Below are 144,179 nucleotides of genomic sequence, written 5' to 3' on the forward strand. Positions count from 1 at the left end.
ATTTGTGTTCAAGCTTTTTTCGAATTTGTTTTTCTTTCTTGAGTTCCATAGTAAACCAGAGAGAATTTGTTCTGAGTGTGAGCAATTGGGAGCAGATGGGAGCATGATCATTAGAAATAGATTTAAGAGTTGAATTATACAATTTTACAAGTTCTTCACAAGAACAGTTCAATTTTAAAGATTGAAAAGCAAGACAGACATCAGAAGCAAAATCTTTATCAATAATGTTCTTCCATTTGCGAAATTTTACTTCCTTCTTGGGACGAGGTGGTTTGTATAGATTTGTTTTTAATATTAATGCAAAATGGTCAGAAGAGAAAATACCCTGAACATTGGTCAGACATGGATCAATGACTAGTGGTTTATCAACAACAATGTTTGTATGACATCGCACTAACATGAAGTCTAGTGTGTGACCTTTTGCATGAGTTGGATCATTGATCAATTGTTTCAAACCAAATGTAGATGAAATATTGTTAAATTGCACAACATCCACTGAACCAATATTATCAAGATGCAAATTTATATCTCCAGTAACAATAATTTCATTATTACATAAAGACAATTGTTCCAAATAGTTAAACCACTCATTAAAAAATATGCTTGTTTTAAATCCATTCTTTATGGAGGGAGGGAGGAGGTCGATAAATTACACAAATTAATACTGGAATATTACCATGCTTTGAAATACATTCCATATGTTCAAACTGAGAAAACTGATGGCTAGCAAAAATTTTACTCTTGTCAAGTTTGGCAGAGACATTGTATAAGAAACCTACACCACCACCACGCTTTCCTTGAGATCTGGGAACATGCAAAATGTCATAACCTTTAGCAGTGATGTTACTTAACACATGACCATCAATTGAACTTCCTAACCAAGTTTCAGTCAGGGCACACACATCAATTTTGGAGTCAAAAATAAAGTCAGTTAAGGAAAGTGATTTATTATTGATTGATCTTATATTTAAACATCCAATAATTAAGGGGGAGTGAAATTTACTAAAAGTGGGAAAACGTTGGACTGGAATTAGATTAGTTAAGTTCAAGTTACTTTGTTTTCGATGAAAAGTTATAGGCCTACCAGATGACTTTGTACATACAACTGAAATTGGTCTTCTGAAACACTTTCCTGCTTTCTTTCCTCTCCTGGTTGGCTTAATCCTGTTGATTTTCAATTTTAATAACTCATTCCAAGCTCTTTTCTCTAAACTGTACTTTCCACTTGACAGATTTTTTACTTGTAACAAACTGCATCCTGAATAAGTGTACTGCTGCCATCTTGATTTTAATTTTCCAAGCTGAAGACTGAAGGTGGCCACGCAGATTCCCTGCCTTTCCGTCCACTTGGCTTGATCTAAATCTTCAATCTTTGGGTGTACACCTAGATAAAATATGCAAGCGAAAGCGGTCCCAAAACCAGGTAAGAAAGCAAACTTGATCAGATGATTCTGATCTGCCATCCAACCTGTGACGTCACATTGGTTCAAACAACCTGATACTTGGGAAGGAGGCCAAGATAAAAGTGTAGGAAATATAAACACAATAGCTGGTTGAATGAGATAACAGAGATGTCTGTTAGAACAACCATCTAGTATTCTACAGCAGTTGTAGCCTAACGAGTGCCAGTGAGATGAACCGTTATCTTGCCAACTTAACATTGAGAGAACATTTGGTAAACTTTCTTTCATTTGCGAAGTGCAGCAAGTCAGACTCAAGCTTCAAGTTAACAAGCTTGCCATATTTTCATCAACAAAAACGAAAACACATTATTTTACACTTTTCCGCTTCGCTAAGTGGATTGTTTCTCCAGATGTTGAGCACTTCAGATAATCACATAGCAGCTGAACGTTCAAACATCACTTTGATGTTAATTTTTGTCTGAAGTTTCCTTAACGTTAATGTTGTTGATCCTGTTGATTGATGTGTTGATGATGTTGATTGATGTGTTGATGATGTTGATTGATGTGTTGATGATGTTGATTGATGTGTTGACATCGGTGCATGTTTTCCATTCACTTTTTTGTCAGTCTTTACTTGGCCGAACTTTTTATTCCTTGTTGTGAGAAAGCCATTGCGAAAGCAGAGCGTTAATTCAAGTGCTATCAAAAAGAGCGCGACCGAATGGAAATGCAGCTTAGTCGCAACAGATGACGTCGACGAATTGAAAAGTAAGCTCATCTATTTTGGGATTCCATTGCAGCAGCATTCCAGATCAAGCAAATCGCCGTTTTTGTTTGGGAAAGTTTAAGAGCAGTTTAACATTTTTAATTTCCTTGATTGCAGAACATCTCAGTCACTTTTGGCCGGCATTGAACCGGAAACCTTTGAACTACCAGCTCGGAACCTGCACCAGTTGTGCCGGTCACTGGTGGTCACAGCAAGTGGACGGCGAGAGGTGAAACAATGAATAGAACATTTCAGACACAAATCCTCAACCAGGGTGTGGTTTGTGGTAGAAGCTGATTATTTAATTTGTATTGAATTGATTATGATGATAAGTTGATGTTTTAATCAGATCAATTGGATGAAGAGGAATCAAAATCTCAAGCACTGAAGACGCTTTAATGGTGAGGAGGAAGAGCATTTCTAAGTATCAAGAAGTCATCACATATCGAGTTTGTAGTTATAGGCAAGTAAGAAGTGACATTGGACCCGGACATTTTTGATAACAACCATTTTTTGGTTGCAGGAGGCTTGGCTTGTAGTCAGACCGACGATTCTAAAATTCGGCAAAAATCGGACTTGGGGAACTGCCCCAAAACCGCATTTTAAATTTTTATAGGGCGCCATCTAGCGGTTGTAAATATTTGCTCCAAGTAAAGTGCAACTTAGTAAGCATACACGTAATTAACACTCACAAAAAGATAAGTGTAATAATTTTTTTAAAAACAGGTTGTGATCATGGGTGTCGGCAGGGAAGGGGCACTTACCCCCCTCCCCCAAGATTATAATTTACATGTAATTTGCTCGAGAGTGCAATTTTCAAAAATTGTATTCGCCTTCCACTCAAACACTTTCTCATCAGGTTTTCAACCAACTATACTTCACTTTTTGATTTCTCTAAATAGTTTTGCGCCGTAGGCGCAACAACCACTTACATCATACGTTAATAGTAATTTTTTTGCAATTCTTGCACCTCACCACTCAAATGTTACTTTAAATTCAGAGCTTTTCTTACCAATGTTGCAGCTTACAAGATGAATTTGACTTCAAAAGTTGTGCCCTCCCAACCCCGCTTCTCCCCCACCCCTGCATTTTTTCTGCCAACGCTCATATTTGTGACGTATTTGGCCATTTATTACAGTTTAATTATTATCACGCAATTATAATTGCCTACGTTAAAGTGTAATTCAATGTAGGCTATATGTCACTTCAACAACATTAGCAACTGAAGCAAGTGGAGATACAACGTTGGCAGATGTAATCAACGTATTATAGAAAGATAAACATCAGCGATTTGAGCAATTAATGCTTATCTGGAGACCATTTAATCTCGTTTATTCAGTACCATTGCTTTGCTTCAACAGAAAAGGCAACGTACATTTAATATAATTATGCGTTCACTTTCATTCACAAATCATTCATTGCAAAAATATTTCACTTGCAAAAACTACCACAGTAAGAATTTGAGGTCCCGTTCTGGGGATGCAACTATTTTTATTAAAGTAAATATACTTCTACACGCACAGCTCTTAGGTATCTAACACTCTAAAAGTGATACATTTTCACACTGAGCTTCACAAGCACAGTGAATACTGCACTTAAAGCCTTTCTTGGAGCAATCACAAGATGTGCATAAACGCTTAGCGCTCCTGCAATTGCACCTAATTTTTTTCAGAGAGGTTTTGGGTGCACATTCATTACCTGTCATTATTGGGACCAGACCAGAAGCTGTTTCCTTGTATCCACAGAAAGTAGGATTCAGCACAGTTTTCAAATGACGCCATGTTGACACTTGATGATGCACACGAAGGCTGTAAGAGTAGCATGCTCTACTTGTTGGAGGCATTCTTTCCACTGATATATATTTTGGGGATACAGCGTAATGGTAGCGAAATAAATTCAAAGTATTTATTGAAAACACTGGAAATCCGGATATACAACAAATTCATGTTGTGTATGAATTGGAATTAAAAGCGAATTGAAGTTCATCTGGTCCTTTGTCTCCATTCATAGAATTTGAGCATACGCTGACGACGCCCCCCTCTAGACGTGTGTAAAGCACACTGTCCCGTATGCTAAGTGAAGTCAAGCGAGGAACCTGTACGGTGACCCACGGCTGTCCTAAACAGCATTAGAAATTCTCGCAAACCCGCTCGCATTCCCTGTCTGCGAGGCAATTGGACAAAGGACGCCTCAAGTCGCTTTTCCTAATGGCTAAGAAGAGCAAGAAGTCGAAAAAAAGGAATCAACAATCTTCGTCGTCCTTGGCCGTACAAAGGGACAACGGTAGTAGCGCAAATTGTTGTTCTTGTAATTTCTTGTTTAAGGTAACTTTCAGTGGATACGCCTCCTAGCTCTTATCGTCTTTCTCGAGGTTTGCTATATGCATTAAATTACAGTTTATACTGGTCCGCAAAGACGTTAAACTAGCGCAATGAAGTTCCACGTCGATATTGTTAACGCAAGTTTCTCCACGTGTTAATTTTATTCGTAGGCCTTTGTCCATTGTTCGTTCAACCGTTTCGCCACTGTCCAAATTGTTTGCTCCGCGTTGGCAGTGATTGATGTTGTTTTGCAATGCCATCGCTGTCAACGTGGAACCTTTTTCGCTATAAATACCAGTTCATTTGTAGTGTTGTTCATTCGCAATTCAAAAGTTGTACTGAAGAGAGCTAAATGCTCGAAATCCGGATATACAACAAATTCATGCTGTGTATGAATTGGAATTAAAAGCGAATTGAAGTTCATCTGGTCCTTTGTCTCCATTCATAGAATTTGAGCATACGCTGACGACGACGACGACTGGCTTGAACAGAATTTGGGAGAATTCATCTCCAATTCTGGAAATGTCTTTTCTTTTAAAGCTTCCTTGTTTCCGAAGGCGGCACATTTACGTTGCACTTTGTCCAGACCTTTCAAGATTTTAAAAACTTTTACTTTTTCCGTTTCGTAAAAGCAGGATGTTGTATCGCATCCAGAGAATGCGTGCCAACTAGCAAAGATCGGCACATATTTTCTCCGAGTGCAAGCTGAGCTCGACAAATGGAAATTTTCGCGTTAGACGTATTCATTTAGCCTAAATATTGTTTCCGCATGGTGCGTGATAAAGCAAAAGGATGTAGACATGTTGCGCTGGGGCTTGGCAGAGAGTGCTGCTTGTGAGTGTGGTGAAATGCAGACGGCAGCCCACATTATCAAGGACTGCGCCGGCTATACAGACCACCTCATGGTATGGAAGGCCTAGTTTCTATCGATGACGACACCAGGCAGAGGCTAACCAACGGATGCCCTGACATATAGCGACAACACGAGAGAAGAAGGATGAGTACATCAGTATCGTCAACCATCACAGTTGCCTACATATACTTTACCATAGGTTTCATGTTCTTCCAGAACCTTACGGACGATAGCAACATCAGCGTCTCTTTCTCCTTTGGTCTTGTCCACAGTAATGCTATTACTATAATAAGATTATCCTAGAGTAAGTTTATAAATTGTTACGTTTATTTGATAAAAACGCGGGTTTATTTGCCGGAATGGGTGTGTCTAAGCGAATTGCTACGTCGCGACAAGATGTGGTCAGCTTTATGCGCTTTTGCTCTGCTCCTTTGGTTGTTTCAATATCACAATTGTCAAAACCAACGGTGATATTGGTATTTTCCCCGCGTAGAAGATATTGAATGAAGATTTCAAGGAAATTTTTCATATTCCCAACTTTTGGCCAGAGAAGTCGGTGAATGAAAGCACAGCCATTGAATACAATTGAAATACAAGATAATCGAGAATTAGTGCACAAAATATTCTCATTTTGCAAGATTATGTATTTGAACAATGCAGATGTCTGAGATTTCAGCATACTTCCATCATCTGAGAAAAGTGATGGTGGAACATTGGCAAGTTCATACGAAAATTTGTCCGGTTCCAGTGACCCCTGCAAACAGGCTATAGACAGTAATCTGTGAAAGATTTCGGTGGATGACATGTGTATTGTGTATCTCCTTATCTCCATATTTTAAGGCTTTTCGCATGACGGCAAATGTAGGCTACTTGCTTGGACAGATCTTTTTAGCGAAATCTCTTTCAGTTTCTTTCCACATATTTTGCGAATAGTATCGTTACCAATAATTAAGACGTTATCCACATTTACACGAGTATCGCAATAATGCCCTGCTGAAACGTTGTAGCCTACAAACCTTCTCCATCATTTTTGGCAAAGATATCGATGCATACACAGTTTTCCATAAATCATCTAAATCACTTCTTTCCATCAGTTTGCACCCTGCTCCGAGAAAGGACATCAGTTGATGAAAACCACCAAGTCGTAAGTGAACATTTTTGAAAATACCAAAATTGTCCTGTTTAATTTTGAATGCTCTGAAGTACCCGCACAACAACGTGTCGTTGGTCCAACGTTAGACCATCGGAAACGTCCCGTGGGCCCTCCGTTGGTTTCCGACGTTGGCGCGTAACGTTGGCGCGTAACAAATTTGGCCAGCGGGCCACCTTGGGCGAATCGTCAGTCACAAAAATCGGTTAGTTAAACGTCGATCCCTCGGTGGCACACTGTTGGCCAACCCTTTCCCAAGCATTTGCCACCTGCGACCAACCTGCGACCAAACGTTTTCGTTGGTTCGACGTGGGATCCACGACGCAATTTACAACTGTCCTCACTGTGGCGAAAAAAGGCTTGGCTAATCGTAGACCCAACGTTGATGCACTGTTGGCCAACCCTTTCCCGACCATTTGCCACCTGCGACCAACCTGACGACCAAACGCTTTCGTCGGTTCGACGTGGAATCCACGACGCAATTTACAACTATCCTCACTGTGGCGAAAAAAGGCTTGGCTAATCGTAGACCCAACGTTGATGCACTGTTGGCCAACCCTTTCCCGACCATTTGCCACCTACGATCAAACGCTTTCGTCGGTTCGACGTGGAATCCATGACGCAATTTACAACTATCCTCACTGTGGCAAAAAAAATGCTTGGCTAATCGTAGACCCAACTTTGGTGCACTGTTGGCCAACCTGACGACCAAACGCTTTCGTTGGTTCGACGTGGGATCCACGACGCAATTTACAACTATCCTCACTGTGGCAAAAAAGAGTTGTTTAATCGTAGAACCAACGTTAGTGCACTGTTGGCCAACCTACGACCAAACGCTTTCGTTGGGTCGACGTGGAAGACGCAATTTACTATCATCCCCTCTGGCGAAAACGATTTGGTTACTCGTGGGCCTAGCGTTGGCCATCATTTGCTAATCTACGACCAAACGCTCACGTTTTGCTCTGACAAGGGTTAGACATTACGACCTCACCAAACCGAAAACGTTTCTTAACTTTGACCACATGGTGGCGTGTTGTTAACTCACTTTTTTCGAGTTAATCTGTGCTGAAAATGATGACCACGAAGACGTGGGATCGAGGCCTCAATTCGCAGTAAACCTTATCACTTACCATACTAGCATTCCACTCGGTACAACATTGCTAGAAAAGGCACTCATACAAGCAAAGAGTAGGACAGATGGCAGTTAAGTTTGTTTTTATTTCTAACCATCACAGCAAAAACAAAGAACATGCTAAATATAACAGCGGTCTAGAAAAGGGCATGAGGCAAATTAAATCAAATTTCCTGTCTTCCTCTTCTCAAACTTCTCAGTCCTCATCTCTTGCGTATTTCAGCCAGTCTGAAATAGCGGCATGGATATTTGAATTTGTTGCTGTGGACAAGTTATGGGTTCTTCGTACTCCATCTAAAAATAATAATGTCATTGGGATAAATTGACAATAGCTGGTCCAAACCAATATGTCTAGTGGAAAAGGTTGGTTGCTGAAGCCACGTAACTAACTCTAACAAGCAATTTTTTCCCATAAAGCAATGAACTAATCACACTGAAAAAGTTCTGAAAGTATCTCCCATGGATAAACTCAGAATTACATTGATTACAACAGTCTGGAAAAGAAAATAAGAATTATCCTGCTACAAATAAACTTTGAAATCATTTCTTCAAAGATTTTGCGAATTACTTCTATTACAAATACAAAATTATGATTTTTCGTCACTGTAATAAACACCTTTTTCATGCAACCTTGCATTAAATTAACTACAGAAGCTTTGTCTGTAGTTATTATTCATTAAAAACTGAGAGTTTGTTGAAAAAGAAACATAAGGTAAAGGGGTAAATGCTTAAGCTGACCATGCTTGTGCTTGTAGTGAAAAAGGATTATCGAAATCTGATGTAGCCTCATCATCATCCGTCATCACCATCATCCATCATCATCAGCCTATTCCTCACAAATAGAGCAAGTTTTCATCGACCTGAATATTCAAAACAATTTACTTTAAAATGTGAAAATGACCTAACAAAAACTTGACCCAATAATTTAGTGTTTTTTTAGATTTTATGTTAAAACTAATTGCTTTTAATCAATTAGATCGTACCAAAATTGTAAAATTGCGATACAAGACAGTAGTCTGAGCCACAAAACTGGCGACATAAAAATAAACAAATTATTGAGGGTGAGCTTTTTTTATCAATGTAGGAGGAAACATTTTGCTTACCAGTGTCCATTTAAAACAAACTGACTTAAAATAAGTAATGGTATTGAATTGACTTTTCATTGATCTATTAAACAAGCATCTGGAACCTTTTCGTTACTTTCAGAATCCTTACAAAAAACGCACCGCGCAAGCTTGCTACAAAAAGTTGACTTCATCGAAAAAACAGGAGATAAGCTATTTAGTATTATCGAAACTAACACAAAAATCAATGCACTGCACAGTACACACCCAGGTGTGTCCTAAAATCTAAATTTATGAATAATTATGTATCGGTATTGCATTATAATTAATTATAGTAGGCTACTACATTGAACTAATTGAACCATTTCATGCTTTATCAAAAATGCCAACAACAATAAAAACAGCGATATGCAGTACCTAGTATACACTCACCAATGCTTTTCCAGGCGACTAATGATAGTATTCGAGGCTGGAGCTTGTAGGCTTAAAATCTTTCGCAATTTCATTGGTTGGACCTTGCTGACATACCAAAGCACCGCAATATTATCTTTGTAATTCGTACAAGCCCTCAAGCCGTTACAACTCACTGTGAATAAATTTGAAAGCAGGGCAGCATGGGAAAAAAATGAAAAAAGAAGAGGATGACCTAATTAACACCAATGCATGACCTAATTAACAAAGAGCTGTTTATTGCCAGCCAGCAAAGCATGCTTTTGTATCAACATCTGTGAACGTTGAATCAATGAAAATCAATTTCTGCTCTGTTGTCCGGGTGAATCTAGTAGTTAAACTTAATTCAATTCAATCAAACTTTGGATTTAATTAAACCTCAATTCTATTTGGGTTAAATCACTGGCGAACAAAATCAGGCATTTTACATTGATTCAACATCTTCAAACATTGGATGAATGTGAAAAAATTGGACTTTGCTTTTCAATAGAAACTTTTAGGTCGAAACGAAATACTTCGAAAATTCGAAGCAAACGAGATGAGAACAACAAGTTTTGTGGCTAAAGGAAGTAATTTGTATTGAACACTCGAAAGTCTGAATGGTTGAGAAATAGTTTTGCCCACCACAAACATTCATATGATCATTTGTAGGCTACTTTATGGGGGATATTTGCGGTTACTGTAAAAACATGATGAAATCATTTTTTTGGTCCAAATTAAATTATTTCATTTTGATGTAGTTAATTCTAGTCAAACGTTAAATACGGCAGATGTAGGCTAACAAAAATCCTTATCCTCAAACAAGACAAAATTTTTGCATTTTGAGTTTTCTTGGTTGTATTTTCAACAAAATATTATTTTTATATGAATTTTTGGCGACGGCTTATATTTCATTTTCAAAAATTTCCGATATCCAACCGATTTACTGACTTATAAACTATTGAAAAGCTGTAAAAACGTTTATCAAAAGATGAATTTCTTTAATCAAATTTATGCAGCATTTGGTCATGCAACATTTTAATATAGGCTATTTGTATGAGTGATTGTAACACTTTGTTTCGTGAGACTTGTGTTTTCTCTAATTGAAAACTATTTAATTCAATTGCGTAGGCTAAGCATTTTGAATTCTATGGACTTTGAGTCTGATTGCAAATAAATAAAATAAAATTAAGATTTTTTGGCAAAAGGTTTGCTCACAACCGAATGCCCACGGCGACGAACGCGCTGTGGGGCCCACCATTGGCTCAACGTCGCGTCAACAAAATATTTTTTATATAGCGTTTTTGTTAGAATAAACCTTTGTTCACTTTAATTTCGTCAAATTGTAACATATACTGGCCAATGCTTCGAATTATTTTGTTGTGAATACGAAAAATGATACTTGTCGTAGAAAGGTTGATTCACAACCGAATGCCCACGGCGACGAACGCGCTGTGGGGCCCACCATTGGCTCAACGTCACTTCAACAAAATATTTTTTATATAGCGTTTTTGTTAGAATAAACCTTTGTTCACTTTAATTTCGTCAAATTGTAACATATTCTGGCCAATACTTCGAATTATTTTGTTGTGAATACGAAAAATGATATTTGTTGTAGAAAGGTTGGTTCACAACCGAATGCCCACGGCGACGAACGCGCTGTGGGGTCCACCATTGGCTCAACGTTGCTTCAACAAAATATTTTTTATATAGCATTTTTGTTACAATAAACCTTTGTTCACTTTAATTTCGTCAAATTGTAACAAATACTGGCCAATGCTTCGAATTATTTTGTTGTGAATACGAAAAATGATATTTGTTGTAGAAAGGTTGGTTCACAACCGAATGCCCACGGCGACGAACGCGCTGTGGGGTCCACCATTGGCACAACGTCGCGTCAACAACTATATTAGTCATATTAAATTTTTGTTGAAATGAACTTTAAAAATTCTTCATTTCACAGAATTATAATACATACTTGCCATATCTCTTAATTCGTTTGCCAGAAACACCAAAATTGAGATTTATTCTCAAAAGGTTGGCTGACAACCGAATGCCCACGGTGACGTACGTGACGTTGGTTCTTCGTTGGTTCAACGTTGTGTTAACAACTTATTTATGATATTGACGTTTGTTGAAATAAAAATTTATAAAAGCTTCAATTCACAGAATTGTAATGGGTACTTTTCATTATGTAAGATTATTTCACTCGGAATATCAAAATAAACAATCGGTGGCTGGAGGTTGGTTTTCAACTGAATGCCCATGACGACAAATGCGACGTTGGCCCACCATTGTCTTAGCATTGTGTCCACAACCAAGTTTTACACAATATATATTTGGTAAAAAAAATGTTTTATGTGGTTTATATCACCAAATTATAACATGTTGTACCCTTTTTTACTGATTCTTTGTCCAGTTAAAGAAATAATGTTAGTTGGCAAATGGTTGTTTTGCGGCGAAAAGCCGACCGCGACGTTCGCGACCGTTGGCCAACGATCAGCCGACATTGTTTGCTGTGCGGGTAGAGGGGTTGGTCAAACGTTAGCGGTGTACAACGTATGCTCATTTTTCTCGCTTGGTCTCGAACGAATATCATTGTATTGTAAACAGCTTCATCTGTTGCGGGATTAAGCGTTATCATAGGATGAAATGATACTGACGAAACCTGAAACTCACATTGAACTACATTAGCCATGAACCCTTGCCATTGTAGCCTACTGGCTTAGAATTGAATATGTTTGAACACACAGCCATAGAGTGTCAAGCAATTCATGGTGCGTATAAATAGCACGGAAGAGAGGTTCAGCTGCTTGATTCGTACGTCTTTCCAAGTACCGGTACCTGTCTTTGCACCAGTATATGACTTGACTAAATTGCCAAAATTGACTGATTCCAGTAGTTCAAGCTTTTTTCGATAGAACTTTTTAGATTATAAAAGTGATCAAGTAACGTTTTTGATAGCATACTCTTCACATCTTGAACTATTTTATTTCTTTGGCAGAGAATGAACAGCTAAATGGAAAACTTCAGCATACATCAGAACGTATGAGCCTACCTTTGACCTTACTTAAGTTATCGTTAATGTTCCATTCAAGCAGATTATCAATTTGTGTTGTGAGTAGGCTGTCTCCAATTTGGTGTGAGATTTTAAAAGTCTGAATTACCGAAGTTTGTTGCTTGATTTTCATCAAAATGAAATACCAGCTCTTTAGAATCATCTAATTCTGCAAAGATTCAACTCCCTATAATGTCTTAGCAGTTGTGTTTCATATATTATCATAGTTGCTTCTTAAATAACATGAGATGTTCTACTGGTGCAAATTAAGCTAAACTATCACAAGATGTATACAGTGACAATCTGCTTTTATTCCGACGTTTCGTCAATCAGACACGACTGACTTCTTCAGGGGGCTAGACCAGGTAGTGACTACCTGTCTAGCATGGCAAAACACAGGACATATTGCTCAAAACAACTAAACATGCAAAATGAAAATTCAACTTCAGGACAAAAACTTATCGCGCGCAAAGTTTGAAATAAGTTCGAAAAAAAGGGGAGACTTAATTGAACGATCAAAAAAGAAATTGAACTTATTTCAAACATTGCGCGCGATAAGTTTTTGTCCTGAAGTTGAATTTTCATTTTGCATGTTTAGTTGTTTTGAGCAATATGTCCTGTGTTTTGCCATGCTAGACAGGTAGACACTACCTGGTCTAGCCCCCTGAAGAGGTCAGTCGTGTCTGATTGACGAAACGTCGGAATAAAAGCAGATTGTCACTGTATACATCTTGTGATAGTTTAGCTTAATTTGCACCAGTAGAACATCTCATGTTATTTAATTTAATGCCTGGTGAACAGCCTCATTCAATTTTCAGTTGCTTCTTTTTACTTTAGTAGCCTACAAGAGACCTCTGCAACTAAATGTTGCTAGATTAAATTTTATTAGGCTACATTATTATTTATAAAATATTGTGGCCGAGGATGAATATAGGAATCAATTATAGGTCTCATTATTATTATTATAAAAGTTTAGCCTAGGTAGGCCTATAATATGTGTTTTTACTCACAACTTTCTTGCGAAATCTATATTTTTACATGTTCTACGCTCGGAAAAAAATGCACTTTTTCCCATCATTTACGCGCGAAAAGTGCCCTTTTTAACATAATTTGCTCGCTAAACGTACCCTTTTTTGAAAATTTGCCCACCTAGTCCCAATTTGTGAAAAGATGCTAACTTATGACTTAGACTCGGTACGGTAGCGTTAACAGGAGGGGTCCAGAGGGTACTTTTTAATCTGGGCAGGGGATGATTTTAGTGGCCCAAACCATTCCAAGGGAGAAGCAAACTTGAAGAAACCACCTCGTATTCTGTTCATTTTAGCCTATGTATATTGCAGATTTAATTCATGATGAGGACACACGTAGGCCTTACGTGTCAAAAAAGTTTCAGTCTTTATGTTAGGCCTATATATTTTGTGTGTAAAACATTGTTAAACTCGTTAGGGTTAGGCAACTTTGTTTTGTTTGTCTGTACTTTTTTTAAACTCTAAGCAACTTTATAAACCTAATAAAGTTCACGCGGCGCTGGTTCGGCTTGAGCAACTCATTTCAGGACTGCTCTCCATTCAGCGGCACCTAGTGAATGGAATAATTTCCCGGCAACAACACTTCAACAATCGAAAACTTCACTCTGCCAATCTCGGTAACCGGCCCTGTGTCAAAAGCCTCTACAAGTATGCAGTGGCGTAGCCAGGAAAAAAATTTGGGGGGGGGGCAAAGATTTGATGAATTGAAGAGAACGACAAAGTGTTCGATTTAAGACATCGCCACCTGATGTGCAGTGGCGTATGCTGGTGGCTTGAGCAAGGGGAAGCAATAAAACTGGTGGGGTTAGGGCGTGCCGAAGGCACGCGTATTCTAGGGGGTCCGGGGCAGGGCCGGATTTAGCTGATGGGAGGCCCGGGGCACTTTTAGATCCGGGGGCTCCCGTGCAAAAAAATTTTTCGCGTCTACGGCGCGAAAACCCATCTCTACGTCTACAGTAGCATCAGTCCAGTACTGCACAGCATTTTGCGGAAACTTTAAAGGCCAAAAGTAAAAAAATAACACAAAATCACATTTTTTCCACATAGGGGGGCCTTCAAAAGTCGGGGGGCCCGGGGCAACTGCCCCCCCCTAAATCCGGGCCTGGTCCGGGGGCGTGCTTCCCGGAAAATTTTTGCAAAATTGCACTTAAGAACGTAGTGATCGGTTTTCGGGGCAGATTTTTTCACTACTTCATAATCGCCTGACGTCACACTGCTGGCATGTTCTGTGATGGCGGGAGCTATTTGAGACTTATCGGCTTCTCGGAAAAAATGTCTAGCTTCAAACAAGGCGGGTTGGCATGTACTGAGCTCGTGCTTTATCACTTCCTGCATGGAGAGATCACCTGTTTGATTAAGGATCTTGGAAACAAAGCTATGATCGTTATGTTTGGCAACGATGGCAGTAGTAACCTGGAAATACAGCGCTGCAATACATTGGTCAAGAAAATTACAACATTCAAGTCCTTTGTTCACCCTGAACATTTGCCACCTACACCATCCTCTACCAAATTCCACTGCCTCAGAGTTTACTACCAGATTATGGTCTGGATGGGTAAGCTACTGACGATCGTGTGGATGCTCTAGACTGGGGATGGAAAGTAGACAATAATCAGATGGTTCCAATCATGATGGACATGAAAGCTGCCCCGGACAACCTACTGAAAATGATACACTGCAATTGCGAATCGTGTCCACCTCACTGCAGTTGCCGGAGGTATGGGCTACCATGTCATGCTGAATGTGGACCATGCCAAACTGGTTCATGTGTCAACCCATACAGCAATCACATAATTACAGACGATGACAAGGAGAGTGACAGCAATAAGATTTAGTAATACTTGACTCATGTGCTTTATTTACGCTGATTATGTCAAGAGTCTACTGATGTACATGACCACATCGTATGAACTCTTTACGCTTGCTTAGTTTACCCAAATATGTATAGAAATTCACCTGGTTTTTAATAACCAATACATTGTTATTGTTCATTTTTAATTGTTTTGCCAGCCATCTTGGATTGCCATATTGAATTTACAGGCTATCAGATAATTTAAAAATTCTGAGAATGGTCTCATTGACTTCACAGAGTATAAAAACTTAGATATAGACACCAAAACTACATGTTTTAGTCATATGATGACCGAGTTATGGTCAATTTACTGTTATTTTATTGGTTTGGCAGCCATCTTGGATTGCTATATATTGAATTTATAGGCTCTCAGATAATTCAACAATTCTGAGAATTGTCTCATTGACTTCACAGGGTACAAACACCTAGGTATAGACACCAAAACTACATGTTTTGGTCATATTATGACCGAGTTATGGTCAATTTACTGTTATTTTATTGATTTGGTGGCCATCTTGGATTGCCATATTCAATTTATAGGCTATCAGATAATTCAACAACTCTGAAAATGGTCTCATTGACTTCACAGGGTACAAACACCTAGATATAGACACCAAAACTCCATGTTTTGGTCATATGATGACCGAGTTTTGGTCAATTTCCTGTTATTTTAATGGTTTGGCGGCCATCTTGAAAATAACCACTTTCCGGAAGTTGGATCGCTTAAGATTTTGAATATGTCAATACTGATACCCAAAACTAATCAAATCAGTTGAAAAACCTTTTGTTGCAATTTTTTTGGGGTCAAACCATATATTGCCCTAACTAATAACACAACTCAAGTTAACAGCAGACCAGCTAAATCAACACCTTTCACTCCAACTTGCACAAACTAAAACTGCAAACAGAAATACAATTTCACCAACAGTGAACAGTGAATCAACACGTCGGCTTCAGGCACTATTTTTAGGCATCAAAGCACTTGTTCAATTACAGCTCATTCTCCCCCATACAAAATTGAACAACACCAAAAGTTGAAAAAAACAAAGAGAACAATTGGAACTTAAATTACAATTGAAGGTACACCGTGATTACAACACCTAATATTTACAGGTGCCATAGCATGAAGTTGAACACAAATTATATCAAACGTAAGGCACAGCACCGTAGTAATCGACAGGTTTGCGTCTCCGTTCAGAGCAGCGCAGCATTGGAGTGACAACGCCATTCTCATTAGTTTCGCTTGGTCCATCATCAGGCTGCAACGTTTCTGAAGACGACGGCTCGGAAGTGTTACTTTCTCGAGTTACGATGGACAAGAATTCTGGAGTAGTAGCATCAGGTTCGGCGAAAGATTCGCTTTCAGAATTACACGCCGGATTTACAGCAGCGTCGTCGGCAGACCTGTTGCATGGTGAGAGATCTATAATAGACACGGTGGTTTCATTTCCATTGCTTAAACGAACGTGAGCATAACCTGAGTTTGCTTCAAGCAGTTCCACTTCGTCCACTAAAAGATCATTCTTATTACGCACGTGTCTTTTGACGTAAATTGGACCAGGTTTAAGCCACGACGGAATAGTAGTTCCGTTGACCGAGCGTCGAGCATGCTGGAAGAATCGTTGATGAGGTGTGCAGTTGATCGACGTGCATAATAATGAACGGATTGAGTGCAGGGCATCGGTCAAAACGTCTTCCCAATGGGAAGGTGGCAACTGACGAGATTTTAACGCACATTGGACCGCTTTCCATATAATTCCATTGTATCTTTCACACTGTCCATTTCCTCTAGGATTGTAGCTGGTCGTTCGACTGGCAGCTACCCTATGAGAGTGCAGCCAAGATTTTAATTCTTGAGATTGAAAGGAAGACCAGCGATCGGAGTGAATATATGAACACATTCCAAAAGTAGCAAACAGTTCCGTTAAACTGAGAGCATTTCCAAAACAAATCAAAAATAAAAATCTGTCAAATTGTGCTTCGCCTATGTCGTGATCATACATCCATTTAATGTTTAGAAGTCATGAACAATCTTAATTTTAACGTTGCAGGACCAAAATCCAGTGTTAGACATGGAATAATAGTTGTCTAAATATTTAATTCGTCATGAATGTTCATTCTCAGATATTCAGTTAGGCCTACACTACAAAAACTAACACTTAGGCCTAAACATTACTACCGCAAGCAAGTTTTACAAAAAGCTGGATAAGTTTGCCTCCTGCGTATAGAAGCTTAACGAACTAAATATTGCATCTGCACCTGAGCGTTCATTGGCGAATTAACGTTATATCAACCCTGTAAAAAGGGCAAAGGCATGACTATGAAAGCTAGTAGGCTAAAGTGGCTCGGGTTCCAAATAGCGACTGTCAGAACAGCGACTGTCAATAGAGCGACCACACGACAGCGATTAATTAAAAACAGCGACTGTCAATAGAGCGACTACACGACAGCGATTCATCAAGAACTCGATTAATTAAAAACAGCGACCTCGAAATTTGGTCTCCAAGTCAAAACCTGCTGACTGGCATGATATAAATCCAAAAATTATGAAGTCGCTATTATGAAGTCGCTATTATGAAGTCGCCATTATGACAGTCGCTGTTTTGACAGTCGCTATCCGGCCTGGATGCCGGCTAAAGTACATGGCGAGGAGACATCAAAAAACAGCAACAATTATTTGGCATTATGATGCTGTGCTCTGTACCGTGACGAGAGACCATTCTGACGAGTTAGTCTAGCCCCTCTAGCGAATGTTCGCATTGACGTCACTGGGAAAGCAAAACTAACCATACCATAACCATAACACATCTGATTGGCTAAGCAGCTGGTGACGTTTTGCAAAACGAGTGCGGATTGGATAAAACGAAGGCGTTTTTTGACATTTTTGAATCTGGGAAAGCAAGTTTGATAGTTGCTTACCTGGAGCCTCAGTGATTGTTTCTGACAGAAGCGTTTGCTTTAATTGGCATTTATAGGCAAGACATGCGGTTTGGTGAGGACTTAGACTACTCACAAGCGTTACGAGTAATTCTAGTCACGAATACAGTAATTTTCAAGTTAAAATAGACGTGATAAAAATAATAAGAAGTTAACCCTATTCGGACTAACGGGTGGACGGGTTCCGTCCATACCTAAAACTTTCATCGATTACATAAAAGTTACTGGCTCAAATTAGCTGAATTTTTATGACTTTTCTTAAAAATTATTCATCTTTGTTTTAGTAATAAAATGATATTTTTATGTGGTATAGTTTTTTAGTTATCAGCAGTTTTTGACACCCTACTCCTAAAATTGCCAGGTCATCTGAAAAACTTTATCATCTTGTACAAGCAAGTTAGCAAACATTTGTATTGTTTTTTGCCTTCCAAGATTTACTGCGTGACCTACATGACTACTGACCATTTCGGATTACATGCATGACTGGACCACGTGCCTTTAACGAAGATATTAGCGATTTCAGGAGATTATGACGGAGATATCAGAATTTTTTTGAAAAAATGACTACTTTTAGCAAAAAAACAATAACAAAAAACTGGTAGAGTATGTGTATCCACTTAAAATTTTAACCAGTTTGTCAATAATTTGCTTTAACTTTGCGAAAAAAGCAATCTCGTAACGTTTTTATATCAAAATTTATTAGCAAATGAAAGTGTGGATGGAATAAGTCCACACGTTAGGCCATTACCTCACAAAAATAGCTTAGTCCAAATAGGGTTAAACCTAGAATTCAGTCATTACATTTTGCATAGTTTTCGCTCAGGTAAGTACTGCTTTCCTTGCTTTCCCTCACCGATCGTCACTGTGTTCAACAGTGCTGACAAATGAGTCAATGAAACCAGGAAAGCTGAAGCATCACCTTCACTCCAAGCATAGTACGCATGAAACAAAGACATTACTTTTTTTCAACGAAAGTTAAATGAGTTGAAGGGACAACGGCTTGATAAAACAGGAAAGTATAATGAGGACATGGTTTCTAATCTTGAAGCATCGTTCGAAGTTTCATACTTGATGGCTCAAAAGAAAAAAAAACTACACAACATAGGTGAAGAGTTAATCATGCCCTGTACAAAGGTGTTAGTTAATAAATTATCGGGAGTTAATACTGCTGAGAAACTTGATAAAGTTTCACTATCCAACAACACAGTGCAGAAACAAATTTTTGAAATGGCAGAAAATGTAAAGGAGACTGTTGTGAATGAAATTAAAGAATCTGGCTTGTTCAGCATTGCATTGGATGAGTCCACTGATGTTCAATCTTGTGCACAGATGCTAGTTTACGTCCGTTACAAAATAAAAGAAGAGATTAAAGAAGAGCTTTTATTTTGTAAACCACTGAAAGAACGTACAACTGGAGCTGATGTGATGGAACTGGTTAGTTCATTTTTTGAAGAAGAAGGAATGGACTGGCAAAATGTATGTGGCATTTGTACCGATGGTGCATCGTCAATGCTTGGTGAAAACGTTGGTTTTGTAACTTTGGCAAAATATAGAAATCCTGCAATAGTAAGCAGCCATTGCATGATACACAGACAAGCTTTGGCTTCGAAAACATTGCCTGATGCACTTTATCTAACTTTGTGTGTGCTTAGGGAGCGTTCAAATATTACGTAACGCTGTTTTTCCGAATTTTTGACCCCCTCCTCCCCCATGTGACGCCAACGTAACGTTTTTGTCAACCACCCCCTCGTGACGCTTTTCCATTACAAAGCCCGTTTTGCCAGTTTATATCAAAATTATGACGTGGAAACACGTGCTGATAAAATATCTTGGTTTGTATGCACCTAAAGCTTACGTTTGAGATATGAAATTTTAGTTATATTCTTTTTTTTGGATTAAAACGTTATGTACCTATTGAAAACGTTTAGTAGCCCACCGTCCAAAATGTTTCGATCCAAACCTTTCATTGTTTGGTTATGTATTGAAAGAAACATCACAAAAGCGCAAAAGAAACCGCAAGGAAATCTAAGCATCTTCGAATGGGATCATCAATGCTTCAAAAATGTTTCTATAAATGGAGCAGTACTCTCGCTTGTGTGGTTCGAACTTGATGCATAATTGTCTTCTTCAGACTCGCACGTATGAATGTCTTCTACCAGTTGAGAAGCTTGTGTCAAAGTCGTTTGGTTCTTAATGTATATATGTAGGCCTAGGCTATGTAACAGTCATAGGTACACCTACATACCTGTTCACTTCCTGAGAGTGGGGGGGGGGTAATTTAGGCAGGGGCGGGAATGATGTTTTGACATCGACAGGGGGCTTATTAGATTATCACATATACTTCTGGGAGGTCGCCCCCAGACCCCTTTGCATTATTGAAAGCTTTAATTTCTTATAAGCTTACGTACAGCGTCTTAGGCGACATGTTTCGCGCCGAAGGTGCAAAATTTTTGCTTTCCAGCACGATTTAAAATCAAAAAAATATTTCAACGAATCTGAAATCGTGAGCTAAAGCGCTTTGACATTTGCCAAATTTATTGAAGTTTTGGGACAATTTTGACTGGAAGAGGGGATGTACGCAAAAATCCCTCTCAGTATTCTTCCTTGACTCAAAGTCCTCCAAATTGTGCACATAAAAGGTTAGATTGAAAAGGTCAAAAGCGTTAAGGTAAAAGCTAGGCCTACATTCAACTCTGAAAAAAGTAAAATTAAAGCTAAAATGCATTAACTTTTACAACAACTGAAAATAGAGAGACATCTTGATTGATAGCCTACTACAGGAAAGCCTACCATCTGCGCCGTGTAAGAAACAAAAAATAGAATTTCACGAATAATAATATTATTTAAAAATAAATAGGAATTTTACTTGAGACTCAGCAAATAGCTGTCCCTTGCCTCAGCTATTCCTTGCAATCAATTTTAAAAGCCACCCATCGCCTCTCCATCAGCAAAATCGCATGGCATGGCAAAACCGTCCAGCCCCGCTGGTTCAAACAAGGGCGAAGAGAAGCTTTCTCCGCGAAAAAAGCCGCCGAGTTACAACGATTCAACGCCGAAAGACATTGAAACAGTGCAACTGTAGTAGATTTTGTTTGTGAGTGGTAAAAAAGCGAAATTAAACAGTTTGTAGCAGTGAGAAATTATGACGTTACACATAGCGCATTGTGATGCGTATATTTTTGACACGATACATAGTTTGGCTTTATCTTGCGAGTCGGAGTTTTCAAACAAAAAACTCAAACGTTGTGCAACAAAATAAATAAAACACAGAAGTAAAAAAATATTAAAAATTAAACTTTTATCTCTACATTACTGGAGGGGAGGTAATTTTGCATTAGTTACCTCCCCCTCCACTCCAATTGGTGGGGGGTAATCACCCCCGCGGCCCCCTCTAACGGAGCCCATGCCTGTTCATGTATCACCATGTGTCTCTTTTTTGCTGCTTGACTCGGAAAGTATGCACAAATAAACTACCGTACCGTACTCGTAAGCGTTACGTAACGTTTTGCTTGAACACCCTCCCCCCCGATGTGACGCTAACGTAACGCTTTTCATAACCCCCCTCCCCTTGATAGCGTTACGTAATATTTGAACGGTCCCTTATTAAAATTGTCAATTATGTTAAATCTAGTGCACTAAACAGCAGAATGTTCAAGGTATTTTGTAAGGAGATGAATGCAACCTACCAAACCCTTATCTTTCACACTGAAGTAAGATGGCTTTCAAAAAGCAATACTTTGAATCGATTATTTCAGCTAAGAGAAGTAAAGGCATTTATGCAGAATAAAATGGATAGCGAAATGCAAAGGAATCAAACTGCCAAACAAATCCAAAAACAAAATGGCATGATTGAAAAAAAATTGATTGATATGATGAATATTGATGATTTTGAAGAAAATCTTGCTTATTTAACTGACATGTTTAGTTGTTTACGGAGCCAAATTATCTCAATTTATCATTACAAGGAAGAGACAGCACAGTCATAGACTTCAAGGACATTGTTAAAGGATTCATCAGAAAACTTGGCAATTGGCAGATAAAAATAGAATTGGGCAATTTTGCAATGTTTCCAAAGTTAGCAGAAGTATTGGATGGCAGAGATGTGGATATATCTGCTATCCAATGAAAAAATTAATTAGTGCCCACTTGGGAGATTTAATGCAAGAATTCAGCAAGTATTTTCCTGACATATCAGATCAAGCTGCTACACTAGTAAAAGATCCATTTACATTGTCCTGTTACTAATATTCCAGACACAAACGATGGTACACAAAGCGAACTCTTGAAGCTGCAAGAGACGGCAACCCGGTTGAGCTTTGAGAAAGATAGTTTGACCACATTTTGGACAAAACTAAGCAAATCGTACCCTAAGCTTAATGAAATTGTCATGCCATTGCTGTTGCCTTTCCCATTAACATATCGTTGTGAATGTGGGTTTGCAACAATGTTACTTATGAAGACAAAGCAGCGCAGTGTCTTGGATATTCAATATGACATGCGGCTTTCTCTTTCCACCAGCAATTAAGACATTGTCAGAGCAAAAACAAGCTCAACCATCACATTAACTGCATATCTAATAACTAATTAAAGTAGGCTACTATCATGTTGATTGTGTGTTGTATTTATATCATTCTAACTACCGGTTACTATATGAACAAGTTTTTTAAATAAAATAACGTTTCTTAATTTTTTCAAAAGGTTGAAAAAAATAGGGGGGCCATTGACTTTTCAAAATTTTCAAAGGGAGCCACGGTGTAAAAAAGATTGGGAACCCCTGATTTAATTTAAACAAATTCAACTATCAGAGCCATCAGTGGAATCATCATCAAACCACTCATCATCATCAAGGAGCTTAGCAGTGGAAACCATATTGATCCAAACAAAAGCGCCTCCATCTTTCCATGCAACATGGACCTGTAAAAGACAAAGCAAATAATTAAATTAAAGAAGTTTCTTGGTTGGTTGTTGAATCAATGAAATTGTGACGCAAATAATTGCCATTGATTTAATGTTTATTGACGTAGAATCAACGATAGAATAACAAACCTTGGCAATTGTAGGCTACCATAGGCTAGCTAGTCTACATCACCAGAAGCAAAATATTTCAAGATTTCTGAGGTTAGAGTTTGATAGATGTTACGTTAGATAACTTTGATACAACGTAACTCTCACTTTGTTGTCCAACCCATCCAGAGCTTCTTTCAACTTGGATCGTTCTTCTTTGTTCGGACAGCTCCTCCCCTCCCCATCACCGTTATCGAGGGAATACGATATATCAATTTCCTCCTCGACTTTGTGCAATACCTCGATGACGTCATCGACATGTAGGAGGTTGCCTTGGAGACGCATCCGAACAATCTAAACACAATAATTATAATGCAACAATTGAATCATGTTGTTGTTTGTGACGTTTAGTTTAACTGGGACAACGTAATGCAAAGTTGAATCAACGTAACAACTGACCATAAACCAATGTAAACGTTGGTTATAAAAGTTAAATATGACTTACGGATCCAGGCATTGATTTGATCGCCTCCTTCAATGGACGGAATTGGTTGGAATTCATTCCGCACAAGGACAGATCAAGGTCTCGAAGTCGCGTCGGCATCGACTTGATGAATGACGTCACCGCATGGATGTCATTCTGAGTGGTGGAGTGATTCATCCATATTCTCCCTCCATCAAAATGACTTCCTGCTGTGATGGTCACTTCCAAGTCGTTGCCTTCCCGCAAGATTTTACTGATGGGGATGAAGGAGAAACCATCTTTGTAATCTAGTAACAAATTTGCAGGAATAATTGTGAAGAAAGGGACGTTCTTCCAGGCTATTAGCACAAGGCTGAGCAGTGAGCACTCACTAGTAGTAGTACAGCGAGCAGTTGCGATTCGGTAACCATAACGGTTTAGCTTCCACACTAGCCATTCAAACCATCCAATCAACAATATGTTTCTCGGCAGTCGATTTGTAGCAAGAATTGACAGCGCTAGACACGTGTTTCGTCCATGAGACTGGGCTCATCAGTATCGCACCGTATTCTAGCCACAAATGTATTCGACCGCCGCTTTACCAGTCAGTTTAACTCTTATCTTTGAGGAAAGAAAAGAGCCAACAAAACCAGCAGGCGCCAGGGCAGAGGACATTGTGAAGAAAGAGGCGTTTTTCCCGGCTATCAGCACAAGACTGAGCACTCACTAGTACAGCGAGCAACTGCTCTGCTCGCTGTACTAGTGAGTGCTCAGCCTTGTGCTGATAGCCGGGAAGAACGCCCCTTTCTTCACAATGTCCTCTGCTGGTTTTGTTGGCTCCTTTCTTTCCACAAAGTTTAATTCTCTACCAAAAAGCGCAAGTTCTCTAGCTTGACGCGCCATCTCCTAGTCTGCTCCAAGATCAGCAAGAGGAAAGTCGAGACAGGCAGATCAGCTTGAGGCAGCCAGTAACCAAACTTTTACATCCACCGCGGTGGGTCCCTTCGGTCGTAGTGAGTCCCTCACCTCCCTGGTAGGTATCTTCCATGTAAGTATGGTGTGCCTGCTGAGTGTTTGGGTGTGTGGACGGCTCCCGGAGCGGACGCACTAATGGTGAGACACTGAGACAGGGAACAAATCCATTTCATATGGAAAATTGTAAACCTGCAAGATGTAGTGGTATCCATCTCGAACTCTGAGCGTTGCGCGAAGATAAAAAACAAAAAAAAGCCTCATGGGCGAAACACGTGTCTATCGCTGTCAATTCTTGCTACAAATCGGCTGCCAAGAAACATAATGCAGGAATAATATCAATCAATATTAGCTCGGCTAACCAGGTTGTAGTCTAAAACTTCAGTTTGGTTCTAACCATAAAATAATGGCAGTGGCTATTAGACCGGCTCCGGTCTTTTAATCTAAATATTATGACTATTATTATATTAATATATATAATCATTATTAAGACATATTTTTTTCTTTCATCTTCTCCTTCAAAGCAGACGAGGACGTAAGGAGAAAAAAAGAAAAAGGTGCTTATATAACTTCTAAATTCAACAATTTCATTTCAACAACTTTTTAGTAATCAGCATTCAGTTTTATTTAACTGAATCAGTGGCGCGTACGATATTTCTCGGCCTGGTATCCCCAAGGGTATGAGTTCGATACTACCCAGAAGCGTTTTACTTTAAACTAAATTGCCTGCTGCCTGAAAGTAAACTGAACATTGATAAAACCATTTTTTTCAAGAAGTAATGTAACTTAGCCACCAAACTAACTTGTTGAGAGCAAAAATGTAATGCGTTGTTCGGCAAACACGATCACAGTCATTATGACGAACGGAAACTTACCCAGAGAAATTCTCAAATTCCAACAAACTAAAAAAACTCTTAACTTTATTACTCCTAAGACACTCATAAGAAAAGACATACTCATACTCATAAGAAAAGACAAAAAAAAATTGGGCTGTCGGCTACTCAAATTAAAAATTGACCACAAAAATGCAGCAGCCTAACAATTGAGTCACTTGATAGTCTGCCCCGATAGCTCAGTTGGTTAGCGCGTGACTTCTGGAACAAAGAAGCTTCAAGATCAAGCACTGCTGATTCGACTGTCGGGGTGTGCACTTGAGCAACGCACGTTAAGGACTGCTCTCCATTCAGCGTTATCTAATGGATGGAATAGTTCCCTGGCAACAAGACTTCTACAATCGGAAACTTCTCTCTATCAATCTCGGTGACCGGGCCTGTGTCGGTGATTTAAAGCAGAGTTTCCCAAACTGTGGTCCGCGACGACTGCACAGGTGGTCCGTGGCGATATAACAAGAAATTAAAAAGTCACACATATAGCCTACGTTTGTACAGTACGTAGCTACCCTGTCAAGTATCCTGTTCTGTATGACTACATCACCAACAAACCCTTAATTAGTACAGAGTTGATTTTCTCTGACGTTACACAACATTTGGAATTGCTTTCTGCACATTTCAAGAAGTACTTTTTAAAAGAGACATACGAGAATTTTGTCTGGATTTTACACCCTTTGTTGTTACAAAGACTGATCTGTCAGGACGCGAAGAAGAATTAGCTGAATTATCATCTGATCGAACTTTAATACTTAGGGCGGAATTCAGATTTGCGTCTCAAAATAAGTCAGTGTTATACGTAAGTCAGACTTATATAGGCCAGGCTTATACGAGAAGCTTAATTGCGATGCAGAAACTCGACTTACGCGCGACTTATATAAGACCGTATTAAACCTCTTTGTTTTCGCGCGAAAGAGAAATTGCTATAGCAACTCTTTGGTTGAGGTAATGAAGCGTGAAACTGAAGGCTGTAAAGCTGAGCTACATTCCTTCTGAACCACCAAATAAGGCAATGTTGTGCTTTAAACTCACAACTAGAAAAAAGCACTTTTTTATGATGTTGAAATATGTTATAGTTGCATCAGTAAGTCGTTCGTTAACCAACGTAGATGCCAAGTCATCCATGACGCAACAGATCTAGCTCAAAAAGTTCATTCACAAGCAAGGAATACTCATTTAACAATGAAACAACGTAAAACAATGTTATGCCAATATGCACATGGCTTTCGTTTACAATAATTCATCAATTCGAAAGAATCAGGTTACTCAAGTTATTTTTGATGCCTAAATAGGAAAGTTTTGACTTTGCTTGCACAATCATGGCCAGGATTGACACATGATGCGCGGATTTTTGACAACAGCATCATTCGAGATAAATTTGAGAATGGAGAAATTGATGGAATCCTATTGGGTGACAATGGGTATGCACCGAGAAATACGCGCTACAATTCTGCAAACAGAACTTTGACTAACCCCGTCCAAGTCGCCATCGCTTTTCTGGAAATGGCCAGTTGCAAAAAATCGAAGGCTTATCAATAGCTGCAGTATGGGCGGTATTGCATGCGATCGGGCTGTCAACGTTTCGTCATTTTTAAACAATTCAAAGAGTTCCATAGTAGCAGTTTTGCTAAGACGGAAACGTTGACAAAACTGCTTGTCGCTAAGTTGAATAAAAGGATCTGCATGATCGCGAACAGGCCTTTCAATGTGAATATTTGCATACTCTTCATCGAAGAGTTGCCTAAAAGCAATGGTTTGCAAATTTGTGAGAAAACGAAAATACAATTATATGCAATAATATACTGTGACCTAAGTATCAAACCAAAACCTGTGTCAATAACGCCAAGTTTCAGATGGACTAACTAACCCTAAATTTTTCAGCTGATCTGTGCCCAGACAGCAAGATTCGTCATTTTAACATTGATTCAACGCCTGCAGACGTTGAATCAATGTAAATATAACGGATTTTGCTCTCTGGGTGGTCCTTTCAGTAGAGCTGTTCGCGTTAAAAACTTTAGTTAAATCATTCCTCGCTTGATTATCTTGGAAAGGCTTTTTTATCATTTTTTTTTATTTATTTTCCACCACTGGAAAGTCTTTGATGAGGTCAATAAGCAGTTGGCGTTCAGAGTCGTTGTAATTAAATCCTCTTGGTATTTTTATTGAAATAAGAAATGATAATGCAATTTACATTAAAGGGTTACGGGAATTTGTATAAACTATGTTTATCTAAAAGCGCAGTAAACTGCTTCATCAAGTTGCTCACTGAATTTAAAGCAGTAGTTCATATCTTAGTGATAGTTAACTGACGCGAAGAAGTGTTTGCGTATAGCTGAGCTATATTCATGCTAAATCAACAAATAATGCAATGTTGTGTTATTTAAATCTACAACTAGAAAAAAGTCGTTTTTTGTGACGTTGAAATAGAAACGTTGTAGTTGCATCAGTAAGTCGTCCGTTAACGTAGATGCCAAGTAATCCATGACGCGACAGATCTGGCACAAAACTTTCCTTCACAAGCAAGTAATACTCATTAAGCACTGAAACAACGTTAAGACAACGTTATGCCAATACGCACATGGTTTTCGTTTGCAATAATTCATCAATTTGAAAGAATCAGATGACTCAGGTTATTTTTGATGCCTTGAAAGTTAAAAATAGTACAATTGTAGGAATACTGTTGCCAGTTTATGACTAAAAGGGCGGGCGCATAGACTCCCTTTGGTCTGAAAACTGTCAAATGTAAGATAGTTAATAGAGTTGTTTTTTCCTGGCATTGCAGACAAAGGAAAAAGTATGACCAATCACAATTATATGTTTGCAAAAGTGATGTTACAAGCAGTATTACTAAACTGCGTGTCAGCGTCTGGTTATTCAACAACACAAAATAGGCATTTCAAAATTTACACCACCAGCAATAACACTAGTAACCTACTATTGTCAGCGTCTGAAAGAAGTCTAGTTCGAGGGAACAGTCCCGATCAAGCCAACTGTCAGACCGAAACTCTGCCTGCAACCAAGCTAAGATAACAGGCACACCTGCTTCACATTAAAAACTATCAAAAAAGTCTCGTGGCCTTTGCACCAGACGGTCTATTTTAAAAAAAATGCTGTAACAAACCTCCTACTTTCAATACCTCCAGTATTAGCCAAACAGTTTTCCTTCAACAGAGGCTTAAACCACCTCCGCAGGTGGCTTATATCTTTCGGCTTTTAAGCCGAGTATAAGCCTTGCTAAAGCGTAAGTCTGCTTTCTGAATCGCAAAATCGACGCTTAACGCAGACTTTTGTCCAGACAGACTTAAGTCGCCTTAAGTCTGGTTTCTGAATTCCGCCCTTAGTCTCAATCAAACAGCTATTGCATCTTTCTGGCTGAGTGTTGTGGAAGAATACCTATTGTAATCGCAAAAGGCAACTGAAGTTTTATTGTCTTTTGCCACGACCTGCATGTGTGAGACAGCATTTTCAGCTCTTACCAACATGAAGACAAAATACCTGTACAGGTCCAGACTTTCCGTGGACCTTGTTACATATTTCTGGTGATCCCGACGTGATCTGCTAACTGTGAATTATGACGACGTGATTTAACAGTGAATTAACGACGTGACTTAACTGTGAACTGATCATTGGTTGGACTGGATTACATCACGGATTACAACAGCCTGTCTTTTATCGGACGCTCCCTCAATGACGACGCCGTCGGATTCAAGTTAAGTGACGTAAAGTGAGTGACGTTAAGTGAGTGACGTCACTGCTATCAATGCTTTTATGATATGGCATCAATTGCAAGGCGAAAATAGCAGCACAACATTGAAGCATACATGCATGAAAGAGAAGAAAATTTTAGATCCAACTAGAAAAAGAGCTTGCTGGATTACCAGCTTCGACATCAATATCAACAAGACATCTAAATCTCATCACTGACTTGAACCAAGAGCTGCTGGGTGAGCAGAGGTTGTTGTTTACAGCGCCACCTGAGGAAGCTAGGGTCAAATCACAGGATCTGCTTGGAAGGTAGGCAAATATATAGTAGAATTCGCCTATAGTGACACCTGAAGGGACCGCGGAAAAAGTGTCACTATAAGCGAAGTGTCACTATAAAGTATAGACGAATGATGACGTCTTTGATAACGTCACTTGTGCAGTATCTGCGCATGCGCATCCTATGTTGGTTTAATTCAAACCCAGTCAGCAAATCAATCCTTTTTGGTTCAACCTCTGCATACGTTAAGTCAATGCAAAAAGATGGATTTACAGGCTGGGAACTGGCGAATGTTGATAAGGACAAAATATGATTCCAACTTAAACTGGAAATACGCCGTAAAGTGTCCTCATACGGACATTTTTGAGCTCAAGGGACAGAAATGTGGTGTCACTGTAAGCAAAGTGTTCTTATACACGAAGTCACTATAGGCGAAGTCATTTCTATGCAAAACATATGGTTTGCAAACGGGACTTTGCAACAGGTGTCACTATGGGCGAAGTGTCACTATAGCCAAAGTCACTATAGGCGAATTCTACTGTACATGCATATTATCTGCTATCAACGGCGAAACTGTGCATGATATTTTGGTTGCAGACTTGTTTTTAACTAATGCAGAATGTTTAGGATGTTAGTTACAGTTACTAGCCTACCTAGAAAAATTCGTTTGGTCTACTTTTCTGAGGCTTAGGTTAGCATGACTACAAGTAGTTAAAAGATGATATGAGTTTTCAAATTACTAAGGAATTGATTAATTTATAGTTTGAAGTAGTGGTCTTTAAAGTTCATAAGCTTCAATGTACCAAGTATATAGCCTACAGCAGCTTAATAATTGAAGGGTTTATTTACTAAATATTTGTGGAACCTTTAAGTTGAAGTAGGCTTGAAATTAGTAGCCTAGGCCTACAGTAATTGGCAGATGCTACTTAGCCAGCATCATTTCCAAAAACATTGATTGATCAACTAATTCAGTTGACAGTTATTTTTAAAAAGTGTATAAATTTGTTTTATTTAGTGATACAACAAAACGGTGATAGGTTTCAATCTGTGATACTCAAAATAGCCACTCCCAAAAATGATTTATAAACAAAGAGCATTAGCAAGACAAACTTGAGTACCGGTAAGTATGTAGGTTCAGTAATTTAAAGCAACAATTTCACAAAGGTTAAAAGTCCTGAGATTTAACTTAAAACTAGTTAGGCTGGGGTAAGACACAGCAGAATCAGATACCGTAACTTGTTCCATGTTTGGGGAACGTGATTTGCGACATAGCATCTTAATTGGTTATGTACAGACTGGAAATTTGATTGTCAGCATAACTGCTTTAACTGGTCCATTCAAAGGTTATGTTTTGTTTATTTCCTTTGTGTTGTAATTTCCTATTTTTTATTATCTTAAGCATGCCATTTTTTGTAGGTCAATTAGTCTACTTTGAGACTACTAGCAGACACTGGTTTAATGCAGTAACCGGTTAACCACTACCTTTGCTAGCAATTATCTTTTGTTGTTATTAGCATTACAGTTCATAATCAAATGCTGTATGGTATTTAGGATTGTGAATTATCTTAGTTATGATTATTTAGTTTGATAATGTCACAAGTTAAGCGTAAATGTGATGGAATAAACTTCTGTTTACCACAATGTAACAGCACTACAAATATGGGATTTTGTTTGTACAAAGTTCCAAGTGGTGAAAAGAAAAGGTTTGCTGTTTCAACAGCACAGTGGGCAAAACAGTTTGGATGGTCATTTTATTTTTGTTTGGATGCGAAACGTACATAAAACAATAACGTACAGTGTTCATCCAATGAGAGAGTGCAAAAGACCGTAGCTCCGAAGGCGTAGGAGGTCGTCGAGTCTGCCATTCAAACAGTTATACGAAAGAAAGTATTGCGTTTTAAATAGCAAATTGACACAAAAAAGAAGAAGGAAGGACGAACAGAAAAACAAAACAAATACAGATAGGACGCACTACAGACGCAAAAAACGCAAAAAATAATAACAATGGACATAAAGTCAGGTAGTGGATGTCGTTTCTATAGCTCTTAATTATTGAAGAAGGGTTTTTTGCACATTTTACTGAAAAATTTGTAACCTTTTTCCATGTTTTTTTCATATTTCATCAGGTAAAATCAACACAATAAAATAGTGTAATTTTGTGTTGTATGTCATGATGGTTGACATTGGTATAAATTAAGAGCTTATGTCTAGTGCAGTGTTTCTTAACCTTATTAGCACTCGTACCCTTTGAGCTTTCATGAAATTTTCTCGTTCCCCCTGTCAACAATGGCCGACGGAAGCAAATAAAATTGTAATAATAGCAATTAAACTCAGTGTATTGATAACTTACGTGTTGAATGTATGCATTAAAAACAGTCTTGTAAGTTCAACAAGATTCATCAGTCAATCTACGAATGGCTTTTTTGTTGCTGCTTTTCGTCAATGATTATGTTGAAACGAGGTTCTTTCTTTGAAATAGACACACGCATATCATCTCTTGGATCCAAACGATTGCCCGACTTAGTTTTGATGTTTACAAGAGTTAACCCAGTTTTACATGGGTAGGTTGTCGCAAAAACCACACGGATGTCTAAAGCATTTTTTCTAATTGAGGAAACGTGTTGAGTTGTGCACACCAGAAGGCATCCAACTGCATTGGATCAAACTTCATTTTGCTTTTACTACTAGCTTTCATTTCAATAAGATAGTCTTTCATTTAGTCATTATCATCCATAGAATGTAGGCTGAAAATAAATGGGCCTTGCATCCATCTCTGAGAAGTAGAAACCTCTCCAGTATATAGACGTATACAAAAGTGACTTGTTACGCATTTTTTCACACATATGCCTGAATAGCGTATAATTCCACACTGCATGTCGTACCCCCTGCTTTGGTGCTTCGTACCCCCAAGGGGTACACGCACCCCTGGTTAAGAACCCCTGGTCTAGTGAATCACGTAATGCGTCACACACATCATGTTTTTGTTTTTTTTAATTTAAGCAATAAGCATATGGTGCTTGCTGTTATTGTACTTATATATTGAGCAGATTCACTATTCTGGCATACCTATGTAGCCTATAGTTAATTAGTGATGAACAATGGCAAGTACAGTTTTTTGCTTAGATGTATATATGTAATCAAGTGATCAGTAATCATATACTGTATAGGCTGCAATGGTTACATTGGCAGCATGCTTACGCTATGTTAAAGAAATACACGATTGAACACATTACACCGGCAATGATTGTTGACCATGTAGGATACCGCACTATGCAATATCGTGATTTATGCTCATTGTTTGGGTGGATATATTTTGTTCTGGACCCTCCCCACACATTAAAGACTTGCAGAAATAATTTACTCAATCCCAAAAAAAACTTATGGAATGATGGTGATAGCCCATACACGATGTAGTTCGTGTAAGTTTTTCCGTTGTAATCCTTTTTCGTAAATGTCTTCCCACTTAAGTACACTACCACTGAGTTTGCAGCTTTCGCTTATAATATTGAAGTATTAATTTTAGGAAATTTTGCAAGAGGTGAACTTCGGGTGTACCACAAACTCACAGAAGCACATGTCAATCCTACCAATTGGGAGAAAATGAATGTTGCCATTGCTGCACAAACCATGTCAATGACTGTTGGTAAGCAGGATGCTACATTATGAAACTGCATTAATTCTAATTTTTGTTGCATCGGCGCACTAATGCATATTATTAACATTCAGAAATGGCATTGAAACAAAGAGGATACACAGCCCTTGCAGAATTTGTTCTCCACATTGACAAGTGGTTTGACTGCATGAATGGAGGTAACTCATTGCTTTGATGAATTAATGAAAGTTAGGTTTTTGTTACTTTGCAAACGCCATAACATTTTCTATTTTTTAACGGATTTCAAAGCAAGAGTTTTAAACGTTCCCGACTGGTCTACTATGAACTCACAGATTCTCGTTTGACCTGGTTGGAACAAGATTTTGTTGCATATCTGCAAAACTGGAGGGCGAATGCAGAAGCACGTCCTTTAGTTGGGGATGTCAATAGAGAAAAGATGCTACTAAGCAAAGCTTCAGAAGATGCTCTTCTCGTATCGTCCCTGTCCTTACCGGCGATAATTCGAGAAACGCTTGCTGCAGGCGCAGATTATGTACTTGCAAGAAGAATATATCAGGATCCTCTTAAACGTTACTTCGGTCATCAACATCAAAGAGTTGCACGTAATGCTGCGCCTGTAGTTCTAATGTTCAGCAGTACCGCCAAAAGTTTAGATATGGTAAAGTACTCTGCAGTGAAGGGATCTAATGTCTAGAGTGAACATTAGACTAACCACTCCAGCATACTGCGCTTTACTCGAGACTGCAAGTAATAGAATTTGGCACTTTGAGAATCAGTACCTACATTGAAGGAACTCTGTATCTACTGTGTACTCTTCTGTACTTTTTACCTATTTAAGTTAAGGACGGTGCTAATAGAAACCTTTGTTTTATTTGGTAAAGTAATGTCTTAAGAAATCAGCTTGAAAAGAAAGGAATACAGAAAGGAATACGCAAGGAATACATACCATGCTGGGACGAAATGTGTCAAAGTATGTACGAAGACCTGAATGACTCCGAAACATCTGAAGACTTCCAAGAAAGGTCTGAAAGCCTGATGCAGCACCTCAACACCAAACATCAGGAACGATGGATTGAGACAGTCGAAGCTATAGACTTTACCCACTCCAGTCGTAAAGCATGGAACACGGTCAATCGCCTGACTGGAAGAAGTTCCAGAACTTGTTCGAAATGTCCTGTAACACCTAATGCAATTGCATCGCAGGTTGTGGAAAATGGACGACACCAACAAATAGACCGCAAATTTCAACGCAGACTCTCAAGCCTCACATCAGAAATGTGGAAGGATGACACGCGTAACAACGAACTAACTGAAGACTTTTCGACCGAAGAAATGACCGAAGCCATAAAGTTACTGAAAGCAGGGAAGGCCCCAGGACCAGACCTGATTCACCCCGAATTCATACAAAACTTAGGAAAGGAAACGATTAATTGGCTACGAAATTTTTATTCTCATTGCATGCGAACCCAAAAGATTCCTAAACTCTGGCGGAAAGCATTGATTGTTGCAGTCCCAAAACCAAACAAACCGGTAACTGACCCAAAGAGCTGCCACCCCATCTCCCTATTGTGCGTGCCATTCAAACTACTGGAGCGCGTCTTACACCGACGAATGGAGCCCGTTATTGACCCCAAACTCCCACATGAACAGGCGGGGTTTAGGAGAGGAAGATCAACAGTCGACCAAGTAACCTTGCTGACACAAAACATCGAAGATGTGTTTGAGGCCAACTTGAAGTCGGGAGCGGTCTTCCTCGACCTTACTGCGGCATATGATACTGTTTGGCACAGGGGCCTCACTTCCAAACTGCTGCAGATAATCCCAGATAGACACATGGTTAAGTTTATTGTAAAGCTCATCTCCAACCGCAGCTTCATTCTTAAAACCAGCGACGGAAAGAAAAGCCGACAGAGACGTCTAAGAAATGGAGTTCCGCAGGGATCTGTTCTCTCCCCAACGTTGTTCAACATCTACATTTATGACCTTCCAAATACTTCCTCTAATAAATACGCATACGCAAAAGACCTGGCTATTCTTTATTCTCACCGCAAATGGGAAACAGTGCAGAACACCTTGACAAAGGATATGAACATTCTATCTTCCTATCTGCACCAATGGCGCCTCAAGTTGAGTGAAGCGAAGACGGTGACTTCTGTCTTCCGCCTATGTAATAGAGACTCAAACAGGAAAATTAACATCCAAAATAACGGCCGAACACTTCCTTTCGAAGCCACACCCACATACCTTGGAGTTCGACTTGATCGGTCCCTTACATACCGCAAACACCTAGAACACTTACGCGGAAAAGTGACAGCTCGTACTGCTCTCATGAAACGTCTTGCTGGTACAAGGTGGGGTGCTAGCCCCTCAGTGCTGAGAACAAGTGGTCTAGCCTTAGTCTACGCCCCTGCTGAATACTGTGCTGCTACTTGGTGCAGAAGTGTCCATACTGACCTTGTTGATGTACCAATCAACAACTGCCTGCGAACTGTCACAGGTTGCCTCCGCCCAACTCCAACTGACTGTTTGCCTGTCCTTGCAAACATTGAGTCAGCTGCACTACGGCGCCAACGTGCTGTTCTTTCCCTGAGCCGTAAAGTCCTAAACCCTGGCCATCCGCTACACACAACCACGCTGAGATATCCACCAAAGCAGCGGCTAAAATCAAGAAAGCCATTTGTACGCGCTGCACAAGACCTTCTGGCAGCCTCTGGTGGAAGCCCTAGCAAACAGTGGTGCCACACGGCGTGGTGTGAACAATGGTCAAGCAGCACGTCCCCACTTCGCCAAGTATTCAGATTCCCGAACGAAAACCAGCTGGGACATGGCTTCTCTAGACTTGCCTCATCAAGGCGCAACCGTTTGTTCACTGGTGTTGGACGCTATGGTGCAGACATGTTGCGTTGGGGCTTGGCAGAGAGTGCTGCTTGTGAGTGTGGCGAAATGCAGACGGCAGCCCACATTATCAAGGATTGCCGGCTATATAGATCACCCCATGGTATGGAAGGCCTTATTTCCATCGATGACGACACCAGGCAGTGGCTAACCAACGGATGCCCTGACATACAGCGACAATACGAGAGAAGAAGCTTGAAAAGCATACTACGATATTCATTGCACAAATCAAAAACGGATAACAAAATACAACAGGAATTGTGCTTCAATGTTTGCTTTTGGAATTGTTTATACTTTTCAAAGTGGTACGTAGTACACTGTTCGGCTTGTGCGATTGTTTTGCTGTTTTGTTTCTGGTATAAGAAGTCTTCTTGTAGTGGCAAAAATACGATTCCTCATACGCACGTATTTCCCCAGAATTTTTTTTTATGAGTTCTTCAGACGCGCCTTCGTAGAGGGTTTTCCAATTAATAGATTGCTGTATGCATTGCACAGAAATTTTTCGCATACTTCGTTGTCTTCGAAACTCTATTTCGCACATGATTATAAGTTCAACAAATTTTAAACAGGGAGAAATGAGCCCTTTTCCATATCTCACATAACACATTGGCAACGTGCCGTTATGTGAAACCTGACTCTTGCACCAATCGTATTCTTGACCCTTGAATTTTCTCAGACCCCATTTGATGATGGCACCACTGAGGTAAGTAATGATGCTTTTGTCTTCTTCACTCACTGCATCGTTTTGATTTTCTGTACCCCGCGTGGGCGGGTGTTCATCACAAATAATTCTTGGGATAACACGAACAACAATTTGTTTAATATGCCCTTCGGGTATCTCTTCACTCCCATATTTTTTTTGCAGTATATCACAATACTTTTGCAGCATTTGTATTTTCAAAAGCCCATGAAGCTCCTCCAAGTCCGGCAATAAGTTTTCTTCACAATAGTCATGATATGGTAGATTAAGGTTGTCAATTTCATTGTACAATATGTCGGCGTAATGACCACGCTTTTCGAAGAGAATTTCGACCGTCATAGGCGAATTTCCACCTTCCAAATCTTCGTTTAACTGTAAAATACAAATAAATGCAGTAATGCACCATATTCATGAAGTGTCATTATTCTCTCAGAACTTAGGTGACCATGTGATGTCATTGTTCTTTAGCACAGGGCTTCTCAAACTTTTTTGCTCTGCGACCCCATTTTGAAAAATATATTTCTATGCGACCCCATTTATTTATTTATTTACATCAGACTCAACATGGTCCATTTTACAATCAAACATAAAATGTAGAAACAAAGCAGATACTCAACTCCGAAGAGCTGAGTTGCATTGTACCACATACAAAGATTGATAGTAACAGTCTGTTGGCATTATTTCATAAATTCATTGATTGGAAAACAAGTTACATCGTGTTACAAACTGGTATAATTTTTACGAATGAGAGCTTGAAAAGTTGTGGTATTGTTATCAACGAATGCAGAGGTGATGCTGCGTCGTCTCCGCAGATTAAACAACATTCTGCAACAATTATTGTATCCAACACGTAAGCGATTACTATTGGTTGAAAAATAGTTGCACCATAGTTGACAGGCATAAAAAGGAATACAATAGGAACGAAACAACACATTTTTAACAGCAATCGAACATTTGGAAAACCTTGCTTTTAACATGTTTCCAGCACAATACAACGACCGTAATTGTCGTTTCGTGTCTTCATCATCGGATAGCAAGTCGTTAATTATTACTCCTAAATATTTCACTAGGTCTCAAAGCAGATACGTTTTTCATTTAAATATATGATCGGATTAAAGTCAAGTTTCAACATCTTGGATTTAAATAAAACACCAACAGTTTTGTTGCAATTAAAGTTTTGTTGCATTATGGGGACATCCACGTTAATGACATTAAAACGGATCATTTTGATCATTATATTTTCTTTTTCTTTCTGACTTTTCAATTGTTTTCTTTGTGCTTGCAATTGTTACCGCATGAATCTACGGAACCTAACCACTGATCCATAGTCAATTAATCTTGTAACTGGTTCCTTCAGAAACTAGTTGATAAGCTACTCTGAAATCATAATGCGAGCGATAAGGTTACTTTTGGTCAGCACGTTACAGCAATGATAGCGTAACAATGCATCAATTGTTACGATTGATTATATTTTATCGTTCGACATTTCGCACCGACGGTTGCGGTCAATTGACATCATGGGAAGACTACAACCCACCGGCACTAGAATTTCATTACGACCCCAAAATTTCATTACGCGACCCCATTTGGGGTCGCGACCCATAGTTTGAGAAGCCCTGCAGTTTAGCATACCAGTAATGTAAGGCATATGTGTAAAATAAGTTATGTTCAATCGCTATAGCATTAAAAAAACACTGGCATCGAAAGAAGAACGTTCAATACCTCAGCATTCAGCGTTGACTTTTATTTGACAATTTCTACGGTGATTGGTGTGACATTTCGATGTGACTTCTCTTCCACAAAATCTTAATTCTTGTGTAAAAATGAACGTGTACATCTTAAATTGCAGTTGTCATACAGGTAGAAAGTAATCCGATATGTTCATATGCAAGTAAATACATCTTTCAAAATGTAAATATTGCTACTAGAGATGTACCGATACCAATATTTTGGCCGACACCAATATCCCTTTTTCAGGCCGATACCGATATTTTGGCCGATACTTTAGTGTTACAAAAAGAAGCAATTTTAGTATTTGCATGTAATTATACCAAATGCTAAGTTTTACCTTATTTGCATAAAACTATTAAAAAAACCTTTGAATTACATCATAATTGGGGTTTCTGAAAAATTAATAAAGGGTTTGCGCAAACTCTCCAAATAGGCTATCATAATTGATAATAAGATGTAAAATGTAAACCAAGTCATTTGTGTAGTCGTACAAAAACTATTCGACAAGTACTGTGCAACCTAAGGGTGGTAGGCACTTTAACATACTGATATCCCATTGAACCACAAACCATCAACCAATCAGAAGCTACGCTGTTCATGACGTCATCAAGGTTGCGTTTCTCGGAACAAAGGAAAAATGCAACTTTCCACCACTGCTATTGCTCTTGTTTGTTGTGTAATTACCAAAAAACAAAAAACCTAAAAACGTTTAAAATAAAAACCAACTCTCTGGCTGAATGCTGAAATGGTCACAATTGAACGGACAACCTAACATCTCGTGGTTCGGGTTCGTTCAATTGAATATCAGTAGCCTATGTTAAAGTTTCTACCCATTAGAGCGCTTGTCGTTCGGTTGAGAAGCTTTTGCCAGGCCAAAACTACCCAGGTAGCAAAAATGTATAATTTTGCATCGTTTTTACGTTGCTAAACGTTTAAAAAACCTATGTAACTTGGTTGTTTTTAGTAAGCTGGTTCTATCAGTTTGTGATTTAATTTCCACCTTTCGTTGTAATAAACTCATCAAGCTTAAACAATGTGAGAGTAAGTAGGCTGCGCAACAAACTCCCACAGCCACAGTTATCACCACTTGCTGCTGACAAGTCAACGAACATCTATGTCTTTTGATGTTGCCTATTTGCCTCACATTTTTTTTATAGTGATAGCTTACTTGCTCTTTGCTATTTCTGTTACGTTTAGATGATGTCAAGTCTTGTGCCCATTTGAGATATAATTTAATTCATGACGTTGTATGGATGAAAAACTTTTACAAGTTTTATCCTCTGCTGAGAGTAAAAAAGAAACACAAATGATAAATATTGGAGAAATTGAGTCTCCTTCACAACTTAAGAATCGAACAACTGCTGAAAGAAAACGTTTTGTTTGAGTGAAAGAATCACTGTAAGCAACCAATGTTAAAACGTACGCACAAGAAGTCATGGGAGTGTGACTATCAAAAGTTTGAACAGGTTGTTATTTTTCTACATCAATGTGACGTTAGTTACAACTTTAAAAAATCTATATCTTTGCTTCTGTATAAAATCCGCAGCAAACGCCTATTTTCACGTGTTTAGTATCGGCCACAGTATCGGCCAAATTTTGACGATACCGATACTCAAAAAATGCCGACATCACCGATATATCGGTACATCTCTACTTTTTGTTTATAAATCATTTTTGGGAGTGGCTATTTAGAGTATCACAGATTGAAACCTATCAACTTTTAGTTGTATCACTAAATAAAACAAATTTATACACTTTTTAAAAATAACTGTCAACTGAATTAGTTGATCAATCAATGTTTTTGGAAATGATGCTGGCTAAGTAGCATCTGCCAATTACGGTACTAATTTCAAGCCTACTTCAGCTTAAAGCTTCCACAAATATTTAGTAATTTACCCCTTCAATTATTAAGCTGCTGTATATACTTGGTACATTGAAACTTATGAATTTTAAAGACCACTACTTCAAACTATTGCAGGGGTTTAATGTTTTATTGTTGATTTAAATGTTTATTCCCCTGATGACAGCAGATACCGCTGCTGGCGTAACAAAGCTTCAATGGCAACAGACGTAACGCAAATGAGTCTCAATAATTTCTTTATTTGTGAGTTCGAATTGAATTTGAAAAGTTATCTTATGAGTCTCTGTGAAAATTGTTTTGTGCAGAGTTATATAAACCACTTTCAAAAAAAGGAAAAAGCAAGCAGTTACGTAATTTAAAATTGGCAAATTTCAACAATGTTTACGAACTAGGGTGAACTCCTGGTGAGATTCCGTCGCAGAGGTGAACTGCGGATGTAACGTTTTGTTAAAGCAGAAAAGATTGAAAGCGATGACTTGCCATTAAACAGAATCACTTGAGGAAAGCTGCCGGTGGAAGGTTATTTGAGTAAAAAATGATCCATCAAAATTATCTCGGTGCACAACAAGTGAGCCTTTTTTAAGAGACGCAAATGTTATGTGAGAATTACATTTTGTAGAAAGCTAAAAACAATGGAAATTCATTCGGGTCCCTACACTATAAACTAATCAATTCCTTAGTAATTTGAAAACTCACATCATCTTTTAACTACTTGTAGTCATGCTAGATATTAACTGTAACTAACATCCTAAACATTCTACATTAGTTAAAAACAAGTCTGCAACCACAATATCATGCAGTTTCACCGTTGATAGTAGACAATATGCCTGTATTTGCATACCTTCTAAGCAGATTCTGTGATTTGACCATAGCTTTCCTAGGTGGCGCTGCAAACAACAACCTCTGGCAGATTTGCCATTGACTTTCCAGACTATAAATATAGTGGCTCTGGTTCAACGTCCCGAACATTCAGAATCCTCAGAAGATTATGGATTAGGTCTTTTTGTTCGAACAAAGCCGGAGGTCGATATCAATTTCATGATAAGGTCAAATTCTGCCTGACCTGGTGCAGAGCAAGTTTGCGTTTGTCAATAAACTGAAACTGCATTTACAAAATCGAGATTTGTCACATTTTATCACTCTGCTGAAAGCCAGCAAGAAAATCACTAACGTTGTATGGATGAAAACCCATCGCTCTGACTAAGCAAAGTATTGGATGGCCTGTGCAACATTGCTTGAAACCCCCCAAGAACGCTTTGTACTACAATTCTGTGATCTACAACAAAAAAGGCACAAGTTTCCTTCCTCGTCGTTATTCTGCAACGGCTAATTTAAAAACGCTACTGGTCTCAGATGCGTCCAGGGAGCCCTTTTGGCTTAGTAGGCAATACAGCAGTGGCTTAACTAATGGGATGGGTACAGTTTTACCTCCTGCCCACGAGGGATGCAGTTTCACCTCATGCTCAGGAGGATCTAAGAAACATGTAAAATCGCTCTACTGGATGTATTTTCATAGAAAATTGAAATGGTTCAATAATGTTGGTTTTTATACAGTATCATAGGCTGGGTACAGATTTACCTCTTGTCCAGGAGGAATGCAGTATCACCTCATGCTAAAGGGGAAGGTTAAATTCACGACGCGAGAATGTCGTTCACTGACGACGGAAGAATGTCGCTCACTGACACCCGTCGCAATAAACTAAATTGGTTAGACATATTTCTCAATTTCCCGAACTTGTAACTTTGATTGAATAATATCTACATTGAATAAATACATTTAGCCTAACTTATTTAACTTTTGTAGGTAGCCTAATCATACCCCTAGACTAGACAGACAGACTAAATTATCTTTTCAATAAACAAAAAGACAGCGTCAGATTGCCAAAACCCTACATTGGGGGCTCGTCCGGGATAAAATATAGCATTCAGGTAGGCGAAACCCTACAAGGCTACGACTGAGTTGGACATGATTGATCTTTGTGAGGAAGATCAATTGAAACTCTTTTTAAAGGAAGGGCAATAGAGTTTTTAATAAACGTGCCAATTAAAAAATACCCCAATGTCAAACGAGCTGCACTTGAGTTACTGTCAGTGTCGGGTCAACAAACATCAGTGAATCAGCATTCTACTTAAAACACATGACATCAAAGCATCGAGACATCTTTGTCAACCAGTTGTTTTGATTGGCAACAATGATTTGAAGAAGATTGTGCAAGACAAATATTACCAATGTCCCACCAAGTATGGTAACACGCATAACACTAAATGGCTTGTAAAGTCCTGTCATTTCCATGTTTGTATGCAATATTTACAATAAATCTAGCTGAGCAAACGTACACTATATGTTTGAGTGAGGAAGAGACGTGGCGATATTAGTGAGTCCATGTGTATGATGCGAGTGTAGCTCTTTGCAGTTTGCGAAGTAAAAAATTAGTTCTTGGCCAACTGGCTGGCCACCCTTGGCTGGCTATCTTGTAGAAAAATCTTTTTAATCCACTGGATCACTTCAACTCAACTAGGTCTAACTCCCCCAATGAATTGGGTTTTGTTGCCTGAATGTGACCGAGGTGACGACGCTTTTTCCACTTTTGTTGTATAACAGATCTGACCAGATCTGAACCAGATAAAGTGGCTCTCTGTGAGGTTACCTCCAAACCAGTAAAAAAAATTTTAGCATAACAAACTTTGTTGAGCAGGTAAAAACATTTACTTACCTTTTGCAAGTTTTTGAGTTTTCTTATACAGCTCTGAAATAAATACTTTCTGCTTTTGGAACTTTTTATCTGAAAGAAATCACATTCCCATGAAACTTATGACTTTCAATAGGGGTAGCCAGTAGGCTACACGGTGGATTTTAGGCACTACCTTTGGATTTTGCATAGGACTCTTATTTAAACAATAATATGATATGACAATGCAGATGCAGCAAAAAAAAATTGAAGTTTAGGCGTTTTTGGCGGTTAGCACCACAAAAAATTGAAAATTGTATTTTTGGATTGTGAAGTTAACAAAAATCACAATTTTCTGGAATAAATGGTGTTCAAATGTAAAATACTGCATGAACTTGTCATGCTTTTATGCAAATAGGCTCTGTGAAGATGAAATAAAAACTCAAGACCAATTTGTAATTTTATTAGTCAAAGAAAACTCAAAAAACACAAAAAAAAATGGTGAAGAAGCATAGATATTGAAGCAAAAACACCTGAAATTGAGTTTAATTTCCAAAATATGAAGTAATAGTATTTGATGCTGCCTGCAATACTTGAGGAATCTTGCAGAAATACTTAATACCGATTTAATCTGTACAAGTCGGTTAAAGTTATCTTAGTGGTCAAAACTCAGCAAAAATCAGGTACCGTAATAAAACATACAAACGAAAGTTATGAAAGTGTATTCACACTTCACTCAGGACGACGGAATGGACGACAAGATGGCTCCTCGTGCCCCATCCTGTGAGTACCATCTGCTTTCAACCAGATGAGAAACGAAATTTGTCAACAAAGAGCCTCTACCCCGACGGCACAGCTGCAAGGGGCAATTGATAAGTTCAGACTCCCCACCATTCTGCAGCTCAACATAGAAGGCTACACAACAAGCAAGACCAAAGTTGTAGAGCAGCTTGCCCATACCAACCGGGCACTCGTCATCCTTCTCCAGGAGACCCACTGCACTTCTGCAGATAGGCTAGCCGTTCCCAACTACACGTTAGCCGGGTCTACCTTAAGCAGGAAGCACGGCATTGCCACGTTTGTGCATGAGAGCCTGAAGTGGACGTTTGTCGACCAATCTCCAACTGATGCCGAGATTGAGTGGGTGTGCATATGTATCTCAGACTACAACATCGTCAACATCTACAAGCCCCCACCCTCGCGAATGTTGCCATCATCCCTTCCAACGTTCCCCTCCCCCAGTCTCTACGCTGGTGACTTCAACTGCCAGCACATCGACTGGGGCTACAACAACACAAGCAGCGATGGAAAATTGCTGGCTGACTGGGTCTCTACAAACCATCTTGCCCTCCTATTCAATCCAAAGAAACCAGCCAGTTTCCACTCCGGCCGCTGGGGAACAGGGACAAACCCTGACTTGGCCTTCGCGAGTGTCGACAGCTCTCTTCCAGACAGACGTGTGCTTGAGAAGTTTCCGCGGTCCCAACACCGGCCGTCCCTCATCATCGCCCCAAAACTTGTGGTTCTTGTCACGAGTTCACCGGTGAAGCGATGGAACTTCAAAAAAGCCGATTGGAATCAATACAGCCTCTTGACCAATGAGTCTACTGCAAAGTTACCACCACCTGAAACATGCAACGCAGACGAGGCATACTAGAACTTCTGCAATGCTATAATAATTGCGGCAAAGGCCACAATACCACGTGGCCATCGAACCAGCTATGCACCATGCTGGGACTCTGAGTGTGAAGCTTTCTATCGCTTCTACCTAAACGCCACCCCGGGTACTGCTTCTAACACCGCCGCCACCAGACTACTTGAGCGGCTGGACGCAAAGAAGCTTGAGCGATGGAATGAAGCAGTCCAAACCATCGACTTCTCACACTCAAGCCGCCGCAAAGCATGGAGCATCATCAACAACCTCACTGGGCGCTCAGCAAACTCCCCTCGCCAGTGCCCCATTTCTGCTAATGCCATCGCTTCCCAGCTAGTGCAGAACGGGGTCTACAAGACAAAGGACCGCGAGACATCCCGCCTTGTCGCCAAGGAAGTGTCTGCCCTGTGGCGAGTGGTAACACCACAAGAAGAAACAATCTCTGGAGATTTCACTCCAGAGGAATTCGCCACAGCCCTCCGCCTAGTGAAACCACACAAGTCTCTAGGGCCGGATAAGATCTGGCATGAGACTTGTGCTCCATGCTGGTCCTGCCATCAAGTCCTGGTTACGTAGATTCCTCACTTCCTGCCTGTACCACCTCACAATTCCAAAAATCTGGAGAAGAGCTCTAGTAGTTGCGATCCCTAAGCTTCACAAGCCACCAGAGGACCCAAGAAGTTATCGTCCGATATCCCTCCTCTGTGTTCCTTTCAAAATCCTCGAAAGGCTGATCTATGCCCGCGTCAACCCAATCATCGACCCGCTCCTTCCAAAAGAGCAAGCTGGGTTTCGGCGCGGAAAATCCACTGTAGATCAGGTCACACTGTTGACCCAAGACATCGAGGACTGCTTTGAGGCAAAAAAGAAGGCCGGCGCTGTCTTTCTAGATCTCACAGCTGCCTATGATACTGTATGGCATCGCGGCCTTACTTAAAAGCTGCTTCGCCTGCTTCCTGACCGACATATGGTCCATATGATTATGGAACTTGTCAGGAATCGAAGCTTCACCCTCACCACCGGCAATCCACGGCGAAGCAGACTGAGACGCCTGAAAAACGGCGTCCCACAGGGATCGGTCCTGGCTCCACTTCTTTTCAACATCTACACCCACGACCTGCCAACCACGGTCTCCGCAAAATACGCTTATGCGGACAATCTGGCAATTCTCCACTCCACAAAGTCGTGGAAAAATCTAGAAGACACCTTGAGCCAGGACATGCAAACCATCTCAGCTTATCTCCAGAACTGGCGACTGAAACTCAGCGAAACCAAAACTGTGGCGGCAGCTTTCCACCTACACAATCGGGAAGCTGATCGTGAGCTACATGTCCACAACTACGGAAAACCTCTGTCCTTTTGCCCCGAGCCAAGGTATCTTGGGGTGACACTGGACAAATCGCTCACATACCGCCACCATTTGGTATCACTGCGCGAGAAACTGACATCCCGCGCTGCACTACTAAAGCGCCTGGCAGGCTCTAGCTGGGGGGGGGGCGAGGGCTGACACTTTGCAAATAGCAGCCTTAGCCCTTGTCTACTCTTCAGCAGAGTACTGTGCACCTGTCTGGTGCCGCAGTGCTCACTGCCACAACATCGACACTGTCATAAACAGCGCCCTGCGCACAGTGACCGGATGCCTGCGTCCCACACCATTGGACAATTTTGCCATTCTCGCTGGCATCCAACCTGCTGAGCTTCGTCGCGAAGAAGCCACTCTGTCCCTCGGTCGACGGGCACTGGAGCCTAACCATCTTCTCCACCACAAGATTTCTGCCTTCCCAAACGGGCACCCTCGCCGACTGAAATCAAGACACCCATTCGTGCCAGCCGCTCAACTTCTGATCAACGAAGCTGATGAACAAGACATCACTGCGGCTACTTGGGCAGACCATAAATAGAATTCTGAATGGAGATTGGAGGTCAAGCACCACCAGACTCCATTCATTCATCCCCGACGCCGACACACGCCCCATCGGCCTGACACTACAGAGACAGGCATGGGTGCGCCTCAACCGTCTCCGTACGGGCGTCGGGCTTTTCCCTCGACCATGCACCAATGGGGAATGGCTTCTTCCTCCTCCTGTGAATGTGGTGCCGAGGAACAGACCGCAGACCACATCATCAATGACTGTACCATCTTCAAGCCACCAAACGGAGTGGAAGTTCTGCGCGTCATGGATGATGAAACTAAAGACTGACTGCTCTCTAGCAGCCTTCCAGTGTAGTCCGAGAACATCGTGAATCTGGGGTGGTAAAAGGATAGACCCTCGGCCCCAGAAGCTCAGACGACGACGACGACGACTCAGAAATTATTCTGTCATTTTGGAAATAAAACTATGATTACGCAATGTAAATGCTATATTCCTTTCTTGGGAAACATCCCACTCACCATCAATAGGGTCTAATGCATTCAACGATCGACTCTGGTTTTAAACTTATTATATCAGTTTTTACTGGATGTTTCCATTTCAAATCGGACCGTTTTTGTACTCTCGTGAGGTGATCCATTGTATTATGTATATCTGCCATCGGTGTTTTGCCCCACATACGAAGCAATATACCATTCAACATTCTCTTTAGTCATCAATGTGATATAATAATTTCCTACTTCCTTCATGTTGTCGTCTTCAGTACTTTGAGTTGACATAACACAGGATTGTGATGACAAGACCATTGCAGCATCATTGTTCGATGGCAAGGAAACATTATACTGGGTCATGTTCTGCAAAAAGAGCACACAAGTTGATTAATTGTTCCTCTGTGGGATAGTATTTATTTTGAACAAATCTGGCAGCTGTATGACACCAGCTTTATGGATGTCCCGATAGAAGGATAACTCCGTTCGTATCTACTATTTTTTTTTCTTTTTGTCAGGATTTGATCTGAAGATTTCATGCAACTCTTCTACACTCGTTGCTGGTCCTTTCTTTACACAATTCCAAACATTGTTGAGTGTAATTTGCTTTTTCAATTTTTTCTGAAATTTTCAATTCAAGGAATTGCTGTTGTTTACCTACCCAGTGCTTCTCCATGCCATTGAGAATCTTGACTATAGAATTTAACCCTTTAATGGGATGGTAGCCTACAACGGATAAGGCGTTGGCTTTCCAATTATACAAACCTAGTTCGACTCCCGGCTTCAGCTGGTTGTTGAAAACACCGCTCACCTCTACCTAGGGTGTACTAAATTAGGTAAGCATAATTTCTGCGGGAAATTTGGCCGAGAGAAAGGAACTGACCACCCTACTCTCCTAAGTGCCGAAGGCTGAGTACAATGAGAACCTTATCTTCTCATACCCAACACTTGAATCAAGTATGGGGCCACCTTTTAATTACTTTGTTCTTTAAATTGGGTGATTGAAACACAGTGACATGATTTTGGATCCCTTTTGCGGTAAACTTCTTATCACGGAACTTCGCAACAGGTGCTCTTTTGCCAAATACAGCAAGGTGGCGTTCTGCATCAAGGTTGTGCGATGGCAAGCTGGCACGTTCTTCTTATGAAAGCAAATGCAATTAAGTTGCATGGGGAGGGTACAAAAGCCATATTCCCGGCCAGCTTGTCTCCCCAAAATGTCAGCAGCATCAACACACATCTTCTGCAATATTGGTTGCGCAATATCTGCTGTTGGTTTGGTGGTTTGAACATGAGGATATTCCATAACATAATCTTTGAGTATGTCCATCTTGCTTTTCTTCGATTTGTTGTACAGAAGAGGGAACATTTGGAGGAGTTCTTCTTGCGTGTTTACATCAACAAAATACAGGTATGGTAGTGTGACTGTATGCGTAAAATATTCAATATAATCCTTCATCCACCCTACCCCCCCGAAATGCTCTCAACGGTTCAAGAAGTCCATTAAATGCATTAACCTCGAAAACTTCCCAATTTTATACCCCACCATTCTTCAGTCTCTTTTAGTGTCCGGGGCTTTGCAATAGGCCTGTCCTTTCCTGATCACTTTATCGTAAAAAATTGATGCTTTTTCACCATTTTTTTTGTGTTTTTTGGACTTTTCATTGACTAATAAAATTCCAAATTAGTCTTGAGTTATTATTCTATCTTCACAAAGCCTATTTGCATCAAAAATGACAAATTCATGCAGTATTTCTCATTTGAAAATGATTTATTCCAGAAAATTGTGATTTTTTGTTAACTTCACAATCCAAAAATACAATTTTCAGTTTTTCGTGGTGCTAACCGCCAAAAGCGCCTAAAGATCAATTTTTTTTGCTGATTCTGCATTGTCATATCATATTATTGTTTAAACAAGAGTCCTATGCAAAATCTGAATACCTTCATTTTTACTGCCATTTTTACTGCCTACCTACTGCCTACCATTTTTACCCCTACTTTCAACCGTCACCTTTGTGGACCTACAGCAGGATTCGGCAACACACGGCCCACGGGCCATATATGACCCTTTTGATGACGTCATCTGGTTTGCAGATAAATCCAACCTTTACCTTCTAAAGTTCAAAACGCAAAAGTTTTATCTTAACTTTTCACCACTATTTAGAAGTGAAAATGCGATTAGAATGCACTAATTTTTGACTATTGTCTAGAGCAAGGGGTTTTCAACCTTTTTTCCACAGCGAAACCTTTAGAGCAATCAACGTAGCCTCACGACACTCCATAAAATATTCAACAAAAGTATATTTATTGCAAAATTTAACCAAATTTGATTCATGCCGACAGCAAGTTATGTTTGGTATTGCTGTTCCAATGTGAACTTCTGAAATTAAAAACGTGTTTTGCAATATTATTACGGATTTTATTGCATTTCCTCCGATTGTTACTTCCATTTTGTATCACGCTTGGAGTAAAAAAAATTAGAATAATCTTCATTTTCGCGTTTTCATCGGTTGAATTTATTGCAATCCTTTATGAATTTATTCTGTTCAGTTTCAGTGAAATGGTTGGTGCTGCATATTTTAGATTATTAAAAGAACTTTCAAACCAAAAAGCCGACACTAAATGTTTTCAATGCTATTGGAAACTATACTAAGAAACCTACAGTTTTCACAGGATTCTAAATAATCTTGCTTTTACACCATAGCGTGGTTACTAGTTAACTTTAGTCTGCACAAAACAACGTGCAAGAACTTGGTGAAAAACATCGAATGCTTTCCTATTGTAAAAGCCTTTGGAACATCTGAAAGCTTAAACGATATAATAACTTCAGGTCGAAGAATGGTCGATTGCGAAAAAACACAGTGTTCAATATTTTCTGGCCAAAAAATATTTGAACACAATATACTGAATTTTCAGCGACCCCAGTAAGGGTCGCGACCCCCAGGTTAAAAACTCCTGGTCTGGAGCCCAGACCAGCGGTTCTCAATTTTTTGTTTTGACAGACCCTTTCTGGTGGTTTCGAAGCGGTCACGGACACCTTAACATTTCATCCATTGAAAACCTAAAAGTTTTTTATCTGAAATCCATATCGCGTCTTCTGACGGAAACAAATGTTCCACAAGTTTCGATTGATGACATTGATGAAGTTATGTCATGTTGGTATACAGGATCAAACATCAGTAATTTTTATGCTGATTTAATGTTTTTCTATAAATTTTATAAAAAATTAATAGAATTTTGGGACCTTTAGAAAGAATTTCTCCCTTTTTCATTGTAATCAATGTTTCTTTGTAACCACAGCAACGTGAAAAGTGTGGATGTTAATAAGCTGCTGACGAACGTTTGGATTTCTGAATTAAGCATTGATGAACAATCTGCTGTCTCAAACAAATTAAGTTGAACGTATACAGCATTTAAAAAAGATTTAACTTTTATCTAACTTCTTTTAACGACGCAATAAGGCGTCGCCACGCACAGTTTGAGAATCACTGTAATACACAAATAAATTACAACCAATTATTAAATGTAATTTATCGATCATGCTGAAAATTCAACAGCTTTTACAGACCTCTGAAAATGCTTTAATGACACCTTGAGTGCTGAACCCCTGGTTGAAAACCATTGGTCTTCCAGATGTCTAACTGTCTACCTAGATGTCTAACTGTCCCTAACATTCTTCCTTACTGGGCCAAGTACGCCATTTTATCAGCGTCGGTGGGTAAGCTATTTCAGGTATTGAAAATGCAACACGCACAAAAGTAATCACGTTGGTCCAGACTTAGGGAACAGCTGATCTAGCGATCTAAACAATATTCCTACTTGAAGCGATTTGTGACGTCGGAAATGTTGATTATGTTGACAATTACCATACGTCATTGTTGACGTAGATTCTAATGAAGGAGGTTGGGTGATTGCAGTGCTCGATTGATTTGTAAAAATAGAACATGATGTCGAAAAAGCAAAATGAATAAAATTATTGCTCTTGATGTAATGTTAGTGCTTATACACAAACCATTTCCCACTATGAAATACACTGCACTTGAAGCAACTGCGTGGTGGAAGAGCCCGGAAATAAAGATTGTCGGCACATATGTACGATCACCTAGCCCAGTGGTTCTCAATTGTAATTTTACTTGAAGCAGACAAGCAAGCAAACACATATTGTTCTTTGTCACAATATAATCACAAAATATCTAGTTGATATTCCTACTTGATGCAATCTGTGAAGACGAAGGTGTTGATGATTGTGTCAGTGCTGACGTAGATTCATCTGAAGAGAGCAGGTTACTTGCAGAGCTTGACAGATCTGTAAATTAAATAAAAGAGTTGTTGTTAGTGCTATAACGTTTTCATAAAATGACATCAAGGCATAACGATTTACTTATCAATTATAATTTGTTTAAGGAGTATAACTTATTACTGAAAAGTTTGGGTGTTCATCAGGACAATTATCGTTTCTAGCACTAGTTTCTAGCACATGAAATTGAAAGTAAAAGCAACAACAAACAACAAGTAACCGCTCACACATCATTGGCCAATTTAAAAAAATATTGTGTGTTTTATTTTTTCTTGCCTTCTATCGCACTGCAGTATATAACCTTGTGAAATTTTATTTTGTATGTTATTCGCTCTGAGGATGCGCATTGTCATGGTGCGCGAAACGTCAGTGAGACAATAAACCAACTTGTTTGTTGTTACTTTTACTTTCAATTTCATCAGATGAACGTTGCAACTAGTGCTAGAAAAGAGTATAACTTATTGCAATCAAATCAAATATGGTTATTACTATGGCCAAGCTTTTCAGCCAAACATATGCCGCAATTATTACGACTACCTCCACTATAAGGCCGAGCACAGCTATGGATGGACCATGTTATTTCAGGATCAACACCCCTGTTCTTAAGGTCCCAAACTGCCTTAGATAGTTCCGTGGTGTTTCGTTTAGACCTATCCATGAAGGAACATTTATGGTTGGAAAAACGTTTTATAAAAGTAGTTTCACAACAACCAATGTGATTAAGAACCTTCGGGACATTATCAATGGCGGCTTTGTAAATAACGGGCTTCTGCAAGTATTGCCGATTCAAAGGACAATCTGGCTTCACCCTGCAATTGCAACCAGGCTGAGATGGTTCATTATCAGCCTGAAATATTGATTTCCCATAAAGTTGATAAATCATGTCTTAACTTATGATAATGAAAAAAGCGCAATGATATAATTTGTTGCTAGTTTTATGATGAATAGTCTAACTAAAACAAAAACTTACCTTTGTTCATGATCGGATCCAAAAGAAGTCCGGCCGTAAATTGGACAACAACAGACCAGTGATCTTCCAGCAAGTTATTTTGAGTGAAAGATTTAGAATCAGGTAATGACATTTCACGACAGATGTACAAAGCACTGAAGTACTCCTGAAAGGTCTGGTGACTGAAATACAAGCGATGTTGTCCTTCTAGAAGTGCATATTCTCTATTTGCTCCCAATAGTGTGACGACAAGATCTTGAACTTCCTGACTGGTGAGACCTTCTTTTATAAGATCGTCTATTGTGATTAACACGGTTCCTTTTTGTGTTGCTTCATACGCGATTTTTGAAAGTTTGATGATAACATCATCAGACGTAGAAAGAGCATGCTCTGAGTTTTTAAGATTTAGTAATACAACATGAAAAATTCTGGTCATCGTGGATATATCATCAATTTGTGACGATCCAAGAGATGCTCTCACGTAGAGTTGCAGCATCAGAGGGTTGTGGCATATGGACTTTAAATGAGGAGTTTTTACTGTAAGTGAGTTCCAAATAATCTCGGATTGTTGTTGGTCATTGACTAAGGCGTCGAATAACGTTTTCATGTTTTCAGGAGTCAGATCACGAATGAAGTAAGTGCGTTTGGGCCGGCATCGGCGAGGAATATTCAGCATAGCATGTGGTCGAGAAGTGAATATCAAGTGACAGTGTTGAAGAAATTTTCCCAAACAAAGATTGGATATAAGTTCGCAATAGTTGAGTGGAGTGTTGTAACTGGATACTTCCACATTTGCTGTCAGGTCCCAACTCACCTGATCAAATCCATCTAGAATGATGAAGCAGTTTTCTGAATTGGCTTTGATCCATTTAAAAACAGAATTCTTTTCCTCCTCATTTAAGTCGTAGTTGCAATCTCCCAGTAGAAACTCTTTTAAGGTCAATCGTGTGTTGCGATTATTCATGTCCATAAAAAGCTTCCTGAGGACAAGAGCATCCTCACTTTTAGCAAGTCGTCTTGCCAGGCGTTTCGATAATGTTGTTTTTCCTGACCCAGGATATCCGATAACCGACACAAAACTGATCTTTCGAATAGCATAAACTAATTGATCGATTGTTACTGTTAGGCCATATCTAGATAACTCAGTTCTTTGACGTTTGGGATTGTACTTGTCATCATCAGTAATGGGCGTTCCTTGGTAGAAACCAACTTGAAGCATTTCAGAATAAATTTCTGGAAAACCCTCTGGAGAAACGTCAAAGTTGAAAAGATCAACGTCATATTTGGGATGATATTGTTTGCGAGTTTCGTTTTGCATGTTTTTGAATTCTTGTGTTGTACCTTAATAAAAATTACTCAATTAAGTTTGAGAGGATAAGTTTCAAAATAGTTTTGAATTTACTTATTTGATTAGACTTTGGGTAACTTGTGTTTCAACAAAGTAAATGGACAGTTTGATAAAGAGTCCAAACATATACAGCTAAGTATAGTGACGATTTAAGTTCAACGTTTCATTTCTTCAGTACGTCATACGTTTCGTATATTGCCAATACAATATTCAAAACTTTTGTGAAGGATTTTGTTAGTTGTGAATTAAAGAAACTTTAGCAATTTTGCCAAACCACCATGTTTCGAAACAGGGCTGTTGGAAATAAAAATATTTTACTTCTTGAAAAGGCGAAATTTTTTATCTTGTTTTCGTTTCCAAATAATTTTCTTAGTGAAAAATGTCGTTTCGAATCTCAAACCATTTCATTTCGTTCTGTGTTTGTTTAGTTTTTTCAATGTGGCCATCTCAAATGGTAATTTGGGATGGCCAGACGGGATGGATAAGAGCCACTTGCCAATTGGTAATAGTAGAGTCGTTTGATGGGCGCATCTCATATACAGTGTCTTTGGCGCTTCATTCATTGTTTGAAAATGATAATGAATACTGTATTTTCTTGAATGGAAACCGCGGCTACTATTTTTTATTTTTGAACGTTTTGTGCGTCTTCTATTTGAGGACGGCTTCTATTTTTTTTATATGAACGTTTTTGTCAATTAGATCTCAGTCGCATCGGTGTAAAGCAAAAAGAAAGTACCGGTGATGTGGTGACAATAAAATTCTGCGCTTGTTTTGTCAAAAAGTTTTTATTCTATTATTATCCTTTTCAATTTCAAGCATTGTCTTCTGCGGTTTCTATTCAAGAAAATACGGTAATGAGAGGAATGAGAGAAAAGAACATACATTACAAACCAAGTGAGATGTCGACATGCTGTGTCTATCTATTTTTTGCACAATAACTTAATAACAGCTTGTAAACTTCCTATGCTCTAGTTTTCTTTATTAAACTCAATGCTCTCACACTTTAACAATTGCACTATTTTTATTAAACATAAACAGCACAAACCTTCATCTCCAGATGGAACTTTACTTTTCTCTGGTAAATTGTAGATCGTTGTATGATTCTGTCGGCTGTGCTGATAAGTCAGTTGCTGCTGTGCTGGTCCTGTAAGTAGACGAAATATTACTGTGACGATTAATATCGAATTTAATCACACGAGTTTAACGAATGAAATCATATCGATGGCTTGATGCCATGATCTAGCTTGGGTTAAACTGGTGCCTGGTATGAAATAGGCGACAATGTGATGGTGACATTAAGTTTGGTTTTAGCTTTTCAGCATCGCTTACAATCAAGGTAAGCTCATATCTTTCACCAAAGGTTCACTTGAAGCTTTGCGTTTCAAATAATCAAATTGAAAAAACAAATGGGTCATTCTTTCTAAAATCATCTAAAAATTTTCCATTTTGTCACCATTGTCACGGATTTTTATAAAAGTTTATACAGTTGTAGAGGTCATTTTCTGAGCAAAATAGTGCTAATTTGAAAAGAAAATATGGTCAATATTTTTTAAGTTATGGCCCTTTGAAAATGAAGAATTTCTGTGATCACTCAAGCCAGAAATTTAAAAAAAAAATCGAAATATGTTTTAAAATTATTAAACCAGACGTAGTTTTCATCTTCTAAGTATGGAATTTAATTAACTTGTTGCTAATGTATTATAATTTTTGTACCGTGGGCTACATACTTGCGGAATGGCCCGTTTCGGTGAGTCCGATTCGGTGAGTCCGATTCGGTGAGTTCCCTATTCAGTGTGAGCCCTGTTCGGTGATTTTTTTTGAAAATTATTGGGTACCGTAGCGTAATTATCATTGCCATTTTAGGGTAAGGGGTTAAGGGTTAGGGGTTAGGGGTTAGGGGTTAAGGGTAGGGGTTAAGGGGTTAGGGTTTAGGGGTTAGGGGTTAAGGGTAGGGGTTAAGGGTAGGGGATAAGGGTAGGGGTTAGGGGTAGGGGTTAAGGGTAGGGGTTAAGGGTAGGGGTTAAGGGGAGGGGTTACGGGTAGGGGTTAAGGGTAGGGGTTAAGGGTAGGGGTTAAGGGTAGGGGTTAAGGGTAGGGGTTAAGGGTAGGGGTTAAGGGTAGGGGTTAAGGTTAAGGGTAGGGGTTAAGGGTAGAGGTTAAGGGTAGGGGTTAAGGGTAGGGGTTAAGGGTAGGGGTTAAGGGTAGGGGTTAAGGGTAGGGGTTAAGGGTAGGGGTTAAGGGTAGGGGGTTAAGGATAGGGGTTAAGGGTAGGAGTTAAGGGTTACGGGTTAGAGATTAGGGTCTTATTTTAACGTTTAGCGACGTTAAAAAGATGTAAAAGCGGCAATGATAATTAGGCTACGCTACCCAATAATTTTCCAAAAAATTTTCAAAAAATCACCAAATAGGGAACTCTCCGAAAAAGGCTCTCACCGAAAAGGCTCTCACCGAATAGGACTTACCAAATAGTAGCAGACCCACATACTTGAGTAGCCTATAAGCAGACCTCATGTATAGATCGAACCCTACTTTTTTGCTAAAAACTTGTAAACAGCAACGTTTAGCAGTAACCTGCTTAACAATTGTTGAATTGTGTGACGTTTTCGGCCCAAAAATCTAACAGCCTACTGTAAATAAATGCTGAAAACGGCAAAGCGGTAATATTTGTGTCTGAATAATGAAAAGTTTGGGTGTTTATCAGGATAATTATTGTTTCTAGGACTAGTTAGTGCTAGAAATATTTATGTCTACGACCAACACCATTTAGACATCTTTTCTTTTATCACTTTTTGATTTAATTCTCAATGCTACTACAGTAGTAACTTCACTTGTTGCCGTGACAAAGTATCGTGGTAGTCTTTATCGCACATTTTACTGGCCTAGGTTTGTTTGAAATCAATGGCTTCGGTCTTTCTTTCAAGGCGGCACTTTTCCAGCTGTTTTAAACTGACGCTCACATGGCGAATTATACTTTTCACGTCGCGCCCCTGGACACGCTTTTTTAACGTCTACAAGCGTTGATTTAACGCAAAAAGTGGCTGACTGATTTCTGTAATCAACAAATATTTGCGCGGCACTTTTTTGTTTACGCAATTTATTATTTTGTTTGATCATTGCTGACCCCAACCAAAAGCGAGTGATAAGAGGTCATGCAAAGGAACCGCAATGGAGACAAAATCTTGTACCTTGTAAAGGTCTACTATGCTTTTGAGGTAAAAATCACTTGCGAAACTCTCGACCTATGCTCGAGCATATACTGTACACAACTTTGACTGATTATGAAAAATGACTAATATTGGAATTTTTTGAGTAAAGTATCATAGAAGAGGTTTTAACATGCTCTTTCCAATCGTAAAAAGAAAGTAATGTTATTAAAGTTTGTCATACCAAACTAATTAAAACGTTACCGCAACATTTTTAAGCGTTATTTATAATTTTCGATGTGGTTATTAGATTAAAAATTAAAATTATCTTGAAAGCACGAATGATCACAGTTGTAAAGTAAGACAAATAGTTTCCTAAATATTTTCTTCTTGCTTTCAATGTTGTTCTTGCTATTCATAACATGCTATTCATAACATGCTATCTTCACCTTCATTTTAGTTGTGTTTCACAAAGTTTTGATGACTGCTCCCAACTAAAATATGGTGCAGTAAGAAGAGTAGAAGACATTAATCAAAAAAATAAATAATCAAACATTGATGAAAAGATCAAAGTAAAAATATTAAATGTGGAGGGTTCCTCAAGTGGCTCAAAAAGTTCCCTGTTTTGGAAAAAAAAAGGCTAAATGTCAGATCAATTAAGCACCCCTTGAAAATTGAGGTATGAAGCTAAAATTCTGCACCTGTAGCTTTCTCTCCACCAGGCACCACATTAAAGGAGAAAACAATTGAAACATCAACCCATAAATGGGACACCCCCAATGGGCACATAAAAACGTTTCAGAACAATTTACGATTTTAAAAAGCTCTCATACAAAAGGAGATCTAAGCCACTTTTAAACTCAGACACTGGATTGTTTTATAAAACAGAATTTGCAGCAGTGGCGTATATTCAGGGTGTTCAAGGTGTTCACTGAACATCCCAAGAAATCCAGAAAAAAAGAAAATTTCCGTCGGTTGTCGATGTTCTTTACTTTCATGATATTCTAACATCTTGCTGCATGCTGATTGCTTTCTTTACAATTGCAAAACTCGTCCCCTTCTAATTTTAATACTCCCATGTTTGAGGTCATTGCCTTTAATTTTTTTCGGTCGTTACCTTTAAGCACTGACAGCTTGGCGAGTGCTATTTAAAATAAACAATTAAGAATAATGACGTCACAAGGCAGCGAAAACAGCAATGGTTTTAGTTCAGCCAGGCTGTTCAGTGTTCACTCGCTGATCTGAACACCTTGGCGCGTCATTGGGGGAATCCCAGGCAATAGCAAGTTTTAGCTTGTTGGATTAGGGGAAACTTGGGAGAGTTGAGCCACAGGGAGAGTTGAGCCACCCCGACTTTTTCAAAATATACTTGTTATAGAAATGAATTACCGCCACCTATTGGAAGAACTTGTAGTTAGGTTGCTTCTGACCTAAAATGTTTAGCAGGTTTAGACTCGTCGTACAACTGTTTTTACAAATAAGCATATTTACACAAAAAAGTAAAAGTTGGACTTGAAGGTAAGAGCTTTTATATTATCGACGTATGTTTACTAGTTTAATTTTAATACATTTTGTTATGTAGCCAGTGCGCTACTCTTTGATTATGGCTGCTAAGGAAAACCATGCGTCTAGCTTTACAGCAACAAAGTTGCAAAAAGTTAAGATGACTGGATATGGGGAGAGTTGGGACACCAATGGTTGGGAGAGTTGAGCCGTGTCCCAACTCTCCCTCTATTAAAGCGATGGCAAAAATAGCCTAATTTTGACTTATTTATTGGAGGCCTAGTGACTATTGTAACTAACAAAAACACTTTTAGTACCGGTATTTATGAGTTCTTTGCTTTTAAGCTTATATTAAATGTTTTATAGGCTAATTACATTAAGCCAGACACAAAAAGGTTAAATTTTACATTAACCCGCCTTTGTGCTGAATAAATATTGCACATTCATTGGCTGTTTTGCAGATGCCTCGGAAATACGTCCGAAAGACTAATCGTGGAGCGACAGAGGAAGATTTAAGCATAGCTAGAGATCGCGTCAGAGAAGGAATTAGTATACGCAGTGCTGCTGATGAATTTAACATAGCTCGAATGACATTAAAAAGATATAGGCTATAGAGAAATGTAATGAAATAAACGACGAGCAAAACAAAACCTTTGGGTACAAAAATTGTAAGCTTATGACAAAAAGTATGATATTTTCGTTAGAGATGGAGACAGAACTTTCCATCCACATAAAAATATTAGCAGAGAAGTTTCACGGACTCACGCGAAATAAATGCCGCGAGTTGATAGTGGAATATACATTAAGAAACCATGTGAAAAAAGTGGAATGCAAAGCCAAACAAGCGTTATTTCAAGCTTGAGCAAGAAAAGTAAAAACACCTAGTTCATCAGAGGAAAGTGATATTGCTATGGTATTTGCAGAAAATGGTGACAGCAGTAATGCAAACGAAGAAGAAAAATTTATAGAAGGTGATTTCGTTGTTGTGAAACTGGTGTCAGCCAAATCGAGGATTGTCCATTACATAGCACGAATTGATGTGGTTGATGAGAACGAGTATGAAGGTGTGTTTCGCAAACGGGAAAGCAGTCTTGTTCAAAGTGCATCCCTTTTTGTCATCAATGAAAATGACAAAGCGTCATTTTCTAATCACGACATTGTTATGAAGCTTCCTGCTCCTTGTCAAGTCGGTGGTACAGCTAGAAGGGCAGAAAAATTTACATTTTCATGTGACTTTTCAAGATGGGATTTTTTCTCATCATTCTATTAAGCATCCGGATTTGAAACTTTTTGATGACAATGACAATTTTTTTTACTGTTTGCAGCCCTCGCATCGAATTTACGAATTTGAGTTTGCCAGTCCAAAGTGCTAACGACTACGCCATATTTCGATTTCCTAGTGTGATTTTCTCCTGAATGATATGGGTATGGCAATAAGAAGCCCGGTAGTTTTTAGTCATCTTCGTGTATGATCTGTAGGCCAATAGCGTTGATATTAACTTTTTTTCCATGTTTCAGCGAGTCAGTTCTCTTCATTCCTTCGTATTTCGAGTTTGCATATGTTGCTGAAATACAGATTGGCGCAAAATATAACGATTTTCGTGAACATGTATGTGTTTCATCTATAGAAAATTTCACTGTCCCAAGTCTCCTCTACATGTCCCAACTCACCCAATAGCATGGCTCAACTCTCCCCACTGCGTGGGAGAGTTGGGTCAAATTATTGCCTTTAGAAAATTTATTCTCGTTGTATTAATTTACATTGTCTTGTAACAACTTGCCTGCTATATAAGCGCTATAGGTCTGTGCATGTTACAAGCTAGGAAAAAATTCTCTCTTGTGAACAGAGGTTCTGTTACATGTTCAAATGCAAAAAATGACCCAACTCTCCCAAGCTTCCCCTAGAGTTTAAGGTGATCAGAGTTGGAAACAAGATAAGATGAAATGTTTTTTATGCACCAAGTGCCAGTAAATGCTTGTTGAAATGACATCAAAACATGTTTGTGAAAAGACATCAAAACATGTTTGTGAAAAGACATCAAAGTAAGCTACTTTGATGTGAGGTAATGGCATAAAAATAGCTTTCTACTGCAAAAGTAAGTTATTAGGCAGATTTCAGCTAAAATAAAGGCCTTTTGCAAATGTTTTATTGTATTTTTAGTCAAAGTGGATGCCTCCTAGAATTCAAGGGAATTTTGTTTGCCAAACTTAACTTAATTGCCAACATTATTTTTGTCAGTTCTGTTCAAGTTCAGAATTTGTGCTGAAAATGCTCTCAGAACGCACCAAATTCAATGTTAATTTTAAAATTTTTTACTCGTACTGGATTTCTATGAATTTCTGATTAATACATAGCAACATAAACCCATAAAATAAAAAATCTTCCTTGCAAAGCATTTGTCAGCACAAAAGTTGTCTTACCTGGCCCAGGGTAATTTTGATTGATGGTCATGTTATATGTTGCATTCTGAACAACTGTTCCAGCTCCAAGTATGCTGTTTTCAGCTTGTCCGACATGAATTGATGTTCCAGAAGACAAACCACTGCCAGATGCCAGTGACAGTTCCTGAAAAATACAAGTTTGAAAAATGAAATTCAGGTGAATTATACGTCTTAAAAAACCTAAAATTTTGGTTTAACCCTTAGAAGGTTAGGCTCCTTCCTTAGGCTCCTGGAGTCTTGCTCAGTTTGGGGGGCTGTCGATTATTCTTATGTTTTAGGAGTGATATCTCTGTTATTTTTTAAGGCACGGTTTCAAAATTTGGGATTCACTTTGTAAAATTATTCACGCTGAGCATATCCAAAAATTAAAACTATGTGAATTTTATAACTGCTCATATACGTTGAAATGTTGAGGTGACTTATGAATTTTAGATTATTTTGCGATTGCGTGAGTTTACACATTATTTTTTGGTAGAGTAATGAAAAACATGCATTGCAATGTTGTGATTAAAATTTTTTTCCATAATCTTAATTTGAATCTAAATTTTTCATGCAAAATAATATAATTATGCAAAATAACATATTATAATGCAAAATAACATATTATAATGCAAAATAACATATAAATAGAATATGATATAATAATATAATATAATAATATGATAAATAGAATATGAAATATTTCAGAGGATGTGCTGAGAAATGCCTTACATCTCTCAATTTATAACCTTTATTCGCTCAAAATTTCAGCTCAATAGAGGTGAATAAAAGTTAGGAAAAGTCAAGAAATCTCGTAGTCGCAGCCTCAGTGGTTTTAGAGATACAACTGTTGATACAAAAAAGTTGAATGGGCACCCTCCCCCTCCCAACCTTCAAAGGGTTAAGTGAATTGGCTTCGAAAAAAAACTAAAATTTTGGTTTAAGTGAATTGGCTCCAAGCTGTACCAATCAACGTTTGAAATAAAGGATAGTAAAGCCAACTTTGAACGACCAAAGTATACCAACACTTCAAAAATTAGTCAGTTAAAGAAAAGAGTAAAATGATGTCAGTGTGTCCTATGTGGGATGTACGAATGTAATTTTTACAACGGCAAAAAGCAATTCCTCAAAACAACCTTAAGAACGAGTCACGGAGGTAGCGTCCTTCTATATTGTAAGAACCACTACATCGATTGGCCACCGCTGACTGGTCTCATTACTGAAGAAACGCTGACTTTCTGCTTAATTTAGAGAACAACGGTTCGGTAGTTGTTGATGATTTCCAAGCTCCAACTACTGCAACTGATGTTACCATTGATTGTGAACTAAATAAATTTGAATTAAAAAAGTAAATTTTAAAGTAAACATTTTGTTTATCGACCAAATATTTTGCTGCTTATATTGACGCACCTCAGCATTTCTACCCGTGTCACTTTCATCTTCCAATCTCCTCACTTCTCTGTACTGATTTTGACCTTCCAGGTTATAACTTGCCATCGTATCTAGAAATTAGAAGGGTATTCACACTTGAAAAGTATTATCAACATATCTTTTGACTTTTTATAAAAAGTTAAATCTTTTGACTTTTTATACACATCTGCAGTATATATCGAGGTGGTAATAAATATGTAGGATTGCAATCAATATCGACATCATGGTGAACTGACTTTGAATCAGGTTTGATGCCAATCATTTGCGCACTGGAAGTCGACCGAGGAAATATTGAAGTAGTCGACAGCGCTGTGTTTCCTCTTTGTGCTTCATTATCATTAATGGGTTTTTCCGATCAGTTTTTTTTGTTTTTTTTCATATCTTTTTTGTTGATGTCAATTTTTAAAAATCTGCATTTTTATTAATTTGCAACAAGCTGCTTACTATAGAGCAGCGGTTCTCAACTGGGGGTCCACTTCCTTAAGTGGTCTGCGAAGCGTTTTCTGGGGGTTCGTGAAAGTTTCTGAATTTGCAGCATGATTGATAAATTACAACATTTAAACATCGACTATGTTTTATTTCTGCATACAGTGATTCTCAAAACGCCCTGGTGCGGCGATTGAAATTTCAAATGGCGTCGCACAAAGGTTCGATTTCTTAACTAAAAAAAAATCATATATAAAAAGTTAAATCTTTTGTCTTTTTATACATGACAAACACTCACATGTTTGTCATGACTATGATTGCTACAAAATATTAATGACAAATAAAAAAATAAAAAATTGTTTGTAAAGGTCGCAAAAATTCTATTAATTTTCGATAAAGTTTATAGAAAAACATCAACTCAGCATACAGAATACTGATTTTCGATCTTGTGGACCAACATACAGCTCAAAACTTCGTCAATGTCATCAATCGTCATAAGTGCGTCGCGAGTTCAGCAAATGTTGTCTGTGTGTGTCTTTCAAAACTTATGAAATATTTGTTTTCTTTAGGACACGCAATACCTACTAAAATTTTAAATAGTCATTTTAAAGGGTCCGTGACCTCGTTGAGGTTACAAAACGAGAACCGCCAAGACAATAGGTTGAGAACCACTGCTATACAGAAACAATGAACCGCTGCATCCAAGACAATATGGTCCCACACAGTTTATCGTGTGGCAAGACTGCCATGACTCAGCATAAAAGACAAGCTTTGTTGAGAAAAGCAAAAATGTAGACAAGTTAACAAGTGTGAACATTTCCAAGGGTTGTCCGTCCCAATAGCTGATTTGGATAAGCGTCCAACGTTTTGTATGCAAAACTGCAAGATCAAGCGACGCTGGTTCGGCTCTCGGGGTATGCGCTTGAGCAACGCATTTCAATGTGTGCTCTCCATCAGAGGTGTACAGGAACAGGTTCCGGACCGATCTTACTGTTTTTCACCGAATCCGAATCGGATTTGACTCTTGTTTTTTCAATAGAAACGGGATCTGGATCCCAGATTTGCATCATGACGTTTATTCAATTTTAAAAACAAAATCATAAAATTTAAATAAGCTTAATGGCTACAATAAGGGGGAATGCCTTAATTGAATTTAGCCGTGATATTCATATTCAGAAGAATATTGTTAGATCTCTGGTGGCAATGCCGGTCTTAGGGTATTTTGGGCCCTGTGCGGAACATGCTTTGCGGGCCCGAATGACAATGATCCAATTCAGTAGCGTAACTAGCTATTTTGAAAGAGGGAGGGGGTGCCGAAGGCGACACCCAGCGACGGGGGTCTGGGAGGCTTCCCCCAGAAAATTTTGAAAAATTACTTTGAATTTGGGGCATTCTGAGAGCTTGTTCAATAAAAATTTGGGTATGAATATTACTGTAAAATGGTGCTGTCCGGTGGCATAGCAAAAGGATAAGATCATGCTTTCTGACATTTTTCAGAAATAAAGCTATGTCTCTATGTTGAGTCTGGATGCAACCTATTTCGTCCCCTGAAACATTCGTATCCCAATTTCGTACCCTGAAATCGGAGTAACAAAATCAAATTTTGACCTATTTCGTCCCCTGAAAAGATTAAGAGAAATTTTGAAATGTTTGCGGCAACTCCGATCAGCGACTTCGGCTTTGTTTTGTTTTTTCTCGATCTTTTCTGGGTACAAAATGTTTAGGTGACGAAATAGGTTGCACCCGTTGAGTCTCTATGTTTTCTTGATGCTAATTCCTTTGTTGAATTCACTTGTTGAATTTTTTCATTGGAAATTAGATTTATTTTAATTTTATAAATACTTTTTGATTACAATACAAACTGCATTAAAAGATTTTCATTACACAACTGTAAACTGTATTTCTGTAGAGCATCGCCATCATGACCGAACAGTATTACCAACGTTGTCCTATAAAAGACTGCACTGCTAATTTCAGGTAGAGAAAATTCCAGTGATTATAAAGTTAAATTTGACATACCGTTCACACATTGATGCTAGAATTATGATAGTTGCAAATTTTCGTTCCCTTGCAGTAAAATGTAACAACACATTTCAAAATGTGATATTTTTGTGTAAAACGTCAAAAAGTTGTGAATATCAAAATAATCTTGTTAGAGGAACCTTCCAAGAAAACTTACCAGGATTGGTTGACAAGTCACCTTCACCCAACAATTCTTCATTCGGAACGACTGTTCTGGTTTGTTCGTGAGACATTTTTGTATTTTGTTTAAGAAACTTGAAAAAAGAACAACTTTAGTAGCCTACTTGTAGTTGATGCTGCAAAGCACAAAATGTAACTGATTTTAATGATGCTTTCTTAAAGAAAAATATTGCAAATCAAGCAAGTATAAAGTTACTTCGAGCAAACCAACGTACAGCAAACCTTTGGTTTCAATAATAGTTTGACTAACAATAAATAAATAAAATGGTTTGTTCTTGCAACTTGATGTTTGAAACACCCCTGATGTAAGATCATCTAGCGGTGCGGGTTGCTTGATGTTACACCAGATCTTCACCTAAATGATTCTATTCCAATTTGTCTGCTCCCATACCACCACCAAGCTGAATAGGTTGTTCCATGTTGGAAAAACGCGCAATTGTCTTCTCGAAGCACTCAATCGTGAGGTTGCGTCGAGTCGCGGTTTTTCTCTGGGGAAAATAACCGCGACTTTACGAACACGAAACATAAATAAAAAACAGTTATAGCAAAGTGTAGACATCATAGTATCATACATTACGATATACGAAATTTTGTATGAGATGCACAGCTGGTTAACAAATTAGACAAGTTATGAATAAAATTAAAATGATATTTGCCAGTTAGTTGACAACCCTCTTTTCCAGAATTCATTTACAAGGTGGTATGCCTAATTGCCTATAAGCATTATAATGATGACTAAATAGAAACAATTATAATTAACAAATATTCGAGAAAGAGCTAACATTACCTTTCTTAAACTACGATCAAAGTTCTTTTCAATAGCTCGTTTAACAAATGTGATATTGCTAAACTGCTAAGCAATTTTATCAGTGTAAAACTGACTCAAAGATATGTTTGCGCAATTGCACATAGCTGATTCATGCTGAATCAACAGATAATGCAATGTTATGCTATTTAAACTCACAATTAGAAAAAAGGCCTTTTTCTGATGTTGAAATAGAAACGTTTTAGTTGCATCAGTAAGTCGTTCGTTAACGTAGATGCTAAGTAATCCATGACGTAACAGATCTGGCACAAAAAGTACATTCACAAGCAAGCAAATTCTCATTTAGCAAAATGTTAAGTAATTTTTTCGATGAAACAAATTGTGTTAACTATATTAAACCGCATGTTTTCTCTGCAACAGCCTGAAGTGTTTGATTGACAGAAATTTCCTGCCAGAGAATGTAAAACATTAGCCTACATATGCGAAATTTGAATGTGTAGTTATAATTTGAGCACAAATTGAAACTAATTTAGATGCTTTTTATGTTGAATTGCTGCTATTTCTTTCGCTTTCTTGTTTTCGTTGAATAAAGTTACTTTTTGGTTACTTTATTGCAAAATTAAAGTTACATTTTCGAGATTTTTAGGTTACAAAAAAATCGCCCTAATTATCAGGCTACACCAACTTGTGTTCTCTACTTTACAGATGAAAATCTGTGCTAATGTAGTGTTTTTAAACTGAAACTGATTTGACCGACGATAGGTGTTGCGACTAAAACCACCCACAATTTGTTTGATTCGCTTCAGTGTTTATATTGGAAATTCCACTTAGGTGATTTCCTCATCGTGAGATAGCAATGACTTACTGTGCCTTATTTCATGTCATCCCACTTGGTTGTGACGTCATAGCCTTCACTGCAAATCGCATTTTTCAATGTTTCGTACATTAAACAGTGGCTTTTTAATGTATTAGTATCTTAGTGGCTGTTTAATGTACGAAAAATTGAAAATTGAATGGCCCGGGTTGGTTGGTTTTAAGTCTTCATACTTGAATGAGAAAACCTTGATAGGTTATCTCTGGTAGTTTCGCTGTTTCGCATACTTGTAGACACTTTTGAAGCAGGACCGGTCACCGAGATTGACAGAGTAAGATTTTCGATAGTTGTTGCCAGGGAATTATTCCATCCATTAGGTGCCGCTGAATGGAGAGCAGTCTTTTATATGCGTTGCTTAACTGCACACCACCACAGCCGAACCACCGCCATTTGATCTTGAGTTGAACGCGTAACCACTGAACTAACTCATAAACAAATAACGTGGAACACCTGGGCATGGAATATTATCATAGGCGTAGCCAGGGGGGGGGGCGAACGGGGCCATGGCCGCCCCAAATTTTCAAAGTTTGGATTCTAAAGTTGAACCCTTTGTTGAAAATATAATATAATTTGTATAAATTTATATTGTTTTCCAAGACATCTGGCTATTAACACCCCCCAGGACTTGTTTTAGACACACAAAAAGACACCAATAAATTTTGCAAATCGTAAATCGCGCAAAGTTTACGCGATTTACGCTTCTTTTAACTAATCTGTGGAAGCAATTTTAGAATCGCATACTCTGTAGGGTTTTTGTGTAGCTGAGTTTTTTGTGTTCTCTAATTTTAGCCGCAGTTTTTGCCCGTTTGTGTGTAGATAAGAGCTACCTTTAATAAGTTAATAGCTGTTTATCTGCTAATAAGTTTCATACAAATATGACCCTGAAAGTGTTTCCAGAAAGCGTTATAATCCATTATTTAAGTGTAATTTTGCAAAAAATTTTCGGGGGAGCATGCCCCCGGACCCCCCTAGAATACGCGTGCCTTCGGCACGCTCTAACCCCCACCAGCTTTATTTCTTCCCTTGCTTAACCCATCAGGATGCGCCACTGCACATCAGGTGGTGATGTCTTAAATCAAACATTTTGTCGTTCTCTTCAATTCATCAAATATTTGGCCCCCCCCCAAAATTTTTTTCTGGCTACGCCACTGAATATTATGGGCTACTTTTGGAAAATTATAAATATATTAAAGTTTAATTTTGTTTTTCCATCAAGATTGCATCATGTACAAGCCAGCACTGTCAACAAAAAAATAATTCTGATGCCAAAAATTCGTCAACGATTTTAAGATATTTTAGGGCGCTGAATCCAAACTTTTAAACTGGCTTTTCTTTTTGACATATCTATTCATGTTTTAACATTATTAGGACAACTCATCTCGACTTGTTTAGACTAAAGGAACACAATCTGTACTTATAAATGTGTTTTTGAACCTAAACCTTCTTGACGGACGATGCAATAAACTGCTTACAGCATACAACTTTATGGAGTAAAGTACTTTAAACCGCAATCATTTATTTTAAGTATTCAAACAAATTTAATAACCAATTCCAAAGGAATGGTGAACCAAAATAAAATAAATTTCAAACCTATTTATTATAAATGCCAGTCCAGAAGAGTAGCCTACTATGGTGGCGTAGCCTGGAATTTTGATAAGGGGCTGGTTCTGACGTTTTCACTTAAGACGACACCCAACGTGGAGAGTCTGGGGGCCTCCCCCAGAAATTTTTAAAAAATTACTTTGAATTTGGTGCATTCTGAAAGCATTTTCAACAAAAATGTGGGTATGAATATTCCTGTAAAATGGTGCTGTCCGGTGGCATAGCAAAAAGATAATATCATGTTTTCTTCGGCATTTTTCGGAAAAAAAAGCTAAGTCTCTATGTTTTCTTGTTGCTAATTCCTGGCTGAGATTTTTGAATGTTTGGTATTGGTAAAACTCGCTCTTTTAATGCAGTTTCGTTTAAAATTAGGCAAACTTTGTTTTAGAGACATAAAGAGACTGAAAGCATCATTCTCAATATCGTGACGTCACACGTATGCTAAAGGGGGGTTGAAACTCCCAAACTCCTCCCCTTGGCTACACCACTGGCCTACTATATTCGTATCTAGATTTATACTTAGTGGTTAATGTAATATAACAATATACAATTACAGCATTGGACAAATTATTGGCCACTTTGCTTTTCAAATCTAAATTTGTGCAAAAATTCTAAAATTTTGCGTTAAGAGATTAGTGGCTAATCCAATACAATAATATTAGCTATCATCACCTCTACTCTTATAGAAAACCAATATTCACGAATTGCCTATGTAGATTGTTTTTAACTTTTGTGCTGCACAATAGCCTACAGTCAGCACTTCTCAAACGCTGAAAAACGAGCAATTGCAGTGATGTCCTAACGAAAATGGACAAAATAATAAAGACGTTGTTGGAGAATACTTGTAAAAAACAGAAAAAAAACCTGCAAGAAATAAAATGTCTCCTCTCGTACTAATAATTAAATTAACAAGAAAACGAAAGATGGTTGGTCACAGCGGGAACGATTGTTCGTAACAATGGTGAAGGTATGGAGGCTAAAAGAAGTGGAAAATGCGGAAGAAAATGCAAAACCTTATCCAGGCTTGACAAGAAGGTATTAAAGATGGCTCTTGGTGATAAGAGGAATTATTTTAGATTGTTTTAAGAAAGTGTAGCCTAAATGCATCCAAGTAGGCCTACACGCACATATTGAGATTTCGCTTGAAGCCACAAATCAATGAGTAACATCAGAGATAAACCACAAGTATTGCAACAAGATTTAGTCCCCCTGCCACACTACAAAGCTGGTTTACGATTTGATGTATGTCTTGGGTTTATCCAAAGAAATCAAGTTTTTGTATGAAACATTGAAAAGCAGTATGTTAAAGGTACCGCTAAAGATGGTCAAACAAAGTATTGAAATAGATTTTTATCATTTCATAGGCATTTAATAACTTTCAGCAGTCTGTGTAGATTAAAAAAAATAAATAAATAAAAAATTGGTCGTGCTTTAAACATGGCTAATAATTTGTCCAGTAGCCTACTTGTATTTTATTTATTTAAGACGATAGATTTTCCGTTTAACCGTGCTTTTCATACATAAAGAATAAGAAGGCTCCAACACACAACATAGCCTACATACAACAAAACAATTCGGTTTTCTGGAAAGCAAAGGCTCAGACAAAAAGATGGCATGTACTTGAACTAGAAAACAAAAATCATCCCAAAGACATAGCTGGCTGTTCATCTGGGAATAAGAGCATTGAAACAAGCTGAGGTGTGGTCGTTTCAAGCTCTGGCCTTGACAATCATTCTGGATCACGTGGATTGATGCGTTGTGATAGCATTTTTTGTGGAATCACCTTGCAAGAATTAGAAAATACTAACCTTAAAACGCTTACATGTTTACGGATACTGGATTTTATTGCATAAAACTTCACAAAAATACTCTACACAACAGTAGTCACCCTGTGTGATAATTCGATTTTGTCCATTCAAATTTCACATCGCTTTACTGACCAAGTCTCTTGTTTCAGTAATGTTGTTCATCAGCATCAATGGACCACTTCCTCATATATGGAATGGCACTGCAGCAACTCAGAAGTGGTTGCTGACTCATCGATCGGCTGTGGATACTCAGGTTAAGCATTCTAAGCTGCCCACATTGAATCAACTCAGATGTGTGCAAAAACTGTTTGCTGGCTAATATCAAAGACTGTCGTGGTGCTTATAACTTAGCCCATAAAACCAAAGACCTGGCAGACAGGCTATTTATTTTGTATAATCTTGTTTGCGCCAACTTGGAATATGCTTTTGCTGTGTTTGGAGTTGTTTGAACTGTTTGTTAATAACTAAATGAGATTTTAGTGTAACTGTCACATTGGCAGCTTATTGGTTCTTTCTCGCAAAGCTGCAAACACAAGCGCTCATTTCAGGAGATGCATTTCCTCACTTTCCTACAGTCAATTTTTTTGCAAGTTTGCTTAGAGTTTGCTCATACAAATAAGTAACCTACAATTGAGTTAAGAGATTGGAATTAGCTCATGCCACGCGAGTTTCAAGTGTAAGCCTACGCAGTAAAGAAAAATCAAAGGGGATTGCAGTGTAGCACTGTAGCAACCAAGCCAAATTTCAAACTTATAATTTTATTTCGGATTTGACCACGTTTTCACGTTTTGTTACTTCAAGCTATGTTTTAGCAAGGGTTGTTTTTCGATATGATGTTCAGAAATAAAAGAAAACTGACCAGTGTTTCTTTTTAATAAAAAGGTAAAGATTGTTGGCTCACCTACACCGATTACTTATACTGTACATACTTTGTCTATAACAACACAGCTAGGTGTTAATAGAGCCTCCCCAAATAAATAAAGCTAGGAATGCATCCCTGATTGGGAACATTTGAAATAAAAGGGTTATCGATCACGATCTTTACCCTCGGCCTCACCGTAACCAGCAAAACTAATCCAAATAGAACGGGCAACCCTGAAGATTGGTATTTAGGGTTTCCGCAAGCAGGTCTCTGATTTAAAAAGTAATTTAATCCGGCAACACTGTTACCAAATCAACTGATTTGACGTTCCCTACAATGTGTCTCATCTCGGCTGCTCCTTTCACGACTTAAATTCTATGTTGAAATTAATTATTAATTTAAAAAAATAGTTATCTAACCAGGCAACACTGTAATCAAATAGCTTACTTTGAATTCTTTATTAAAATTATTTCATAAAATTAATAAGTAAGAAACAAACTAGTACAGCTGATAACCTCTCATAATCATAACAATTGTGCAAATTATGACTAAAGCATGAAATTTTCACCAATGTATACCATAAGGGTCATTTTAAGATTGGGAGGTAGGTCAGATTTGACCTCTGATGACCTTGAGAGGTCAATGACCTCAAAGTATCAGAATATTGATATTTGACGTCATTGGTTAATCTTAAAGGTGAAAGTGTTTACACATTCCACAGAGTGTTGACTGTGTTAGTGTGTTCAGTGTTGTTGACTGTGTTAGTGTGTTCAGTGTTGGTCATTGTTATCAGGGTTGCTAGGTTGACCTTTTTACGGCTAAATTTCACAAGTTTGGCCATTTTTGAAGTCGTTTGGCCAAAAAGTTTGGGTTTGGCCTTTTGGCTTTTTTTTATATTGGTTTGTCCCAAATTTTCTGTTTTTTTGCATTTAGCCTACTGCATTTTGTAAGATTGAAACAACAATGGGAACACTTGGCTTTTATTCTTTCAGTTGTGGTGATTGTTATTTGTCAAAGCGCATGTGGAGAGTGTGCAGGCAGCAAGGATGGAAGTCTTGCTCTCTTGCTCTTGTAGCGATAGTTGTTAGTTTTTATATTTTAACATATTTTTTATGCTCTTTATAATGCTTTGTAGGACTACTTGACTTGTTATAACGCCAGTGCTAAAATTAGCTGAATGATTTAAGCTCTGCAGGATACCATAACACCAGACATTATTCGCAAATATCAGTGTGGTTTAAGGTGATTTTGTTTACAGCGTTGTGGCATAGTTGTTGGTTAACTATTTTTCTTGCCTCTAGTTTTCTCCTTGTCGTTTTTTTTTCCGTTCGAGTCAAACTGTGAGATTTCTTTCTTGTGCGTTTTGTAGATAATAATTGACTGCATGTTTTACTTTCTGTACAGTGTATGGTTAATTGGACCGTGGACCATACTATCATCTGATTTTCACGATTATTATCTATGTTGTGTTTGCCTGTTTGTCTGTCTGTCGGCAGGATTACACGAAAACGGTTGGACCACAATATAAAATATTGATGCCAATGAATGCAAACTGTGGTGGTTGTAGGCTATGTCTTGGTACTAACACAATTGTTGTTCTTATATGTTGCAGCATCATGATAGAACAAATGATAGATTAAGTCTGATAATAATAGAAGCGAAGATACAAGCGTTATATTCCAGACCTGATCGTACTTATGGCAAAAGGTCATATCCTCTTAGACCCAACCCAGCCCTGTAGGCTATGTCTAAGCAGCCAAGACCAACCCCAACAACTAACTGAGAGCTTTACTTTCTTTGCCAAGCAGAAACAGATGAACCTTTGCAGTGCCCACTAAGATCTATCATGAAACCGAGAGGTGTTGGCTATGCATCATTGAAAGACCTCGTTCAGTTCAAGGGACTTCGTCACATGCCAATGGAACTCGACGTCAGCAAACAGGCGGTGGCGATGGCGATGGCGATGTCGATGGCACAGAAGCTACCTTGAGGAGACACAGTGCTCAGTGGCACAAGAAATGTCGTTTAAAGTTCAACAAAAATATTTGACCAGCAGAATCCGCTTCAGGACAACAATTTGGTACCAGTACTCCAATCCTGCGCACACGATCAGCAGCCCACAGGCTTCCACAGTCAACGAGCCTATCTGTTTCTTCTGCAATATGCCAGCTGGCACCGCAGACTTGCATCAAGCAGCTACAATGGGAATTGACAAGAACGTATCGAGGCAAAATACCATCGCAACTGTCTCCGTGCATTATACAACAAAATCAGATCAGCATCACTCAAAGACGAGGACAATTGTTTGACAGCATAGCCTTTGCTGAGCTGGTGGTGTTCATGGAGGACATGCATAAAGATGAGGACAATGCCCCTGTGTTCTAACTCTCCCACGTGGCTAACCTTTACAAGACCAGATTAGAGCAGCTGGGTGCCATGGTAACCAACAGGGTACACACAACCAGACTGAAGGATAGGCTTTTTTCTGCACTTCCTGATCTGAGAGCGCATTCGCAGGGCCGAGACACACTTCTCTTGTTTGAGAAAGACATAGGTCCCGCCCTGATGAAGGCCTGTGATCATGACAGTGATGCGATGTAGGAAGAGCAGCGCAGGTAGTCCGCAGAGAAATGTTTGAGACAAGATTCACCTTTGACGGCGCGTTCCAGGTGGCTTTCTGTACACATCCGTGATATGATAAACCTCATTGACAAGCACCCAGATGTCCTTGCAGAATTCAAGTCTGGAAACTTTGTGGTACACAAGACCAGCAATAAGTTCTCTGCCGCGGCGATCGACCAATGTCATGAGCAGAACAATGCTATGGTCAAAGGGCCTGGTGAAGCTATTGGTCTGACAGGAAACACTCAGGCGCTAGATGGTGGCCGGACCAGAATTAGCCAGAATCATTACAGAGTCTGAAGAGCAGGCCATGAGAGGACATGACGACATCAGGTATCTCCACCATGACCAGAAACATGGAGTACAGACAGCCTTTGTGAAGGATGTCAGGGCACTTATGGAAGTGTTTCAAGAGATAGGGAATCTCTTTCTAGGGAACTCTCAAGATTTACTGGTCCTTGACACGAGGGACATCGTGGAAACACCACTGGCAGAAACTGTCCCTTGGTCGTCGTCGTCGTTTGAGCTTCTGGGGCCGAGGGTCGATTCTTTTACCACCTCAGATTCACGATGTTCCCGGACTACACTGGAAGGCTACTAGAGAGCAGCCAGTCTTTAGTTTCATCATCCATGACACGCAGACCTTCCACTCCGTTAGGTGGCTTAAAGATGGAACAGTCATTGATGATGTGGTCTGCGGTCTGTTCCTCGGCACCACATTTACAAGAGGAGGAAGAGGCCATTCCCCATTGGTGCATGGTTGAGCGGAAAAGCCCGACGCCCGTACGGAGACGGTTGAGGCGCACCCATGCCTGTCTTGGTAGTGTTAGGCCGATGGGGCGTGTGTCGGCGTCGGGGATGAACGAATAGAGTCTGGTGGCGCTTGACTTCCATTCAGAACTCCATTTATGGTCCGCCCAAATAGCCGCAGAGATGTCTTGTACTTCAGCTTCATTGATGAGAAGTTGAGCGGCTGGCACGAATGGGTGTCTTGATTTCAGTCGGCAGGGGTGCTCGTTTGGGAGAGCAGAGATTTTGTGGTGGAGAAGGTGGTTAGGCTCCAGTGCCCGTCGACCGAGGGACAGAGTGGCTTCTTCGCGACGAACCTCAGCGGGTTGGATGCCAGCGAGAATGGGGAGATTGTTCAATGGTGTGGGACGCAGGCATCCGGTCACTGTGCGCAGGGCGCTGTTTATGGCAGTGTCGATGTTATGGCAATGAGCACTGCAGCACCAGACAGGTGCACAGTACTCTGCTGAAGAGTAGACAAGGGCTAAGGCTGCTATACGCAAAGTATCATCCCTCGACCCCCAGCTAAAGCCTGCCAGGCGCTTGAGTAGCGCAGCGCGGGATGTGAGTTTCTTGCGCAGTGACACCAAATGGTGGCGGTATGTGAGCGATCTGTCCAGTGTCACCCCAAGATATCTTGGTTCAGGGCAGAAGGTACCCGGTCATTTGGTCGACAGGACGTTTGGTCGACAGACATTTGGTCGACAGGACGTTTGGTCGACAGGACGTTAGGTCGACAGAACGATTTATTTTAGGGTTAGGGTTAGTTAACTAACCATAACCCTAATTTAACCCTGACTCTAACCCTAACCCAAAAATGAATCGTTCTGTCGACCTAATGTCCTGTCGACCAAATGTCTTGTCGACCAAACGTCCTGTCGACCAAATGTCTGTCGACCAAACGACGGTGCACCGGGGCAGAAGGACAGATATTTTCCGTTGTTCTGGACGTGTAGCTCACGATCAGCTTCCCGATTGTGGAGGTGGAAAGCTGCTGCCACAGTTTTGGTTTTGCTGAGTTTGAGTCGCCAGTTCTGGAGATAGGCTGGGAGAGTTTTCATGTCCTGGCTCAAAGTGTCTTCTAGATTTTCCCACGACTTTGTGGAGTGGAGGATTGCCAGGTCGTCCGCATAAGCATATTTTGCGGAGACCGTAGTTGGCAGGTCGTGGGTGTAGATGTTGAAAAGAAGTGGAGCCAGGACCGATCCCTGTGGGACGCCGTTTTTCAGGCGTCTCAGTCTGCTTCGCCGGTGGCTACCGGTCCCTTGGTGAGAAGCAATATACAATGTTTGTTAAAGAAAGGCTAGAACTATGCACGAAGCCAGTTACAGACACACTGACTAAGAACAAGTTGCCGCTCTTCAGTCGGCCACAGATCAAGACGCAGTCAGAGCAGCAGATGCAACTCGCAGCAGTGAAGAGTGACTGTAGTCTCTTCTTGAGGCTGTATATTGCATGACAATCATGTGACGGGGATCTTGACGGAGTTCTTCTCCCATGAGAACCAGCCAGCTACACCTTCATTAACAACAGGAGGCCAACTGCGCATTAGAGTCAAAGCAGATCTGCTACATTGCCTTAAATCAGAACAAACTGAAACCACAAGAGCACATGTGGTTGATATTGGGGGCAGCTAATGGGGCAATCCTTGATGGGGCAGCTAATGCTTAATCCTGTTGCGGCAAAGACCTTTGAAGAGTGTGTGAACACAGCTTTTTCACCTTAAATCTTCACTCAAATGGAAAAGGCCCAAAGACTGGACCTCGTCTAGAATGTATATCTGCCTGACAGCCTGAAGGCGACGACCAGACAGAAGAGGGGTAAGGGCATCAGGAAAAGAGTGGCTCCCGTTATCGTTATGTCTCAGAACTGGAAGGACTTCCTTCGTGTTGACTAAAACATGACTGAACTCTTTGGTTTCTTGTCACGAGAGACCATTCGTCTTCCAATTGCTGATGGCAAGGAAATGTATGCGACTTGTGGAATTGATGTCCTGTGCTCTCCTACCGAGTCCGACTTGACCAACCTCTCCCCATGTTCTCAGGAGGAGGCGGATACACGCATGCGTCTACGTGGAAGATGCTGTCCAGAAGGGGATGATGAAGGTGACCATACGCACTGCAAATACTGATGTTGTGGTACTGGCTGTGGCTTCCCTCAGCCACATTAACCCTGACGAGCTGTGGATAGCTCTTGGTACTGGGTCCAGCTTCCGGTACATAGGTGTTCACCGCTTGGCTGTCGCCATGAACCCCAGACGATGTGCTACTCTCCCGGTCTCTCATCTGTGTGTGCATTCGCTGGCAGAGGGAAGAAGACTGCCTGGGAGATTTGGACAGTTTTCCCAGAGGTGACTGATGCCTTCGAAGAACTACTACGCATGCGAAGTGATGTCAGTGAGGAGTCAATGTCACAGCTGGAGCGCTTCATTGTGCTGATGTATGACCGCACTAGCGACATCATGGAAGTGAACGACGCTAGGAAACAGCTCTTCGCACACAAGTCGAGGGCTCTATAAAACATCCCTCCTACGCAGGCAGCACTCCAGCAACACATCAAGCAGGCTTCTTTCAAGGCCAACTGCTGGAACCAAACTCTGGTCCTGAATCCTTAGCCCATCTGATTGGGGCTGGACAAAGGAGGCTTCTGGGTGGCAGGCTATCTGAGCGACACTGTCAGAAGCATCAAAATCTTGCCAAGAACTGATCCAAAGCAACTGAAAGAAGGGGTGTACCGGCCACTGCAAGTGCACAAACGCTGCACTGCAATGTGTGCATGTTCGGGAGACTGTTAGCTGCGATGACACGCTTCGACATTTTTGCGGCAATATGGATAATTCGTCTGTATTTCATTACCGATAAGTACTATTCATGTGTCTGAGGCCCCGCCTGGCCTCACTGTACTTCAAGCTTTTATAGCTTCTGTCTAATGCACATTAAACATTATAGGCTACTGCAGCAAATTATCATAACATATCTTTCAAATAATTCCCGAGATAAACAAACTGCACCAGAATCGTGAAAAACTGTAATTTAGGTCATTGACCACTCAAGGTCATCAGAGGTCAAATCTGACTTACTTTCCGATCTTAAAATGAACCTTGTGATATTATGTGCTAACCCTGGTAAAAATTTCATGCTTTAAAAATTATCATAACATGTCTTTCAAATAATTCCCGAGACAGACGGTAGCCTACTGCACCAGAATCGTGTAAAACTGTAATTTAGGTCATGTTTAGGTCATTGACCTCTCAAGGTCATCAGAGGTCAAATCTGACTTACCTCCCGATCTTAAAATGAACCTTATGATATGTACTAACACTGGTGAAAATTTAATGCTTTAGTCATAATTTGCACAATGGTTATGATAACCCGCTGCACTATTTAAGCTAAGCACAACATAAAGTTTAGCAACGAACTAGATTTATTAGCATGAAACAAGAGACGAAAAGGTTTACTAAAAGGTATACTGTAAGTGTACATGGAATGAAAACGTCGTCGTCACAACGTCGTCTATTGTTGATACTTCATCATACAATAAACCAACAAAGGATAACAACAATTTAATATAAACAAAACAAATCAATAAAATCAACCATCAGATAATCAAATAGAAAAACACATAAAATCATCAAATTAATCAAAACTGAAATCTTTTAATCATTATCATCCCAGTCATCATCAGTGAAATCATCATCATCCCAGTCATCATCAGTGAAATCATCATCATCCCAGTCATCATTAGAGGAACCATCATCATTCCAGCCATCATCAGTGATCATCTCGATCCTTGTGGATAATGACATCATCGAAGTCAAAAACGATCATCAACTTCTGTAAGACAAAGCAAGTAATTAAATTAAAGAATTTTCTTGGTTGTTCGTTGAATCAATGTAATGTTGACGCAAATAATTGACGTTGATTTAATGTTTATTGACGTAGAATCAACGAGAATAACAAACTTTGGTGATTGTAGGCTACCATAGGCTAGCTAGGCTACATCACCAAAAGCAAAATATTCCTGAGGTTAGAGTTTGATAGATGTTACGATAGATAACGTTGATACAATGTAACTCTCACTTTGTTGTCCAACCCATCCACCGCTTTTTTCAACTTAGATCGTTCTTCATTGTTTGGATTTCTCCTCCACTCGCGACCGTCATCGAGGGATTCCCATATCAAAACTTCCTCCTCGACCTTGTCCAATATCTCGATGACGTCATCGACATGCAGGAGGTTGCCTTGGAGACGCAGCCGAGCAATCTAAACACAAATAATTATGAAGGAACAATTGAATCATATTTTTGTTTGTGATTTTTGTTTCACTGGGACAATTCAATGTAACGTTGAATCAACGTAATTAAACAATCTGATCTGAACATCACAAATTAATTATGTGACTTTATTTCTTTTATGTTTCAAGTATTGAACCAAAGAGAAATAAAATAGAGTAACCTTAGCGGGTTTAACATGATATATTACATACACAAATATAACACAATTAAAAATAAACTCTAACGTTTTCGACATGTACGAGTGTCCTGATCAGGAATTCCTGATCAGGACACTCGTACATGTCGAAAACGTTAGAGTTTATTTTTAAATATGTTATATTTGTGTATGTAATATATCATGTTAAACTCGCTAAGGTTACTCTATTTTATTTCTCTTTGGTTCAACAAAGCAAACTCTTTACCAAAGCTTTATCGTTTCAAGAATTGTTAAAAAATGATTAAAATTGGAACCTCGGACTTACTTTGTGAAACTTGTTGAAACTGAGACGTTAAAACAACGTAATGCGACGTTGAATCAACGTAACAACTGACCCTGAATCAATGTGTTGGTAATAAAAGTTAAACATGACTCACGGATCCACGCATCGATTTGATCGCCTCCTTCAGTGGACGGAATTGCTTGGAATTCATTCCGCATTCGAACAGTTCAAGGAATCCAATCCGCGTCGGCATCGACCTGAGGAAGGACGTCATTGCATGAAAGTCATTCTGAGTGTGGGAGGCAATCATCTGTATCTCCCCTCCATCAAAATGACGTCCTGCTGTGACTGTCACTTCCAAGTCGTGGCCTTCCCGCAGAATCTTGCTGATGGCGATGATGGAATGAGGATCATTGTAATCTAATAATGCAGGAATAATATCAATCATTATTAACCGATCATAATCAATCTAAAACCGCAGTTTGGTTCTAGCCATAAAATAATCAAACATTGAACACAAGTTGTTTACTAAAAAACAAACATTAATTCATTTATATCGCAAACAAAAATAAAAACAAATTATTTTGAACAAAACTTTCAGGTTTGAGTCAAAGGAAAATAACTTGAGTAAACCTTTGTTAGCTAATCACTATTTTGTCTTTAACAGCTTCGAAGTTTTATAAAATTAGGATAAAATACTTAGGCTAGGGTTACCATATTTGATGATCCACAATCCCTGAAAAATTTGTTTTAGTCGCATTGACGAATTTTTGTGCCAAACACGTGTACAAAAACAGCAATATTCGTTGCATTTTATATTACCAAATACCAGTTTTCAGTTACCAATGTCCCGCTAAGTATGGTAACACGCATAACACTAAATGACTTGCAAAGTCCTATCATTTGCATGATTGTGTGTAATATTTACAATACATGTAAATCCAGCTTTGAAAACGTAGACGATATGTTTGAGTGAGGAAGAGACCTGGAGATTTTAATGTGTGTCCATGTTTATGATGCGAGTTTAGCTCTTTGCGGTTGGCGAAATAAAAAATGAGTTCTTGGCCATTAACTGGCTGACCACTTCTGGGCTATCTTGTGGAAAAATCTTGTTAAACCGCAGAATCTCACTTTACTCAAAAAGGTCTTACTCACCCAATGAATTGGGTTTTGTTGCCTGAATGTGACCGAGAAGACCACGCTTTTTTCACTTTTGTTGTATAACAGATCTGACCAGACCTGGACCATATAAGAAGGTTACCTCAAAACTAGTAAAACATTTTTAGCAGAAGAAACTTTGTTGAACAAGTAAAAACATTTACTTACTTTTTGCAACTTTTTGAGTTTTCTTAAACAGCTCTGAAATGAATACTTTCTGCTTTTGGAACTTTTCACCTGAAAGAAATCAGATTCTCATGAAAATTATGACTTTCAACCGTCACATTTGTTGACCTACAGCAGGAGTCGGCAACACACGGCCCACGAGCCTTATATGGTTCTTTTGATGACGTCATCTGGCTCGTAGATAAATCTAGTCTTCTAAAGTTTATAACGCAAAGGGTTTTAACTTAACTTTTCACCACTATTTAGAACTGAAAATAAGATCAGAATGCATCAGATTAAATTTCATTTTTGACTATTTTCTAGAGTCTCTATACCAGCGGTTCTCAACTTTTTTTATTTTGACAGACCCTTTCTGGTGGTTTCGAAGCGGTCGCGGACACCTAAAAATTTCTGAAATCGATATCGAGTCTTCTAACGGAAACATATGTTCCACAAGTTTCGATTGATGACATTGACAAAGGGATATCACTGATATCATGAGTTACATGTTAGTACCGTACACAAGATCAAAAATCAGTAATACTTATGCTGATTTTATGTTTTTCTATAAATTGTGTTGAAAATTAACACAATTTTGCGACTTTTAGAAGGAATTTCTCCCTTTTTCATTTGTAAACAGTGTTTTTTAGTAATCACAGAAACGTCAAAAATGTGGATGTTAATAGGCTGCTGACGAACGTTTGGATTTCTAAATTAAGCATTGATGAACAATCTGCTGTCTCAAACGAATTAAGTTGATCATATACAGCCTATAAAAAAGATTTAACTTTTATCTGACATCTTTTTAGGCAAAAACAAAACCTTTACGCGATTGAAATTTCAAACGACGCACTCGGGCGTCGCGATGCACAGTTTGAGAATGACTGTAATACACAAATAAATCACAACCAATTTTTAAATGTAATTTATCGATCATGCTGAAAATTCAAAAGCTTTTACAGAACTCTGAAAATGCTTCAAGGACACCTTGGGTGCCTTCGGACACCTGGCTGAGAACCGCTGGTCTACTCTAGACCAGCGATCAGCAAATAGTGGGTCGCGACCCAAATTTGGGTCGCGAGACCATCCATTGTGGGTCACAAAACGGTTTAAACTTACTATAAATATAACTTGTATGGCAAAAATAAATACAATCATATACTTTTTGATGTGCTGAGTTTCGTACGATTTCCTGTAAAGCCTAGAAGACACTTTGTGCCAGGACATGAAAACTCTCTCAGCTTATCTCCAGAACTGGCGACTGAAACTCAGCGAAACCAAAACTGTGGTAGCAGCTTTCCACCTCCATAATCGGGAAGCTGATGTTGAGCTACACGTCCAGAACAACGGAAAATATCTGTCCTTCTGCCCCAACCAAGATATCTTGGGGTGACACTGGACAGATCGCTCACATACCGCCACCATTTGGTGTCACTGCGCAAGAAACTGACATCTAGCGCGGCGCTACTCAAGCGCCTGGCATGCTCCAGCTGGGGTCGAGGGCTGACACTTGGCATATAGCAGCCTTAGCCCTTGTCTACTCTTCAGCACAACACTGTGCACCTGTTTGGTGCTGCAGTGCTCACTGCCACAACATCGACACAACAGCGCACAGTGTCCGGATTCCTGCGTCTCACACCATTGGACAATTTTTCCATTCTCGCTGGCATCCAACCTGCTGAGGTTCGTCACGAAGAAGCCACTCTGTCTCTCTACCGACAAGCACTGGAGCCTAACCACCTTCTCCACCACACGATCTCTGCTCTTCCAAACGAGCACCCACGTCGACTGAAATCAAGACACCCATTTGTGCCAGCCGCTCAACTTCTTATCAACGAAGCTGATGAACAAGACATCTCTGCGGCTGCTTGAGCGGGACCAACAATGGAATTCTGAATGGAAGTCAAGTACCAGCAGACTCTATTCATTCATCCCCGACGCCGACACACGCCCCATCGGCCTGACACTACAGAGACAGGCATGGGTGCGCCTCAACCGTCTCCGTACGGCGTCGGGCTTTTCTGCTCAATCATGCACTAATGGGGAAACGACTCTTCCTCCTCCTGTGAATGTGGTGCCGAGGAACAGACCGCATGACTGTACCATCTTCAAGCCACCTAACGGAGTGGAAGGTCTACGCGTCATGGATGATGAAATCAAAGACTGACTGTTCTCTAGTAGCCTTCCAGTGTATTCCGGGAACATCGTGAGTCTGGGGTGGTAAAAGAATAAACCCTTGGCTCCAGAGGCTTATACGACGAAGCGCACGGTTAATAGGTCCACCTACTTATTAAGCCCAATTAGGTCCATTCCGGAATTACTGAAGGTTTAGGAGTGGTAGAAAATTGTCCCCCGCTTAATAATACTGAAAAAGTTTGGGTGTTCATCAGGACAATTATCGTTTCTAGCACTAGTTGCTACGTTCATCTGATGAAATTGAAAGTAAAATTAACAACAAACAAGATGGTTTATTGGGTTAATAAGAGGGTTAATAAGCCAAAAATCGTTCGGTCCAGATGTAGGCTTAATAAGCGGGGACGGCCGTATTGAAATTATTGAATTATTGATATTAAATTGCTTCTGAAACGTTTGGGTGGCAAAGATTTCAAACGATTGTTTTTTGGGTCGCGCCAACAAGTATTTACGGACCCCTCGTCTAGACTACCTGTCCCCGACCTTTTTCAGTAATGTTCAAGTTCGCCATTTTATCAGCGTCGGTGGGTAGGTTATTTTACGTATTGAGAAAATGCAATACGCACAAAAGTAATCACTTCGAGCCAGACTTTGGGGACCGCTGATCTAACGATCTAAACTATATTTCTACTTGAGGCGATTTGTGACGTCTGAAATGTTGATTGAGCTGACAATTGCGTCATTGCTGACGTAGATTCTACTGAAGGAGGTTGGTTGACCGCAGTGCTTGATTGATACGTAAAAACGGAATACGTTGTTGAAAAAGCAAAACAAATAAATTTCTTGCTCTTGATGTAATGTTAATGCTCATACGCAAACCATTCCCCACTATGAAACACACTGCGCTTAAAACAGCTGCGTGGTGGAAGCGCAGGGATATAAAGATTGTCGGCACATATGAACAATCGTCTAGCCCAGTGGTTCTCAAAGGTAATTAACATAAGTAATATATAATAACTATATCACAAAATTTCAAGCTGATATTCTTACTTGATGCAATCTGTGACGACGAAGGTGTTGATGATTGCGTCACTGCTGACGTAGATTCATCTGAAGAGAGCTGGTTACTCGCAGAGCTGGACAGATCTGTAAATTAAATAAAAGAGTTGTTGTTAGTACTATAACTTTTTTATAAAATGACATCAAGGCATAATGATCTATTTGTTAATTAAAGTTTGTCTAAGGAGTATAACTTATTGCAATGATATTTCCCATAAAGTTGATAAATCATATCTTAACTTATTATAATGAAAAGAAAACGCGATAATATAATTTGTTGTTAGTTTTATGATGAATAGTCTGTTGATAAAATATAAATTTACCTTTGTTCATGAACGGATCCAAAAGGAGTCCGGCCGTAAATTGGACAACCACAGACCAGTGGTCCTTCAGCAAGTTATTTTGAACGAAAAATTTAAAGTCAGATAATGGCATTTCTCGACAGATGTACAAAGCACTGAAGTACTCCTGAAAGGTCTGGTGACTGAAATATAAGCGATGTTGCCCTTCTAGAAGTGCATATTCTCTGTTTGCTCCCATTAGAGTGACGACAAGATCTTGAACTAACTGACTGGTGAGACTTTCCTTTATAAGATCCTCTGTTGTGATTAACACGGTTCCTTTTTTTGTTGCTTCATACGCGATTTTCGAAAGTTTGATGACAACATCATCAGATGTAGAAAGAGCATGTTCTGAGTTTTTAAGATTTAGCAATACAATATGAAAAATTCTGGTCATCGTGGAGATATCGGTAAGTTGTGACGAACCAAGATATGCTCTCACGTAGAGTTGCAGCATGAGAGGGTTGTGGCATATGGACTTTAAATGAGGAGTTTTTACAGTAAGTTCGGTCCAAATAATCTTGGATTGTTGTTGGTCGTTGACTAGGGCGTCGAATAACGTCTTCATATTGCCATAAGTCAGATCACCAATGAGGTAAGTGCGTTTGGGCCGACATCTTTGAGGAATCTTGAGCATAGCATGTGGTCGAGAAGTGAATATCAAGTGACAGTTTTGAAGAGCTTTTCCCAAACAAAGATTGGATAAAAGTTCCCAATAGTTGAGTAGAGTATTGTAACTGGATACCTTTACATTTGCTGTCAGGTTCCAATTCAACTGATCAAATCCATCTAGAATGATGAAGCAGTTTTCCGGATTGGCGGTGATCCATTTAAAAACAGAATTCTTTTCCTCGTTGCTTAAGTCGTAGTTGCAATCTCCCAGTAGAAACTCTTTCAATGTCAATCGTGTGTTGTGGTCATTCATGTCCATAAAAAGCTTCCTGAGAACAAGAGCATCCTCACTTTTAGCAAGTCGTCTTGCCAGGCGTTTCGATAGGGTTGTTTTTCCTGACCCAGGATATCCGATAACCGACACAAAAGTGTTGGTTTGAATATCAAAAACTAATTGATCGATTGTCACTGGTCGGGCAGATCCAGATAACTCAAATTTTTGACTTGTGGGATTGTACTTGTCATCATCAGGAATGGGCTTGCCTTGGTAAAAATCAACTTGAAGCATTTCAGGATAAATTTCTGGAAAACCCTCTGAAGAAACGTCAAAGTTGGAAAGATCAACGTCATATTTGGAATGAAATTGTTTGCGAGTTGCTTTTTGCAGTTTTTCCAATTCTTGTGTTGAGCCTTAATAAAATTATTAAATTAAGTTTAAGGCGTTAAGTTTCAAAGCAGTTTTGAATTTGCTTGTTTGATTAGACTTTGGGTAACTTATTTTTCAACAATCAAAAATTGTTGGGAAGTGTCGAATGGTTTTGCTGGTAACCTCTCTTGTTTAGATTTTGAGTATTTTTGTTTCAACAAAGCAAACTGAGAGTTTGATAAAGAGTCCGAACATATACAGCCAAGTACAGTAACGATTCAGGTTCAGAGTTTCATATATTGTCAATAGAATACTCAAAACGTTTGTGAAGGATTTTGTTAATTGTAAATTAAAGAAATTTTAGCAATTTTTCCAAACCACCATGTTTCCAAACAGGGCTGTTGGAAATAAAAAATCTTCGTTTCGTTTCGAAATAATTTTCTTAGTTAAAAATTTCGTTTCGAATCTCAAACCGTTTCGTTACGTCCTGTGCTCGTTTCATCCCAATGCGGCCATCTCAAATGGTAATTTGGGATGGCCGGGATGGGATGGTAAAGAGCCACTTGCCAAGTGGTAACAGTAGAGTCGTTTGGTAGGCGCTTCTCATATACAGTGTCTTTGGCGCTTCATTCATTGTTTGAAAATAATAACAAATAACACAGTGTAACAAAAAAAGAAAAAAAAATTGTCCTTGGGAAATAATTGCTATTTTCTGATTACTTTTGCCAAAAAAATACAAAAAAGCTTTATTGTACCACAATAACTTCAGGTTTGTGTTCCTCAGATTAGTTTGAATTTTTTCTCATTTCTTATGAAAATAGGCATATACATAACGTTGAAAATTTACTGTCAGCTGCTTCCAGCAATAGTTACCTAATAATGGGTATAATTAAGTAACAACTGGATTCTGTTTGCACACAAAGCCTTGCAAGGTTTTTATTTTGTGATGGAACAAAAAGGCTGAGCATTTTTGCAGTCGCATACCTTACTTGAGCAATTTATTCACATTTACTGCTTTGCGAGATGCAACCCTACACAGTGTGTTTGTCTTGTCTTCAACTCCGAGTTACTGGTGAAAAGCGCCCTTACAACCGCAAATAAAAAAAGATATAAACGATAGTGTCGGAAAATTATCATTGACAAAGTCCAATGCTGAGCTACTTATTTCTACAATTAAAGAGCTGTTTTAAAAGCTGCAAGATGCAAAAACCAAAGCTGAAGTATTTACGAGGTCTGCAGGGAAGCGACTGATAAACTCCATTTATTTTTCTAATCGAGACGCAGTCTGAAGTTTAACAGACAGCTTGGACCTGTTTCATGTCTGTAGTTAACAGATTTTTGGGCAATCACAAGACAGAGAACTACAGGGTGCTTTTTGATCAACTCAGGGATGCGTATTAGTATATGGGATGCAAGGTGTCACTGAAACTACACGCACTACATGCTCACCTTGATCAATTCAAAGATAAAAAGGGCGATTCCTAAGAGAAACAAGGTGAAAGATTTGATCAAGATATCAGGTTTTTGAGGAACGCTACATAAAGGCCAGTTGGCCTACAATGAAAGTATGATAGAGGACCACGTATGAACCGTTTAAATCAAGGGTCTCAAACACGCGGCCCGCATGCGGCCCTCGAGGACTTTTGATGCGGCCTGCGATACATTTTTAAACTTTGAAATACTTTATAATCACAGTACATATTTTTCTATATAGAAAGATAAAATGCTCAAAAAACCTGAAAATGGTCATCAAACTTCTTACGACTTTTTAACACTACTGTCGCGCCATTTTGCGTACGGGGAAACTCGTATTGTTACATCGCAATCACATTGCTTATTCACTTATTGTGTCATAATTGAAATACAGCAGGCCTAGTAACTTTGGCACTTGCTGAAGTCAATTCTTCAACAGTTTAGTTTTATCCGCGTTTTTTGAAAGTTGATTGCAAGATTTTAGCTCTCCGAGTCCGTCGTTTCGTTTACGTGTTTTCTGTTTTTTCTTTTTCGTTTTTTTTACGTTGGTACAGTGTTTTTCCATCTCTTTGTTCTTACTAATTTTTCTTGCGATGTAACGTTCTTGGTATGTTCTTACTACTGTACAGTATCTTTTTTATTGCGTTTTCACCGTGTTATTTTGTTTATTGGTTTGTTTTGAATCTTTACCCTTGGACTAACAAAGCCTTGATTGGTTATTCCTGGTAGTTTCGCAAACTTGTAAAGGCTTTTGACGCAGGCCCGTTTGCCGAGATTGGCAGAGTGAAGTTTTTCGATTGTTGAAGTGTTGTTGTCGAGAATTATTCCATCCATTGGGTGCCGCTGAATGGAGAGCAGTACTGAAGTGTGTTGCTCAAGTGCACACCCCGAGAGCCGAACCAGCGCCGCTTGATCTTAAGCGCAGCGCGTAACCACTGAGCTAACGGAGAGACAATTGACTTCTTATTGTGTGGTGCGGCCCTCGAGTCGATTTACAAGTGTTCATTTGGCCCTCAGAGCAATTTGAGTTTGAGACCCTTGGTTTAAATGAAAGAAAACTTATATATCATCGCCAATCTAAAAAAACACATTTCTTTGTAATTATGTTATAAGTTGTAAGTGCTTTAAGTGACGACGTATAAGTTTGTTTGTAATAATTTTGACCAAAGGCCTGTAGCATGGTATTCAGGCCTTTAGGTCTTCTATCGTGTTTGTAGCCTACATTAAAATTGCGTTCGATACATGTTTTTGTCTTGTTTATGTATTTAAAGAATCTCTGAAACAACGTTTATCGTCATTATTTTAGAATGACAACACAAACAACAATAAATAATCTTAGATTTAACTTCTTTATATTGATTTACAAAGATATAGTGGGAGCCATTGCATTAAAAAGGCACAATTAGCCAGAAAGTCCAATAAATGAATCTCATTAAGTCAAAACCGAAGTTTGAACTTTATGAATGCTCATTTTTGTTGATTTAGGCCATATTAAATCAGAAAATATTAGTTTTAACGCAAGGACAAACTTTGTGTTACATAGTGAATGAGAGGAATGAGAGAAAACAACATACCTTAGAAACGAAGCGAGATGTCGACATTCTGTGTCTATCTATTTTTTCCATAATAAACTAATAGCATGTTTCTCGGTAGCCGATTTGTAGCAAGAATTGACAGCGATAGACACGTGTTTCGCCCATGGGGCTGGGCTCATCAGTATCGCACCGTATTCTTGCCACAAAAGCGGCGGTCGAATACACTTTGCTACAAATTTGCTGCCGAGAAACATAATTATAGTTGATTGGATGGTTTGAATGGCTAGCGTGGAAGCTACACCGTTATGGTTAGCGAATCGCAACTGCTTGCTGTACTAGTGAGTGCTCAGCAGGGATGGAGGAACCATTTTAAAAGTAGGTGGGCCCAAAGCCGTAGCACTCAAAGTTGATCAAACTTTTGGGGGGCTTCGCCCCCCAGACCCCCCATAGCATTGCTGCATTTCTAATACTTCCAATCGCTTATACATTGTGTTTTCATGATTGCCTTTTGTGCCAACCACCGAAAAATTTCCGTTTTTGGGCCCGATTTGGTCAAACAAATTACAAAATTGTTAAATTGCTCCATAGCGCTGTACAAAATATGCCGATGTACACACAAATAAAAAGGCAAAATACACACACAGTTATAAAACCAACCTGGGAGAAATAATCTGCAGCATTACACAGTAGGCCTACGTGCATGCACTGCATAGTATGTAATGATATCATTGTTTTAACCTTGGAGAAGAATTAGATTGATTTATAGATTGCTCCACCAATCACACGCAACCACACCCACACGTGCTGCCCATCAACAGTGGGCTCAACAGAAAAGTTTGAAGATTAGATTTCATCATTGAGCTATCAAAGATAACACAGACAAACAAAAAACTTTTTTTTTTAAAGGCACGGTATGGGAGAGTTATTTTAGGGTATTTCAAGGCTCCTGATTCCGAAAATGCACTTGTTTTTTTCGAATTGGTTCTAGTTTTTAAGATAGCCTACAGCAAAAACATTTCTTTTGCAATTTTGAGTCCCTACATAGATCTAACGTCGTGTCGTTTATTATATTGACACAACTGAAAGTAATCCCAGGCACATTTCTGAGTTGTATAAACGCCATTTGAAACCAATCATGTTGATTACAACCCAAATAAACGGCTATTTAACGTTTACTGGCCTAGTAACAATCAAAATACGACGTGAAGCAAGCCTTAGGATACAAGATGTAGAATATATAACTTGTGCTTTGCGTTAATATATTTGTTGACTTCAACAGTATCAGACTTAGGCCTACTAACTAAGATACTAAGTGGAATACAAAATAACTACATACGGTACATTGTTTTGCTTATCATCAAAACATAGCCATCGATGAACAAACGCAATTCTTTATTATGGTAGGCTTACAATACTGAGCAACACCCATCAAGGTAGCCTACGAAGGCCATTTATATAATTACAGAATACAAAGTTGTGTTCTTCAATAAAGTAGCTGCTTAAAATTTTATCCTTGTTACGGAAGAATGTAATCTTGGTTCGAAATTCAATTCCTGGTAGTTTCAAAAATTCGAAAAAAACTAAGTGCATTTTCGGCATCAGGGGCCCTAAAATACTCTAAAATGACTCTCACCTTTTGTGCCAAATTTTTTTTGTTGGCTTGTGCAATCAAACCAGTGTGTTTCAAATGAGTAAAGAGCTTTTTTTTTGGAACTCCTTCTCTAATTTGCCGTTTTCACTACCTTTTCAAAGAAATTTGGCTTTCAAAAGTGGGTGGGCCAGGCCCACCCAGAAAATAAAGTAGGTGGGCCCAGGCCCACGAGGCCCACGTGGTTCCTCCATCCCTGGTGCTCAGCCTTGTGCTGATACCCGGGAAGAGCGCCACTTTCTTCACAACCTAACAACAGCTTGTAAACTTCCTAATTCCTATACTCTAGTTTTTTCATTAAACTCAATGTTCTCACACTTTAACAATTGCACTATTTTTATTAAACATAAACAGCACAAACCTTCATCTCCAGATGGAACTTTAATTTGCTCTGGTAAATTGTAGATCGTTGTATGATACTGTCGGTTATCATGATAAGTCAGTTGCTGCTGTGCTGGTCCTGTAAGTAGACAAAATATTACTTTGACGATTAATGATCGCGTATCGAATTGACATGAGTTTAACGTATAAAAACATCGATGGCTTGATGCCATGACCTGGCTTGGGTTAAACTGATGCCTGGTATGAAATAGGCGACAATGCGATGATGAAATTAAGTTTGGTTTTTAACTTTTCAGCATCGCTTACAATCAAGGTAAGCTCATATCTTCCACTAAAGGTTCACTTGAAGCTCTGTCTTTCAAAATAATTCAAATAATCAAATTGAAAAAGCAAATGGGTCATTCTTTATGAAATCATCCAAAAGTTTTCCATTTTGTCACCATAGTCACGGATTTTTACGAAAATTTATACAGCAGCTGTAGAGCTCAATTTTCTGAATAAAATAGTGCTAATTTGAAAAAAATATGGTTAATACTTTTTAGTTATGGCCCATTGAAAATGGAATTAAAAAAAAATCGAAATAGGTTCTAAAATTATTAAAACAAACGGAGTTTTCAACTTCTACAAACTGGAATTTGATCAACTTGTTACTAATGTATCATAATTTTCTACCGTACATACTCGAGTATAGGCCGACCTCATGTATTGATCGAAGCCTACGTTTTGCTGAAAATCGGTGACATTTGCCGTGAACAACAGAACGAATTGTTTTGTAATCAGATGCACAAGTAACTTGTAAACAGCAACGTTTAGCAGTAACCTGCTTAACCATTGTTGAATTGTGTGACGTTTTCGGCCCAAAAATCAAATAGCCTATACTGTAAATAAATGTTGAGAACGGCAAAGCGGTAATGTTTATGTTTGAATACCGAAACTTAGGAATTAGGATGTTTATGGATTCTAGGACTAGTTACAACTAGTGCTAGAAATATTTATGTCTGCGACCAAGACCATTCAAACATCTTTTCTTATATCATTTGATGATTTAATTCTTAATGTTACTAGCAACTTCACATAGGCTATCTTGTTGCTGTGACAAAAATGTCATGGCAGTCTTTATCGCACATTTTACTGGCCTAGTTTCACAAAAAAAATTTCATTACTTCAATGTAGTCGGCCTAAGAATTTTTGATAGAATTGTAGCCACGTTGTTTCAACAAAGAAGCCATTTTTTGGCAATATAAAGTTATAGAAAATAATTTGCAATCATGCAAATGGTTGGAAAGAATCTAGGAAGTCTTCTCACAATCTGGCACAAAATGATTATGTTTATTGTATCTCTGCAATAGTTTTTACAACAAACTTTGAAGCTTCGTTATAATCATTTTTATCTTTGAAGTCAAAAGTTAATTTCTTTTTTTGGCCAGAAACATAATCGCTGCCTTGCTGATGTTGTCGCCTTTACGCGTATTTTTTGTGCTTCAAACAATAAGGACCCAGTCAGCAATCCAGTCCTTTTACATTGATTCAACATTTGTAAACGTTAAATTTATGTAGATTTGCTGACTGTGGGTTATTTCACATTTCTTTTGTTTACGCATGTTCCTCAATTTGCTGTTGCATTGTTTCGACGCTGGCGGACTAAAAATGTTATGTCAAATTGATTGACACAATCTTCAATAAAAAGTGAGCTTCGAACTTAGCTTTGTTGATGTATTTTTTGTGGATGTAATTTATGAGTCATGTTTATAAACACCCGTAAGCGAAATGACTTATGATGTAGCCTGCATGATATTTGTGATGCGACTTGACACAAATCCACAATTCCAAAAGCGCCTAATTTGAACTTAGAAATTTCAGATAATTTCAACAACTTGTTCAATTGTCTTCTCTCTACTAAAAATATTCATACTACAAACGCAATTGTAGACCTAAAATACACAAACGAAGATGTAAACAGCTATTCAAGCAGGCTAAGGTGTTACTTATGAGAAATTTAGTTCCATAAAACTAGAAGCTAGCCATGAGTTTCGGAATGCATTAGTTTAGGATAAAAATGTAAGACAACAAACGCAGTTTTGTTATTTTTCAAATTCGTGTAACAATGTTACTCTGATTGTAACTATTTCAGAATCAGTGAGTACAGCCTGCAATAAGATTTGCTGGCAAGTCGTAAATCTTTATCAATGCAATTATTCGGCACACAGCACACACACTTCGTGCGGTTGATCGAGCTCTTTGTTATTCAGAAGTTTGCATGAAATCGGATTAGCACGGTAATTAAATAGCGGCAAGTTAAATCAAAATTGTCGTTTTTGAGTACCTTTGCAAAAATTGAAATATCAAGCTTAACATATAAAATTTTAAAATAATGATTTTTCAAACTTATAGACAAATGATTTACTTTCACACCAGTGCAACTTCTGTTGAAATAGCACCAGCGGATAACACGTAACAGCTGATTGAATTTGATCCAAAAACGGCCCCCCCTTGAGCAGTTAACTTCCAAAAAAACGTTGAAAAGCAAAGGGTTAAGATCATTGTTGTTAAGTTAAGTTATGATGTCTTGATTTGCATAATTCATTTTAGAAAGATCACTGTTGTTAGGTTTTATGTGACGACACATAGTTCTTCTTGGAAAAGCCATTAAAAAACAAAAAAAAAAAAAAACGTTTTGAAGAAGAAACAAGTAAAAGTTGTGCTCGTGAATTCTACAAAATTGGTTTGAAGCAATTTGCAGTTTGTTACCTTGCAATGAGAATGTGAATTTACGTACACAATTTAAATTAAATAAAACTTACAGGTTTAGAAAATATATTAGTATCAAGCATTTAAAGAGAAAAAGCTTAAGAACCCTTGAAATACAACTCAGAAATATAAAGCTTCATGTTTAAGTGTTGAAACCTGTAAATTTTTTTTTAAATAACACGTTTTATGCACAAAAAAGGTTAAATTTGCAAAAGTTTTGGTGGTTTGATAATAATCATCGTTGCATCCGCGCCTGCCAGTCACACAATGGAGTTTGTAGCCTTGTAAATGACTTGTAAATTACTTGTAGGAGGGCTTGTAAATGACGTGATTTTGCATAAAGTATCCTCAGCTTGTTTGGTAGTTAAACAACTCGTACTGGATTCTATGAATTTCCGATTAATACAGAGCAAAATAAACCCATAAAATAAAAGATCTTCCTTTCAAAGCATTTGTCAGCACAAAAGTTATCTTACCTGGCTCAGGGTAATTTTGATTGATGGTGACGTTACACGTTGGATTCTGAACAACTGTTCCAGCTCCAAGTATGCTGTTATCAGCTTGTCCGACATGAATTGATGATCCGGAAGACATACCACTGCCACTGCCAGATGCTAGTGACAGTTCCTGAAAAATACAAGTTTGAAAGATGAGATTCAGGTGAATTATACGTCTTAAAAAACCTAAAATTTCGGTTTAAGTGAATTGGTTCCAGGCTGTACCAATCAATGTTTGAAATAAGGGTAGTAAAGCTAACTTTGAACGACTTAATTATACTAACACCTCAAAAATTAGTCAGTTAAACAAAACTATGTGAGATGTATGAATGCAATTTTTATAACGGCAAAAAGCAATTCCTTGAAACAACCTTGAGAACGAGCCACGGAGGTAGCGTCCTTCTATATTGTAAGAACCACTACATCGATTGGCTACCGCTGACTGGTCGCATTACTGAAGAAACGGTGACTTTCTGCTTAATTTAGCCACTTCCCATCGGCATTCGCGCGCCGTGATCGTGACGCGGTAAACGGCATTTTTTTCTTTTTTTTCTCGCGTTTCTGCATTTTGACTGTCTTGTACAAAAAGTAGTGTCTTGTATAAAAGCAAATCTTTTCAGTGATTGACATTTAATTTTGCATTAAAATTAAAAAAAAAATTGTAAAATGAATGCAGCAGTGGTGTCTTGTATTAAAGCAAACATTTTCAGTGACTGACATTTGATTTTACATCGAAATAAACGAACACTTTCAAAAATAAGAACAGCAGTGTTGTCTTGTATAAAGGCGAACATTGTCAGTGATTGACATTTGATTTTACATCGAAATAAACGAACACTTGGAAAAATGAAAGCCAAAAATGTCCATCTTCAGCTCTGAGACGGTCAGGGGTGGGAAAAGATCTTTTTCGGCCAGGGTTTAGGTACTCTGGAATTTCTGCTGATTCCAACATCTCAAGGGCTAGCATGACTTTGAAGTTTGGCAAAGTCAATCGTCCGTGCTCTTGATGGAGCATTTTGAATAGCAGAAATGAATTCACCAATGCTATGTCCACTATATAAAAAACAACTTTTTGTACCACCTTGTGTGCTTTCCTACAGAGCGGCAGGTTGCTAAAAGCTGATCTGAACGATCAACTCCCCCATCCCTTGATTGTACGAAATCACACAAGTGGGTTTTAAGATGGGATTTCCATTGAGGTTTGTTTTACCTGTTGGACATAGTTCTGATGGATGCCACGTAGAACATCTTTACGTCCTTCCACACCCAGGGCTGGATTTAGCTGATGGGGGGCCCGAGGCACTTTTAGATCGGAGGGCTCCGTACAAAAAAATTTTTTGCACCAACGGCGCGAAAAACCACCTCTACCTCTGCAGTAGCATTAATCTAGCACTGCACAGCATTTTGCAGAAACTTCAAAGGCTGAAAGGAAAACAAAAATAACACAAAATCACATTTTTTCCACGTCGAAGGGCCCTTCAAAAGAGGGGCCCGGGGGACCTGCACCCTCTGCCCCCCTAAATCCGCACCTGTCCACACCATTGCCATCACACCATTTGCTGTCTTGAACACGTGCTCTCCTCTTTTTAATTTTTTTCCCGAAAGATTGCTTGGCATGTGCTTTCGGTTCAGCCTAACTGTACCAACTGTGTGGGTTTTGTTTTGCAGCAATGTGCAAAATAGCTGTGGACTGCTGTACCAGTTATCGATAAAAAGATAATAACCTTTTCCAAGTAAATCATGGCATAAATTTATGACCACGTTTGTACTTGCTGGTACAGCACTGTCTCGATCCTGGCCACTGTATTGTTTGAAATTCCAGGTGTATCCACACATACTCCCACATGATTCATAGAGTCGTAACAGCTTTAGTCCAAACCGTGCCCTCTTGGAAAGATTGTATTGCTTGAACTTTAGCCTGCCGTGAAATTTCAGCATAGATTCATCCACAGAGATGTGCTTCTGTGGACAATAGACTTCCTGAACATTGTGGAGAAATTCATCAAGCAGAGGTCTTATCTTGAACAAACGATCGGTTACACCATCCAGGTGCAGGTGACTCGGGCTCCCGTTTTGAAAGGCCCCCATGTGAAAAAATGTAATTATTGTGGTATATTTTTTTCTTTCAGCCTTTGAAGTTTCTGCAAAATGCTGTGTAGTGCAGTGCAGTGCTGGTTTAATGCTACTGTAGACGTAGAGATAGTTTTTAATATTTTTTGCAAGGGGCCCCCGATCTGAAAGTGCCCCGGGCCCTCCATCAGACTAAACCCGCCCCTGTGGAAAAATACTTCGGTTTACAACAAAAGATTCGCGTTGCCACCTCTACAGCTAAGCAAACCACTGGAATACCTTCAAGTCGCTCATGCGATCAGCAAATCTGCTGAATCTGCTGAAACAGTAGGCTACAGTCAAGACCTTCTTTAACTTTACAGGCCTGGAAGCGGTTGTCACTCATGAGGATTGCGCAATCCTCAGAGGCTTACTGTTCAGAACGCTTGTTCAATGCGAATCACGCTTGCGCGGTTTGCAATGCTAGTTGTGCCAGACAGAGTTGCCGGTTCAGTTTGTTTTTATTTCTGACCATCATAACAAAACACAAGATGTGCCAATTATAGCAGAAGTCTATTAAAAACAAAAACTTTTTTTTAAGACAAAATGCTGAAATATGGCTTTTTTAAAGCGTTTGGATGAAAAAATTACGGCTTGGCTTTTTTCTAAAACTTGTTAAATTAAAAGTTTCGATTTTAATTTGATCTGATTCTAATTATGACCTAATTTTGATCTGGCAGCTCTTCTACCAGACAATGGCAACGTTTTAAAGAGCTAAATATTCAGTAGAGTGTACTGTGTAGACCAGAGACCAGTTGTTTGAAAGATCGAAGTTGTTGTTTGGAGTTTTCAGAATTCATTTTAAGTTTAAACTAATGGCGAAATGAAAGGGTAGGCTGCTGTAGTTTACCAGTAGCCTTTGATTACATTATTGAAAGTGGTGAAACAGTAATCTTGTTTTGTTAGTTGATTTGCATTTTAGACTCACAGTTTGCATGTTTTTGTACTGTCTGGTGATGCACTGATAATGCTAGCTTTATGGGCAACCTACAAATAGTTTTTTAAAACATGCAGGGTCAAGGTATTGAGCATTTTTGCTCAGTTTGTTTGTGCTAAAGTTAAGTTATTAGTTTGTACTTGGGGGTGTGATTATAAACTAGGCGTGTGATACTGCAGTTCAAAAGTAACCATCGGCTGTTGGGAAAGGTTAAAACAGTAAATTTTTAGGAGTGTTTTGCCAAAACCTTTTTATAGCTACATTTTTTGGTATTATATCAAGGTGCGGTAGCTTTATTGAAGCTGGCATGCAAAAATACTGAATAAGTTGTAACCAAACTAGAAATAATATCCGTAGAAAGTAGAAACATTGCCATGTGACTTTCTTTGTTGGCTTGGCCTGTGGGATGGTTATCGTACTAATCCCAATTTTGAAGTGGAAAATAGTGAAATTTTGGTTATGATGGTGGTAGCCACTTTTAATAACATCTTCTGTTTTCTAACTAGGCTATGTATTTTAGGAATTTTCTGAAACTTTATCGTCATTAAAACAACGCATAACTTTAATAAAGGCTGTCACATTATGGTCAACAAGTGCTGTGTCCCAGGATGTTCTTCGAACTATGACAGCAGCCACGAGGAAGGGCATGTAAAATGTTTCCGCTTTCCAAAAAATGATTTCTTAAGCTCATTATGGTTGAGAAAAATTCCCAGAAGCAATTTGAAAGTGTCAAAACACACTGTGGTTTGTATAAAACATTTCAATGACAATGATGTCATAAAAAGTGATACAATTCCTGGTAAAAATGGGGAGCCAGATATTGTTCTTCCAAGAAAATGTTTCAAACTGCAAGATGGTGCTGTCCCAACTATTTTTCCCAACTTACCAGCATACCTCAGTGAAATACCAGGAAATAGCCGATCTAGCCCAAGCAAACGGCGTAAAAAACATGAAGACTGGCATAATCAACAACAGGAAGGTTTTTGAACAATGATAAAATTCTGTCTTTTTCAACTTTCAAAGAAGAAGTTGCAAATAAAGTAAAAGAAATGAATAGCCATGTTGTTGTCAACGTACAAGAGCACTCTATCATGATTTTTACTATTCCTTCACACAATCCTGACCTTTGGCCTGAGTTGGATTTTGCTGTTTGTATAGATGAATCTTTTTTGGTTACTGCATGGAAAAGCAAAATTAAAATATTGATGAAAGATCTTGAGTGGCTTAACCTTCAACAAGGCAGGTTGGCTCTCTGGAGCCAGCTTCAGAATTTAATCACTCGTTTCACCAGCGCTGAAAATCTGCAATCTGTGGTGTCTGACAAAACCATTGTAGAGCACGTGGAACAAGTTCTACAGCACATTGCTTGTGACACTGTTAAAGATAAACTGAACTTTTTGTTGGAGCAAGTACGTTTGAGTGTTTGTCCTCCCTGTCAAAGACGATTTTCGACCGACACCATGATTGCTGCTTTTACCCTGCATTTTTTATCGCCAAATGGATATGTATATGTTAGAGACACTCTTTTAACTTTGCCAAGTTGTAGGTGGCTACGTAATCTTACTTCAAGTCTTGCTGCTGGCACCAGCTCTGAAAATAAAACTTATTTAAAAAACAAGGCAAAATATTTACAGCAAAATGAGTTGCTAGTCAACCTGCTTATCGACGAAATCCATGTTAAGCCTTGTTTGACTTTCAAGAATGATAGAATATTAGGATGCGATGATTCTAGCCAGATTGCATCCAGTGTGCATTCGTTTATGATTACATCCTTATGCTCTTCTAACAAAGATGTAGTTACTTTGTTACCAGCCAAAACCATGTCAGCTGAAAAATTAGCTGAAGCAACAAAGACAGTCTTGTTAAATTTGCACCATGCTGGCTACACTGTTGTTAGCATCATTTCTGATGGAAATAGAATAAATAAAAAGCTCTTCACTTTGTTGTCAGGTTGCCAGAGCTTTTCTGAATTAGGCCCTTACATTCTTAACCCATGTGATCCATCAAAAAAGATCTTTCTTCTGTTTGATTCAGTGCATATTCTTAAGTGCTTGCGAAACAATTGGCTAAACTTGAAAAACTACAAAAGAACTTTCTGCTTTCCCCACTTTCAAGAAAATGGAAAAACGTTGTATGCCTCTTTCAGCGATCTAGAGGAAGTTTTTTCGCGGGAGTTGCAAAGTACATTGAAAAAGGCGCCCTCACTCACTTGGAAAGCACTACACCCCCACTCTCTTGAAAGGCAGAATGTTACACTCGCTCTTCGCATTTTTTGTGAGAACAATGCAGCAGCATTGCAGTGCTTTGGTCCAGGAGATTCCATTCTGGAGAATTGGAAAGGAACTGCCACTTTCATCTCCACCATATGCAAGTGGTGGTCAATAGTTAATGTCCAACACCCCTACAAAGGGCGAAACACACGGAATGTGGATGCAATGCCGATATGCAGGATTGACGATGACAAACTTAAATTTCTTTTGAGCCTTGCAGAGTGGCTGCAGAAATGGAACGAAACATGTGCCATAACAAAGGAGGGATTTTTAACAAGAGACACATACATGGCTTTCCGCCATACCCTTGTTGCTCTTGTCAGCTTAGTTAAATTTCTTCTGGAAGAGCACAACTTTCAGTTTGTATTGACTGGGAAATTTCAAACCGACAAGCTAGAAAGTCGCTTTGGACAATACCGTCAGCTGTCCGGCTGCAATCGTTTGGTTTCCATTCAAGAGATTGTTGAAAGCGAGCGGAAGCTTAAAATTAAGTCATTGTTGCAGCTCCATTCCAAAAGCGGTGACACTCCTGTTACAGCCTATCTCTCTGAGTTTTCAGATACTCCAACACTGCAACAAAGTTGTGCACTTGCTTGTTCCATGATTTCCAGCTTTCCTTTTGAAAAAATAACTGCAACACTAGATGAGAGCACTTTACCTGTGTTGCTATACATCACAGGATATGCTGGAAAAAAGGTTGCAGCCAAAGTCGCTTGTTCACGATGCAAACAATGGTTGGTTGATGGCAAAAACAGACCGATGGATATTGAAGTTGATGATGCTTTGTTTCAATATTTTGACATTCTCAACAGAGGTGGCTTAACGTATCCATCAGCCTCTCTGATATACAACTTCCAAGCTGCTTACAGTGTTTTTAATGTTTGCATTGCTCCCGAGTTTGAACATCAATTTTTAAAGGTGACTAGTCAAAAATACACATTTTTGACCATCAATAAAAACTACTGGCAGACTTGTGAATTTTTAACGTTTCCTGAATGTTCGGTTTGTGAAGCTGACAGACAATCTCTTGCCTTAAAGTGTTTGAACACTTTTGCAAATATTTTACTGAACAATTACACAAAATCAAAAAACGACAAAATCCGGTATTCCGCTGTTTTATCTCAACGGGCAGCTAAGTTTTAATTTTGTTCAAGACATTAATTACTCAGGTAACTTTGATATGATTGTGACAAAGAGCGCATGCATGCATTTAAATCATTTGTTGATTTTTTTTCGCTCATAGTGTGTTGTGTTTGGTAAGTCTCATGCAAAGGTGCTAGACTTTGATTTTATTCTAAAATTTAGCTACTGCGACTGATGTTATCCCTTGATTGTGAATTTAAAAAATTGTAAAAGAATAAATAAGTTTAATTTAAATAAATAAATTTTAAATTAAAAAGTTTCATTTATCAAACAACGACTTCCTGTTTATATTGACTCACGTCAGCATTTCTGCCCGTGTCACTTTCAGCCTCCAATCTCCTCACTTTTCTGTACTGACTTTTATCTTCCAGGCTATGATTCGCCATAGTATCTGGAAATTAGAAAAGTGTTCACACTTAAAAAGAATGTTCAAGATAAATTGACACATCTGCAATATATATCGAGGTGGTAATAAATATGTAGGATTGCTATCAATATCGACATCATGGTGAACTGGCATTGAATCAGGTTTGATGTCAATCATTTATTGAAGTAGTCGACAGCGCTGTGTTTTCTCTTTGTGTTTCATTATCATTAATAGGTTTATTGCAATCTGGTTCTTTGTTGACGCCATTTTGTAAAAATTGCATTCTCATTATTTCACAACAAGCTGCTACTATAAAGCAGCGGTTCTCAACTGGGGTTCGCTTCCTTAAGTGGTCCACGAAGCGTTTTCTAGGGGTTCCTGAAAGTTTCTAAATTTGCAACATGATTGGTAATAACTAAAACATTTAAACATATGTTTTATTTGTGCATTACAGTGATTCTCAAACTGTGCGTCGCGACGCCCTGGTGTGTCGTTTGAAAATTCAAAGGGCGTCGCACAAAGGTTCGGCTTCTCAACTAAAAAGACTCATATAAAAAAAGTTAAATCTTTTTATAAGGCTATGTATGTACAACTTATTTATTTTAAGGCAGCAAATTGTTACTCAATGCTTGAGCAGGGCTGCGATTTTTGCCTTTTTCGGTGACGAGGTCACTCGACACGCGCCATCACTATTCGACAAACGCCGTGCCTTACGGAAAAAAAAAACAAAACAAACGAAAAAAAAAGGAAAATAAAAAGGAAAAAAACTGAGAGAGGACTAAACATCGTCAGGTCGAAGAACAATCGGGGGGGGGACATCACGTGATGCAATAATAAGAGTGCTGACTTACGTAAACTTTCCTTCGCCAGGTACTTCAAAGCAAGGTCTAAAAGCGACGCTTCACACGAGAAACTCCCAAGGCGTCAGCGCCGCCATTTTGAACACTGCGGGAGAATGCTTTGATCGAAGTTCTAACGCCTGGCATCAAATATTTCGCCACACACGTTTCGTGCTATTCGACACAACGGGTTTCTAACTTTCTTCGAAGTAGGCTACTTTTACTTGCCAACGTCTATGCAAGTTTGTATTCATGCCTGACTTATGCACTTGTTGTTCCAAGAATGGAGAATTTTTTTGCAATGTGAATGAAGAATAGTAGACAGATAAACACGGTTGCAACTCGACTTCCTTCCACTAAAAGGGTTTCTGTGATTACGTAATGGGCGATTTTGCACTTGCATTCACAAAAGCACACAACCCAGCTAGCAAAACCCGTCGTTTTTACATTGATTCAACGCCTGCAGACGTTGAATCAAAAAAACGAGAAGCGAAAAATATACTAGAGTAGTCTATCACGACCGCACTGTTTGATTTGTTGTGATAAAATAATACCAAAAGTAGCGATACGCACGCTGTTACGTTAATTCACCTTAAATAACTCAGGGGGGGAAAGTAAGTTAATTTTGGGTTAACTTTAAAGTAAGTTAACAGCACAAATCGATTTAATTTTCCTGGAGGGTTATATTGCGTAGGCTACCCAGACAGCAAAAATCATCATTTTACATTGATTCAACGTCTACAGACGTGAAGTCAATGCAAAAATAACGAATTTTGACGCCTGCGTATCAATGCCCAAGAAGAAATTTACGTTTGTTTTACATTAATTCTACATCTAGCGACGTTGAATTATCATAAAATAACGTTAATTGTTCAACCAGGTACCGGTAACAAATTAATAGCTCACTGCGAGAAGATTGCCTCGATTTACGTTTACACTAACATAATTTCGGCACAATTGGGATACTGCGAGCAAACACGAGTCTGTTTGATAAAGAACTAGCTGTCAGAATCGGAATAATCACATGCTGTATCGGGGGATGAGGTTGTCGCGTCGTCACTAGAATACTTAAAGACGCAAAACTGCCCGTTCATAAACGCGCGATGCCATATGATCGGAATCATTACTTTACTGCCAAAAATCCATTTATCGAATTTCGTACTACTTTTTTAACTTGACCCCGTAGCTTTTCTAATTCCAATTTGTTTTCGTCATAAAATTCTTTACAAATTTTGCAAAATACCACGCTAACTTTTCCTTCTGTTTAATAATCTATAGCAGGTAAATTCTACTTACTAACTGTATCTTCTTTCACCATGATTTATATTCGCAACAACACCGGTAAACAATAAGCATTCGATGAAAAAATAACTTTTGCGTAACAATAAGCCGGTATTTACAAGGTTGCAAACTTTTTACAGTTCACAAGAGCATAGTCAGAGCATAAAATAGCTTGCGTGATGCTCTGGGCTACCGCCATGTGACACGCGATGAAGGAACGCATAAAATTTCGTTTGATTAAACATTAAAGCATACGGCAATTGCCGCCGTAATCCAAGGTTTGTTGATTTGGCGATGGCAATGTTTTTGCCGTCGTAGATGCAAGCTAATTTCGAGGGCTGTATACATGTTCGGTAGGTAGGCTACGTAACTTAGCGCTTGATACTCCTTTGCAATCACTCAACCAGCGTGCGATTAAAAACTTAAGTAAGTGACTCTGATACCACACAACTTGTGCGGTAACTCGCGGCCAAACGCTTATAATCTGACTCTTGTGACGTCATATTACTATTCGACAAACAAACGCAGAATTTTTGGTCGTTCGACAAGAAAAAATCGCAGCCCTGTGCTTGAGAAATGCAAACGTTAGGCAGCAGCCTATTAGCACTCACAGGTTTACCATGACTATGATTACAACGAAATATTAAAGACAAAAAAATTGTTTGTAAAGATCGCAAAAACTCTATTAATTTTTAATAAAGTTTATAGAAAAACATCAACTCAGCATATAGAAGACTGATTATCGATCTTGTGGACCAACATACAGCTCAAAACTTCGTCAATGTCATCAATCGTCATAAGTGCGTCGCGAGTTCAGCAGATTCTTCTAATTGTGCAGTTTCGAAATTTATGAAACATCTGTTTCCTTTAGAAGACGCAATACATACTCAATTTTTAAATAAACGTTTTAAAGGGTCCGTGACCTCGTTGAGGTCACAAAACGAGGTCCGCTAAGACAAAAGGTTGAGAACCACTGCTATAGAGAAACAATTAACCGCTGCATCCAAGGCAATATGGTCCAACACAGTTTGTGGCGTGGCAAGACTGCCATGACTCAGCATATAAGACAAGCTACGTTTCGAAAAGCAAAAATGTAGACAAGTTAACATGTGTGAACATTTCCAAGGGTTGTCCCTCATTGGCTGATTTGAATAGGCGCCCGACGTTGTATATGCAAAACTGCAAGATCAAGCGACGCTGGTTCGACTTTTGAGGTGTGCGCTTGAGCAACGGCTTTCAATGACTGCTCTCCATCAGAGGTGAACAGGAACAGCTTTTGGACTAATCTTACTGTTTTTCACCGAATCCGGATCGGATTTAAATCTTGTTTTTTTAATAGAAACAGGATCTGGATTCTAGATTTGCATCATGACTTTTATTCAAGTTTGAAAACAAAAGCATAAAATTTAAGTAAGCTTATTAATGGCTACAATAAGGGGAAGTGTCTTATTTGAAATTTTAATTTTAGCCCAGATATTCATATTCAACAGAATATTCTTATATCTCTGGTAGTTTATATTTATTTTAGTTTTATAAATACTTTTGATTACAATACAAACTGCATTGAAAGATTTTCATTACATAACTGTATTTCTTCAGAACATCTCAAACATGATGAAACCCTACTAGTACCAACGACGTCCTATAAAAGACTGCACTGGTAATTTGAAAATTCCTGTAATCATCAAGTTAAATTTGACATGTCATAGACACATTGGTGCTAGAATTATGGTGGTTGCAAATTTTTGTTTTCTTGTAGTAAAATGTAACAACACATTTCAAAATGTGATATTGATGAGTAGTGTAAAATGTCAAAAAGTTGTAAACATCAAAATAATCTTTTTGAGGAACCTTCCAAGAAAACTTACCAGGATTGGTTGACGAGTCACCTTCACCCAACAATTCTTCATTTGGAATGACTGTTCTGGTTTGTTTGTGAGACATTTTTGTATTTAGTTTAAGAAACTTGAAAAAAAAGAATAACTTTAAAACTTAGTAGCTTACTTGTAATTGATGCTGCAAAACACAAAATGTAACTGATTTTAATGATGCTCTCTTAAAGAAAAATATTGCAAATTAAGCAAGTATAAAGTTACCTCGAGCAAATCAACGCACAGTAAACCTTTGGTTTCAATAATAGTTTGCCTAACAATAAATAAAATGGATTGTTCTTGCAGCCTAATGCTTGAAACACCCCTGATGTAAGATCGTCTAGCGGTGCGGGTCGCCTGATGTAAGATCGTCTAGCGGTGCGGGTTGCCTGATGTAAGATCGTCTAGCGGTGTGGGTTGCCTGATGTAAGATCGTCTAGCGGTGCGGGTCGCCTGATGTAAGATCGTCTAGCGGTGCGGGTTGCCTGATGTAAGATCGTCTAGCGGTGCGGGTCGCCTGATGTAAGATCGTCTCGCGGTGCGGGTCGCCTGATGTAAGATCGTCTCGCGGTGCGGGTCGCCTGATGTAAGATCGTCTAGCGGTGCGGGTTGCCTGATGTAATATCGTCTAGCGGTGCGGGTTGCCTGATGTAAGATCGTCTAGCGGTGCGGGTTGCCTGATGTAAGATCGTCTTGCGGTGCGGGTCGCCTGATGTAAGATTGTCTTGCGGTGCGGGTCGCCTGATGTAAGATCGTCTCGCGGTGCGGGTCGCCTGATGTAAGATCGTCTAGCGGTGCGGGTTGCCTGATGTTACACCCGATCTTCATTGAGATAATTCTATTCGAATTGTCTGCTCACATACTGTACCACCATCAAGCTGAATGGGTTGTTCTATGTTGGAAAAACGCGCAATTGTCTCCTCGCAGCATTCAATGGTCAGGTTGCGACGAGTCGCAGTTTTTCTCTGGTGAAAATAACCGAGACCTTACGAACACGAAAACATTAATAAAAAGACAGTTACAGCAAAGTGTAGTCATCATAGTATCACACATTACTGTATACGAAATTTTATATGAGATGCACAACTGGTTAACAAATTAGACAAGCTATTGATGAAATAGAAATCATATTTACCAGTTAGTTGACTACCCCTTTTTCCAGAATTCATTTACAAGATGGTATGCTTATAAACATTACATCATGACTAAATAGAAACAATTGTGATTAACAATTATTCCAGAAAGATTTAACATAACCTTTCTTTAATTACGATCAAAAGTTCTTTTGAATAGCTCATTTAAAGATGCGATACTTCTCAACTACTGAGCAATTCTATCCATTAACGTGTAAAACTGACTCAAAGAAATATTCGCGCATAGCTGAGCTATTGATGCTAAATAAGCAAATAATGGAATGTTGTGCTATTTAAACTCACAACTAGAAAAAAGCTCTTTTTCTAATGTTGAAATAGAAACGTTATAGTTGCATCAGCAAGTCGTTCGTTCACGGAGATGCTAAGTAATCCATGACGCAACAGATTTGGCACAAAAAAGTACATTCACAAATAAGCAAAACTCATTTAGCATGAAAACGACATCATGCCAATATGCCCATGGCTTTCGTTTACAATAATCTATCCATTTTAGAATCCTATACCACAGGTTACTTCTCATGCCTTTAAAGTTACAAATACTACAATTCTAGAAATACTGTCGTCAGTTTACGACTAAAAAGGCGCGTAGACCCCCTTTTAGTTTGAAAGCTTTCAAATGTGACATAATTGTGGAAGCAGAATCAAACCTTTTCTTTTTGGGAGCTTGGTGGTTTGATAGGATGTTCATATTTTGTCTTTGTCTGCAATGCCAGGAAAAACAAGTCCTTAACCATATTTCTCGGCAGTGGAGTGTGGCAAGAATTGATAGCCATAGACACGTGTTTTGCCCAATGAATTAGTGGTGCGATACTGATGAGCCCAGCCTCATGGGAGGCAGAATAGAAAATAACTATTCTTATTTAACTTACCGGCTGAGTAGCCGAGTGGTTTTGCCTTCAGCTCTGGTGCTGGTAGATCTGAATTCGATTCCAGATCGGGTTAAACGAAGATTTTAAAAATGGTAGCCTACCGATCGTGTTCTTTCTTACATATCGCAGTGCGAATACGCTGGGTGATAATGTGATGACATCGTAAACTTGATGTAAAATTAAACAACTGCTTAAAAGAACCCTAGTCTGATTGAAGGTATATTGCTTAGAGCGTTCTAATCACCATATACATACATGGGTGCACATTGCAAAAAAGACGCAAAACTGCGTATTATGTAGCGCAATGCAAGATGGCAATTAAACATTGTATGGCATTCCAATTCAAGGAGTAGCAAAAAACAAGGAGAACGCCACATGGAAACGTAAAATGGCTCAGGGCAAACATACAGGGGCTACCCAAGCTTTACAGCAGCAATACGCTTGGGAAACGAGTAAACCAAAGTGAGGTAAAAGCCCACAAGAACTATATCCATCACAGACTTGACCATCACTACTTGATATACATTTTTAGTTCATCATCTATATCAGTACTCTTCAACGGAGGTTTCTCGGAACCCTCAGGTTCCTCAGAACATGCAGTGAGGTTAGAGGATTCCTCAAAACATGTAGGCCTAGTGAGTTTAAAGGGTTCCTCAGAACATGGAGTGAGTTTAAAGGGTTCCTCAGAACATATAGTGAGTTCAGAGAGTTCCGTGATGGCAAAAGATTGAAGAGCGCTGATCTATATTGTTTGACGTTTGTGATGGTGTAGTGTGGACAGATTTGACAACCACTAGCTGATACAATGCAGATTGTATCAGTAGCGTAGGCCAGGGCCTATGAGAGGGGGGTACGGAGGGTACGGCGTACCCTTGAGGGCCCAGGCCTGTGATTGTTGGGGGGCCCGGAATTGTGATTTTATAGTTTACGCGCAAAAATGTTTGGTTAAAACCATCCTAAATGACTAAATTCAAGCATAAAAGTTGTTATTCTTTAGTCCTGGGGGGCCCGTAATGTAGCAAGATGGCGCGGAAAGGTAACTAAGTGCATTATGCGCAAATTAGGGGCCCAAAGTGGTGATTTAATGCTTTACGTTAAAAATGTTCTGTTAAAAACACTCTAAATTAAATCATAAAAGTTGGTTATTCTCTTGTCCAGGGGGGCATACCGTAGCAAAACCAAGATTGAGATTGCCTAACTCGCCAGACTTTTTTTAAAAGCCCGGGCGTTTTTGGGCTTTTTGTGTTTTTTAAAAATTATTTAAAAAAGGTAGTTTCACGCTTATTTTACTTCAAAATGAATTTAAGACTCTGTTACAGTAATAGCACATGATACTGTTAGTTGTTAAACTGGCTGTATGTGGGTCCACGTCTTTTAGGTGCAGACAATTAGGCGCCGGTCAAATAGGCGCGCACACTGTGGTGTCAGGATATTTAGGTGCAGAGCATTGTGGCGCCCGGTCATTTAGCTGCTATTCTTAGTAAAGTCTACATTGTGTTTTTTAGGTGGGTGATTTCATTATTTGCAGTGTTTATTGGCGCATTTTCTTTATTATGAATTGTTTAATAAAAATCTTCATCATTAGGCTACACCTTGTGTACCTTTTCAAACAAAAGAGCTTGCTAAGTGGGTTCTTTGCTGTAAGCTTACTTGCATTATTGCATAGTCAGTAGTCAGGCACAGCACCCCAAAATTTTTACCACCCGCTTGAATATATAGGCTAAGGTATGTTTTTTACTTATGTTTGGTGTAGTTATTATTTGACTTAACTAAAAGTGAACTCAGTCATGTTCGGAAACTTGAATAATTTATTGATAAAGCTTTCGCTGGCACAACCTGGACTAACAACAAATAAATGCCGAACTCGCAAAAAACAGTGGGCTATATTTTTTCTGTTCAATGTAACATTTTGGGTGAAAAGCATTGCCCTACCTAGTACCTACCAAACTGATATAACCTGCAGACTTTACTAAGAAAGCACCTATATGACCGGGCACCACAGTGCTCCGCACCTAAATATCGTGACGCCACAGTGTGCGTGCTTATTTGACCGGCTCTTAACTGTCTGCATCTAAAATACATGCTCTCCTGTATGCAGAGATTAGTAGAGGCCAAAGAAACTTTTCTACTTGCTTGCCACTCGTCCCACTCAAGATTGACCAATCACCATCCAGTGTTGAAGTTAGTTGTAACATCACAATATTCAGTATATAAATATATATAGTATTATTGTGTTCAAAAACCTCTGTTTTAAGTTACATTATGTGGTAGCCTACAGTAATTACTTTACTGTCCAATACTCATTCCTAAGTCCTACCTACATTGTGTGCAGTGTAAATGTTTTTCTTGTAACTACCCTGACTTTTTTTGATTTTGTTTATTACATTCCTAACAGTATCATATTTCTAACTATTTACACCTTCACTATTAGGGTTTGTATGCTGCAGTGAACTGTTATTGCCTGCTTATCAGCTTAGTGCTGTATTCTACACTGTTTAGCTGTACTTGCAGAATGTCTTGTATATTATATATTGTGTTTTAGTATTCATCTTTTGCTATGTTATGTAACATACAAGTGCATTTTTCTGCTTTTGTCTTCAACATGTGCATCTTCTTTTTTTGAAAAGTAAGAGGAGACATAATTCACATCAGGTCAATTTTCTCAGTTGGTGTAGCACAGCAATGTTGTCCTAGTTTCACACTTGATTCAAATTTTTGGTATTTCTACTCATTTTATCAGCACTGTGTTACTTACCGTGTGTAGTGTGCATTCACAACCTTTGATATTCTTTCTTTTCAATGCTTGGCATTTCTGTAGTGTAAGGACAATTTCAAGTTAACCTAAACCTTACATTATGTCATGATTCAGATGGATAGAAATATAATTGAGTTTAGAATAGGCCAATGCCATGCTCTGTTCCTATAAACTTGTACTTTATGATGCTCAGTCTTATCTTATCTGGCAGCAGGGCAGAGTAGGCCTATATCATATGAGGTAAGTGACATATTTATCTTTCATATTCAATATTATTGTGCATAGCCTATTAAAATTAAATAAACTTAATAGGTTTATTGCAGCCTGATACTATTATATCGCACAGATGTCTAATTCTGCAGTAAAATGTTGTATGGTGTGCAATACGCCTAAGAAAACATTACGCGCTTTGCCCAAGAAGAAGGGGGCCCGGAGTGAGAAGGGGGGCCCGGAATGACTCATCGTACCCTTGGTGAAAACTTCTCTCAGAGGCCCTGGCGTAGGCTACCAATATACAAAAATAGTTCCGCAGTCACAACAATTCCAACAAAGCAAAATTCCATGAGAGAGAATGGACACTGTTAAAATTGGGGTTCAAAGAAGCAAGCGTCTGTTTATGGGATGTGGAGAGCTTCCTCCAGAAATGTTTAATAAAATTTTTCTTGTTTTGACATTTTCTTACTTATTTTATGGCCCAATAACGTTTTGTTGTTTAAAACGCACACTTTGTATTTGACCAAAGTAATCAAATTAAATCTAAATTTCTAAAGAAGTTAGAGTGATAAAGGATTAAAACTTGAACGAGGCTGTTCACCAAACATTTAGGTAAATAACCTGATATATGCTCTTGTGGTGTAAACTAAGCTGAACTATCACAAGATGTATAATGTGACAATCTGCTTTTATTCCGATGTTTCGTCAATCAGACACGACTAACCTTTTCAAGGGACTAGATCAGGTAATGACTATCCAGTCTAGCTTAAATGTTTTCTAAATATAAAATAGCTTGTTATCGGTCTGTTTATAGTTGTAACGTTGTGGACAATATAGTTCACACTTGGGCATGTCGTCAACCTGCTATCGATGAGTTCCGGAATCTGCGTTTCGCAAGAGCGGATGATAATAACTAGAGACAGCAACTTAAAGCTCTTCCAGGATGGTAGAGCGCTTCTTAGATAGAAAATTAAACAATTGCAAATCATTGACCTAAACGGTGACAACTCAGCTAACTTGATATCGCCATCCGCAAATACTAATAACTACACAAAGTGCAATCCGCTTCAAACTGTTTGTTCGTAAATAACTTATCTTAAAAAAAAGTTTCAAACAGCTCGCACCTTGTTTGCAGGGCTCTTATGATCGACAATGCAGTATTGTGCCAGACAATAATAGCTCGGTAAACGATCGGCGACGTGGAAGTGCAAACTAGTTTGTGGCTTCGTCAAGTGGAAAGTTCTTCAAAATATTTGTTTGATAACACTGGTTCTTGTAAACCGGGTATCGGATGATGTTTTTTGCAGAATTGGCCGAAGCAAAAATGTCAATTATCATACAACATTGAAGTGCTGGTAGAAAATGTTGATCAGCAATGACGTGGTAGATTGGGAATTCATGACGTAATTTATTAGAACAACGACAAGTTGCATTATGACACGGATGCTGTTATGTGGCTTTTTGGCACATTAAGCGTGTGTTTTTGTCAACGAACTCGTCGTTTTTAAAAAAAAAAATTATCAAGATTTTATGTTATGTTTCAGAATGTCTTCTAATCTAGATTGTGACAACCTTGCGCAGTTTAAAATCGCCACGTTGTCCGCATATGAAAATTTTGTTGAGATGTTACTCTTCAACTACCTAAACAACTGTGTTACTAATCAAGTTACTACTTAACAGCAACTTTACTCGTCAGCTGCGCCGCATGTTTCTACGGAGTCGTTTGGCCGGCATGATCGTACTCATCATCTTCTTCTTGCGTTTGAGGCCGCCACAGATCACAGAGTCGGCGAGGCCCCATTGGAACATGTTGCTGTTGAAACGGCTCATGGGACTCATGTTGCCAACCTCCTCGTGGTGAATCCTGGTAATTAAAATTTATGAAGCGAATGGCAACAATCGGAGACCGCAACTCACAGGGCACCCAGGGTGGTAAAAGGATAAACCCTCGGCCCCGGTGTCCAACGAGAAAAACTCATCCTCCTGTCGGAGTAAAATCTTGCAGCTAAACGTTGAAGGCCTTACCAAAGCCAAATACAACATGTTAGAACATCTCACACAAGAGCATAACGTCTTCATCATAAACATAAGCCTCATCTTCAACATGGAAACCGGGAGATTCCCCTTCCATTGATAGATTTTTAAATTATTTGTGTTACTTTTCAAGCCTTGCATGGTAACTCTATTAACTTCTCAAGTCCGCAAGTTACTGCGTGTTTGCCTTTGCTAACGATGGAGCTTTTCTTTCCTTTAGTACAAAATGGACAGCATATGGCTGCAAGAGTTGAGATGTCGCTTTTTACGGTCGCTCATCTCGTACGTTCAATATTAAACCTTCCATTGCTGTATTAAACATTAAACTGCTATTAATATTAAACTGCTGCTATAGAAAATTAAATGTAGGCTACACTTCTTCGACGTGTTTGTGTGTTAAAGCGGAACCATTAATCCAGTGCTTCTTAATCTTTTGCGTTGTTGGCACTACCTTGAAATTACCAATCAGTTCACGCACCCTTTTCTAGGACTGGCTGAAAAGTAATAGTCGCTGACAGTTCGGTATTTATGTTGAAACCTGGTAAAACAACTTTGCTTCTTACGTCTTATTATAACAAACTTGGTAATTCAGCATCCCCGCGCCACCTAGGCACAGGTCTCGCACCCCTTAGTGGTGCGTGCACCTCTGGTTAAGAACCCCTGCATTAATCAGTGAAACTGTATATCGCTGTGGTACACAAGGCCTCCGAGAGAAATCATGACTGGTCGGGAAACAATACTAAAAGTGGGCCCCAAAACAACATTTTTCAGCAAATATACAAGTAACGAATTTGTATCATGCGTTGCATCATGTGTCTTAAGCCGAACTTGGCTACTTTCCTCATTGTGAAGTTGAATTCTTTTAAAGTTTCGATTTTAAACAAAAATCACTCGACTACTTTGCAGCAAAATTGTTGCTCAATATTTTCTATTGAAAGAATTGCAGTAAAGTTATACGATGTGCACATGCACACCTCATACATGGTGCCTTTGGCCACGGCCGTTGGGAGGAGAATTTAGGTCCCGTACCAAAACGATTCTCTGGCCCCAAATAAGACACTTCCAAGAAAAATGCACCAAAGAATGCAGTAATTTGGATATGTTTCAAACTTTCTAGTGTAAGGCAGTGCGGCGTGTTTGCTGATGAATTATTGTAAGTTCGTTGTGTGGAATCCTGCAAGAGCCGCTTTTGGGTCGGTAATAACGTCTCCTCCCTTGACAAGTCTGCGTCGCGTTGGTTCCAATCATGTTGTGAATCGAAATGGCTATAGATGGTAATTTTAGTGACTTATAACCTACAGTAGATAAATGAAAAATTGTAAACACGCAATGCGGGCAATAAAAATAGCTCAACAACGCATTCAATCCACTCTGAACCTTTTGCCATGAAAAGTTACGGATCACCGCATCAAATAATAAAGATTTTGAAAGGTCTAATTTGATGCACAACATGCATAAACTGTTCACTCGGTTTTGAGTCATGGTGGTGCGTAAACAAATTTTACAAATTTCTGTGTGCTAAAACCACGTTTTCAACAAGCGTTGAAGGTACTGGTTTAGACAATGTTATGCTAGGGCGGAAAGTAGCCCGACTTCCCCTCTCTCGGAGCCCCTGGTGGTAAATATAGTTTACTTTAAAACGAATATTGTAGCCCTACCAGTAAGCAAGCACACCATAAATTTGAATTTGATGATTGTAAATGAAGTCTATATTTTCAGATGAGCCTATCGACCTTGCATCCTTGAAGATATTCATCTTAACAATGGCGGATCTGGGGGGGATTGGGACGATCGCCCCCCTAAAGCACAAAAAGTAACTTTATTTATGTGCACAAGGTCGGATTAATGTGTTTACTCGTCATTGTATTTTGTTGAACTCGTCCCATCCGAAGGCTTCCTGCTGAATCCGCTTCTGCATCCCAGATTCTTACACAATAACAATCACTGTAAGATCGTAGGCTACAATAGTTCGCTTAAAGGACTCGCCGGCCCTATAATTGTAACGAGATATTGATTACAAATGAAAAGAGTAAGAATTTTTTTGTAAAGATCACACAATTTGTATTGTTTTCGAATAAGATAAGATATGTACCAGTAGCAAAACACTGAGCGTATAGCGTTTCGCTTCAAAACAAGTCGAGAAACTTAAATACGAAATAAATTGAAACTATATAAGAATTTTGCAAACTTTAGCTATATCAAACTTGAGTAACTGTATCCTTCCCGTCTACGCAACCTATATTGTTTGACCACCACGCAAAACCTTACATACGAAATAATAAATACAAAGATATCTCAAACCATTTAATCATTTTTATATACAAGCCAAGGTGGTAGATGTGAATGTCTAGTACAAATACAAGTGTCATAATAAATTGAAAGCCGATTTTAACTTCAAACTGTATTTACATGCCATGCCATAGTCTACTGTTTAACGAAAAACTTCCCAATAAAGTGCAAAGTAAACATTTATCACCTAACATCATGAAATTCTTCCCTAAAAAGAAACTCCTCCCCGGTTGTGAACCACTAATTTAGACAAACAAAATGCAAATAAATGCCAAGAAGAGGGTCAAACGCTTTCTTGTCACGACTGACGAGTCCTCCTCTGAAAGTTGCACCGACTGCGGTTTCGCATTCCTACACTTTGTGTCAAATTTGACAGTGCAGTCCAATAGGCTACCCTCAAGTATTTAACTTTTAACCTTCAAGTTTAGTTTATTGATATTGTGACTTTGGGCATCATTGGTCATATTTTTTATCGCCTTCAGCTCTGGTGCTGGTAGATCTTAAATCGATTCCAGGTTGGGTCAAACAGAAGATTTAAAAAATGATAGCCTACCGATCGTGTTCTTTCTTGCATATCGCAATGATAAATAAGTCGGGTAATAATGTGATGGCATCGTAAACCTGATATAAAATTGAACAATCGTAAGAACCCTAGTTTGATTGAAGGTATATTGCTCAGAGCGTTATCATCATATACAAGGGTGCACAATGCAAAAAAGACGCAAAACTGCGTATTATGTAACGCAATGCAAGAATGCGATTAAGCATTCTATGGCATTCCAATTCTAGGAGTAGCAGAAAACAAGGAGAAAGCGGCAAGGTAAAGTAAAATGGCTCACGACAAACATATAGGGGCTACCCAGGCTTTACAGCAGCAATGCGTATGGGAAACGAGTAAAGACGCAACGTAAAAGCCCACAGAAACTACATGCATCAGCAGCATCACAGACTTGACCATCACTACTTGATATAGCCTATTTCATCATCTATATATGTATCTACAGTATAACTATACATAGTTCATCATCAGAACACGTAGTGAGTTTAAAGGGTTCCTCAGGACACGTAGTAAGTTTAAAAGGTTCCTCAGAACATGACTGTTGTGAGTTTCAACATAATTCATCATCAGAACACGTAGTGAGTTTAAAGGGTTCCTTGGAACATGTGGTGAGTTTAAAAGGTTCCTCAGAACATGACTGTTGTGAGTTTCAACATAATTCATCATCAAAACACGTAGTGAGTTTAAAAGGTTCCTCAGAACATGTAGTAAGTTTAAAAGGTTCCTCAGAATATGACTGTAGTGAGTTTCAACATAATTCATCATCAGAACACGTAGTGAGTTTAAAGGGTTCCTTGGAACATGTGGTGAGTTTAGAGGGTTCCGTGATGGCAAAGATTGAAGAGCGCTGATCTATATTCTTTGATGTTTGTGATGCTGTAGTGTAGACAGATTTGACAACCACTAACTGATGCAATGCGGATTGTATCAGTAGCGTAGGCGGCCAATTTAAAAAGAACAGTTCCGCAGGCACAACACTTCCATCAAAGTGAAATTCAATGACAGAGAATGGACATTGTTAAAATTGAGATTCAAAGAAGCAAACGTCTGTTATGGGATGTGGAGAGCTTCCTCCAGAAATGTTTAATGAAATTTATCTTGTTTTTATATTTTATTACTTATTTTATGGCCCAATAACGTGTTTTTTTTGTTTAAGACGCACACTTTGTATTTGACCAAAGTAGTCAAATTAAATCTAGATTTCTAAAAAAGTTAGAGTTATAAAAGGATTAAAAATTGAATGAGGTTGTTCACCAGATCTTTAGCATGATATACATCTTCTACTGGTTCAAACTATACTGAACCACCAGAAGATGTATAAGGTGATAATGTGCTTTGATTCCAACGTTTTGCCAATCAGACGCGACTGACTTCTTCAGGGGTTAGATCAGGTAGTGACTACCTGTCTAGCTTATATGTTTTCTAAAAATAAAATAGCTTGTTATCGGTCTGTTTATAGCTATGACGTTGTGGACAATATAGTTCATACTTGGACATGTCGTCAATTTGCTACCGATGAGTTCCCGAATCTGCGTTTTGCAAGAGCGGATGACAATAATCAGAGACAGCAACGCAAAGCCCTTCCCAGATGGTAAAGCGCTTCTTAGATAGGAAATTAAACAATTGCAAATCATTGACCTCAACGCTGACAACTCAGCTAACTTGGTACCGCCATCCGCAAGTATTAATAACTCCGCTAAGTGCAATCCGCTTCAAACTGTTTGCTCATAATTAACTTATTAGAATTAAAACTTCCAAACTGCTCGCTCATTGTTTGCAGGGCTCTTATCATCTCGACAATGTAGCATCGTGCAGGGCAATAATAGCTCGGTAAACGATCAGCGACGTGGAAGTGTAAACTAGTTTGTCACTTTGCTAAGTGGAAAGTTCTTCAAACTGTTTGTTCACGATAATGCTGGTTCTTGTAAACCTTATCGGATGATGTTTTTTGCAGAATTGGCCAAAGCAGAAACGTCAATCATCATACAACATTGAAGTGCTGATAGAGAATGTTGATCAGCAATGACGTTTTAGATTGGGAATTTATGACGTAATTTGTTAGAACAACGACAAGTTGCATTATGACACGGATGCTGTAATGTGGCTTTTTGGCTCATTAAGCGTTAAGTGTTTTGGTCAACGAACCTGTCGTTATAAAAAAATGTTATTATAATTTTAAGTCTTGGTTCAGAGTGTCTTCTAATCTAGATTGTGACAACCTTGCGCAGTTTAAAATTGCCACGTTGGCCGCATATGAAAATTTTGTGGAGATTTTACTCTTTTACTACCTAAACAACTGTGTTACTAATCAAGTTACTACTTAAACAGCAACTTTACTCGTCAGCTACGTCGCATGTTTCTATAGAGTCGTTTGGTCGGCGTGTTCGTACTCATCGTAAACATAAGCCTCACCTTCACTCACCATGGAAACCGGGAGATTCCCCTTTCATGGATACATTTTTTAAATTACTTGTGTTACTGTTTAAGCCTTGCATGGTATTGGTAATTGCATCTTTGAAGATATTCATCCCAGCAGTGGCGGATCCAGGAAGAGATTGGGGGATCCAGGGGGAGACTGGCGGATTCAGGGGGAGATTGGAACGCTCGCCCTCGTAATGCACAAAAGTAACTTTATTCATGTTGTGTTTGCAAGGTCGGATTACTGTCTAGGTCTACACTTCGTTTTGTTTTGTATAACTCGTCCCATCCGAAGGCTACGTGCTGGATCCGTTCTTGCATCCGAGATTCGTACACACTAACAATAACAATCCCTGTAAGATTGTAGGCTACAGTCTCAACGGTTTCAGCGCATCAATTCGTTTCAGTTAAGAACCACTGGACTAGTGAATAATTTCATTCGAATTTTCACATGAAAATAGTCGAGAAATCCTACTTTGGTCTTCTTGCATTTTATAGCTTGTTTGTACACAACGAATTTATTTGAAGTATTTTCAATCTGTGTCTGCTTTTGTAGCCTACGTTGTTGGTTATATTACTATATCCATAATGTGCGCGAAAGATGTTTTTCATCGTATTACGTTGAAAAGACGCAATGGACATATTCTTAAATTGCCCACTTCTGTATCGCTGCATGAACTCAGAGAGATTTTCAATGATATTCAGCCAGGGGCTCCGGACATTTCCTGAGAGTGGGGAGATAATTTAAGCTGGGGCGGGAACGATGTTTTGACATCGACAGGGGGCTTATTGGATTATCGCATCACATATAGGCTACTTGTAGGAGGTCGCCACCCAGACCCTCCTTCGCATTATTGAAAGCATCAGTTTCTTATACAGCGTCTTGGGCGCAAAATTTTTGCCTTTTAGCACAATTTAAAATCGAAAAATTATTTCAACAAATCTAAACTCGCGAGCAAAAGCTCTTTAACATTTGCCATATTTTTTGAGGTTTTTAGACAATTTTGACTAGAAGAGGGGTCGTACGCAAAAATTCCTCTCTGTATTCTTCCTTGGCTCAAGTCCTCCAAATTTTGCACTTCAGACGCTAAATGGTTAGATTTAAAAGATCAAAAGCGTTAAGGCCAAAGTTTTCTATAACTTAATTTACAATTGAATGAATACAACACGATCACCTGTGCCATAACATCCGCAGTGAAAGAAAAATTTTCAGCATTTAGGGCAGTGGTTTTCAACCAGGGTTCCGCAAGCTTACATTCAAATCCGAGAGTCTATTTTATTATTATATGGCTCAAGTTTTTCATTGAATTTTTTATGAGAATAATTGTAATCTTTTACAGTTTGTATTTTTATTGTAGCCTAGCCTACATAAATAAATCTAAAGATGAGTTTTTTAATTTAGTTTTATTAATCAAACGATGTTTTTTGCATAAGGCAATTCAATTATTGAACAGGGGTTCCTCGAGCTTTTGGAATGTTTCATTGGGTTCCGTTCCACCAAAAAGGTTGAAAACCACTGATCTAGGGTCTACTCTAGGCCTACATTCAATTCAGAAAAAACTAAAATAAGAACTAAAATGCATGAACTTTTACAACAACCGAAAAATATAAAGACATTGAAACAATGCAACTGTAGAGGGTTTCGTTAAAAGCGAAATTAAACAGTTTGTAGCAGTGAGAAACTATGACGTCACACATAGCCCATTGTGATGCGCAGCCTATATTTTTGACAGGATACATAGTTTGGCCATAGATGACTTGGCGTTGTCTTGCGAGTCGGAGTTTCCAAGCAAAAACCTCAAAAGTTGTGCAACAAAATAAAAACATGAAAATAAAACACAAAAGTAAAAAATATATTAGAAATGAAATTTTTATCTCTACATTAGTGGGGGGGGTACTTTTGCATTAGTTACCCCCCACTCCGATTGGTGGGGGGGGTAATCGCCCCCGTGGCCCCCCCTCTAACGGAGCCCATGTATTCAGCTGTAAATGCCACTAAGTCAAATAGAACAAGATTAAAAGAAATTATTATTAATGTTGATGTTTGAACAAATCAAAGAACTACATCAATGATTTACAAAAGCTCGTAAATTATAAAAGTTTATAAATATTTGTTCAGTGTTCGAAGCAGAAGATTTAGCAGTAAACTTTTTTGCAGTCATTTCCAGTAAACTGTTTGCTCATTGTTGGAACGACTTTCATTAAAACCTAACAATTTACCAGCAAACTCAGCAATAACAGCAAACGACGTTGTCAGACATCATGAAAGTTTCCAAGGATTCTTATACATTTTGTCACATTTTCAAGTAAGTTATAAAAAGTTTCTAAAGGTTTGTTCTTTGTATAAAACAGCGGATTTAGCAATAAACTTTATTGCACTCATTCCCAATGAATTGCCTACTCATTGTTGGAAGCGAGAAACTTGACGCCGTGCCTCAATATCAAGCCACATACGAGCGTGACTCGTAAATCATGAAAGCATCCAAAGTGTTTGTTCATTCTGTGCAAACCGGCTAACTGTCGCCAACATTAAAATCATGGTCGATTGTTCTTTAAAATATTTAATATAGATTTAAAAAGTTCATCGGAAAAGTTGACCAAATATTGGCACGTTTTCTGAAACAGTAAATGAAGGCTATCTACATCTTCGGCGTGTTTGTTTGTCAAAGCCAAATCATTAATCTGTGATACTGTAGTATCGGTGAGGTGATGAACTTCCTTCTGCTTGGCACTCTTATGCTTGCCACTCTGCCAATGGATTCAGGGTGGCAATGCACTTCGATGCGCTTTTGTACGATTGCGCCCCTGTACGGCCACGTCTCTCTTAGGCCGCACAGCTTGCACTGACACTGCCTGGTTTGTAAAACGCTGAGAGCACAGCATATCTGCGATGGATACAACGCTGCGTAGAAACACACTTTATTGGTATTTTCATCATGACTTTATCAAGCAATAAAAATTTGTCTAAATGTCACCATTTTTAAAAAACTACTAGCCTAGTGACTCGAAAATCTCACAACAGATAAACTTGGCGCGTCATTGCTTCCAACCCTCGACGAGAAGAAGGAAGTTAATGGAGTGACCAGAACGACTTCAAATGCAAGAAATTGACATGGGGAGTAAAACACAACAAACAGGAAAGCTAAATTTAAGACATAAACGACCAAGACTGGTTGTTTGTCATTGTTGAGATCATAAATTTGCAATTGTTTGATTCCACACATAATGGAAGCCGAGCAACATGGTCAATAGGGTGTACCATTTTGCAAAAAGTTTTTAGAAATTAGTGCGGCTATGTATTACGGCTATGTATTACTATTGTATTATTTGTCTTGAATTTATAATTATTTGGCAGTGCATCCTATGGATCCGTAATTGGGCCTCTCTCTTGCATCAGCTTGCTGGGCGTGCAGTTGTTCTCTTGCGTTATATTGCCTTTTTCATTATTTATGTATTACGGGTTTGCACTTTTGTTAAAAAGTATTTTGGTGGAGTTTCATAATTTTCCCACCAAAACTGTGGTTCTGCCGCCATTTTGAAAAAATGGCGGCCAGATAAGATATTATGGAAATCTACAGCCTTAAACTGGGGTAATGTGATCATATAATATGTCAATTACGGGGTTTTTTGGGTCACAGAACACGAATCTGAAGTTAAAAACGCAAAATACGACAAAAATTTTGCAAAGTGAAATTTTACCACTTGAAATTTATGGCAAAAGTTTACAGACATAGACACAACCTGACCAAGAATACTTCACCTCAGAATGAATATTCCTGAAATATTGTCAAACTTTTGAAATAACAACACGATTCATTTACAAACAAATTGAGTTAATCACTCTCAAACATGATCCATCCCTGTTTTTTCTGCATGCTATTCCTATGCTTCAGTCCTGATTGATTTCAATTCCCAGTATTTCATCAACACAATACCAGAGTTATGCAAACATTCAATTCACTGAATTCTTGACGAATTTCTTTAACAATTGAGTTTGGCTAAGGTAGCTTTTTGTAATCTGAGAACTGTTCACTGTGCCTTTGCACAACAAGCAAGAGAGCTTGCCGGTGGCTCTCGTCAGAGCACCTGTCAATAAAGTCAGTGAATAGCTTAATCCCGCGTACCGCAATGTCGTTAACCACCCTTACGTTCAAAGCGAATTTGTTTAGTTTTTTATAATCACTGAAATTTTTCCATTCTGATACTGACATTTGTAGCCAGTACTCTTGATCAGCAAGTTCCAAATTGCTTTCCTAATTGTTGCCTTCAGCAATGTACAAGCACCTTGCCACTTCCCTGAATTGCCCGCCCCGATAGCTCAATTGGTTAGCGCGTCACTTCTGGAACGAAGAAGCTTCAAGATCAAGCGGCGCTGGTTCGACTCTCGGGGTATGCGCTTGAGCAACGCACATTAAGGACTGCTCTCCATTCAGCGGTATCTAATGGATGGAATAGTTCCCCGGCAACAAGACTTCAACAATCGGAAACTTCACTCTGTCAATCTCGGTGACCGGGCCTGCGTCAGTGATTCAAAGCCTCTACAAGTATGCGAAACTGCCAGGATTAAGCTCTGCAAGAAGCTTTCTCAGTCCGAGGATAAAGATTCAATCAATCAATCAATTTGCTGCAGTCGTATCAAACACCATATCACCAATAGCACCTTTCACTCTCCAGTCTTCCACCGGTTTTATTACGGCCTGTTTCTGACATGATCCCGTGCCGTCTGGTATATCAGGCACCCCCAGCAGATGCTTCACTTCTGCATTACCTTCATCATCAAAACTAACGCCAGACACATATTACACATCACCGTTCTGATGAAACATTTCCTCTCATTCTCAGAATATTTCCGTCCCAGTGAATTATTGCCAAACCAGGGACCTGATCTTATCTCTGATATTTTGGGAGTGAGCGGACCTAGTTATATTAGCCAGTCTATGAGCTGTTGTGACTGAGATATCAGTATCTTCGACTTGTATGCCGGACGCTTGAACCACAGCAGCCACGAAAATTGTTCTTTGCCGATAGCTCAATCCAAGCCGATCAGGTGTTAAAGGTGTAGGCGACATAATATTCATTTTCTTTCTCTTCCTTTCAGGAGTTTTCCAGTTGTCACTGTCACTTTCTGTTTCTTCATCTCTACTAAAGTCCAACTTCACTATTTTCAAATTGTCAGCAACATTCTCTTTCTGTCTCCTTTCACCAGCTACGCTGTGTCGTTTTTCTCTAGCTGTCCTGTCTCTTCTGCAGAGCATCTCTGCCCAATGCGCAACCTACTTGATCTCGCTGGAGCTGATTTTTCAGATGTTCCAGATTTCTCCCAGTCAATGATACCAGAATGCATGAGAATTGACCGCGAGGTAGTCTTACATATATTCAGAGCATCCTTGAGCTTTTCTTCCATATTACGCAAACGTTTCTTATTTGAATCACTTTTATTTCTCTCACGCCTAAAATCAAGTTCTAGTTGATACCAAGCTTCATACAAATTCCTCAGATGCCAGTCTATATCCGCATTTTTAACAATAACCTTACACGATTCCTTCTCTATTCCAGATTGTTTCTCGTTTTTCTTACCAAATACCAAACCTACGCCAATATGATGTTTCCATACCTGGCAAATTTCCTCCCTTGCTATCACGATGGATTGGTTGATCGTTCTGTGACTTTCGTCTCTGAGGAACAACAGCCTAGCAAGAACGTCAGAGCTTTTAGGAAGCTTAGAAGCACCTAGTCTTTGCTAGTGTTCCAAATGAGGAAGTAGGCCTACTTTCTTTTTGGTTTTTGTGCCAATGACCGGTGTGCTTCACCGGCCGTCTCATTCGGTGGCATAACTGATCTGAATCTTGCGTAGGATCACGAGCCACTCTTCGTCACTGTAGCTGATGATGATCTTCGTCGTGTAGAAGTAAGGCATTTACCCAGTTGGGAGAGTTCACTTCGGTTTTTCGAACATTTTGGTCTACTGTGGGGTACTCTGTTGCCGTCCATTAGTTAGTAAGTAGGTAAGTTAGTAACTAACTATGCTACAGGCTACTGTAGAGTGTATACTAGTTAGAAGGTTTTCATCGGATGTGAAAGTACACGAGAAAGTACATGCTAATTTTCCCCTCATGCTGATTGATATAATCACACCAACTAGAAAAGTTTGTGCATACATGCATTTCAAGGTTAAAATGACAATAAGATGCTCTTTTTATGTAAATCTGCCGTCCAAAACAGTGTGGTCACAGCTATATGTCAAAATTCACTTTGTACAATTGTTGCTGTAGAGCGTTTTTGACTCCAAATTCGTATTCTGCGACCCCAAAAACCCCGTAATCGACTTATGATATGATCACAATATGCCAGTTTAAGGCTGTAGATTTCCATAATAGGCTATCTCATCTGGCCACCATTTTTTCAAAATGTTTTGGCAGTACTACAGTTTTGGCGGAAAATTCTGAAACTCCACTAAAATACTTTTTAACAAAAGTGGAAACCCGTAATACATAGCCGCACTAATTTCTAAAAACTTTTTGTAAAATGGTAGCCTACACCCTAGTGGTCAATTGGCAATTGTTCATGTTATAACTTAACCATAGTAGTGCAGGCCCTTAGGGGCAAAAATGAGCATCTTTAGGCTAAACGTGTTACACGTTGTTTTTGTGCATTTTTTTGTAGTTGATGAATCTAACTTCAATTTTAGTGGGTGCCGCAACTTTTTGGGTCACGTGATCACCCCCAAATCGGGGATTCCCCCCAAGTCAATTTTGAGCCCTTTTCACGGCATTTTTATGCAATTAGATACGTTATTTTTTACATTTGGACTAACTGCCACTACAAAATACACGAGATAAAAATGACACAAAATTACGTTATTAATGACGTCATTGTGACGTCATGTATTAATTTTTTGCTTGTTTTTTTCTTATTGTAGTCGCTTGTTTGTTGTTGGTGTTACTTTTTTGGTTACAATAAGTTACCAATGGTTTTTCAACTGATTTGATTAGTATTGAGTGTCAGTACTAACATATTCAAAATCTTTAGGAATCCAACTTCCGGAAAGTGGTTATTTTCAAGATAGCTTCCAAGATGGCCGCCAAACCGTTGAACAAAACAGTAAATTGACCATAACTAGGTCATCATATGACCAAAACATGTAATTTTGGTGTCTATATCTAGGTTTTTATACCCTGTGAAGTCAATGAGACTATTCTCAGAATTGTTTAATTATCTGATAGCCTATAAATTCAATATGGCCATCCAAGATGGCCGCCAAACCATTAAAATAACAGTAAATTGACCATAACTCGGTCATCCTATGACCAAAACATGTAGTTTTGGTGTCTATATCTAGGTTTTTATACCCTGTAAAGTCAATGAGACCATTCTCAGAATTGTTAAATCATCTGATAGCCTATAAATTCAATATGGCAATCCAAGATGGCCGCTAAACCATTAAAATAACATAGTAAATTGACCATAACTAGGTCATCATATGACCAAAACATGTAGTTTTGGTGTCTATATCTAGGTTTTTATACCCTGTGAAGTCAATGAGACTATTCTCAGAATTGTTGAATTCCCTGATAGCCTATAAATTCAATATGGCAAACCAAGATGGCCGCCAAACCATTAAAATAACAGTAAATTGACCATAACTAGGTTATCATATGACCAAAACGTGTAGTTTTGGTGTCTATATCTAGGTTTTTATACCTTGTGAAGTCAATGAGACCATTTTCAGAATTGTTAAATTTTCTGATAGCCTATAAATTCAATATGGCAAACTAAGATGGCTGCCAAAACAATTAAAAATGTACAATAACAATGTATTGTTTATTAAAAAACCCGGTAAATTTCTATCACAGGGATTTCTATATATATATTTGGGTTAACTGAGCAGGCATAAAGAGCTCATACGATGTGGTCATGTAGACTCTTGATATAATCAGCGTAAAGAAAGCAAATGGATCAAGTATTACTAATGCTCATCGCTGTCACTCTCGGTGTCATCGTCTGTAATTATGTGATTGCTGTATGGACACATGAACCAGTTTGGCATGGTCCACATCCAGCATGGTATGGTAGCACATATCTCCGGCAACTACAGTGAGGTGAACACGATTCGCAATTGCAGTGATCATTTTCAGTAGGTTGTCCGGGGCAGCTATCATGTCCGTCATGATTGGAACCATCTGATTATTGTCTACTTTCCATCCCCAGTCTAGAGCATCCATACCATCGTCAGTAGCCTACCCATCCTGACCATAATCTGGTAGTAAACTCTGAGGCAGTGGAATTTGGTAAAGGTTGATGTAGGTGGCAAACGTTCAGGGTGAACAAAGGATTTGGCTGTTTTAATTTTCTTGACCAATGTATTGTATCGCTGTGTTTCTAGATTACTACTGCCATCGTTGCCAAACATAACGGTCATAGCTTTGTTTCCAAGATCCTTAATTTATTTATTTGCATCAGGCACTAAAGAGACAGGCCCATATTCATAAACACAACACAAGTCACAAAACACACAATGTAAGCATGATGTGGTCTGTCTGATTTGGGAGAATAAAGCAATTTGCACATTCTTTGATTATTGGTTGACTTTTCACTAGTTTCTTGAAAGCGTCTTCTTCCCGATACCAAATATCCTTGACGTTGAATCACAACCGGTGAATGCATAAATGAAGAGAAGCTGCAAGCATAATTATGTCTGGTCCGATGATTGCTTTAAGTTTGTTGATGTCGTGTATCTTGGTTGCGTAAGCCTTTTCGGAGCGGAAGTAGAGGTCTTTAATGTCTGGGTCAGTGTCAGCATAGCGTAGTAGGCTATCAATATTAAAAGGTCCGTGTCTTCACCAATTAAAGTCGTACTATGTCTATAAGGGCTGTCCATCTGCCGTCTTGACGATGTCAACATCTGCATCACCTGGAGCGTTCATCACATTGCAGCTTCTATTCCTCAGTTGAGCAGAAATTAATCCTTCCTTGTTGGAAGCTCGAGGCAAGAACTGCTCCTTCTTTCCAATGAACTTGGTGTCTACAGTAAAGTGAACAACCGGGTGGACGTTCATGCCGCGTCTTTGATGGGTATTGTCTTTGATAGACGGACCACCATATGCATCAAAGACCACCGTTGCTAAGCGATAATGACGAATGGTAAAATCTGCATACGACTGTGCAATAGACCCATAACTGTCTCCAGTTTCAATGGCACTCGATGCAACAAGAACCCTCCATCAAGGACGTAGTGATCGGTTTTCGAGGCAGATTCTTTCACTACTTCATAATCGGCTGACATCACACTGCTGGCATGTTCTGTGATGGCAGTAGCTATTTGAGGCTTATCTTTGCAAGAAACAGGGTCTGGATGTTACGTGGCTGTCACAAGTAATACTCGTCTTCCTCTCAACTGGTCTGAGTTTTTGGGAAATGACAGCAACAAAACTGCGTTATATCAACTGGTTCAACAAGCTGTGATAACTTCAGTCGATCCAAACTTGTTTACGATTGTTGTAACATCGTTAGATACAGCTCTTAACAATCAAACATTGGACATGTCTGAGGTTTCCCCATGTGATCACGAAGAGGCAGACACCCGTATGTTTCTCCATGTGAAACATGGAAAATCCGATGCCATAGTCAAAACAGTAGATACTATTGTGGTAATTATTGCAATTTCGTGTTTTGACAAGTTAGAAATCTGTAAACTATGGGTTGAATTTGGAATTGGAGAAAAAACTCGCTTTATTCCAATCCATGATATTGTTTCATCTTTACCTCAATCTCCGATGATTTGCGCTTCTTTACCTTTGTTTTATGCTATCACAATCTGTGATACTGTTTCGTCTTTGGAAAAAAAGGCTTGGGATTGTTGGATGCTTAATCTTACCGCAATGTGTGGCTTATTTAACTCTGAATTTCTCAAGCTCACCTAGTTCTATAAATGACATACAAAAGTATGTCATAGCTCTTTATGGCAATGGTCCTACTATCACGGATGTAGACGAATGCTGTTATATGATGTTTACCAATGGTTGCACTATTGAAAAGCTGCCACCAACGTCAGCTGCTCTGATGCAACATACACGCAGAGCGATACATCAAGCTGAAATACGGAAATCAAGCCTCGTAAATGTTCAGCAACTACCTTCTCCTTTAGCTTGGGGTTGGAAACATAATGATGCAAATCAGCTTGTTCCGTTTTGTCAGTCTACTTGTGGCTCTCGATGTTCCTGTAAGAAAAAATCCATGAAATGCACAAGTCTTTGTTCATGCGAGTACGAAACATGCAATTCGACCACAAAATATCCAATCCTCTCTGATGTTTCATCTTCATTGACGTTTCATCTCCAATCCACACTGATCATTCAAGAAATGCTTTTGACTTTCTAAACTCTATCTTGTAACTTGAAGAAACTTGTCGTACACGGATTTTTTTAACATCAAATTACGTATGGTAGGAATTTAACATCGAAAACCGCTAGTTTTTTCGTCTTGAATTAACAGTGTTAAGACTCTGACATTGCATCATCTGGGGTCGTGTATTAATTTGATTTGTAGATCATAATTAGGCCTACATAATATTTTAAATTTTAAAGTGGCATGACCAAAAGGGAAATTCACCCCTGGTAGCTGCGCTTCTGGTTATTCCCTTGATGACGTCGTTATCAGGCCCGGATTTAGGGGGGGAGGCAGAGAGGGCAGGTGCCCCGCCGACTTTTGAAGGGCCCCCCTACGTGGAAAAAATGTGATTTTATGTTATTATTATTTTTTCTCTCAGCTTTTGAAGTTTCTGCAAAATGTAGTGCAGTGCTGGATTAATGCTGCTGTAGACGTAAAGGTGGCTTTTCGCGCCGTAGGCGCCAAAATTTTTTTTGCCCGGGGGGCCCCCGATCTAAAAGTGCCCCGGGCTCCCCATCAGCTAAATCCGGCCCTGGTCGTTATTGCGTCATACTGTACTGGAATTATTGTTATTGCTTGCAATTGTAAAATTTTAAGCTTTTGCAAAACTTATAATGAGAGTATTTGATCGCTTTTTTCGGAATAAACTTACCTTTGGTTCCTGAATTTGAAGTTGTCTAGTTTTAATAATGTAATGATGACGTCATAAAGATGCAATCATGACGAAACTACTTTTAGGAATTCTGAAATGGTTTTAGTAACCGGTACTCCAACTAAAACCAACAGCAAACGACCAAAATAGGTTAAAAAAGCAAAAAAATATATGTGATGACGTCACAATGACGTCATCAATCAAATTATTTTGTGTTTATTTTGTCTCATTTATTTGTATGTGCTTTTTAAGTTAAAATATACAAAAATCAAATATGTAATTGCACAAAAATGACGTAAAAAGAGCTGAAACGTGATTTCTGGGGAAATCCCCGATTTGGGGGTGATCACGTGGCCCAAAAAGTTGCGGCACCCACTAAACTCAAAGTTGGGTTGATCAACTGCAAAAATATGCAAAAAACAACGTGTAACACGTTTAGCCTAAAGATTCCCCTAAGGGCCTGCACTATAGTCAAACCTTTTATAACTCCAATTTCTTTAGAAATCTAGATTTGATTTGATTACTTTACGTCACAAACTAGTTTGCTCTTCCACGTTGCCCATCGTTTACCGAGCTACTATTGTTCAGCGCAATGCCACATTGTTGAGATCATAAAAACCCTGCAAACAATGAGCGAGCTGTTTAGAAGTTTTAATTCTGATCAATTAATTATGAGCAAACAATTTGAAGGAGATTTGTATGTAGCGGAGTTAATAATGTTTGCGCTTGGAGGTGCCGCGTTCGCTTAGTTGTCATTGTTGAGCTGAATGATTTGCAATTGTTTGATTCCACACATGTGGAAGCCGAGCAACATTGTCATGCTGCGAAGAAACTAAAAACAATTCAAACCGATCTGTTGAAAAATTAAGATTTCATCTTAAGATTTTTATGGCTTGCAATTAAAGGTTTTATTTCTATCTTGTGTCGTGCTTGCACCAAGACAAGATTGTCAGCGGATAAGCGAACAACAAGGTAAGTTGACGGTTGAGCCACAGAGTTGAGCGCATACGAAGCGCATGTGCAGCTCCAGAACAACGTCAGTTTAGCGTCAATCGTGAACATGAAGCTGCGTTGTGATAAGTTGGCTACAACGTTTGCTCTCCCGTCCACGTGACTAAACATCTTCATATCTAAATAACGATTTCAAAGTATAAGCTAAATAGTTTTCAATATTGTACAACATGTACAGATTATCCTCTAAAAGATAAAACTGTGTCTCCAGATTAAAATGTGTGTTCACTCACTCCACCCTCAAAGAAAGAATTAACCCAAACAATATTGTGAGCTGATAAGCGAACAACCAGGTAAGTTGGCGGTTGAGCCACAGAGCTGAGCGCATACGAAGCGTATGTGCAGCTCCAGAACAACGTCAGTGTAACGTCAATCATGAACATGAAGCTGAGTTGTGATATGTTGGCTACAACGTTTGCTCTCCCGTCCACGTAATCAAACATCTTCATATCTATATCACGATTTCAAAGTATAAGCTAAACAATGTTCAATAAAGTGTAACATATATTGGTGAAACAAATTGATAAAGCCGACGTAATCTTGAAAACAAAAACACTTTTTTAAATAACATAACTTTATTGGTAAAATTTCTCTCTTAAACTCAAAAAAATCCTCCAACTACTGCATAATAAAATAGAAATTCAACCCCAAAGCATGACATATGTATTAATTATGTAACGTGACTCTTGTGATCGTGGGAGGTGGTCACAGCGGTAAACCATAATTTCTTCGTGGGAAAATTGTAACTTAAAGTTCCCGGATCCGTTCGTCTGCATATAATGACCGAAGAAACACACACTTGAACTTCTTTTCAAAAAGTGTATTTCTGTAAAAATTAGCCCACGGCTACCGAAAACGAGGGGGTGCAACGCGTACACCACTGAAAACTGTCACTACAGAACAGATTACTCAGATAAAAGACGGAACCTTTGTCCAGCTAGCAAGCACTAAGCCAACAGTTAAATGTGCGGCCAACTTTCAAACAATCATTTTACGAATGACCAGAATAGATATCAATATCTCAAATTCACGTAGAAAATAACTGTGACGCAATAGAAAGACATTGTCACGCAATTCAAAACAGGTGTTCGAGCTAGTGAACCAATGCATTCATGTTTAAACAGGCCCAAACAGGTTTAAACAGGTCTGACACAAGTCTTATTAACGATGGTGCAATTTTGGAACATTTTGCAATTTTTCGAACCCTAGTTAAGAACCACTGCAATAGAGCAAACGTTTATTATCGTCCTTGGATTGTCAAGTTATTGGAAAGTTGACAAACCGACGACTTTGATTCCAATCCAAAGCGTGGATTCTTTACACAAAGCATGGTATTGTATGACACGCTATATCATCTATAAACAGAATGACCTCACAATGAAATAGTCCATGATTTCACACTCAGCAAGATTAAATCACTGAGAAACAAAGATTCAAACATCAGCTCTAATTATTAGAAATCCATGATTCCCACAGACTTCAAGCTAACATGTCAGGATTAAATTGAGTCAATACAAAGCTTTCAGTTCCTACGTTACAAAGAGTAGCTTTTCTTAGACAATGTTGTTTTCAACACGAAGTTCTTATCAGGTCAATGGGAACGCGCGGCCTCCATTATTTCAAACACAATGAGGAAAGTTCAAATTACCAACGACCCAGAGAATCCAAGCGATTCCATCGAATCCACAACAACGCGTTTGTTTGTTTTTGTTTTATAAACGTCGTTTCGACTCACAAAGGAGTTGTCACAGTGATCTGTCGTCTGTGGTAACGAAAAAACTTACATATCCATTCTCACACATGCCAAAAAGTTGAAGACATTTCAATGGAGAAAACTTCAAGAATATTTTATGTTTTTAAAAAGTTAAGACAAAAAATTGATTCGTCTTGAATGCACTTCTGTGGTTTTTCCCATTAGGCTGATAATAGTCTAAATCAGTGGTTCTTCACTTTGTTGTCTTGGCGGATCCCTTTCGAAAGCCTCAAAATGGTCACGACGCTTTACAAGTTTTCAGTATCTGAGCTTTTATATCATCACCAAACGGAAACACATGTGCCGTGCAGTAGAATATAACTTATAATCTTGCCCTTTATAATCACAGTACCGAGCTGCATTCTCATACAATTATTTATTTTACACGTCACAATGCTGTAGCTCGACGTTGATAAGACGGTTACAATATCATTTTGTGATTATAATATAAAGAGTGATTGAGGCCTGTCGCAACAGACTTTTACAATGTCATAATTGACAGCTAGATAATTCCATTTGTCTAATTCGATGAATTACAGCAAAACGTTAGTAATTGTAATCTAATTTGGTAAAAACTTGTTTACTCTAATACTAGTTCTAATTTAATTTCCAGTCTTGCTAAAAATTCTAGTTTTTTCAACAGTGTTTTTCAGCAAATGAAAACCTCACGCAACGAAAATGCAATAAAACGATCAAGATCAAAGTGTGGTACTGCTATTCCATCGCTTAAATAGCGAAGTCTTTAAAAACTCGATTAACTCATCAATTCACCTACATCACAATGTCTATTATGATGTAAGTGGTTTTGGTGCAGTGATGAGAGAATGACACTTTGATGTAGTAGAGTTGCCCATGAGTTGCCATATTAGCGTTTTTATCCAAATAGAAAGAGATATGTGACGACTGCGGCAAAGTAATTCTAATCTAGTCTAAATTTTACTCTAGTTCGCCAAAACTTAGTTAGTTCTAATTTTAAGTCTAGTCTAATTTGTAAAAACTAGAATCGCTGTAATTATACTGTAATTCTAATCTAATTTCAAAAACCTAAAAAAATTCTAGTTGTCTAAGTCTGCATCATGGCTTCCTTTTCGAGAAGTATGTTCTGTATTGTCACACCACAACAGGTAGTTAAGCAAACGTTCGAACCTATTTCACAAATTAAACCACAAGGAATGCTTAAATATGGTAATTTATCAATCACACGTGCTTACATTTGAGGCGCTATCCTCAGGATGTATGTCAGCATCCAACCTATCTGACAACTCACTTTCTTTTTGTTCAAAGTTATTTTTTAACGAGTTAAATTCGGGATCTACCCTATCACGAAGTTCTGCCAAGATTGCAGAGTTAACAATTTTACTCAAAAGAGCATGGAAATGCCGTAATTCCTCTTCTAAAGTAGATAACTTAGATCTAAAAATTAACAGTTCCTGCTTATCACTCAAAGAACCTAGGGCCACAGAAAGTTTCCCAATTTGAGTCAAAATATCCCGTCTAAGATGCCGGGCCTCTCGAACTGACTTAGCCTCATCGTTAATGGGTCCCTCCCCAGAATGGCCTGCCCGACCGCAAAGAACATCATCAGGCTTAAACTCAGTCGAGTCGACGGCGGTCGAGTCCCTATCGCCACCGAGTGTAGACATATTAAATGTTGTGGCTAAATTTAACAATTAAAAAATTAAGTTACACAAACACACAAATTAAGTTATAAAAAACTTAACTGTAAAGACCGTAAAAATACAAAAAAGAATTTAAATGCACGATACCGTAGCTGTACGAGTATGAAGTCCTAAAGTCCACAAAACTTGCTTGGATTCTTCCACTTGAATCTTCAAGCACAGATGGATTGCCTTTAATCTTCTTTCTTGCCAATGAATGTCAAAGTTATTTTTCTTCTGTACCAAACTGAGAAGAAATGTCTTTACTTTTTAGCTTAAAGTTCTTCAGTTGCCTACCGAGAAGAAATGTCTTTAATTTTCTTTGCTTCTTTAGACTACCAACCAATAAGATCTTCTTTTATTATTTCTTTGCTTCTAAGTGCTTCTTGGCCTACCAACTAACTAACTTCGTCTTTTATTTTTTGCTTCTAAGTGCTTCTGTGCCAAACACTAGACAGAGAATCGTCTTTTATTTTTTATGCTGCCTGTGCTTCCGTACAAACACTAGCCAGAGAATCGTCTTTTATTTTTTATGGTCACAGCGGTAAACCATAATTTCTTCGTGGGAAAATTGTAACTTAAAGTTCCCGGATCCGTTCGTCTGCATATAATGACCGAAGAAACACACACTTGAACTTCTTTTCAAAAAGTGTATTTCTGTAAAAATTAGCCCACGGCTACCGAAAACGAGGGGGTGCAACGCGTACACCACTGAAAACTGTCACTACAGAACAGATTACTTGGATAAAAGACGGAACCTTTGTCCAGCTAGCAAGCACTAAGCCAACAGTTAAATGTGCGGCCAACTTTCAAACAATCATTTTACGAATGACCAGAATAGATATCAATATCTCAAATTCACGTAGAAAATAACTGTGACGCAATAGAAAGACATTGTCACGCAATTCAAAACAGGTGTTCGAGCTAGTGAACCAATGCATTCATGTTTAAACAGGCCCAAACAGGTTTAAACAGGTCTGACACAAGTCTTATTAACGATGGTGCAATTTTGGAACACTTTCCAGCAACTTCCATGACGTAATATTCAGAAGACTTGAACTGTTTTTATATGACGTTTGAATAGGTGAAAATTGTCGGGAACAGGAGCGGCCCCTAGTTATGACAGTCTGGCATGGCATAACTAAAAAAGAATTGACGACAATTGTGAGCCAATGAATAAAAACACATGATACACTAATTGTTTGAATCACTCACGTTTAAGTTAATACGCAAATACAAAGGGCATGCAAAGAATGAACAGCAATACGAAATAATACACGACGATACATGAAATTGGTACCATAGGTACACGCTAAAATGACGCTATATACAATAGTTGCGATAATAACCGACTGTTCCGGGCTCAGACAAGGGTCGCCACCGCAGACAAAACCAGGCTCAAACCCTAACACTTAGGTGTTCTTTACGGGGGCGAGGCACGAAATATCCCTCAACACGTAGTCTACTTTTACTTTCCCCGTACTCTCATCATAGTTGCAGACGGCAACTTTGGCTCTACGAACCACAGGCTTCCCTTTCCTAATTTGTGGAACTACCTCATGCACCCTCCCAAGTTGATACTTCCCACGTTTACCAATGTCTTGGAGAGAACCTACCACTACAAGTTGACCAGGCTCCAAATTCTCGGCCATTTTTAGCCATTTTTTCCGGCCCTGAAGACCTGGCAAGTAGAAATCGATCCATTTACTCCAAAACTGCTGAGAAAGTGACAAATTGAACCGATAATCCCTTCTTAATTGGTCACGATCATGTGGTTGCCCAACAGCACAGTATGGGTCTAAGTATGGGGTCAAAAGTGAGGCAGGGGTGATAACAGTAAAATCCCTAGGGTCGTCACTCAAAGGTACCAAAGGGCGTTCGTTCACGATCCGAACGGCACTGCTTGTGTACGTAAGCAGTTCAATGAAATTGGGCTTGCGTATTGACGAGTCCAGAATGTGAAAAAAGTACTTGGTCATATCGGCCACGAAACCAAATCTGCCAAGCCGTAATCTTGCCAAGACATCTACAAGAGGGTTTAACAAGTCAGGACCCGAAAACATTACATCATTAACACAAGTTCCTCGAAATTCAGACTTGCCATCGTAAACAATGCGCTTTTTTAATTGTGACGTCACAAAGTATGGTAAATACCATTCAAATCCCTTGACATTTCCTGCTTCACCAGCACGCTCAATATAGCCATTAGATTTAAGATCTTTCATGGTGTCAGTAAGAAAATCACGAAGTTCAGGTTGTTTTAAAGCTTTCTTTCTTAAAGCAGCAGCTCTATCTGACGCCAACACAAAATTGTTAGGTAGATCAATATCTTCCTTCAACGGAACAGGTATCTCAAATCGACCATCTTTCAACTCAATATTCGGTTCGACAAGTTCTCTAGCCAAAATATCATTGCGAGACAATTCACAGGTTTCATTTTGCAAAGTCAAATCCTGAATGACTTTATTCAGGTCTGCTATTTCCATATCGCGAGACTCAATTTTACGCTGAAAGCCAGAGATGACATCCGACTCTGAAGACGTCTGCACTCTGCACACTTTAGCAACGCTTTCAACTAAGGGTGACTTACCACCACAAGCCAACCAACCGAGAGGAGTGAGTAAAGCATGCGGTTCACTGCGATTTTCACCAACACGTTCTTCTTTTGCCCACATCAAATAAGCGTTGTCATTGCCAATCAGTACATCTACAGTACTACAATCATTCAAATGAAACATATTCACGTCATGAAAATGACGGAAACCATTTAAATCCTGCTTATGTGGTAAAGTCTTAACATCGTCAGCCCAAGCTGGGTTAACCACCGAAGTTATATCACAAAACAGTTCATTCGTCTCTAACGACTGGATGTTGAGTTTAACAAGTTCAGCACAAGTAGGTTTCTGACCAGCCAGAGTATCCATTTTAAACGACGCTTTATCATACGGTTTAAGACCAAGTTCGCACACCAAATCACTCGAAACAAACGTCAACTGCGAACCAGGATCATGCTGACAATACACAAACTTCGATTTGCCAGTCATTGGATTCAAAACACGAGCAGCAGTAACGCGGTTAAAGGCTGCTTTAACATTTCCAATCTTAACATTACGCACAGGAACTCTGGCACCAGCCTCATCTTTACTGACCAAATCCAGAGAATCACGTGACGTCACATAAAAATCATGCAGAAGAAAATAGTGTTTCCTATCGTTGGTAGGTCCACACTTACGACAGTTATTTGCATGATTACAGTCTCTAACCATATGCTGGCGCAAACAATTCAAGCATTTGCCAGCTTTCACAATGACATCTCTCCGATCTTTAGGTGTCAAGCGCAAAAATTCTTTACAATTAGACAAAAAATGATATTCAACTTGACCACGTGACGAACAACAAATACATGCCGGCAGGTCTTTTCGTCTAGCCTCACCACCGCGCGGTGCGCCAACAGCAGTCGAGTACTGCGAACTTCCTGACATGACATTATCATGGGGTTTTACAGACGTCTGCCTAACCGGACATGAAGGCAATTTTCCTTTGCCAAACTTTTTAAAATGCTGCGACTCACCAGAATCGCCCATTAGCATAATGCTAAAATCAGTCGACTTGCGCGTTTCCTCCCGTACTACAAAATCAAACAAACTCTGAAAAGTAGGTTCCTCAGTGCTACCATACTGATCACCTAAAAAGTCAAGATAACGCTGCTTAGCGTCAAACGGGAGTCGCTTAGCCAAATCCAAAACAAAACGTCCTTCTAATTTATCACGCTGACCATAAGCTTTCGCGTAAAGCAAACACTGCGACAATTCATCTTTAAACTCTTTCAAATCACTTGAAGAGATAGAAGTCAATTTGCTACCATAGCGATACTTTCTAATTTCTGGTTCTGCGAAAAGACCTCCACGAACTCCAAAACGTTGGGACAAGCGAGCTAACGACATTTCTATCCTGTCTTCCTCTGACAAGCCAGGAGTGTCCGAAACCAAATTAGCAATCGTTTGTGCAGCTGTTCTAACGCAAGCTGCTTGCAACAAAGTCAAACGAGTTCCCTTAAAGGGCGAAGCTGCCATCAAGGCCATAACACGATTTTTAAAGAAGACAAATGGCATATTATTACCATCGTAACCAATCAAGGCCGCCTTATCGAAGAACGTCCTACTATTTTGGTATTCAAAAAAGCAATCCTGCTGTTGAGAACTCGATTTAGCGGGAGAAGACAAGCTATATCCCTTAAGGGGCTGAGTGGGCTCAGTCACATGCACAGCCCGATCACGATCCTCACACACGTTAAAATCAGGAGACGCGATACGCCTCTCACAACCACCCAAATTACGTGTAGCTGGGCGATCAAAAACTAGCGGCGCTGAAAACTGTGAAGGGGGCAAAGCATTACTGCTAATGGCGGCCCCGTGACCTGTACGCTCTGGGGGAGGAGTTCGGTTGTAATTTGCAGACCTTGGCTCTACAGCCTTCGGAAGACCCTTAGCCGCGGCCCCGAGACCTCCTGAAACAGCTGGAAAACATGTGGATTGTACAGGTCCACTTACGGATTGAACAGGCGTCTGGAAAAGGTTAGGTAAATTAAACTGTGATTGATGTTCACTTCTGGAATGCCTAGAAGAGCCCTTCCTAGAGCTACGCCGGGAGCCCAACTCAAAACGATATTCAGCTAAAACTACCTCTTTACGTTGTTCGGCCCTCAACTGAGCGTCTTTGAGTGCGAACTCAGCAGCTCTAGCTTCGGCTCTCGCGGCGGCCTCAGCAGCTCTCGCTTCGGCCTCAGCTCTCGCGGCAGCCTCTGCTCGTATGGCTTCAGCTCTTGCGATGGCCTCAGCAGCTCTTGCTTCGGCCTCAGCTTGGATCTGGAGCTCCTCTCGTCTTAACTGTAGGTTAATTTGTGCAACTATCCGTGACGAGCTCTCAGACATCCTAGTGCTTACATTTGAGGCGCTATCCTCAGGATGTATGTCAGCATTCAACCTATCTGACAACTCACTTTCTTTTTGTTCGAAGTTATTTTTTAACGAGTTAAATTCGGGATCTACCCTATCACGAAGTTCTGCCAAGATTGCAGAGTTAACAATTTTACTCAAAAGAGCATGGAAATGCCGTAATTCCTCTTCTAAAGTAGATAACTTAGATCTAAAAATTAACAGTTCCTGCTTATCACTCAAAGAACCTAGGGCCACAGAAAGTTTCCCAATTTGAGTCAAAATATCCCGTCTAAGATGCCGGGCCTCTCGAACTGACTTAGCCTCATCGTTAATGGGTCCCTCCCCAGAATGGCCTGCCCGACCGCAAAGAACATCATCAGGCTTAAACTCAGTCGAGTCGACGGCGGTCGAGTCCCTATCGCCACCGAGTGTAGACATATTAAATGTTGTGGCTAAATTTAACAATTAAAAAATTAAGTTACACAAACACACAAATTAAGTTATAAAAAACTTAACTGTAAAGACCGTAAAAATACAAAAAAGAATTTAAATGCACGATACCGTAGCTGTACGAGTATGAAGTCCTAAAGTCCACAAAACTTGCTTGGATTCTTCCACTTGAATCTTCAAGCACAGATGGATTGCCTTTAATCTTCTTTCTTGCCAATGAATGTCAAAGTTATTTTTCTTCTGTACCAAACTGAGAAGAAATGTCTTTACTTTTTAGCTTAAAGTTCTTCAGTTGCCTACCGAGAAGAAATGTCTTTAATTTTCTTTGCTTCTTTAGACTACCAACCAATAAGATCTTCTTTTATTATTTCTTTGCTTCTAAGTGCTTCTTGGCCTACCAACTAACTAACTTCGTCTTTTATTTTTTGCTTCTAAGTGCTTCTGTGCCAAACACTAGACAGAGAATCGTCTTTTATTTTTTATGCTGCCTGTGCTTCCGTACAAACACTAGCCAGAGAATCGTCTTTTATTTTTTATGGTCACAGCGGTAAACCATAATTTCTTCGTGGGAAAATTGTAACTTAAAGTTCCCGGATCCGTTCGTCTGCATATAATGACCGAAGAAACACACACTTGAACTTCTTTTCAAAAAGTGTATTTCTGTAAAAATTAGCCCACGGCTACCGAAAACGAGGGGGTGCAACGCGTACACCACTGAAAACTGTCACTACAGAACAGATTACTTGGATAAAAGACGGAACCTTTGTCCAGCTAGCAAGCACTAAGCCAACAGTTAAATGTGCGGCCAACTTTCAAACAATCATTTTACGAATGACCAGAATAGATATCAATATCTCAAATTCACGTAGAAAATAACTGTGACGCAATAGAAAGACATTGTCACGCAATTCAAAACAGGTGTTCGAGCTAGTGAACCAATGCATTCATGTTTAAACAGGCCCAAACAGGTTTAAACAGGTCTGACACAAGTCTTATTAACGATGGTGCAATTTTGGAACACTTTCCAGCAACTTCCATGACGTAATATTCAGAAGACTTGAACTGTTTTTATATGACGTTTGAATAGGTGAAAATTGTCGGGAACAGGAGGGGGACATGAGGGCAGAAATGTTTAACGACATGAAATTTTACTTTTAGGCAATTTTGTGCCTGCAGCCTGCCATTTAAAATTTTACCCATGATCTAGTAAACGCATTTTTAATGAAGCCTGATCATTTTCATCTTTCTAATTTAGTCTATTTGCAAGTGTAAACTTTATCGCCCAAGCAGTCCACGTTTGATCGGATCATTTGTTGATAGTCCCGAATTCAAATCCAATTTATATCGATTAATTGGGCAACCTGTTTAGACTTGTTTGAAATAAGTTATTGTTCAAAACTTCAAGATTTTTTTTTCACTATTAGTCTATTAGACGAAACTTGTATTAGTTTCGTTTCGTTTTGCGTTCAAACAATACAAAACGTACAACAATTTCAGAACTTAAAAAGTGCCGGAAACTCATACTTCAATATGATCTTGTACCATGTTTTTAAAAGCTTTGGTTAATATCGTAACTCAGAGGGTAAGAAAGTTTATGTATACCAGGGACTCCTATTTTTTCTTTATTGTAATCGCTTTAGTCCGGGTTTTATTTGCCATTAGTGTTGTCAAATAGGTAGTTTTGTCTCCAAATTAGCAAAATTTGGAAAACTAAGCTTATTCAAGGTCATTGGGACAAAAAATTTTGAATTGCGGTAAGTTCGAATTCTGGAAAGCTGAAACGTGCAACCAGATCTGCTCTGGAAGCCTCGTTTCAGAAGCAGAAGATTTTTTATTTTAGAAATGAATTTCAACTCGACAAAATAACTTGTGCAGTCGACATATTGTGAAATATAAAGTATTCGTGAAATAATATTGCGTTTGGAAAATTTTTGAACAGCTGTGAACAATTTATTTGACAGCCTCTGGCAACATTGCTGTCCATCACAAAAAAGACAAACAAAAACATCTGCAAGCTACCTCCGCCGCGGTTGGTATGCTGCTAAGTGCTAGTTGACCAAAGCTACTTCTTCTTCTCTCGTTTGACTTGTAGTAGCTTAGATTGGCAATGCCTCCTCGTGCAGCCATGATGCGGTAGTGGGGTCTAGTTGTCGAATACCAATGATTCCACTTGGGGGCCGTAAGATGGAACATTCGTGAAGTATGTGTTGCATTGTTTGTTCTACCGCTCCGCAGACACATATCGGCGTATTATACAACCCCACCTAAACAAATTAGCTCCAGTACAGCCAACGTCACATCTGATCCTGTTCAATGTGACCCATGCCTGAGAGGTCTGCTCCAGGAGGGATGGAGAGTGCTGGTATAACTGAAAACTGGGGAGGGATATGTGGCAGCTCGTTCCATTCCTGGGTCCATGCCTCCATGCAGCTGAAGTTCTTATCCACAAGCTGTGTAGCATATCGATGGAATGGGCGTCTTGATGATAGGCGTTGAGGTCTAACTAGTCCATTTCTTTGGGAGTGACTGTGGACAGTGCCGGTCTTAGGGCATTTCGGGCCTTGTGCGGAATATGCTTTGCGGGCCCCAATGACAATGATCCATTTCAGCAGCGTAGCTAGGTGTTTTGAAAGGGGAGGGGAGTGGTTTAACGACCGGTGGGCGAAGCCTGACAGCGTGATCGCCGAAGGCAACACCCAGCGGCGGGAGGTCTGGGGGTCCTCCCCCAGAAAATTTTGAAAAATTACTTTGAATTTGGGACATTCTGAGAGCATGTTCAACAAAAACTTCGGTATGAATATTACTGTAAAATGATGCTGTCTGGTGGCATAGCATAAGGATAAGATCATGCTTTCTTTGGCATTTTTCGGAAATAAAGTTAGCCTATGTCTCTATGTTGAGTCTGGATGCAACCTATTTCATGCCCTGAAATATTCGTATCTCGATTTCGTACCCTGAAATCGGAGTAACAAAATCAAGTTTCGACGTATTTCGTCCCCTGAAAAGATCGAGTGAAATTTTAAAATGTTTGTGCAACTCCGATCAGCGACTTCGGCTCTGTTGTTTTTTCTTATCGATCTTTTAAGGGTAAGAAATGTTCAGGGGACGAAATAAGTTGCACCCGTTGAGTCTCTATGTTTTCTTGTTGCTAATTCCTTTGTGGCATTCACTTGTTGAATTTTTCCATTGGAAATGGCAAAATTAATGCATTTTCTGAGCAAATTGCGGGCCCCCTAATTTGCGGGCCCTGTGCGATCGCACGGCTTGCACATCCCAAAGACCGGCACTGCTGTGGAGAAGGTGTTGAGGATCGAGTCTTGCATGCAAAGCCAGTTTGTGAGAGGCTTCTTCCCTACGGACATGAGCAGGAGCAATGCCAGCCAAAGTTGGCAGATAAGCAGTAGGTGTGAGGCGGAGACAGCCAGTGATGATGCGCAAGGTGTCGTTAATGCATACATCCATCTTTTTTGTGTGTCTGCTGCGGTTCCACACAGCTGTGGCATATTCGACTGAGCTGTAGACCAAGGCTAGTGCACTTGTACGCAAGGTTGATGCTCGGGCTCCCCATCCTGTTCCTGCTAGGCTTCTCAAGAGGTTATTTCGCGAGGTAACCTTGGCACGGAGTGACTCGATGTGGGGTCTGTAGGTCAACTGCTGGTCAAGTTTTACTCCAAGGTAAGTTGGGTTTACCAAAGCTACTATGAGGTCACAAGTGTAATGTTACACTTCTAACACCATGTAATGTTTCACTTCTGCACCATGTCATGTTTCGCGGATTCCTTAACCTTTAACATACCAAGCCTAGCTCATCAACGTAGTTTACCAAGGTGGGGTCCTCCAAGGACCCCATCGTTTCTATTGCTTAAAGTATACAGTATATACAGGGTCATCAATAATTAACGTTACAACTTCAAACAACTGTATTTAACAAATGGTGGATAATAATTGAGTAATAAACATATAATATTATTGTCAAATAAATAAATATTTAGGAAAAACAATTTTTACTCTATGTGTCCGCCATTTGCGTCGATAACAAGTCGGAGACGCTTCGAAAAAGACCTGCAAGAATTATGAATAACTCTTTGAGGTATTTTGGCTCATTCTTTTTTCAGTTTAGCCTTCAGCGCTTCCAAACTTTGGTGGTGTTTAGTCGAAACCCTGCTCACCAGGTAAGACCAGATTCCAAAGTCTAGGGGGTTCAGGTTTGGGGGTGAAGGAGGCCATTCTTCCTTGGAAATGAAGAACGGCAAATTGGCTGAGCCAGTTCAAACATATTGAATCTCAAACATAAACTGGCAACGTAAACGCCCTCATAGCTGCGGCACTAAAACGATTGACTTGCTATATTTAAACTCGAGTTGGAGAATGACGCAACGCTGTCGGGAAAGCGTATTTAACAACGGCCAATCAAGAGGTCATGGAAAACGCGTAAGGCAAAATGCGAAACACAAGGTAGGCTACAAACTTAAAGGGCCAGTTCTCAAATAATTTAAAAGTTTAAAGGTAGGCTACGTTTCCAATATTACAACAAGGTGTTTGTTCAATCTGTGCACCGAAAATGTCTGCAGAGCTTGCGCTTTAATTTCCATCACAAGTGCACTTCTTACACTTTTATGACGCACAATGACTTAGTTAGGCTTGAAGGTTGACGCAAATAATAGTATTTTTAGTCATAACTCGTTTTTTTAGCCTACTCAGTTGCGTCTCTATACGGCTGCATTGGCACTTCTGCTTTGTAAAGCGCTGAGGAGCAACGCATTCTGCGATGGATAGAGCGCTATAGCCAGGGTTGCCATCGACATGGACCCCAAAATAAGGACAACCAAAAAATTAAATTTTTCTACGGAATGAAATAAACTTTTTTGAACAAATATTTGCATTTATACAAGTCATGACATATCACATTCTATACTTTTTCCAGAAACAATCTATTCCAGCAACAATTTTGACGCATCTTTTTCAAAATATTCTGGGATAGGCTACCTTGTGGATGCTCCGACTTTGGTGACTTGTTGCCGGGCTTACTAACATATGCAAAAATACTTATTTGCTCCTCCCCTGAAATTTTGTACTGGCTACGCCCCTGCTATTAATCCTCAATGCATCAGTCCCACAAGGTTTATACCATAAGCCAGAGTATAACTGTTGCTTCATTGCTCTATGGCAGTGGTTCCCAACCTTTTGTTGTCACGGACCCCTTTAGACAAATTATTAATTCTGCGGACCCCTACCTAAATTTTGCCTGAAACTCAATTAACATGCTATTGACTATTGTAATAATTATGCTACTCAACTACTGCACTTTGTCATATTGCATTGCCGCTATGACTCCTGCGGCAAATATCAGGTTAAACAGTTGCTCAAATAAGAAAATGAATGAATTGTTCAAGAAATGTTAGCAGTATTTGAATATTAAGGTGACCCAAAGTGCCATGCCAAAACTCTTTCAACGTAAGCAAATTAATGAGAGGACTGTTGTTGCCTTTCCCGAACTAAACGACTGAACTGCGGTTGAGTTTTTGACAATGCAACACGCATGTCATCTTCAACGTCCACTGTCCAGGCGATTTCGATGTTTAGTTTTTATTGTAACAAGAGCTGAAAATCCTGCCTCGCAAAGGTAAATGGTTGTGAATGGCAACAAAACAATAATCGCTTGCTTTGCCAAGAATGGGTAGGTCAAAATTCATCAAGGTAATCACGGACCCCTAAATGCTTTCTCACGCACCCCCAAGGGGTCCGCGGACCCCAGTTTGGGAACCACTGCTCTATGGTGTTTGTTTTTGCTTGTGTACAAGACATATTATAAAGATGGTTGTAACACTGCATTTTAAAAATTATTTTTAGCACAGTCAGGGCCGAATTTAGCTGATGGGGGCCCGGGGCATTTTTAGATCGGGGGGCCCCCCGTGCAAAACATTTTTTTGCGCCTACGGCGCGAAACACCACTTCTACATCTACAGTAGCATTAATCCAGCACTGCATAGCATTTGGTGGAAACTTCAAAGGCTGAAAGAAAAAAAGAACAACACAAAATCACATTTAAGTTACATCATTATAACATAGCATGATGTCCTGGTAGGCACTTTAACGTGGTACACTGTCAGAATTCCATAACACAATCATGCGTGACGTACACGCAAATCAGCTGACTTCAGTCATGTGACTCAACACGTGATTATCTGGTCGTCTTTATCGAAAAATTTTGATAGAAAGAAATTTAACTGAATATCTATGGTTAAAGTGCCTACCTGATGTCCTTCTTTGTATACCGGAAACTTGTATCATTGCTCGATTGGCCTTTCAGCAACAAAAGTGCCCTTTTTCATAATCCTGCCCCCCCCCCAGTCAAAAGTTATTTCGGCGCCCCTGCTGTTACTCGTGCAGGACATTTCCTTTGAAAATGCTCAAATTTCCAATAAGGGAACGTTCAAATATTACGTAACGCTTTTTTTCCGAATTTTTGACCACCCCTCCCCCATGTAACGCCAACGTAACGCTTTTTTCAATCCCCCCCCCTCCCCCATGTAACGCTTTTTTACTACGAATTCAGCACAAAAAACTACCATTCCGTACTCGAAAGCGTTACGTAACGTTTTGCTTGAACTCCCTCCCCTTCGATGTGACGCTAACGTAACGCTTTGCATTTGGGGGGCCCCCCAGACCCCCCCCCCTTTCAAAATTCCTGGCTACGCTACTGATGCAGCCACAATGGTACAAGGAAGGAATCAGCCTTTTAGCTGAGTCTGTCCTTAGCATCTCAGAACAGCTGTATAGCCTACAACTTCGATAAAGCTGATCCTTTTTTCTGAAAAAAGTTAAGGGATGGCTACCTATACCTACATCGCATTTTTATTTTGTCACACAAATCTAACAAATCGGCTTGCGAGAAACAAATTTGTCTGTTTTTTTGCTGTAACTTTTGCTGCAAACGTCTATATGATTATCCAAAAGGATGTCAAAAATTCTTCATACGTAACATTCTAGGCCTACTTGTATTTTACTCGCTGGCGAAATGTGTCCTCTATTTAGGGAATGAAAATATGGTAGGCCTATGAATCAGGGACTCTACACTCTGTCTGCTCGTCTACAGCACGTCACATCTAGCACATTTCTAGATTATACGCTACCCTAATTAATTGTTCGTAAAAAATTGTAACTGTTTTACGAACAATTAGTATTACGGTCAATTGCATGCACGAAAGAAATGCTTTACGAAGAATTGTGTTACGAAGAATTAATTTTACGAACAATTGTTTACGAACAACTGTTTACGAAAAAAACGTCGGACACCGATTCTTGAGAAGACATTTTGGGCCTGGTAC

At 39.1% G+C, this 144,179-nt stretch overlaps 2 protein-coding genes and 1 long non-coding RNA gene across 3 annotated transcripts; 1 reads left to right on the forward strand and 2 right to left on the reverse strand.

Moving 5' to 3' along the window:
• Positions 1-7,697: 7,697 nt before the first annotated feature.
• Positions 7,698-9,473, reverse strand: LOC145772795 (uncharacterized). The gene is made up of 3 exons (XR_014289326.1): positions 9,122-9,473; positions 8,364-8,485; positions 7,698-7,919 (listed from the first exon to the last, which is right to left on the reverse strand). It is a non-coding gene; the product is annotated as an uncharacterized LOC145772795 (long non-coding RNA).
• Positions 9,474-22,489: 13,016 nt separating this feature from the next.
• On the reverse strand, positions 22,490-99,741 carry LOC145772859 (uncharacterized). The gene is made up of 9 exons (XM_082584741.1): positions 99,655-99,741; positions 92,876-93,026; positions 89,671-89,769; positions 83,378-84,697; positions 83,046-83,141; positions 79,866-79,934; positions 78,694-78,959; positions 23,166-23,351; positions 22,490-22,907 (listed from the first exon to the last, which is right to left on the reverse strand). Exons 1-9 carry the CDS (start codon positions 99,739-99,741, stop codon positions 22,788-22,790), a joined length of 2,394 nt encoding a protein of 797 aa, XP_082440867.1. The 3' UTR covers positions 22,490-22,787.
• LOC145771735 (uncharacterized) lies at positions 99,676-115,589 on the forward strand. Its single transcript, XM_082583464.1, has 7 exons — positions 99,676-99,883; positions 102,969-103,101; positions 103,442-103,502; positions 103,690-103,769; positions 110,385-110,571; positions 112,458-112,551; positions 115,541-115,589. The coding sequence occupies exons 4-7, from the start codon at positions 103,758-103,760 to the stop codon at positions 115,587-115,589; spliced, it is 342 nt and encodes a 113-aa protein (XP_082439590.1). The 5' UTR covers positions 99,676-99,883; positions 102,969-103,101; positions 103,442-103,502; positions 103,690-103,757.
• The last annotated feature ends 28,590 nt before the right edge of the window (positions 115,590-144,179 follow it).

This window comes from Aplidium turbinatum, chromosome 6 (genome assembly GCF_918807975.1).
Source record: "Aplidium turbinatum chromosome 6, kaAplTurb1.1, whole genome shotgun sequence".
Taxonomy (NCBI): Eukaryota; Metazoa; Chordata; class Ascidiacea; order Aplousobranchia; family Polyclinidae; genus Aplidium; species Aplidium turbinatum.

What these genes read in the sequence shown, in the direction of transcription:
- LOC145772859 (XM_082584741.1), bottom strand. Translation starts at nt 99,741, where the DNA reads ATGGCGAATCATAGCCTGGAAGATAAAAGTCAGTACAGAAAAGTGAGG. An exon ending in ACACGGGCAGAAATGCTGAC is followed by an intron (nt 93,027 to 99,654) that starts GTGAGTCAATAT and finishes TGTATTTTTCAG; the next exon opens with GAACTGTCACTAGCATCTGG. An exon ending in AACTCAAAAAGTTGCAAAAA is followed by an intron (nt 78,960 to 79,865) that starts GTAAGTAAATGT and finishes CTGCATTATTAG; the next exon opens with ATTACAATGATCCTCATTCC.
- LOC145771735 (XM_082583464.1), top strand. An exon ending in CCTCCTCGTGGTGAATCCTG is followed by an intron (nt 110,572 to 112,457) that starts GTAATTAAAATT and finishes CTATATTTTCAG; the next exon opens with ATGAGCCTATCGACCTTGCA. An exon ending in GCCCCCCTAAAGCACAAAAA is followed by an intron (nt 112,552 to 115,540) that starts GTAACTTTATTT and finishes TGTTTTTTGCAG; the next exon opens with AATTGGCCAAAGCAGAAACG.